Genomic DNA, 107,911 nt, shown 5'->3' on the forward strand with positions numbered 1-107,911 from the left:
TCTAAATAAAGTGTCATGAGGGGAAAAAATCATATCATTTTAAGCTCATATTGCCTGAAAAGTTTGACTTTTATCACTACAGACTAGATCAGTGGCCCCTGCGTTAAACCAATCTCAAATATAATCACTCAATAAGTCATTCTACACACTATTTCAGAACACTGTGATATTTATATTAGAACTCCTTACAAACGAATATATGGAAAACTTCTCTACATACAAACACGCTGACATTAATGCACACTCGGGCATCAAATTATGTAACGTCGGCATGACGACGGGCAGCTGAATTAGCAGCAGCCACCTCCTGAGCACATGTGTTTTTGGAGAAGGCAGAAATAGATGCTTCATATTTTATTTAGGATACAACAGACTGACAAAGCTGAGCTGACACGCAAATGCAGCACACATTTCAGCTAATTAGAGAGCAAGAGGTGGAGTTCTCTTTGGAGTGAAAGCAATTTCATAAGTCAGAGATGAAAAGAAAAAAAGAACATGATGTGTTCACTCAATTGTGATTACATTTAAACCTCATTTGGCTTTCATGGCAAATCTGGCAGCGAGTGCTGTTGTGTCACAGTGGGAAATTTATTTTAGTATTTTGTTTGTAGACACAAATCCTCTTTTCTGTGCAGAGGCAGCACATTTAGTTTTTTTTGCAGTGGAAGTGCATTCACAAGTGTCAACCACTGTTAATTTTCATAAACTATTAAAAAGTCCAGTGTGTAACATTTGGGAGGCTTTCTGGGCCTATGAATGTCAGGATTTACTTTAAAATAAAACCAGTTTGGATTTTGCAGACTTAGAACAAGTCTTTTATACGGACATTGTTTTACAGAGGTCATCATCCTGAGGCAGCGTGTTTCTGCTGCAGCTCGACAGGTGTGCATTTTAAAACAGCCGCTTTCTACATGAGCAATGATGGTGTTTACATCCTATGTGGTATGTGAATTCCACTATAGTTTGCCGACACACTTGGAAAAAGTTCCTACACACTGGACCATTAAGTCATGGGTATATGAGATCTTTTGTAATAAGCAGTAATTGTGAGGATTAGGCTATTATTGGACACAATATATGGTCTAATTTGTGAATTAAACATTATACAAGCATGGACTTAAAACCCTTCTGAGGATAATCAGAGGATAAGAAACATTCCAATAAAAAAGGTGCTCATCGAGATAAGTCTAAGCAGTACATAAATTATGAAGTGGAAGTTGAAGAATCTAAGGCACTTCGATATAGAAAAATACTAAACCATTATTCTAAATTTGCCTGCTGAGTGTAAAATGTTTAAATATATAAAGTATTTCAGCAGGGGGCGCCAAACAACTGCATTTAAAAAAATGAGTGAGTGTTGAGTGAGTAATATCATGTGTACATGCATCCACTCTTTAAATTGATATTTTGAAACTGTGTATAATTATGTGCTCAACAAATAAAGTTGTTAAAGTCCAGGGGATGAGGGGAGTAACAGTGTATAACAAATCTTGGGATCATTTAAAAAGAGTTTATTTACAATGAATTAATAAAATGTAAAACTGCTCCAAAAGTAGCTGATCGGCCTACGACACAAGGAAAGACACCATTAACTTAAACCAAGGTTAATCCATTTAAAAGTAAAATACATCCTTTCTCCACTGGAGAAAGTATCACACGTACCGTTGAGAACAAAGGGTGAGGAAAAAAGGTTGAATGGAGAAAACCCATCACTCCCAGTGGCTCCAGAGAGGCCCGTCCCAGCTTTTTTTTCCCCCATCCTTTCATCCCCACAGCACGATTGCTGAATTGGATGCACCTGTGGAACAAGCAGAGTGGGCGGGGCCCACAGAGCACACAGCAAGTACAGGACAGGAATGTCCCAAACAAGTGATGAGCATATGGCTGAGGAATCTGTGGCATCTCTGGGCTGTTTTGGCCCGTGAATGAAGCCCGTCTGTCTGCTCACTGTCTCTCTCAGAGATAAAGGAGAAGGAAATTGACAAGACGAGCACATCGGTCTTTGGAAGACAAAATTAGAGGATTTTGACCGAGGCATTGCTGCTGCTTCAAATACAAAGAGTGGGCGAGGGGAAAATATCTACTTCTGTTATACAAAAGGTCCGTCTGAAGGTTTTTACAACATACTTATAGTAGCTCAGTAACCGAGAAAGATTTTAAAACCTTTATTAGGCAAATAAACATCCTCTAAAACCAACAAGGCTCGTCTCATTGGATGTGGAGTTTATTATTTCAGCCTCTTCCTGCCATTCAGTTTGAAGTTTGCTGGCTTAATCCCATACCGCCCAGTCAATATTTTTACAAGAACTCACCATAAGGCTGCTGCAGCAGTTCAAATCATACCTTTTTTTGTAGATTGTGACAAACAGCAAAACAACAAAGTCTGCTCCCTTTAAAGTCAGAGACTTGCAGCCAACCTGGCAGGTTAGCTCTCGCTCCGTTGCCTCGGAGCCCAATTGGCTGAGTATCTGTCCGGATGCTCCTGATGGCACGAGGGGAAGGATGAAAATGTACAGCTTCAAACTTTAATCTTATCTTTTACTGCAGTTGACAATAAAGCATGACAGACAGGTCAAAATATGTTTAAAGGGGTAAATATTGATGAAAATGTCTTGAATATGTAAAAAAAAATTCAAATGTTGTACAATTTATGTTTGGCACAGAGTTTTTGTCAACAAGTCTCATTGTGGGTTAGAGTGAAATTAACTTATCAGGTTAAATTTCATTTCTGTAATTATACGGATGAGCTGTGGACGGACAGACAATATATTTACGTTGTGGTTCATTTTAATATGATCCCTTTTTTTTTTTTTTTTTATGTTATAGTTTTCACGGTGTCCAACATGCGCAAAGCGCGTTGAACCACCAACCAACAACGGCTACCTTCAAATCTCCCACTTTCTATCATCTGGAATAATCTGGTTATTCTCTGCTGACCTCTGACATTACATGTCATTTAGCAGACGCTTTTATCCAAAGCGACTTACAATAAGTGCATGTCAACTTTTGCGTACAAAGAGCTAGACGTAAGCAAGTGCTTTAAGTAAGGCAAACTATAACATGCTAGTCATAATTGTGATGTACAAGTCAGTGCTTTTTTTTTGGTCATCGTCAACGACAGCCACTCTCTGGATATTATCTTTTTTTTTTGGACCGTTCTCTCATAAAGCCTATAGCAACGGCTGTGCATGAAAATCCCTGTGTATCAGCAGTACAACTGCGCCACATTCAAAGTCACTTTTATCCTTCATCTCCAGTCTGACGCTCAGTTTTAACTTCAGCGCGTCATCTTATGTTAGTTTAGTTCATCATCATCATATAAAGAAAGCTTCAGAAGGATACAGAGGCCCTTCTTATTCCGAGTGAACACATTTGCACATGCAGTCGTATCCACCATGCATGCCTGGCACCAGGCACACGCTGTTCTCACATGTACCCACACCTTCCCCAGTGACTCATCTAAAACAACACAAGAGCCATATCAAAATATACATTCATACCCTCGTGAAAATAAATGGTGGGTCCCAGTGGAAATAAACACTGGTCAGTGGGGTGTGAGAGTGCAGCGGCTGCAGCCTCTCCTCCAGCTCCTGCTAGTAGAACAACACAACTACTGAAACAAAGCAACTCACCTGGAAACTAGACTTAAAATGTAGTTTAATGAATCATTTACGCTGCCATTTAGCAGAACTATACGTCAGCCATTACATGCCTGGGCATGATGACTTGAGGGTGGTATAGAGCTCATTGGACTCGTATGGGAGCAAAATAGAGTGCCGTATAAATATTGACTTTAGTGTTTTTGAGAGCATTAAAAACACATTTCCTCACCAGACTGTAAAAACTAACCATGGTGGAAAGTGTTGACCTTTCACTGTCCTGCTCTGTCAAACTCTCACTCATGAACAACACATAATTAAACGCTTTCATTTGCAGGCAGAAATCCAGTCTCAGCACAAAGAAGCACTCCACCAACTATTCACACATACGGTCAGTATGGTGTTTTTGCAGAATATTAGAACCAGATTATTTGAAATTTGCAGGAAAATATACCACATTGGAGTTGGAAGATGCAAGAGCTTCTCAGTACCTCCACCAAGGAGATTCTGTTTACATCTGCGTGGATTATCTGTTAGTAACTTCCTGTCTACAGTTTCGACAAATCAACCAGAAGAAATGAAAAGCAAAAATTACAGAGGCTGGGATCAAAAGCTGCGACGGCAAGCATGAAGGCTGCGTGTTAGCGGGAGGAAGACAAAACAATATGGTGAATAGAGGTGCGCTGGTCCAGGCTTTTAAACAGGAAGGAGTGAGTGGTGGCAATCAGAGTAATCTGCAGCAGGTGAGTTGGTAGGTAAAGGGGTTTCTCCGGCCAACCTGCAGGGAAAAGGACAAGGAGACACACCCACTCATGCAGAACGGGGGAAAACAGACAGACAGCCATATAACGGAAACACAATGGATCACAATGTAAAAATGCCAGGTGTCAACATGTAAGACGCAGGTGACAAAGAGGCAGTTTTAATTGAACCCAGTGGGTTCAATTAAGTGTCTTGACCACATGCTGAGAATCATTACAGTCATTTTTTTCCCCCTTCCCTTTATAAAAAAAAAAAAAGGGAACATGCTGTGATGTTCTGTTCAGCGTGCCATGATGTCACTGGTCTCATGATTCTAATCAATTATGATGATCATCTCAATCATTAGATTTACTTTTACATCAGGCATGGCCAAACAAGTCTGTGGACTTTTAAACGGCCTGCAGCTTGCGGTTCGGTTTTATATTGTGTCACTTTTAGGATTGGGACAGAATATCGGCCCTTTCTTTAAACACAGGAGAGACATGTCCTGAACCCAGAGTCCAGAGTTGGGGGACAGATACGTGCATACACCATTTGCAAAATTGTCATATAACAGTACATTTATTAAACTTTTCAATAAGGTTGTAAATAAGTAGATGTAAATATTACTTTATTCTACTATGTTATTTGACTTGTTCACTCCTGTATGGCATAGCTATGGTTGGCGTTGCCATTTAAAAATGATAATTGGGACAATGAAAATAACATGTTTATAAAACAAGTGCATTTATATGTAACTTTTACAGTAAACACAAATGTCTGAAGCGACCATTGGCCCCTAGGAATCAAATCTGGCCCTCTCAGTTTCTCTATGGGCTTTGGTGCAAAGGATATAGCAGTTTATAAATTTAGTTTTCAGCCAGAAATTGCAAATGAATGAATGAAATGAATAAATTGCAGATGTAAGCAGGTGAAGATTTAATTAAGTGAGTCTTTTATTAAGTGTGGCTAAAATTCTTTTTTCTGGCAGCCATGTCCTCAGTGTCCGAGTTTCTTAAGGGATATAGTCTGTGTTGATAATGTGTCAATATCTCTATTAACTAAAAACGGAATAACCTTTAAATCTCCTTTAAGTTTCATTGTAAATAACACTGACGTCAATCAGAAGCTTAATTCCAGACAAAGCAGTGACGCAGCGATGTCTTTCTGTACATCTTCACAGCTGCAGGACACAAGGTCCGTCCAGATCACAGCTAAAAATACCATGTTCCCTTTCAATGTGAATGTACATTATGAAATTGTACCGTGATGCAGATTCTGACTCACGTCCAGTGTTTAATTTTATTTTTTATTTTCCTCTACTGAACAGCTAAAATGTGACGTAATATCACAAGCTGTTGTTTGTGATTCATATCCCTGTTTTCATGGATTTTCTTTCTGGCATGAACACAAACCCAAAAAAATGTATGTAACACCTTAATGATGGAGGGGGAAAAAAGCAGCATACAGTCATTCAACACAGTATGTGAACACTCACTGACGACCTGACTGGTTTTAGTCAGATATTTAAAGTTACCAGATGTTTCCTTTGCAAATGGTTCACTCAAACAGACGGTGATGCATTTTTCACGACTGTAACGTGAGCTATGATGAATGAAAATATTCTACTCAAGTAAAAGTACCACTATTTTTGATCAAATTGTACTTAAGTACAAATAAAAGGGCTGGTCTAAAAATGTACTTTTTGTAAAGTAAAAGTTGTGTTTTTTTCTTAACATGGTTGGGGTTCTTTCTTGTGTAGTGCAAAAAAACTACAAGGGGATACAAATCTTTTCAAATTAAAGTGCTGATAAAATAAAATATTTAAACATAAAATTTCTCAGTCAAAATGGGTCAAAGGTCACAAATGTCACTCACTCAGGGACATTAACGCCAATTCACCAGTCGACATTCACCGTGGAGGATAAAGCGGTTGATGGATGGGTGGATGGACTTTAAAAAGTACAAGTACACAAAAAAAAAAAACACTCAATTACAGTAAGGCGAGTCAATGCAATTCATTACTTTCCACCTCTGGATTGTAGTCCACCTTTACATTTACACTGTGCTGACAGTGTTTGGATAAATCACCTCTGACGTCCTCTGTCTGCCGTGTTTCAGCTCAGTTATGCTGTCAACAGCCAGGATGTGTGAAAACACACCAGTCACAGGTGCTCACTGTGTCGGCTCCATACGACAGCACACAAACATGGGTGTGTCTGTGCCCACATACAGTATGTGCATGTCAAGCATCTGTGACAGCAGATGGCATTTACTTTCCAGTGTTAGTGATAGTGACATGTAGGAAATACAAAGTGACAGAGCAGAGAGTGCAGCTGTCGTTCTGCAAGTGTCCTGAGGCAGGAAGTAGTTTTTGTTTTTGTTTTTCTTCCGACATGTACATAACATCCAAACAGGACCTTCCTTACACCGTCTGACAGACTTCTCTTCTTCAGTGTTTTATTCTTTCTTTTTCATCCATCCATCCTCTAGCACTTTCTGCTGCCAATCCCAACTGACATAGGGTGAAAGGCGGGGGAACACCTTAGACAGGTCGCCAGTCCATCACAGGGCCGACATACAGAGACAGACAACCATTCAACTGTGACACTCACACCTACGGTCAATTTACAGTGTCCAATTTGCTAATTTGGAGTGTCTGGTTTCCTCCCACAGTCCAAAAACATGCAGATACCGACTGTGGGAGGAAACTGGAGAACTACTTACAACGCTGTGCCGTTCATTTGTGTCACTGCTGAAGTGCAATCGACACAGTATTAACATCTCATAGTCGTTACTTAGGAAAGTATTGGTAAATAACTGTATAAGTAAAAGCACCACTGCAGTATTTATGGGGCTATATTGTACATTTTACAGTTGTACAACACTCGGTTCCTCAAGTTACGGAGCAACATCATCATTTGTTGTGGTGCCGTTTTTTTTTCTGTAGCTGATTAATGGAAGTTTGACATTTACTCTCATCTTTGCTGTATTTCGGTCACCACCTCTCTTCTCTCCACACTGCTCCTGTGGAAAAAGTCATACTTTTTAGCAGCTGAATGCTCCACGACGATCTGTACAAGAGCACGTGAGAAAGTAACAGCAGAAACAAAAACACTGAGGTAAAGATTCCCATTTCTTGTGGCCTCAGCGGGAGTGTGTGACAGATGCTGAAGAGCAGCCGTGAGTCTGGAAGGAAACTTCACTGCATTTCCTGCTGCACCTCTATTTACCACCTACGGACGGATCAATACTGAGGGCAACATAAAAGCACTTCACAGCACTTCACAGCGGGTGCTGACCTTTCTAACAACGTTAAAGAAGCAGCTAAACACAATTCATTCAACACTGGCGAAGGTTTTCCGACCAAATCTAACACTATTAAAGGTTGCTTTCCTTTCATTCAGGTTTTGTGGAGTATCTACATCCAGTATTATGTGGATGTTGGGTACAGTTTTGAATAAGTGGATAAAGATAGATAAACACACTCAAGAAATCAAAGTAAATACATTTGAAATCAATCACATTACGTCCCGTATTTAAAGTCATCCGATTAGAATACTCATTTTACACTTTTTTATCAAGATCCATCACTGCATGCAACTGAAACAACTCTACAGCCAGTTCAATGATGAAAGTGTGCACTTGCTTTTTCCTTTTCCTTTCCTATTGCAGGCGTTTACAGAAAGAATTATTCACCTCGTAAAAATGTAGGCAGATAAATTTGGCAGCCGTCAGCGGGTGCTGCAGCAAATTATTCACACTGTTTCACATTATTTGTCAGACTGATGATTAAAAAACCTTTCCTGCCTGGTACTGATTTGAGCAATTTTCAGTTATTAAAGCAGACAAGTTTGATTGAGACATTATTGCCCGTTTCTTTAAAATACATATTGGCCATTATTTATTTAAAGCTCACAAATTAACGGTGCCAGTTTATACACCCGACTGTTGTTCCTCCTCGTTTTGACGGAAACCTAGCGAAGATTAGGGAGTGCACAATCACAAAGACTCTGACTGAAATAAAACATTAATCAAACCAATTTCCCCTCATTATTCTATCCGTATAAATCCCATGCACATAAGAATCATTGGCGTATCTATAAAATAAAAGTAAATATTATGTTAAAAGCCATAAGTAAGAAGTACTGTTTAAATCACTAGGAACTGACATTTTGAAGGTCAAGCTGCCACAGTGTTATGACAGATGATATTTTTACAGCTAAATTAAAAAAATAATAATAAATCAAACTGCTTTGGCAACCTAGCAAGGTCACTGCATGTCCTCTAAGCGAGCATTAGGATATTATTCTGAGGGGAAAAAGTTAGCAGTATGCATCAGAAGTCTCAAAATCACTTCATAAAACATCACATTTAGACCAGGCAACACAAGTCTAAGAATAGATATCAAGGGCAATGAGAGATGTTGACAATGTTCAAGCAAAGGAGGGTGCTGCTTTTACCAAGACTCTGTCAAGACCACTGTCAGTTTCTGCTGTTTTCTCAGATTTAAATGTCAGATTAGAACGACTTTTGGCCACATCCTGGAGAGGAAGTACCATGAGTGATAGATATTACTTTAAAGGGCCAGTATGTGAGAATAATACAGCATGGTACGTGGTTTGGAACAGTAAAGCCCTCGGTCAGGCTTGCGTCTGAAATGAAAACAGTTCCTTTTTACTTAGTGGGCGGACTGCCTACTTACATCAAATGTGACACAACAGATAGCACGGGGGGGACTAAGAGCTTTTGTCCTTACACACTTGTGGGTAGTATATACCGTATATGTGGCAAACTAGAGTTTTAAGGTGAATTTCCTGTATTACATGACCTGACGTTGCTGCCACATCCCTTCAAATAAACCCAATAAAGCACTCACACTGCGTTCAAGTCACACACACCCGTTTTTATCTCTTTTTATTCAGTGATAAATAATTTCCTATGATCATAGGCTTTATGTGTAGACATCCGATCAAGGTAAGAGACAAACTGGAGGGCACACACTGCCACCATTAGAAAATAATAGCAGAAACAAAAAAAAACAATGAGGTAAGAAGTTCTCCTTTTTTTTATACATTTGTGGTGCTTCTACTTCTGTTACCTATACTGCTTAATGCACAGTGCTTTCTAATACAGAAACTCTGCCTTTTGTGTCTGTACATTATTAAACAAAAAAACATGTCATGGCACAATACTGAACCACCCAGAGACAGAGCGCTGCAGAGTGTACAGCTCGTCAGAATACATCGTCAGACCGAGAGGAAGAAAAGCCGAGCAGGAAACAGAAATACCAAAAAAAGACTTTGCAACTGAACTCAGAGACTGATTCAAAACACACACACACACACACACACCAGTAGTGTGTAAATGTGTACTGTCTCAATACTTAATGAGATTTATATAATATTAATGTGTGGCGACTATTTTGATAATCCGTTGATTTAATGCTTTTCTGTCTCTGTTGTACTGAATACTACTGGATTTCACTCCTTTGTTCAAACATCCGGAGATATTAAATCAATCATTTTATGGACACATTACAGCACAACTATGCAGTATTTTTACCTCATTGTGATGGTTTAACGTCTCCACTCACTCCTCCGAACGCCTGTTAGCAGAAAGCCAGCCTTGCAACCCCAGAACTGCTGACCCGGCATCCTCAGAATCAGGGAGGCCTCACGACGTCTGGTGAGTTTCTTCGTAACTGTAAACAACTTTGTCAAATGTGACTACGAGTACAGCAGATATTTGGATAAGACAACTTATATCTGGTCAAATCAATTTGAGTTGTAGGAACTTTATACTTTTGTATTATTAGACTATTAATAAAGACTAAAGCAAATAAATGTGTGGTACTTGTGTGTGTGTGTGTGTGTGTGTGGGTGTTACATTCACAGGCCTCATGATCAGCACACAGAGGCCCAGCCCCTCACATGGACCTGACCTGCAGTCCCAGTGACTTCACCGTCTTTTAAAAAAAAAAAAAAAAAGACAAACACAAAGATACCCCTGGCTCGGTTCTTTCCCGTCATACATTAAAGGAGAATTCCACCAACTCTGAGCATTTACATGTTTTTTTTTTTTTTACACTGATCAGAACATAATCTTCTATGTGACAAAAGTAATACTGTGTGTAGTAATGTATGAGTTCAGCTTAATGCAACACCACAGAGATGTATGTACATCTTTGAAAAATACTTTGCAGGTCACCGAGCTGTTCTTACTACGAATCCAAGAGTTGTGTTTATGATTATTCTCTAAATTCACAGTCATCTAGTTACTGGCAAAAAACATGTGCATCAGTATTGTGGGTTTAGCTGTCTTTGATACATTATTGCTGTCTATATAAATAACATTATGCAAGGTCTTAGATTGAGTGGCATTCTCCTTAATGGTACTTGATCTGCTCTGTTGCCCATGTGGTCATCCCTCACCACCACCTGCATCAAAGCTGGAGGTGGGTGAAGACAAAGAGGCGGCACACCTGCACTGACCTCTTGTCCACGGCCGCTTGTGTGTCGGCCCCAGACAGCTGGGATTACAGCTGGGATTACAGCTGCTCTCTCCAACCACACAGCTGAGCAAGAATATACCCTGCCCCCCCCAAATATCCCTCAATAGGGTTTAGTTCAGTGAACCTCAATTACACTCACACTACTTCAGTGGAAAGGTGGCAAGGGGTGGAAAGGAAAAGAAAAAAAGAAAAAGAAAAAAAAGAACCCGAAATGTACAACAACAGAAAAACACACAACTGAAATAGCCAAGAGGAGCCAAAAATAGCAACGAGAGCGGCCGTGACGGTGCAAATGTGTGCTGAGGGCAGCGGAGCGGGCAGCAGGGAATCAGAAAGAGTGGCTGTAGTGGTCCTCAAGAAATGTGTGCCAGCACTGTGGCCACGGTCGCCATGACAACGGCACAGTAAGCACCCTTTCGAAAAGAACAGAGAGAGAGAGACAGCCATATTTTAAATCAAAAGTGACAGGGTGCTTTGACAGCCTCAGCTGCCCTCTCTTAAACTTCACTCTCCACCTCATTGCGCCCATGCCCATGCCCCCCCCACCCTCCCCTAGTGTTTTGTTCATTTATTTATTTTTCATCTTTTGGTAGTTAGATACTCCATGGCGCTGTTTCAGGCTCCCAAAAGTTCATTGTCTTTCATTTTCAGTCTTTGTGTGTTTCTGTAAATCCCATGAAATTTTCAGAGCCTCTCGTGTCAGTCCGGAGGCAAGCACAGTCAAGTCCTCAGCCTGGGAGGCACACTTTGCCTGCAAACAGCAGTCCCACTATGGTGAAGAAGATTGAGAGCACAAAAAGAACATACGAAGAGCCAACCACCGTGTTGTTGGGCAGCTTGTACGGTTGGCCTCCCACCTCGTTGATATAAAAGCCTATAGGGAAGATGAGCGCTGCCATACAGAAGAGGATCACTGGAAGGAAGGAGCAAGAGAAAAACTATTAATTTTCTTGATTAAAAACATGATAAAAACATCTCCACAAACAGATTTTGTATTAGTCACCAACATAAACGCTGTAATGATGTGGCATATGCATAATGGGAAATAGATGACAAAAAGTAGTGCATACATCAAAGACAGCCACTGTCGTTATCAAAAAAGAGTTAGGAGTTACTACATTGAGATTCAGTATATGACTCGGCTTTTTCCTGCACACAATGCAGGAAAATTAAGCATGAACACAGGAAGCTCGAATTGAATTAAATTGTAATAACTTAGAATACAATAGAGCCTTTCAAACTGCTTTGAAGCAGCAGTTTCCAAAAGGCAGATGCATAGAATGGAGGAAGAACAGTGTGACTCCGTCTCATCTTTTCTTTGGAAGACGAGACACAGAGCGAGAGAGAGAGACTCTCACAGTCAGTGACACAAGCTGTCCTGTAACTTTAAATTATTTGTCAGACTATACAATCTTACAAATATACAAAAAGAGTTGTCCAAGCAGAAAAAAAAAACAAAAAAATTAGTGTTTCAATCAAAGCTAAATCTTGCTTTGAGCAGCTGCTGAAATGACAGACCATGGGCATTTAACCTCATTATAGGAGCCGATTAGTTTTGTAAGACTTCTCGATATTGACGTACTCATCACAGCTGAAACTAGGGAAACCCAAACATCTGGCACCGTCTGCTAACAGAGCTGCACTTTCTACAATCAATAGCAGATTCAATCTCCTACAAATCATGATGTGTGGGCCACACATTTCCCCAAAGGCGATAGTTGTGTTAAATGAAAACTTGAGTCACCGTGTTCTTTCATGTCAGTCACAGAACATGAGATAACACTAAGCACAGAGTTAACTAAGGACACACTGAAACAATGACCGTGATTATTAAAGCCAAAATGTATCAAAACATAATTTTAGATGAATTAATGTCTTCATCTATACACATCTTATTCTAGGGACTGAAGAGAACATCTTTGTTTCTCACAAATATCACACAGTAATCGTTTTTAAAATACGTTTTTCAAATAAAAATGAGAATAACATCGCAATCGCATTTCCTGTCAAAATAATCTCAATTAGATATTTATTCAAAATCGTTACAACCCCATTACAAAGTTCACTAATTGAAGAAAGCTAAGATGCAACCTGCATGGTACTGATTAACATCCTTTGTTAGATACAAATGAAGCAACCCTCATCTCCCCGGCTACCTTGCAAATGGTATGATCCACACACTCTACCAGTGCTGTGGCAGCCGGCACACTCTACTACTGTAGTTTGGTGTGTGGCGGCCATTTCTTCACTTTAACCACACAATATTTATATATTATTGATTGATTTATTATATTATCCTATGGGGATGAAAAAATTATTAATATAATAATTATATAATAATTAAATATTTTGATAGCAAGATAAGATAATAAAGAGGTATTTTTTTAGTTTTTTTGCAACCCTAAACCTCTGCTCTGATAACCACCCCTGGTTTACACTAAGACAACACGATACAATATTATCATGAAATTGTGATTTGCAGAATCATACATTGCAATATACTCACACAACAGCCCTAGTGAGAGACAGCATCTAGTGGACTGAAACGTCAATTGATTTTTTTATGCTCATCCACAAAAGGGTTTATTGTATGTTTATTCGTAACATGAGTAAAAACAAATTATATGCTAAACACTTGGTGTCTCAAAAGCGATATAATATCACCACACGTTTATGTTCACTACTGGAATGCTGGATGGGACTGTTGAACTCATGCTGTCAGCTGATGCGTCTGCACACATATCAAGTGTTTGCTCCTGTGGAGCTACCTTTGTGTGTGGCATTGTTGAGCATCATCTCTTCCACGAGCTGCTGTTTCTGGCTGAAATATACTGTATATATCGTGTTACCCGCAAAATCTATCAAAGATGGTGTGTGGTTAAAAACAAAAGCGGGTCTTACAATCGTGCAAGGATATGAAGATATATGTGTCACGTACACTTCGAACAGGTTTCCAGCAAGCAGCTTCACTAAAGCTAAACAAGGGGGGAAGAAAATACTTCTTGGAATTGGACTTGTATTAGTTTAAAGATTTATAACAAGTAAATGTGCATGAAGGGATCCTCAATGGGGAAGAATTGCTGAGAAAGTCAACTATAATGGAATCTGACAAACTGGGACCTCTCACTTGTACGTGATAACCAGGTTATTACAGCACACGTAAACTCTGTATTTCCTTTCCTGTTGTGCTGACAAAAACCCACATGCTGAGAATCATTACAGTCATTTATCCCCCATGTTCTGCCTCAGTGTGCCTCAGTTTATGTGTTTACGTCACTGGTCTCAGGATTCTAATCAAATATGATCATCATCACAGTCTTTAGATTCATTTTTATCCTGAATGATCGAGATAAACATAAATCAATATAAGCAGTCAAACATGTACTAAAATTTTAATTTGAACTTTTCTTTTCAAGTGAAATTGAAAAAAGCATTGTGCTGCATCTTAAAAAATATTATTTTTAACACACTTCGTGTGCATCAGGTTTGTTTTTCACACACAGGGCGACAAAGATTAGGGCGGTTGGTAAACAAAGATGTCTTAAAATTTAAATGTGGCTGCATCTATTTTTTGCTGACCTCATCTCTGGGGGTAATCTATTGAGTAACAACTCATGACGCCATTTTTAGCTTCACATTACTATCCATCTCGCAAAACTGTTCAGTACCTGATATAGCACAGCCATTTGGACACTGGGCAGAAAATGCTTTCCCCCCCTGTATCCCGCTGCTGCTAATCAGCTATAATTCAGTATATTTCATCAGAACTCATAGATGAAAATGTAAACATGTAGTTTTTGCCAAGTCCAGCAATTTAAATTCCTGTAAAACCGAAATGCTTTAACAGTTAAAACAACAAGATGGGTGTGAGAATATATTACTGATACACTAAAATACTGCAAAATGTCATGACGTTATACTGTATCCATTCTTTGAAGTGCTGCATCGATATATTGCACATAATCTGGTCAGTGGTTTTGATTTGGATTTAAGCCTCTGGCTGCTCGTCGGCCATTTCTCCCCCTCCTTTCACTCCTCTCATTAGACAAAGAAAACTGTGTATTTTGTGTAAGCATGCTACATTGTTATTTTTATCACGAGAGCGTCTCTCTCAATATACATATATATCGTATCATAACCCACGTATCAGAATATGTATCGCATCGCCAGGCCCTTGCAAAGTGTGACTTTGTCTAGTGATGATGTGAGATGAGGACAGTTCCTAAAACAGGTCTAAACTCCAGAGTAGTAGATTTATTTTGGGCAGTTACTGTAAATTTTACTTATTACCTCAATAACACTCCACTCCCACATTTAACAGTTGGGGAAACACTGCTGCTGGTGTGTGTGTATATAGACACACACACACACACAGTGACAGGCTGTGCTGTCATACAAAGATGCCCATTCAGATGCCAGAAGCCTGGAGCCAAACACACTACAGACGGTTCACCCTCTTCACCTGTTTTCCCCTGAATGAACCACCTTCTTCTTCCTCTCTGCTCTTTTATTCGAGTCTACACTTGTATCCAGCTCTCTCGTACGAACCCCCTGAGCAGTTCTTGACCTTAACCCACATGATTGTTCATTCAGCTTGTCTTCCTTACTCAACTGTTCAAGAGCCCCCGCACACTACCTCACTTAACTTCTTGCCCTCTCCGCATATATCCCACAGAGCAGAGAGTTGTTTGCCATCGTAGCTCAGGTTCATCAACACCAGCGTTGTTCCATTTTCATAAAAACAAGACGATCTCTAGCAGACCACCAGTCACTGAAGTGTTAAGCAGTGCTAGCACAATCCACAGAGCCATAAAATCCACACATAATATGAGCACCTTATCCATCACAATAGCAGCTCGTAGCACTTTGACATCCGTTTACCAAATGAGAGGAGGAAGAAGAAAAAAAATGTCTGTAGTGCTTAGCGGTATGATGAAAGATTTGAGAGTGTGTGTTTGCCTTTACGTAACTGTATACATTCTTGGTTCTCTCAGACTTGTCTTCTTCTAAAAAGGTGGTGGAGTAAATTGAGCATTCCCACAGTAACTACCACAGTTACTTCTTCACTTAAGCCTTTAGCATGTGTGGTGCAGCAGTGGAAATGTATGAAAAATGTACCACTCTTCCATATGAACCGGTATACCACCCAGCACTAAAGGTCTGTATTAGAGATGCATTAAAACTGTAGGCCGCTAAAAGCAGAGAGGAATTTGAAGACAGGTGCCGGTGTGGATAATTTTCTCCAGGAGAGGTTAACAACTCAGCTTCAGCCAAGGTCTCTTTATCACACGGTGTTGGTATTTAACGTATGGTGTGTTTTTACGATTAGTCATTGTTGCTCGTCTCAATGTCTTTCAAACTCGAGAGATTTACCAATTCGTTAGTAGAGGGGTTTGGGATTCACTGGGCATTTGCAAGTGATTAAAACAAGCTACAAAAACCTCATGAATCTGCATTTGGTCCAACATGAAAACAACTTGGGTGCTTGTTCAAATCCTTGGGCTATGTTTCCTCCACAGAACAAAGAAGTCCCAGTGTCATGAAGAATGCACCAAGCTTTGAAACAATAAAACCACACAGAGAATTGTGGCTTCACATGCCACTGCTCCATCTGTACAAGTGTGCTTGAGGCCATCTTTTCCCTTAACTAACCAATCAAACTCAGCCACAAAGCATGAGACGGTTTCTGAGAGTTATTAAAGGTGCTGGAAGCGCGTCAATTGAGAAAATCTTGTTTGGGGAAAAAAAAAGTGAGCAAAAATGCTCACGGTAAAGAGGGAGAGGAGAGAAAAGCTGTAGCACACAAGCCGCCCACTCAGGTAACAGACAAGCTGCATTACTTAATAAATTAGCTTCAGGGATCATGAGGAGTCAGCAGCATGGGAGAAAAAAAACACTCATTAACATGCACACACCACACACACATGTCCTTAAGTCAGAAACACAAAAACATTGATGTCAAATACAGATTTATGCTTGTAAATTATCAGTGCATAACTGCACTACAGTGCACATAACCCAATATGTCACACTGATTCGACCAAATCTCTTCTACCATTTTCTGCCCCTAAGAGAAAATGTTTATGGGTAAACTAATGTAGCAAAGGAGACTTATGTAAAGACAGATGCAGTGGGACATGGAAACCGTGAGAAAGCTCCAGGGGAAATGTACCGACAGCACTTCCAGTAAAACACAACTCTTTCCACGCGGGGCGATTCACTTACTGCCAGTAAAGGCAATCCAGCGGGCGTATTTGGTCGCCTCTCTGCGCCAGTGTGATGCCACCAGCAGTCCACAGGTGACTGTGAGGGAGATGATGCCCATGATGATGAAGAAAAGTGTAGTGACCCACTCTGGGGGCAGCCGTGGTGGAATACAGGTCCTGTCTCGTCCGTGGATGGTCTGACATTGCCGAACTAGACCGACTGTAAGGGCACCTGCAGAGAGAGACCAAACATTAATGAGGTGTGTTTTATAAGGTCAAATATTTGGATTTATAAACAGAAATTAGGCTTTCTATCTAGCTTTAATAGAAAATGCGTAAGTGGAATAATCAAGACAACAAAGCAGCAATGATTTTGTGCATTAATCAATGACACCGTCCAGAGAGGGAAGAACACAGCATAGCAACTCATCTCCTGCATAAGAGGGAAAGGAGGTGAAGGAAAAAGTGTCCTTTAATTTGCCATCCATTCAAATCTTGCTAAAATGGGCCAAAATGTGCAAGTGGCCAACATTTTATTCCCTGTACTGCAACACTCACTAAGAGACAGCACGCACTATATCACTCCTGCCAATTAGTGAATCCATCCCACGTAGTCATGGCACTCAGACACACTGCCTATATCAAGCAAATGTGCAACTTTAAAGGTATAATAATAATCTCCATATTTGTACTGTATGATTACGCCTCCTCCCAGTAATAACCACCAGCTCTTTTAAAATCTTCTCACTTGGTCTCCAAACCTCCGAGTATTCTGTAAATGCATAGGTTTGCACATCTGCTTTCACAAAAAAAATGGCATGACTTAATGTGCTTATCCCTCAATGATCAGACAAATGGACCCATGCCTCACACCAAGGCATGGAAGAGTGCCAGAGCCAGTGAGGCCAGTACTGAGACCAGGAGTATGCTCTGGTGGTGCAACCTCTCTGGAGGGAAGTGATTCAATTAGAGCACATATACTCGAGGGAAATTTCACCCTGAGTAAGCAGAACAGTGCCACATGACTCAGGACTCTGCTGATCACAGAATGTAAGAAAGATGGACCCTGAGCAATAGATGTAAAAGGACGGGACATCTTAATGTGAAAAATGAGCAGGACTGTTGATGTAAAGGGTGTCATTAGTTAACATGTTGACGCGCAGTTTCTTGATAGTACATCACTGTCACACACACCCTACGCTTTGATGCCTTCTAGTTGTCCACAAATAAGAGACTGTTAGAATTATGTTGACAAAGACACAACACTACTACGTATAAACATAAAAACATAACCATCTAATTAATTTCAGAGTGCTGATCATACTCAAAATAAAGCAGGTTTGGTGTTTGATAAGTCTTTAATGTTTAAATCAAACTGAGCACTGACAATTTGTTGTGTATTATAACCGGTTTTAGTCTGAATGTTCAATTAGAGCATTGAAGCTATCAGAGCTGGTGAAATGGCACCAATTACAAGCATCAGTCATAATACAGGTAAATAGGACTGGTGCATGTGAGATACTTGTATGTCAATAAATTAAATGTTTGCTCAAAGGGTCGCAATGGGATCTGCTTTAATCTCCATTTAGAAACAAATATACCAGCTTGGCACACAGGTCCACACAAAACATTGTCTCCTCATCTGAAAACTTATGGAACCTATGGTTTCCATAAAGGCATACTTTTGTGGATCTGTGAATAATGAGTGGCAGGATGGAGAGGCTAAGCTAATTCTAAAACTGATGTTTAAGTCAGACAACGTCATCTGTGGAAAATACAAAGAGATAACTCGTCTCTGCTTGAGTTATAAAATGTAAAAAGAGAGCAACTGATACGTTTTCATTCTACTGGCCAAAAATGACAAATTGCTTAAATTACAAGCCTCCTTGCTGTGGTCAACATTATAAAAGTTAAACAGTGGCCTAAGCGAGACAACGGTAAAAGCAAGCTGGAATTTCAGATGGTAAAGTATGTTATTAGGTATTCATAGCACCTGAATACCCGTCTTTATTAACCTTTGTATATTCAAACAACGATTATGCAATGCAGCTTATAACCCCACTGCGTATCAACCATTTGAAACAAAAAAAAAAAAATGTGTGAGAAATGTGCTCTAGGGGTGTGGTGGGTTGTGCAGGTTGTCAAGAGGAAATCCTGTCCCATTGAAACAGGCAGTGAACCAAACACACACTCAACCCTTCCAAATCTACAATGCCAGTGGTTCAAAGAAAACTCTCAAGAGCATATGTTAAAGGTAAGCTTCATAAGCCCCGTAAACTGCAGACCCCATGGCTTAAGAGTTCCTACATAAAAACAACCTTAATAAGAGCCACTTACACACCACACATGAAGATACTGACATTTGAGGAAACTGTCTTCAGTTTTCATGTTAAGGTCTTTAATATTATCGGGAATTCTCAGTTAGCTCATGACAAAAATGCAAACACTCTGTACCTGCCAATATTACAACGCAACCTTAAGCAAAGGTAATAACAGGAGATTAGCGAGGTTAAAGAAGCAGGGATTGGTCCTGGGAACAGGAAAATAATAGGATAAAGTTTAATAGCGATGGTTAATGGCACAGGTTTAAGATCATTTCCCCTGGATCATCTTGTCTCCTGTGGATAAGTCATAGCTCATAAATACAGGTTAAAACTGAACGGGCAGGGAAACGAAAGAGAGCTAGTGAAAGTCTAAGTCAATATTCAAACATGGGAGGTGCTTATTCACATGTCAGCATTAACTTTCATACAACCATACAACCATATGAAGGCTATGGAAGAACAATACATACACAATATATGAAATAGTCTGGTAAAGAACAGATTAATACCACTCATGTATCTGTTAAATGACACTTACTTGGACAGGAAACTGCTCGCAGACAATTAACAACTCATCATAAAAAGTTGTTGTTATTCATGGCATCTTTGTGTGAATTAAACATAGACAGCCACACTAGGTGTATCTAACTTTTGGATTATAGTGATATAGGATTATAGTGATATAGTCAACCATTCAACTGAGCTTGCCTGTACAGAGTAAGTTAGGCAATTTTTCTAAAATTGTCTTTTTAGTGAGAGCAAAATTATGACCAACAAAGACTGAATCTTAATGTATCCAAATAAGCTGTAGATCCTATATAAAGAAAAAGGTCAGTTTAGCCTTCTATGTATTGCTAGACAATGCAACAAGTTGAAATGTCACAATTCAGTTGTGCGTAAGAAATACAATTGGTTAAGTGATATAGCATTTAACAGTGTGTTGACACATTTCTATTTAATGATCCTTATTTGTAAACCCAGTGCATCCGTTTATTACATGTACTGCATGTCTGCACACATTCATATAGTGAAACCTGAACAAAGACGACAAAAAAAGGCCAGTTCCCCTTTTTTACGCCTCCATCATGCTGTTACCCTGCAGTCAGCTCTTTGCTTTCTATGATCAAAACACTCCTCTCACCATGCATTGGCTCAATGAGAGGAAATGAGGGCAGTGTCTGTCTGCTCATCTTCAGCATAGTGATGCTGTCATTAGTGGAGCATAGTGGTGCTGCTATTTGAAAGCTCTGGAGGGATGACTCATACAGGACTCTGGACTTTTGGTGAACGCAAGTAAGCAAGCTACAGCAGCCAACAACCGCTGGTGTTGATGCTGCAGGAGGATTTTACAGCCTCCACATACATTGTAGGGGCAATGGAGCACACCATTCCATGGTCTAAAAATGCATGCAAAAAGTGACTTGTAAACAAAAATGTGTGGGGAAAAAGTCCAACCACTCACCTCCAACTAAAGGTGAAAATAAACACTTATAAAGCTTGAATAAAATACATAACTAATGTCGTGTGTTAAATGGCAGAAAACCGAACACATTCTCATCCTTGCCATGCACCAGACACTAAAATATGTTGAACATGTGGTGGATACAATTTTTCCTCAAAACAGATTAAAATGTGTCAGTCCAGCAACATGCTCCGATATTTTTTGGGCCATTGGACTGAGCCATTCAGTAAATGTAAGATCAATTGAGAGCGTGATGACCTGCAGCAAAAAGTGGAATTCATTGCAAAAGAAAGGTTGAAATGCCTCAAACTAAAAGGCAAAAAATACAATATCTACAATCTATGCTACAATGCTAACACTGCTCACACCCGTTAGTTCTTTTTATGTCTACTCTTTTCGATATCAAAACTACATCTTCTAGCTGGTAAATGGCATCTACATACAGTTATGAACTGGTGCTGTGGTTTTTGTCATTGCCTGTTGATGGAAGAGGCTAGATCTTGGTTAAAACTGCTGGCTCTGCAGCTGTGTCACTGGATAATACTGTATAGTGTGGGCCTGGTTTCACTTGCTTTGTATCAATGACACTGTGTCCTTGTGCTTTGAAAGGGGATACCAAAAATAGCCACACCTAATATTCTCCTATTTTGTCTATTTTGAATGTTGTCAAAGTAAAAAAAACTGTAGTTTTTTTTTTATTAACACACACACACACACACACACACACACACACACACACACCAAAGCTATTATCAATGACTAATACATTAAATGTGTCCACTCCAATGTCTGAGATTGTGATTGCATTTGGCATTAAATGTCTCTCGTATACTGTCTTGACACAATTGTGACCTGAATACAATGACACATTTTATTAGTAATAACATAGGATCCCACACCTGAGCTTGGGTCACATCCTCTTCTTGTTCAAATAGGTGCCAAAAATATAGAACTATGTAAACTGCAATGAAAAAATAATCTCAAAAAGTAATATTACATCAAGAGCTATCAGAGCTTGTACTTTTATGTTTATGTTTTATGTTTGTTTTATGTTTGTCTGACTTAAACACGATTCTATCTTGGGTTGGGCAATGCGAAGCAGCTTTCCAGGGATGTAGAACTCAGTAAGTACGACCAGGCACATTGACTTGGTTGGGAGCGATGTGTGCAGGATGTGCATGTCCAATAGAGTAGCGGTTTGTAAACTGGGCTTCATAGAAAACATACATAACAATTTTCTGTTTGAAACCCCCATTGCCATAGCTAGCTTTACATAAATGAGAATTACATAAGTATACAGCATTTTAGAGGGGTTATTCAGGCTGTAGAAAACAACACCAAAGGTAGGAACAAGTACCTGTGAAGAGGGGCCATCATGGGCCAGAGCTGCTAAGAATCCCAGTCTTTGTCTGACACTGTTGCAACAATGGCTTTTGTCTTGAACATTGGCACAGGAAATTGGCTTTTGCATTTACTGCCTGAGGATGTCACACTGATGTCAGGAGAAAGTCATAGATTCCGTCATTAGCACAGTGACAGAGTGACATCTGCGTGACGTTTCCTTCTTCAAGTAGTAGTATCTACAGCAGTTTCATTGTGTGTAAAATAATTACTGTTAGTTTCACTTCTTTAGCGATACAGACACAATTAAAGAAATCAGTGCTAGTACTAGTTTGTTGATAAAAACTGAGCGGATATAAAACCGTGTGGCATTAGGTTTACACCCTAAGTCAGTACGTTTCCATGTTCCACTTAAGTCATTGGACTGCTGCCCTTGTCCCAGTTTACAAGCATTAGAGGGGAAACAATTTATTGAATGAAGTGTGACCGCCTCAACTAAGCAAGGGGCACTACACTCCCTTTAAGCTTTTTGGTGTTAGGCAGTTATCCATTTCGGTATTTTGCAACTAGACGTCAGCATGTTGGATGCCATTCCAAGTCTCCCAACCATCCATGACCATTAAAATATCCAATTCTTTAAAGTGATGGAGCATAAATCTCTCTCTCTCTCCTCTAAATAACATTATATCCTGAATTTCAACCTGTTTTTGTTGTTGTTTAATTTTTCCACATACTGGCTTCGATAATTTTTTGAGGGTGGCAACTGTGGCGCATGCACATAGAGTCCAGGCCAACTTGAGAGTGAATGAAAAAATAAGTACAGTAATGATTCAACTCCTAATCACATTATCTGGGTGTGGTAGTCCAACTTGAAGAAATTTTAATTTGATTTAATGCATTATCACGTTTACATGTATTTTTTTTAAATCCAGTTGTTATAATTGTTTTTTTTAATAATGAAATGCATTGTTTTCTTCGATTTAATCAGACTTTCCTTAAGCACATCCTCACTGTTTTTACAATTTAACCAAGTTCTGCCACCAAAATATTTCATTTGAAACACTATCTGCAAAGTAGTGCAAGCCCATGTTGTTGTTGTTTCTATTTTTGTTGGATTCATTGAACATTTCCATCATGGATTGGGAAAAGCTGTTACCACTTTGTTTCCAAGAAATTAATTCATGGACCAACTACTTCAGCCATATGGCAATTATGCAATTCACTCTTGCTTTTCAGCGTCAGAGTATTTGTTGTTTTTCTATCTCCGTTTGTCATGGGGGGATCACTTTGGGATCTAAAATATTGTATCCGTCCTTGGTCACTATTTTCTTAATTTATTTTTAACTATTTATATGTTGAAACGCTCCAATAGATAGCGTTCCTGGGACCAACGGAGAGCCACAGAGAGAGAGAACTTTGAGAAGCAAAACCGACATGCAATGGACACATCTGCTACGGAGGACAAAAGCTGCAGGTGAGAGCATCCACAGACAAAATAGGTCATAGCTTTGTTGTGGAGATTATCTGCTGTGCTTCTTTGACAGATGTATCAGACAAAAACCGGGCTAAACATACAAAACAAAACAACAGATGTTAAGTTGGCAGTTGTGGCCTGCTTTATTTACCTGCTGATTCACCCGTGTTGATCCAGTCTGGGTTTGCAATGCTGGCTATTGCAAAGATATCTGCTGCCAGAAACAGGCACCCTGAAATTATTGTTAGTTTATCCATATCGCCTGCTGATAAAGCGGTGAAAGATGTGGAGGGGTCGATGTGGCGGTCGTTGTCCAAACGTGACCCCGAGAGTTGGGAGACACAGGGTGGGCTGTTATCTGTCTAACCTCGCCCCCGTCAACAGAAGCCTGCTGTTTTGGTTCCGCTGTGCATTTTGCAGCAACGTTAGCTCCTTCGTATCGAGCAAGTGAGAGCCTCCACCTACGAAAGGCTCAAATGCAAGGCACAAAAGCATCACATCTCAAACACCCACTGTAGTCCAGGAAGGTAAAACAAACGCTCACTTAGTTCCTGAACCGCGCGTGTTGTCTGTGGGATCCGTATAGCAGCAGCAGCAGCAACAGCCGCAGCGACAGGCAGCAGCATCGGGTACAGCTGCGGCTAGCGGGTAGCTAGCTAGCTACTTCCCAGATTCGGACTCGGCGAGCCGAGCTGCGGCCCAGAAGCTGCTCGACGGCCGAGACCGCGGCAGCGCTACCATTTCAGACAAAACGCAACTTAAGGGGAGGTGCAGAAAAGGTTAACGAGTCCCCCCGACAAAGCGTTATCCGTGTTTTCAGTCACCAGTCAGGAAAAAGAGCACCCATCCCCGTCCCGTGCTTTATCCGTCTCCCTTCTCCGCTGGAATAGCATCTGGTACTTTGAATCCGTTAGCTTCACCTCATCCTCCTCCACCTCCTCCTCCCCTTCCTCTTCAACGGAGCACGGTGAGAAGATAGTCACCCTGCGTACTTTAACCCGAGAGCGACCATACAAATCCCGCTGAGTACGGTAAAACTGAAACGTTATTGTTATGCTTTTGTGCCGTGCGCCCACCGTTAGCTCAGCCTCCTTGTCTACCACCAAATGACATCAGGCGAACACCCCCACGCAGCGCCGTGCGCGCGCACGCACCCATGCATATACACAACTCACGTTCTGGGGTGAGGGTTGTCTCCTCGCGATATTATGTTAAAAACTCGGTCGGCTTGTCCTGGGTGCCGAGTTTTATGATGTACTTAGATTAATTTTCTCTGCAGATTTTCCTTATCTTGATTTGTTTGTTTCTTTTGTGTTTGATTAATTTACACATAATTAATGTCTAATTTTATGTGTCTGCTGTGTAAAAACCTAAGTGTTAGGTGGGCAAATTATAACACAATTCGTAGAAGTTTGTTACATTGTTTTTGTGTTGTTTCCTTGATGGTTTTCTTAATTTTTTTTGATTTTAACTGTGATGATTTTCTCAACATAGTAATGTAGACATTAACTGACAAAACTTCACTTATGAATAAATCTTTGGTATAAAATGTTCTCCATTATTTAGCTTTATGCAAATTATGTTATGCTTACAACGCCAATCAGCAGATTAGTATTTGATTTTGTATCAATTAATAAAATATGATGCAGTGTTCTAGTGCAAGTGCTGTAAAAATGGTTATCAACTCCAATTTCACTATAGCTGCAGTGCAGCCATTTGAAACGTAAGCATTTATATTTAAAATGCATATATTTACTTTAAAGACTGTGGTATTTTAAACTGACTTCAAAATAATATATTGTACTGCTGTTTTACTGATGTACACCAGATGAATCTCATTGAATCCAGCCTGTCATGTTTGTGTTTTTGTGTCCCCCTACCGACTAGGAGAGGAACAATTCAGTGTCTTCTGTAAGGTGCTGAAAAAGCTTGCTGGTGAGAAAGACCATCGAGAGACAAATAAACCTACAGGAGCCCAATTCTAAAATCATCCCAGCATATACTACATTCACCACCAACCATCTGTTAATACTGTCAACTTTAATTTACACAGATATACAGTTAAACAGACAAAACAAAAGAAAATTGCATTTAGATTCTCTAGCTCCTTGTTTGAGCTCATTCATTCTGCAGAAAAGCCATGATTGATGACATCAAATAACTTGTTGCAGGAGACTGTGGTTTCTCTTTCATTTTCAGGCAGCTGGGCACAGCATGCCCAAATATAAAATCAAGTTTTTGAATTTTATTTTCATATTTCATCCACAAATGGTGTATTAATAAGGTGTCCACTTGCTGCCATTGTCTTCTTGCCATCCATAAATTTCTTTGCAGCCTGGAAAGAGAGGAGATATAAAATAATATATATAAAAAATCACTTTCAGTGACCCCATAAACACTGATTAAAAACCTCAAAGTAATCTTTTTGGGGCAACAGAACTGTACTAGTGCTGTAATGTTTCACATTAAGAGCGTAGTATGAAATAAAACATGCACCATCATTTTGATCGATTTAAAGAAAGTCCCATCATCCCAAACATCAACAGTGAAATCACTCACTTTGACCACATCATCGTGGGTGATGGCATCTATAGTCTGGAGAACACCATCAGGTGGCTGGTAAGCTGCAGTGGTCAGAGCCTGAGCACCGATCTCTTCCATCAGGGTCTCAGAGCTCTCTATTGACATCACATACTCTGCTTTCACCTGGTTTCTGCACCACACAAAAATACACAAATCTGTCAAATATGCAACAGTCTAAACCAAAATAACATGCATGTAAAAAAAAAAAAAAAGTGCACTCACTTTGCTCTGGTGATGTCAGCCTCTGACACATTTCCCTCAGCTACACCACTGACTTGGGCAATAGCAGCTTTGATCACCTGTGCAGAGGATAAAAACAAAGCAGTGAAATGCATGTTATGGCATCTAAACACATTTGAGATGCGGTTATATTTGTCTTAGACGCAGTGTATCTGACTATCACCTCTCCTGTAGAATCAGCTTGTGCAACTGTATATAGACCAAACAGGCCAGAGTCAGAGTAAGAGACATTGAAGGCTGTGGCCTGAAAGACATTAGATCCCATCTGACATTAGGGTACAAAACTCTCTGTAAAGTAAAAAAAAAAAAAAAAAGGTTCTTACATCAAAGGGCTGTGTGGTAGCTTTGGCAATGCCCTGACTCAGTTGGCTAGTGATGTTGGAGCCTCGTTTTACATGTGGACCAGCTCCCAGGATCCTTTGCAGCACAGTGAAGGCATTAGCCTCCACACTACCTGTCACACCACCCTCGCTGGCAATCAGTGCATGGACCAGAGCATCATTGTTCTGCATTCTCAGCTCACCTACACACATGCACATAGCAACACAATGACAACAATGCATTTGCGAGGCTTAAAATATGTGTATTGTGATATTCAAATGCACGTTTTTACCTCCACGGTACACAGATTTGGCCACAGGTGCTCCTGCCCCGCTACGGACACTCAAGAGCCCCTCACCCACCTGCCTCAGGACAGAGTGCTTCACACCTCAATACAAAAATCAAAGAGTACAGACATTAACATACAAGTGAAGCGGAACAAAAAGCAAAAGGGAAAAAAAAGCCACATAGTCTGAGCATTTAAACTGCCATTGGCATGATGTGTCATCGCACAGGCATGATAAGCTTGATGTGTAATGAAAGCTGCTGCAATGAAGGGACACAACCAAGCCAGATGCCTCAAGCAGACACTCACCTAATCCTACAAGAGCCATTCTGCCAGTGGTGAAGTTTTCTTCAACAAATGACTGCAGCTACATGGAAGAAATGAGGAGAAGGGAGTAAGAGCCACATACAATCTAACAAATAATGATACAGAACATCACATCCAATTTTTGCTATATAGAAAAAGGGAACACTACTAAGACACTACCTGTTTAGAGGAGACATGGCCAACCATATAGTCAGGGCAGTACAGAGAGTTGAAAAGAGTGTTTTTGTATGCTGCTTCATGTAACTTCTCTATTACACCTGTGGTACAAAACAGAGAAGAGACCTGAATGTCACAAACTGGGCATCCAAAACATAAACACAGACTCAAAGATGGCTGCTGTTACTGACTTATTTGAGGACACTGCTGAGCCAGAGCATTGTCAATCTTCACCCTGGACGTCAGGTTGTCTACTTCCCACGGACGAAACTCCTGAGCTGTGGTCACATTGACCAAAAACTCCAATAAAGTATCTCTGAACACACAGACACAAGACTGATTAGGACTGGCTGTTATTTATGTAAGATCTTAGATGTTTTTTTATTAAACGCACATAAAACACATGATAGAACACATACAGGTGATCTCTGGGACAGTCTGCAGTGTAGACCATGGTCTCTCGTGACGATGTCACACTGTAAGTAAACAAAAAGCAGTTGGTTCATCTATGGTTACACTGGTATTCACCTACTCAGTGGATTTATAGCAGGACTGTTAACACAAACATGGACAGAAGAACCCTCACTGACCTCAGGCTGCCCCCAAGTGCTTCCACACCACGACAGATCTTAAAGGCAGATACATTCTTGGTAGTCTATAACAGGGGAACATTCTTGATTAAACATCTTCATGTAAGAAATACAAACTTAAATAAATGTGATTAAAAATGCTTGAAACAATATGATTTTAAAATTACCAGGTTGGCTGCCAGTCGTAGCACATGAGAAACACCCTGGTTTTGCGCAGTCTCATAACGACTCCCAGCTTTCACAAACAGACCCACGCTGCATAAGGGCGAGTAGTTCTCAAGTGATGCTATCACCAGTCCATTTGGGAGTTTGGAGACCTGAGGCAGTAAATTTAAAAAAAAGGTACTTGTTACATTTCAAATGAAACTATCGATCTTTTTCTGAATTAAAATTTGCCGGCTCTGTATTACAAAATGCAGTATTGTCACATGTAAATAAAAGCAGCTTCTACCTGGACACTTTGAGGATGGTGTGTTGCAGCTGTGGAGGATTTCAGGCCTGCAAGGGGTTCAGTAAGAGCTTCACTCCTCCTTGCAGCTGCATAGCAACGTTTCTGTGGGAAAAGAGTTTGAAGAGCATAAGCAACTATTCCTCTGATAGTGTCTTGTTTGATGGTAAAGGACATTAAGAACAAGACAGTGATGGAACATACAACATCATGCCCAAGAATGTGGTTCATCTCCAAAACAATTCTGTGGATTCTCTGTTTACCTATAGCTAAAAATATACTGATTAATTAATGATATGATAGTAACAGTCAGTTTTGAGTCAAAAACAAGTGTCCTGTTGTGTAACCTAAAAGTATAATAGACATGTTAATTTAAAAATAATCTCTGTAATTAAGACTCTACATAAAACCAATGACTTGAAATAACAGACATATTCCAGTGAATAAATGATGATGATTTAATTGCAACTAAGTAAGTCAGATTTAATTGCAGTTGATTATTCTTCTGCAGTCTTCCAAACATCATAGCATATAAGCTGTCAGACACATGCACACATCCCGTATAAGAAAGTTCAGAAGCTACATTAAAACAAAACAACTTCATGCCAGGTGAATGCTTTATCAACTATCAATATAACTCTTAATCTCATACACGGGTTAGATTATTTTTAATCACTATAACCTTTGCAATTTTTTAGCTAACTCCGAGTAGCACAATATGACTGTGTGAACAGTCATATGAACATGTGTTGCTCTTTTGACATGAATCAATAAAATACATGTGACCTAATCAGCACTGCTATTTCAGTGTGAAATTCTCTTCACTATATTGTAACTGGTCACAATTGGGAAATATTGAAAATAATAATGGGGATATTTACCTATTGGGTTTGCTCATAAATTAAACAAAGTAAAATAATTTCAATGCATGTTTTGGTTTTTCCTTCATTGAGCCCTGATATGTTTGATCCTGCAACTGAGCAGCACCTGAACATTTGTTGTCACTAAATAACTTAAATTAGAAAATGTGTTATATAAATAAAGCACAACAGCTGTGAGCAACATACAGTATCATACAGTCGAAATCAGTAGGTTGAGAGTACTGCTATACATACAGCTACAGTGTACGACCTGAGATGACCCCTGCCATTTACTACACTTAAAACCATGACCGCATTTTATGTGTCCTGTGAACTAAGACAGTGTATGTATTTACTGTGACAAGACAACATCTCAGGCCACCCCCACACTATTTATGGTACTTTTTGAGGCGTTATTGGTTTAAAGGAGCACACACCGGTGCGTATGTGACCTTCAGTGGATACAAACACAAAGATACGACAAACGGCTAAGCTGCAACGTAACATCACGGGACTTCACTGCACATGCGATATTCACACCGTGAGACTTTCAGTGAATGTGTGCGTAGAAAGTGTTACTTAATTAGACTGTAAAGCAGTATACGCTTCCGTCAACTAGCCACCTAGCTAACTAGCAACAGTAGTAACTGCGGCTAAATGCGGGTTTATTTATCCAAGTTGTCCGACAATAAGAAACGGGATGTTTCGGTCCTATTAGTGTCGAAGCACACACCAATATATAAAAACAGGACTCACGGGAAGACTGTTGAGAGAGCGGATTCCTCTCATGACTCCAGACTCTCTCCTTCAGCCGGTGACAGATATGGTGGCGCTGTGACTTCTTACCCACAATCCCCTGCTGTGAACAGGGGATTGTGAGCTGTTGTTGTACATTAAAGTTTAAGGGGCATCAGTTATAATTATTTTGAAGACCATTGTTTAGGGGAGTCAACAGTAAAAGATACATATGCACTGTTTTGTAACAATTTTATTTTAACTGTCACATTTGTCATTTTTAAATGGCAATGCAGCCATATCTAAGCCATACATTAGTGAACAAATGGAGTGAAACGAAACAATATTTTTTTCCCACATCTGGAATTAGATAACATAGTAACCCTTATTCAAAAGTTTAATACAACAAATGCACTGTTTCGTAACAGTTTTGCAGATGGTGAATTCATGTATCTGTATGACTGTTTAAAATGTGTGTGCATGATCGTATGTAGAAAAATGCCATAAATATAATTTCCTTAACAGAGGGAACAATAAAATTCCTACTTAATCTTCAAAAAATTCTCATCTGTTCACAAGAACAAAACACACACACACACACGCAATTAAATAAGTGAACATCTTTATTAGGACCTAGCTCCATTTATATTCGCTGAAATGCATGACGCACACTACATTACAAAAATATACAACAGGTTACAGCTAGTAAAGACTCATTCAAAACGTATGAAGTTAAATTACAAAAAACACTGCTCACATAAAAGCTCACACAAACACATCATTTACGCAAATCGATTCTTTGGCCCTCAGAGCGTCTTTTAATAGAGCAAAATGTTTACTTTTCTTTTTTTTTGCTTTTAAAAAAAAAGGTCTTTTTCACAGCTTGTCGCACCTCAATAAATACATCAATAATGCTGATACAAAAATACACTATATTGGCTGAGATAATCTTCACAGATTTGAGGTGATTGGACATAAAGACAACATTCTATTCATGTTCATGTCATACAGAAAATGAGCTCAGGTTGCTGACTGAGCTGTCCATCACAGTAACTTGGAGATCATGTGTGTAAACAACAGTATCTTTTATCCATGCCAAAGGAGAGACCCAGGTCAGTGAGATTCACTCCACCAGCTCTCCCAGATTTAACACATAAATCAACTACTTTGCCATCAGTAACAGCTCAAAGGGCGCTGTGGCAAATCCAGGCATCACTTCTCAGTTTGCTGGTCTCTGCAGCTCTGAGCTTTTTAGTGCTATGATCCCTGAAGAGGGTGCCAATAGAAACCACAAGAGAGTCCTCCATGTCCTGCTTCAGTTTTCATTTGGTGTCCCAGGACAGCTGTTTATGTGAATGTCCTTCCTCAGCTGGAGAGAGACACAGCTGAGCCAGCTGCGACTGGTGGGCATCTCCCCAACAATCTCCCACGCGTCTGTCTCATCACAGAACCTCTCAATTGTGTCGTGATATCTGCATGTACAATTGTCAGTAACATTAGCATTGTAATTCATGTAATTCTGGGAAAACTATTAGAAAGTTATGTTTTTTCTGTATAGCCCCTCACCTGTCCCAGCCTTCTTCTCCTCCCAGGACATAAATCTTTCCATCCACCACAGAGGCACCGGGCCGGTACCTTCGTTCTTTCATAGGGGCACACATGGTCCACTGGTTGGTCTTGGGATTGTAACACTCCACCTTATCCGTGTTCTCTGTTGAGGCATGCCATCCACCTGAAAGAAGGAATGAGAGATTAAACAACAGAACCGCACCATTTCTTGATCAGTATAAATCAGCTGTAAATCTAGAAAAGGTAGAGGTGAGTGCTGAAACATGATACCTATAACATAGATCTTTCCTTTGAGTGTACACGCTGCTGAACCAGAGCGTGCAATCTGCATCGGGGTGATCTCTGTCCATACTGCTGTTTTTGGATTGTACACCTGGGCAAGGTCTGTACCATCACCATCCTCTAGAACTGCACCACCTACCAAGATATAATAAGAAGCAGTGACACATTTAAAGCACTCATCTAAAGCACATCTAATCTCCTACAGTGGACATTAACCTACATCCTCTAAAAAAAAAAAAAACCTCATCCAAATCCTTCATTAAGAAGGAATAATCTTTATATTCTTTATTTTATACCAGTAACATAAAGCAGTCCATCTAGGGCTACCACAGCAGGACTTGTGACGGCCATTTTGACAGACTCTGTGAACTGCCAGGAGTTGGTGTGAGGGTGGTAGCACTCCACAGAGTCCAGACGAGACCGACCCTCCCACCCTCCTACTGCATAAACAAAGCCATCCAGCATCACCAGGCCTGAGAAGAGAGAGGGAGAGGAGGGAAATAAATAGTCACTAATGGTAAAGACATTTTACGTAAACACATAAGACATCAAAATCTACATTTTAATTAGATTTAATTTGCTTCGGGTTTTTTCCCTGTAATTAAATGCCACCACCTTTCAGGTAATAAATGAAAGTTCATCAGCTGTGCTGATATTTGTTAACAATATGACAAAACATAAAACCATCCAATAAGACCCGATTGTGGGAAAAATAATAATAATAATAATAATAATAATAAGAGCAGGCAGCCTAACCTAACTCAGATCGAGCTACATTCATCGGGGCCATCTCCATCCAGGAGTCGAAGCAAGGGTCATAGCGCCACATCTCCCTGCTGGCTGAGCCATCAGGAAACTCCCCTCCAGCCAAATACAGAGTTGAGTCTACAGAGGCAGGAGGAGAAGAGGAAGGAGTGAATGGAAAGAAACATCTCACCCATTTGAAGGGAGTTGGTAATGTTTTAGTTGAAAGTGTTTCCTCACCTGACACGACCAGCCCATGTTTGCTCACAGCAAAAGGCAGGCTCGCCAGATTCTTCCAATGATTTGTCACAGGATCGAAGCTCTCGGCACTACGCAGCACCACCTTGTCGTCCTCCCCTCCAACTGTCACTATCACTTCAGCTGTCCCTGTTGCCATGGCAACAGGAGGAGAGGAACAGAGAGGAGTGAGGTGAGGCATGCCCCTGTAGGATACAATGCAACGTAATGACGTGTACAACCTGAAACTAGCAATATTCTGGCAACTAGTTTCTCCAATAATCAATCTACTACTTTGGTTCTTAAAAATTCTAATTTTTTTTTTCGATCGTGCTGGTGTTAGGTGTGTTTACCTGTGGACCTGCGGGGTCTCGATCTGGGGCAGTAGAGTTCCCCTCGGCGATCCTTCAGCAGCAAGTAATCCTTGGCCTCGGAGATAAGCCTCTGGCAGCCCTGGTTTTCTTTCACCACATCCAGAGACTCAATCACATCATGGAGGTAGTAGGGGCTGATGAGCGGCAGGCGGATATGCTCGAGGACCTTTGAGGAACAAATGAAAGTAGAGAAATCTGATAAATTTAACTTCAACTTAGTCAATAATACCGTTTCTCTAATATTTAACCCATAATCATGGTTCCTAAACCCCTTTCTTCAGGTAAAAAACATTGTATATGGGTATCTAGTAAAATGATTTGCCGATCCAGGTGCAAATCTTCACAGTGTAAAGTGTTGAAATGATGCATTAAAAAAAATATCGATGTATATGCCACCTCTCTGGTCAAACACCACATTTTTGAAGTCCTCTGTGTCAGATTTCAGTCACCTGGGCAGAGTGGGGTTTATTTACCTTTAAATAGCTGTTGAATTGAGGACTAGTACATGGTTACAGCTTAAAAATGTAATCTTAATCTGTTTACTTTTTGACATCCACTGGCAAATACACAACTTAGTAATAACCAGTTCCAAAATAGATCATGACCCTCAGGAGGTCAAGTACCAGAGATTCTTGACCAGTCAGTTAAAACTGAAGAGGCTTCATGGAAAAGAGGGGACAATGCTTCAAGAAACTTTAAAAGTCCAGTCGCCTACAGCTCCATAAAACTTTTATTTTTAGTTACTAGTCACTTCACAGTTCAGGAGGATGAATGAAATGAACTACAAAACGTTCTGAATAGTTACACATGTATGGACATAGTTAACATCATCACTAGCATGCAAACAAAAAAGTATTTCAAAAAAGTTGAGAAATGAGTCTGACCTTTTCAAAGCTCTGTTTTCGAGAGGGGCACTTATTCAACCACAACATGGCGGCCTCAAACACCAGCTCTTCTTTGGGCACATTGAGGTGGTCACTGCCAATGATATCTGTCAGTTTGTCCACACACAGAGACAGGAACTCCTCCTGGGGGACAAAATAGAAAAAAAAGAATAGGGTTATTTAATTAAATCTCAGTGATGACTTCATGAACACATACACACAAACAGACCAGTAATTGAAGTTAACCAGTTATAGGTCTTTGTATGCTGACAAACTCCTTTCTCTCATAAATCCCAGAGCAGTGCATGACACTAGTCAATTACTGGTGACTAGTTTCTCCATGGCGTTGGTGAAATTCAGCCAGACAAAAAAAAAAACAGAGTAATATGTATGTGGTTAATGCTAAAAAATGAAAAGCCTAAGCTGATGAAGACATCTGATTGTTTTTGGTTTTTCCACAGATTCACCTGGTTGCAGTCTGCAGAATAATTTGTGTTCTGCAGTACGATTAGAACCACTCTCCTCCCAGTTGCCCGTACACATAGCAGTGGTCTGCTACAGTCTGTAGCATGCCATAACTGACCAAACAGAATGGAGTATGTAACCAACTTGTGTAAAAAAATAAAAATAAACAGACATTCCAGTGTGGCTACTTAAATATATAAACTAGTTATTATTCGACTCAACAGAAGTCTCTTTATTTTAAACTTTATCACACTATAAAACATAATGAAACACACGACACTGCCACAAACATGTCAACCTGCAGGAGTCAGCTCTGACAGACTAAAATGACAATATACGGCTCTGTCGGCCTCTTACCTGCTGATAAACACTGCTGAAGTGCTCAAGGATGTAGTCCATGCTGTGTTTCTCCAGCACCTTACAAGAGTGGGCCTCGGCGAAGCAGTGAATTCCCACACAGTTTATCTCATCCATCTGACGCTCCATGAAACAACAGCAGGCCTCTCTGACAGCCATCACGTCCAGCAGGTTGGCTGCTGCCAACAAAGCCTAGGACAAATCGATTGTGTTCAGCACAAACGTCATTCAGGGAAAAAGAGGAAGACGTGGGACTGGCTGGGGATGAGAGTTTTCTTTACCTGCACATTGGCTTTTGAGATGTAGACTTCTGACGTGTAGGCATAGCTCACCAGCATGCCAATCATCTGAGGTTCAACTCCATTGATGGCAACTCGCTCCTGTTTGGACTCTATCAGGTCAGTGGAAAACATTGCCTGTGGAGACACATTTTTCCATTCACAGCTGTTAAATAAGAGGATCTCACTAGTCAAAATTATATTTTGCTTTTTATTTTTAAAATACAATACTACAACACATCTACAACTTCCTTCCGACTATCTAAAACTTAATTCACGATATCTGAAAAGGACATTATAGATATCTTCAATTCAGGATAATTAAAGATATCTTGAACTTGAATTGTGACTAGACATAATGACAGTGTAGATATCTGCAACTGAAATTAGAGATATCTACAATCCAGATATGGATAACTGAATTGTAAATATCCAAAATAACAAACCCCATACACGGGAATGACAAAAGGGACGTCATTCTAGTCATTCTACATGTGTAACTGTAGTTTGACTAGTAAGAATGACGTTGAGTGAATATCCTGCCTACCGATTAAACGTTAAAACCGCCATATTGGTCCGCATAGGGCAGAGTTCTCAAACTTGCAGCCTCCCATATGATTTCAAGTGGCCTGCCAAGTAAAAATGGACTATTTCTGTATGTGTATTTAACTTTACTGATTCACTTTAAATTGAAATTCTGGGAAATATTGCAGCATATATCATTATTGCAATATCACGATGGAATGTTGTGATTATATCGTCCATCTCTACTAAATGTTAGACTGTTTATTACTTGATCCTGACCAGACTGGATATTTAGTGGCCTCAGGGTCATTTGAGTTTGACCATAGGGTCAGCGTTGACCAATGCAGAAACGGGCAAATGACACAGATTAGGTCCTTCTGGGTTTTTTGGATGGTAGCTGAGTTTTACCAGTATAGGACCGATATCGATACTGAATATCGCATCGGCTCCTGCCAAGTATCGTCCCCTCCCTAGCCAGTCGGTGGCGCTAATAGTGAGGAACGTAAAACTGCGTTTACCTGAAAGTAAGAGCTGAAAGAGGCCAACACGATGCGGTGACACGGGAACTCGTGTCCTCCGCAGCACAGCGTCACGTCACAGAAGGCGTTGTTGAGCCGCAGGCTGTTGAGGCCCTGCAGGACAGTGTTGGGGTGTCTGGCCTCCACAAACAGGTAGTCCTCGCTGCTCAGGGAGGCTGGAGGGGCGGTGGCAGCGGCGCCAGCGTCCTCTTGAACCCGAAATGTGACGTTAATGTCGGAGAGAGACGGTAAACCGGCGTTAACGGCAATAATTTCAGCCATGTCTCCCTCGTCATATGAACCTGTGAGTCAAAACAGAGGCAGTTGATACACTTTGGCGCTCCTTTTTCAAATCAAAGTACTTTAGTAACCTGACATTTCACTTTCGGCAAACTATCTCTTCCAAACTCAAACTTAGTAGTTAGAAATGACAATAACAAAAGTCTTAAAACAGACAAAGAGGCAAACGCACAGAGAGAGACAGTCAGAGATTGTCTCTGAGCACACTAATGAGGCTTAGTACAGATTAAGTGGCTCAAACGAACCGTTCTACACCGAGTCAGACACGTGAGTTGTTTCAGAAGAACAAACACAGTGGCCTGAAACACTCAGTAGCTTCAACGCGGACACAAACACTACCTGTTTACCTGTTTGACATGATCGTGACTTCCACACAGCGAACACACTCTCCCACGATTAAAAGCAGCAACAGCAGCCACAGGAAGCCCCGCCTACCGTCGCAGCACAACAGGGTTGCCAGGTTTGCCACCTAACGGCAACAAAAGCAGCTCAATACAAGCGCCTTAGTGTCACATTTAGCATAGTTTATTAACAGAAATAAAATATACTGCACACAACAATATTTTATTAAACGTATGATCACGCTGAAGTAAAAATCATCTGGTTTATGTAGCCTTAGAATTTCTCCTTTGATGTGTATTCTTTTTAGCTATACAAAAGCCACATTCTTGCTCGATCGTGTTTCTACAGAAGCCCAAATGGACAAACCAGCCTGAACACACATTTTAAGATTTTGAAGTGGAAGCTTCCAAATGTAGGTAAACAAAGAAGAAATACAACGTTCACCATACTTCCCTGACGGACTTTGGAAAGAGGGATGAGTTGTCCCTCTGCTACAGTCTGAAATTTCACAAATTAGTACTCAGTGGGCCTTTATTAATGTCCAAGACTTTATTGAAAGCAGTTTAACATGAACTGGTCTTTAATCTGGTGTTTAATCATAAATAAAATACAGCTTGGTGAATGTGGTGACTGACTCACTGATGCACAATCTAAGCATATGCATTTCTTCTTCTTCTTCTGGCTTCTTCCTTTAGGGCAGGGGTCTCAAATTCAATGAAAGGACAAAAGTAATTTTGTTTAGGGGAAGGAGATTAAAATCTTAGAAGATTAAAATTACATCAAGGTATTCCATTGTGATATTGCAGTAATGATATTGGCATGGCGATATTTCACATAATTTCAAAATAAGTGTGAAAAAAGGGTTTGTTTGATATGGAAGAATACATAGTTCATCATAAAAATATATATTTGTGAGGCAATATTATTCTATAAATAACAAAAACACACAAATAATGCAAGTTTGAGACCTCTGCTTTAGGAGTTGCGATAGTGGATCGTCTGCCTCCATTTTGCCTTTTCTGGACAAAAGTGTTTCAGTAAAGTGTAAATAATCTATAATGGACAGCATACAGTATAGATCAGTGTGCCCTGCTCCATCACACCTGAATCAGATACCATGCTTCTGCCGAGCTTGTTGACATCATCTTAATCAGGTGTGTTGGAGCAGCAGGGCAACATCTAAAACATGCAGGGCAGTGTTCCCTGAGGACCAGGGTTGGGAAACACTGTTATAGAGGGCTGGATTCAATGCTTTTTTTATATTATTGTTAACATCACTGTCTTGGTTATTGTCATGTATGAAAAACACGTTTACTCAAATTGCAAACAAAAAAAAATCAACATGCAATTATGTCAAAAGTAGAACCGACGCAAAACTGCGGACCTGGCAACCTGAAGTTTGGCATGAGATAATTCACCCCTCACACCTCCTGCTTTGCCTTGGGTCGGAAAATGCAGCCACAACACAACAAGCAGACATGGTAAAACAACTTTCTCCTTGACTGGTAAATTCTCCACTTAATTCACCCGTTAGTTCATGTAAACATGGTAAATTTCATGTTTTGAGTTCTTCTGATCATTATATCTTAATCTCAACTACTTTGTGGCAAACAACTTTGTGTCCCCGCATGGAAAGTGAGTCCCTAGGTGAACACTAAGTATTAACAGTTAGATTAAAGTGGATTTATAATAAATAATAAAACTCTGTTATCTCGATAATGGACACTTTAGTGATATTGCTGATTCAAAATCAAGCAGCCTGCCAAACGTAAGATTCTTTTATTTTAGATACTTTTTATTCCATACTTTTTCATCCAGGCATACAGACAGTGGCCTATCACTGACTCTCCTGTCATGTTGCGTAGGCCATGGACATTACAAACAAAGCAGTGCACAATCCTCTATTAACAACTTTATATGCTTTTGGTGCAATGATTTGCTGAATGATTTTATACAGAAATCAAAAATCTCTCTTTACAAAACATACAGATGAAAATGTTAAGTTAAATGTAGGAATATAAATCTCTGTTCATGCTTTTTTGGATCACAAGCAGCTGTCCTTCATGAGTCCAGGAGCTTCCAGCGTGTTCTTTCTGCGAGCAGCAGCTTCCAGGATCTTCTTCCTGGGGCCAAGCTGGATGCGAATGCTTTTCAGGTCTTCATCAGAGCAAAGCATGAGCGCCTCCAGGTCCAGGTGCTCTCTGTGAAATGCGAGGGCAAACTCTGGGCAGGAAACAGCAGACAGGAAAACATCCAGAGGAGAAGTTTCATCGTTTTCATCATCATCCAGACCCAGATCTTCCTGATCCCAAGGCAGATTAGTGTCCCCATTCTCCTCGTAGCCATCAGCAATCTCCTCTGCATCAAACATGTTCTGAACGAGGTAGCCAAGGTTCTCATCGTTCCCCCTGGGCACATCATCTGACTCCAACTCCATCTTCTTCATGAAAATCAGACCTCCAAGACCAGGACGGTTGAAGATAGACTGTTTGACTTCACCTGATTCTTCACCATCGTCACATTCCCCCATTCCTTCCTCATCAAACATGTTTTCATCATGCTCACTGAAGACATCCAGAAACTCTGGCTTCTCCAATGTTCTGTTCTCCGGCTTGAGAAAAATAACATTCCCATTCCCTTCTGGTCTCTGCAGTGTGCCTTTGTCTTTCCTTCCAAGCTTCTTTTGGAGAGTGCCTATCACCCCGCTTTTAACTGAGCCAGATTTAACCTTAAGCTCGGAGAACTGTTCACTGATGCCAGACATGGTACCACCATTTGAGAAGGATGACGCCATGCTGGCCTCTGACACAGTCCCAGTGTTGCCTGCTCCATGGTGCATTTTCTCCATCTTGCTCTGGTGTTTCTTCTTCACCTTCTCACAGAGTTTAACTTGTTTCTCTGCTTCCTTGACAGCCTCCTTCTTCAGAGTGGCGACCTTCTTGGGATTCTGGTTGGTCTGCTGTGACGCGGCAGTGTCTAAGAAGCGCACGCAGTCCATGCGGTCGCGAGAGGCAGCCACGTCCATTGCTGTGTGGAATTCATTGTCCAGGGCAAAGACGTTGGCACCAAAGTTGACCAGAAAACTCAGGATGTGCATGTGGCCGTTCGCTGCAGCATGGTGCAACGGCGTGTTTCCCCAGATGTCGCTCTTGTTGGGGTCTCCTCTGTTAAGCAAAAGCAAAAAGATTCATTGAAAGTAACAGAATGCAACTTTATCATTGTTTAACTACTTTCTGTCACATATAGTCAGTTAAACAGGTTTGTGAGAGATGTCATTTGTCATTAATCACCAGCTTGAGATATGTACTTGTACTCTTTACGGACATTTACTCCCCAAACCTGGCTGTTCATGACAACAACAGTGTTTTTATTTGTATTTTTCAAACCAAACATTTGGTCTAAGTTAACTGTCAATTCGAGCAACAGAATCTATTTTAATCATCAGTATAAAAGACAAATACAAAACATTTACCAATTACACATATTCAAGGTCCGGGGGTGATAAGTATATCCAAATGGACAGCCAGGTTTGGGGAGTAACTGTAAAATACCTATTATGATATGTTAGGCTTAAATAAGAAGCAGTAATTCTTAAAATTGAAATCATGCACAATAAATATTAACAGTATGAGTACATATCTCACACACATTTGTTTTTGTAACAAGCTGGTAAATAATGACAACATTTTAAGGTCGTTTTCAGGCACTTTGCCTGATGAAGATACAATGTTTTGGCCCAATATTCAATTGCTTCAAATTCAAAAAAATTGGCCCTCAGCCACATTTACTTGATCCCTGCATTAAGTGATATGTATGTGCTTATTTTGCTGTTTCTTTTTCCTATGATATAAATCCTCTCCACGGCTCTTGGAAAATCAATGAAAAGTGTCCAACCATTATTTAATTTTGGCCAAAATACAAAATAATACAAAAACTGTTTGACGATAATTAGTAAACTATTAAGATTTAAAGTCCTCCTCTGCTGTGTCTCATTGTCACAGCTATAAAAACCTTGCCATAAATCCCAAAGGTAATGTAAGCGGAAATGCCTCACCTCATAATGTTAGGCCTCACTCGTACTGTATTTTCCCCAGACAATCTCATGCAGTGTTTTAGTCTTTTGTTGACTGAGGTTGGGGGTGGGGGTAGAGATAAAGGGCTTTTTTGTTTCATGAGAGACGGTTGATTAAACATTTGGCTCATGGAAGACACTAGTTTAGAAGGGCAAATAAAGTTCCATCTCATTAGGGTGTACATAAATATGTGCTTTCTTTCAAAACGTATGAGGAAAAAAAAAACATACAAAACATTGTTTCCCGGCCATTACATAAAATTCACTGTGGCCTCAATAGAAATATGATTTAGAGAATTTACCTGAAATATCAGATTAAAAATTGGATCACAATGTCAACATGTGTATGCCTGAGTGTCACATTATCTAACATACTTACATGAGAAGCAGTTCAATGAAATACAGCACCTTAACAATAAACTTGTTATAAACGCCTGGGGAGGGGATAGAGAGGAATGTATCTCTTACCCTCTGCTGCAAATGAGCTGGAGAGCATCAACATGTCCATGGAAAGCAGCCAGTAAAGTGGGAGTCATGCCATCTTCATCCGCAATGTTCAGGTCCCTCCTTGTGGCCTCCTTCAGCAGGTCCAAGTAGCCATCGACTGCCGCTTTGTGGTACCGAGACATCTCGAACAAGAGCCTTCTCCGGGCAGACGCACAGACTGACACAACAGCAGACCCGAGCAAACAAAGTGCTCACTGGGCGTCAACATATATCAGCAGCTCAGAGCCATAAAACAAAAGCAAAGTCCAGCGCAGAGCTGTCAGCCACAGCATTTTCCTTTAAAACACCATCACTGCGTCATCACTTACTTTCAGAGCCTCTAATAATGCAAAGAGACATTCACAAAACCACATTTACTCATGAGCAAATTATGAGGGAACATATGCATCCTTTACTATTTTACAGCTATAAACACGACTTGTAACAAACACATGTACATAAGAAACAGCCTAAAAATGACTATTATGATGATTTAAATTGCCCAAAAAGTAAAATCGAAATCATGTAATACAATTAAAATGTGCTTATATGGTATGTTAACATTATATATGAGTATTTAGAATAATTCACTGATATCTCTTGTACATTTTTGTACAATTATAAGTACAATTTTTAATCAGGGACTCATTATGGAGTATTTTTTGCATTGTGGTAACTCTGAACTCGTAATTAGATCTTTAAATTAAGCAATACAAAACATAAAAAGATCATAGATAAGGCACTTACAAAGTGTTTTAAAATGATATGGCCTTCAAACACACATTTAAAAGACGTTTTAAACACAGACCAATGACTTTGGGAACCAGTAGCTTGATTTTGATGAAAGAAGGAAAAAAAATAAAAGATTAATTTATATTTTTAATGTGTTTACCTTTATTTAACTACGAAGTTCCAATTGAGATTAGAAATGTATTTTAAAAGTGGTCTGGCCAAGGTAGCAGCCATACAAAATCAAAACTATATAAAACAAATTTACTAGACCACCACCCAATGTAAGGTTTATGCCACAGCTGCCCTAAATTGACATCATTGGTAATTATCTTTCTTTCTTTCTTTCTTTAACCAAAAAAAACATAGTAAAACACATTATTATTTATTTATTAAGAGGTCAAATTATAGTAATTTAATTTGTGACTTTTCAGAGAAGAAGCCCAGTGAGCCAGCTCAAATTTGGGTATAAAAAGGTGAATTCAGTTTGTTATTTGCCAAATAAATAATACAATTTTTAGTTGTAAAGTTTAGTTGTTTTCTCGTTTTTATGACAGGTGGACTAATAAAAGTGTTTCATTTATGTACATGATACACAAATGAACAATAAAACATAAAGACAGCTTCACTGCATTCATTCATTTCTTTCCAGGTTGTGTTAAGACCTTGTGAAAGAAATTGTGCTGTATGTGGAAAAGTAACTACTTTGGCCTCCGGTCCAGTAGGTGGCAGCAATCCGGTTTGGTTTCCAAAACTGAAGAAGTTAACGTGAACCTCTGACCGACTAACGAATGGGATCAAGTTCCTCTTCAGTTTCTCTGTCATTAGTTGCATGTTGTCTCTCTGCCTCAAAACTTGTATAAACATGGATATGTCGCTGTTGACTTTGACTCAGCCGTTGGTTTGACTGTTTCCACAACCTGCTTCTCTTCTTCCACTACCTTCCTCGGGTGAAAGCGCTCTCACTTCCCGGGACATTGGTGTGAGGCTGTGCCCGGCAGACAGAGCAGAGATGTCGGGGAGCGGCGGTTCGATTGACGGTCTCCTCTCTTATGAAACGCTGGTTCATGCCATGGCAGGTGCAGCGGTGAGCGCAGATAAAGGCTGTATCATAACAGCATCACGATAGAACCCTTTTATTTTGTAGATCCGTCGATTCTGATAATTATCGTGAAGAATGTCGTTGTATACGTAAATAATGACAGTTGCTCCTGAGTACAATTAATCGATTACCAAATGAATCGTCAACTGTTATGATAATAATCGTTTTGAGGGTTTTTTCATTATTAAAACATTTTTTTCAGATTTTCAGCTTCTTAGGGTGAATATTTTCTGTTTTCTTTGCTCCATATAACACATAAATCACTAAAACGGAATCATTTTGGATTTTGGTCAGAACAAGTCAATCATTTCCAGGTTCGAAAAACAACAATCAATATTTTCTGACTTCTTTATGGACCAAGCGATTTCTCGATTAATCGAGAAAAATAATCGACAGGTTAAGCAATTATGAAAATAATCGTTAATTGCAGCCCTAGTGAAACCAGATCTTTGTAGTTTTTTCCTTTCTTATGAGTGTAAAACAGGCCATTAGCGATAATATTTCACGTGAATGACATGCAAATTTTTGGTTTTCACTTTAAAATATTCACCAAAAATAAGTATTGCACATCATGACTAACATGTTTTTGTAACAGCAATACGTTTTGGAACATGGCAAATGTTAGTCATGTTTGTGAGATTTTGCAAACCTTTTCCGTGCACAGAAAATATACACATATATATTTTCTGAAAGCTTAGAGATACTGACCAAATGAAGTACACATAGCGAATGCAGCATGTTTATTTTATAAAATCTAAAAACTAATTTAAAGTGTATTGTAACAATTATCATTTTGGTCACGATAGTCATGACAGGAATAATGTTTTTGAAGTCAGTAGTTTGGATTATTTTTGTCCATGTAAACACAGACATTTTTGCTTTGTCCTTAAGGGGAGTGTGACCGCCATGACCGTCTTTTTTCCTTTGGACACGGCCAAAAGCCGACTGCAGGGTGAGTCTTATCATCTCGGACAGAGGTTACCTGATAGCAGCTACTCTAAACACATGGCGTAGAGGGTTATACGTTCAAGATAACATGAAATCACTACAACGGCAGTTCATTATAAATCATTCTAACAGTTTAAGGTGTTGTCCACATATTAAGTATAGTGCCATGATAAAGATAAGATAAGACCTGAGCTCATTAGAAGAAGATCAAGATATCATTAATTGTACCTGAGTCCATACACATAAGCTAAACACTGAAATTACCAGCCATGTTGTTCAAATCAGATCTTACATTAATTACAGATTGGATTTGATAGATCACATTCTTAATTAAAAGTGTTCTGCAACTGAATTTGTCCTCTAAATCGTGAAGATAAGGTGAGATAAGATGTATCTTTATTGATCCCCTAAAGAGAAAATAAAGATGTCAACACAGATGAGTGAGATTTAGCTCAAAGAAGCAGTTTAACACGGATCGGTCTGTGTATTTCTTTCTGAACTGAATGGATTTCAGTTGGTTAGTTTAAATGTGAAACACTTGTTGATATTCTGCTCCTGAAATGTGGTATATCTTGTTCTGTAGAGATCTCTAGAGTAGCCTTAGGTCTATAAATGATGAAAGTCTCAAAGCTCAGGCTGAAACAACCTTGACGGCCTCACCGGTGTTATTTATTAAGATCCTATAGACGTTACCCTAAGGCAAAGTAAACGTCATTTGAATCTTTTTACATCACAATGACAATTGAAGTTGACATTTGACCATTTACCTCGTTTTCTTTTCTTTTTTTTCCCTCCTTAGTGGATGAGAAGCGAAAGGCAAAGACCACACCCGTCATCCTGGCTGAAATAGTGAAAGAAGAAGGCCTGTAAGTAGAGTTATTTGCCACACTTTAACAGCAGCAGATATTTATGACGAGTAAGATCTGTCAGCGTCAGTTTACCCTCTGCAAATGAATAGGCAACAATGATAAAGCCTTATTTTCTGACATTATCGTAACTGCTGACTACTTACTGAGTTGTAGCATAATGATGTTCCCGCACTGAACTCTCCTAATTCAAATGGCACTTCACCACTTCTCTCAGTCAGTCTCTGTACAGAGGCTGGTTCCCGGTCATCTCCAGCCTTTGCTGCTCCAACTTTGTCTACTTCTACACCTTCAACACGCTGAAGAAGCTGATGGCTGCTGGTCCAGGAAAGTCCGGACCTGGCAAAGACCTGCTCATGGGGATCGTAGCAGGTAAACATGCATACAGTTGAACTCATTTACACTGTAAGTTCACTGTTCACACTTCCTTTACTCGTACATCAGTGCTTCTTTTGCTTATATTTCACTTCTTTACATCATGTGTTTCATTCATCATATGTTAGGACTGCATTGCCACCAAGTAGTACAGTGCAACAACTTTATTACAGTGCACCTTTTGGGTTAACAATAATTAGTAATATTAGTTTTTCCTTTTCAAACAGTGCATCATTACTCAGAGTGTGTGTGAATGGCCTTTTCTTGTCAAAGAAATGGTCCAAAACTGCTTATAATAACACTGAAGCAAGAGAAGAGGTGTCATTGAATCAGGAAATGGTTGCAACCTTTGTATTTAAAAATCATTTCAGCTCTATTTTACTACTTTACATCCCTTTTTATGGGCTTCCTTTAGTGCCACCTGTCATGTGCGTAGGGCTGGGGGTGTCAATGCTTTAATTTGTTTATTTATTGTTTATTTATTGTTTATTTTTGCAGAGTTAGTTGCTGCTAATTTGCATCTGTGCTCTCTGGACAGGTAGGCAAGACGACAAAAACAAAAACAGTACTACAGATGTCCGTAACGATAAATACAGTCTAGTTCGCAACAGTAAACATTACTTAGCATGAATATATATATATATATATATATATATATATATATATATATATATATATATATATATATAATAGACAAGTTAAGAAAAGAGGTTTAAAGTTAAATTCGCCCCGGGGTGATCAGAAAGTCGTTCCAGGATGACAGGGCAGCATATTATTTAAAAAGCAATAGCAGACAATAGCAGAAAAGCAGTAAGAACTATAAATCAAAACATTTTGATACTAGCTAAAACGGAAGAATTTTACCGTAATTGTGTAATGTAATGCTTTGTTAAAAGGGATTTGATAAAATGGGTATTGAAAAAAGTATAATTCAAGAAGAGTTAGTGTAATCTGATAATCTGTTGTTTACGCAGGAGTGGTGAACGTGGTCCTGACCACTCCCATGTGGGTGGTCAACACTCGACTGAAGCTGCAAGGGGTGAAGTTCCGAAATGAAGATCTCCACCAGACGCACTACAGGGGCATATTTGGTGCGTGTGATGTAAATACTCACTTTAGACTTTTTGTTTTTGTGCAGCTGTGAAAGCCTGATGTGTTTGGCGTTTCCCTCTCAGATGCTTTCTCACAGATCATTTCCAACGAGGGAGTACGAACTCTGTGGAACGGCACTCTGCCCTCGCTCATCCTCGTCCTCAACCCGGCTGTACAGTTCATGTTCTACGAAGCCATGAAGAGGAAAGCGGGCAAAGGAGGGAGGAAGGTGAAGGGGCACGATAAAAATACGAATATGACATTACTACAGTTGTGTCGCATTTACACGTAGCACTGTAAAATTTTCGGGACAAAAAAAAACTTTATCCTGTAGTGTGAGGGATTAACAGATGCGTTGTTATCGTAATTGGACGCATCAGAGTCTTCTCCATTTCAAATCAATTGGGGCATGTTGACCGGGAAACGGATGTTGCGTAGTTTTGTTTAGAACCGTAACCGCAGTTACTGTCGATAGCAATTTAAAAAACAACACAAATAGTGGCCAAAGAAGCATTAATATAACATACATCAATTGACATTTTAAGAGCTAAATCCATGTATTTGCACAGACTATTACCAAATGTTGCTTTTTATAAACTGCCAAGAGAACAACCACTTTCATTTTAAATATAAAAACACAGTCATTGTCAAATAAAACAGCCATTTAAAAGGGTCGGCCACGAGTGAATAAAATCTCTGGTCTCTTACCACAGATCTCCTCAGCACAGATCTTTCTCATCGGAGCTATCGCCAAGGCCGTTGCCACGACAGCGACGTATCCTCTTCAGACCATTCAAGCCATCCTGAGGGTAAATATTATCTTGTGTCAAAGTTCACCTTTTTGTTTGTTATGACGTACTTTTTTGTGTAACATTAGCACGAGCTACATAAGAACCTCCTTTAAAACCTACTATAGTATATTTCAGAGCAGGCAGACGTGACAGATGCTGTGAAATAAGAGTGTGTCCCGTGTTTTGTCATCAGTTCGGTCAGTACAAAGGCGACGGAGAGGGCGGCGTGACTGGAAGCCTCTCAAACATTTTCTCCATGTTCATGGAGAGGGTTAAGTGAGTTGCAGCTGCACAGATACATTCACTGACGACGACGACGAGATATGATGATTAGTCTATGAGCTTGTTCTCTTCTCTACATCCAGGAGGAATGGTGTCCTCGGTTTGTACAAAGGCCTGGAGGCCAAGCTGCTGCAGACGGTGCTGACGGCCGCCCTCATGTTTGTCGTGTACGAGAAGATCACTGCGGCTACGTTCAAAGTCATGGGTCTAAGTAAGAAATTGAAGCAGTGAACACGCACCTATTCCAGCACCAGTGCAGGATTAATGCATTTGTTCATCGAGCTTTCTTAACGCAGGCATGTAAAATGTAAAAAAAAAAAAAAAGGGATGGAATCAATGCCTTTAATGCTACATACCTCTCTTTCTCTCCCTCTGTCTCATTTTTTAACATTTAACTTGGCTCCACTTGTGCAGACTCACCTTGATTATATCTCCCAGCATCGTGTTCTCACAGGAGCTGAAATTGTCAATTGTAGCTTTTCAACTTTTGATGCCTGAACCACATACTTGCTGAGAATGTCTGTAATTCCTGACATGGACCAGTCTGTGTGTCTGCTAAACCTTTACAGGAGAAGCAGTGCTGCTAATAACTTTAACTTTAATTTGCACAATTTTACAGAGATTAATTCACCTATGATTGTAATAAGTAGATAAACATTCTGCCTCATGTGCCATTACATGTTTTGTAAAGAAAACTTTTGGAAAGAGTTGCCTGTTAAGCTGAACGCCACTCTTGACTCGGTCCACACCTTGTTATTAACGTCTGTCCTGAGTGATCCTATCAATCAAACATGTCATTCAAATGAGAATGACAATTAGATATTTATATAAAATTGTTCAGCCCTAATTTAAATAAAGGGCGGGGAAGCCCAAATCCGATCACAGGTGGTCACAAGAGACGCATTTTAATGTCAGGCACGTACGCTGTCTGCATATAATAGGATTAGTGAGAACAGATGTTATGGGGGGCCTTAAAATCCCAAGGTTTTCCTCCACATCATTTGGTGCTTCAAAATGTGACACATCCACTTCCAATAACCACTCATTTTAGTTTTTGCATTCAGTACATCAAGCATAAGAAAACCTCAGGAAAGAAGCAACAATTACTTTCATCATCAATGCATCTGACAGTGGATTGCTTCAATGACTGGTCAGTTTACATTATGTAATAGGATAAAGTGGGAAAAGCTGCATAATTATATATATATATACATATATCTATATATATTATGTATCTATATATATTTTGGATCATTTTCTGCTAGATAAAGGTTCAGTTCCAGATTCACCTGAGCATTACCATATGACACCTATCAAAATATGAATGACTCTGTATCCTATCACGAGCGTCAGCAAGTCAATGCATAGATTTTTCTCTTCACATGTTATATATGTTAGAAAAATAGTGGTTCAGTGGCCACATCATTGTACCTTCAAGGCCAAGTAAATGAAGTCAAACTACTTTGTTATACTTGTTGTTTCACAGAAAACAAGGGAAACAATCACATTTGTTTTTTTATAAAGTGTCAAAACCAAATCGGTTAATTTTCTGACATATTTGATTACTTTTCGTTACAGTTGTAGAGAACTGTTTGGTTTCTGTGGGGGCGTTACTAAAACTGCATATCAGCGACATACACTGCAACTCTCTTGTTTAGTTCAAGTACAACAAATGTCAACATAAAAAATACTGGAGACACTCCAGGGATTTTTGGGGTGTGAACCAAGAAAATAGTCTGGTTTATAACCCTATTTAAATTCGCAATAACTCATTATCTGCAAATGTACCTGTGGATTCTGTGATTTCTTTTTTTTTGTGCCTCATTCTCTCGGCAAGGAAGCGATCTTAAAGGATGTGACCAACAAGGCACACACTCATGTGTAGCCTTTATTTTTTTCACTGGATCATTCCTCATACACTCCGTCTTCCAGTTAACTGTGCTATTAATTTGATTTGATGTTTTTTGCAAGATAACAAATGAAATGTGAAATTACCGTTAGGTGATGTAATGTAAACAATGGGATCATTTGAATTGAATGTGTGTGTAAAATCTGTATTTTTTTTCCAGGATAAAAATGTTTGTTTTAACGATTATATTAAGGTTAATATAAATGTAACTAGGAATGATACTGCAGTAAGTGTCTTAATGGCATCACAAAAACAGTACAGTACAGTCTGTTGTTTTCATCATTGTACTGGTCAGTATTTTTCCTCACTGGTGTCTACCATTGTTTATCTCATTGTCCCATTAATAGTGAAAAGTAGTCAGGACTTGTTTTATTTAACAGTACTTGTTGATCACTGTCCTCTTTCTGAGTCAGTGAGTGGATGTTTACTCAGCCACAGTTGATCCACTAGTGCTGCTGCTGTGGTCTCATCATTTTTTTGTTAATGTGGTTGGTGTACGTGTTTGATTCATTACGAGAGGTGCTTTAAACATCACGTGTAGGCGATACACAGTCTTTTTGACTCTTTATTGTATTAATCAGTGACATTGCTGCAAAAATTTACCAAAAACTTACATGATTTGTTTTCTAGATTTAAAATCCTCTGCCATTAAATGAGCCTGGGTTTGACTCAAGTATCTCCTGACAACTGTACAGCCACTAAAAGATAAAATGTAAAGTGTAATGTTCCTTTTTCTAATTCAGTTCATCAACTAAAACCTTCCCTAACCTCTGTTTCTATTACAAGATATGAACGGTCTGTATTTTTATGCGTGGAGAGCAGACTGTGAACAGATCTGTGACGCGTCTTGAGGCGTTGTGAAGTTGTGAATGAGAAGTCACTGTCATCGCTTTCATGTTTTGTCTTCACATTTTACATGGAAATACTTTGTAACTGCTGATGCAGCACTTACTTGAAGTCATCTTCCATTTATGTACATTACATTTTTAATCTATTTCTAACGTTGTTAAAATCGACATATTACGGAGCCCCGGTCATGAACAAAAAAACCTCTAATTTGTGGAAATAATAGTACTATTATTAGTCCCATGAATCTCCTTGAGAGCTGCGTAAGCAAAAAGGGTGGACTGAAGCTGCATGATGGACGGAGATAGTGTTGATTGAGTTTTACTTTAGTTTGGGAATGAGTTACAAAAATATTCACAAAAGCCTAACATTGGAAGGAATCATTATTACCAAATTATTACACAAATGAGTATTTTGTGCGCACGTTATTCCTATTTCGTAGTCATGTCTGGGGCTCCATAACCTATCACTGTTTGGGGGGTGGATTTAAATTCATTTAATAACCAGGGAATAAAAAAGTTTGAGAAACTACTGATACCACTGCTGTGATTTCTTTTGATCGGTGAATCGTGCGAGTCACACATGTAAAATTGTGCACATGTCAAATGCTTGGTAATATTTTGGTAAAGGACCCTCCATTGGAGGCAACATACAGTATATCAACAGTCCTAGTTGACCAGTAAATCAGGTCTGATGGCGTGAGTCTCCACTACCGGTCATCCCCTCAATGTACCACTGTGGCAGGAATGAATAGTGGGAGTCTCTGTGGACAGAGAAGGTCACATCTCTGCGTGGCTCCCAGGAGAACAGGTACACCACACTGGAAGAGGAAACGGTGACTCACTAATTAACAACATCTGGGTACTAAAAAAAAAATACACTGAAAGTAACCACTTATTAACAACTGTACCATCGTAACTCACCCTGGATTGTCTTCAGTAGCCACGTGCTTCACAAAAGACAAGAAATCACAGCAAAAGTTCATACAGACGGTCGGCTTCCAGCAGTTGTATTCATTCTGTTCAGAGAGAAAACAGAGGCATTTTCTTAGGTTAGTTTCTTTACTCAATAAACTACTAGACTATTAAGTCTAAAGTCGTGCTTATTTTATTTTTGAGGTTGTATGCTCTGTATGGTGCTGTGAGTGAAATGCGAATACATCTTATTTAATTGTGCTACCACTGTAGGCACTGACAGAAAAGGTACAGAGTTAAATAAAGATATTAAATGATTATCTTCACTTTGTGGCGATTAAAAATTACACTATCGTCTCTAGAGCCACACCACAGACGTGACTAACATAGATCAAATATAAATGAGTTTGAGTAGTTCTTGCACCTTGATGAGATGAGAAATCTTGGAGACGTGAAACGTCTCCAGAGACACAACGACTCCTTCGTGATCCCGAAAACCTGCAACAACGCGAGGGACTCCGGGAAGGAACGACTGTGCCCACCACTTCAGCAGCTTGAACCTACGGACCACACAAATGAGAAACATTCGCTTTCAGAAAGCTTGAGTTTGGGGTTCTATCACATGCAGCGTCTAATGACACAGGAAAGCAAATGCTGGTAATCCAGTGCCTTGGTTTTTGATTATTCTTCCCCATTTGAAGGCATTAGGTCAGCGAAGTATGGGCCGTGTGATGGTTAAAAGGTTATTAAATATAAATTAAATGCATATGTTTTTAATTTAAGTTTTAAGTTGCTGTAAAATATGAACAACAGATTACAAGAAAAACCTATAAGGAATAAAACAAATCAAATGGTGTTTAGTGTACAATCATAACTTAAAATAACATAAAATAAACAACTGAAATAATTTTATTTTCAATTTCTGCCAAATGAAAATCAATTCACCAAAGTTTTACACACTGGACCTTTAATTCAGTGACTGCAGTAACTTTGCAGTCATCTCAGCAGCTCCCAGGTTTTTTAGTTGCTTAATAACGAGAGCGCAACTCCACAAGCTTCCATGGTTTTTCTTTTTTACTGCGTCATCCTTCACCTGTGGAAGTTGCTGCGCTGTTTGGGCGTGCAGATCTCCGCGGAGGTCTTCAGCTCGACGTAGCAGGCAGGAGGCGCCGGAGCGTCGGGGTCTTTGTCCCGACAGTCCACCTCACCAGAGAACAGCAGTCTGTGATCTGCGAGCCGAGTCTGCACCACCGTGCAGAAGGCCTCGTTGGTGTTGACCACTCCACTTGGGTCAGGTAAACTGTGGGGGTCATCTGCACGGGTGAATACAGATTATGTGTTATCATCAGATTATCACCTTCATTATCATATCATCATTGCTGCAAAAGAAGTGTACATATGGAACAATGAAACTATGTATAAACAGGTATACCTGCACACGTGTACTGTTCAAACTTGTAACCCCAGTACATCATCTCTTCATGCCTCTCAGTCCGGTTCTCTTGTTCCCTGCGAGCAGCTTCTGTTTCCAGCTCACTGATGTAAAGCGTGCCTCTAAACTTGGTGACGGCCAACAACCAGCCCTCTCGTGTCTCGTAGGGAGTGGTCAGCAGCTTTGTCAGGTGACCCCGCCATGTCACAAAGTCAGCATCTAAAGCACTGGGAGGAAGAGTGGTCACAGAACACAAAAGAGTGAATGTTGGAAATTCATAATTAATCCCAATTATGAATTTCCACCATTCATAATTGGGATTATCAACAAGTGATGATTTGAAAATGCTGTTAAACTCACAAACGTTCAGTCCAATAGTGTTTTTGTAACATCACACCACGTTTGAAACACGTTTTATAACATAAGAAATATTCTTGTAATACCACATTTTGTAAAACGTATTTATATTAACTTAAAATATTGTTGTAACATTTATACTCCACCCAACGGAGTGAGAGTGAAGTATTGTTTTTGGTGGCTCTGTCTGTGTGTGCTTAGAATTTGTGATAGACACACGGTGCTCAAGAATTTTGACCCTGATGTGGATTTTAACACACAACCTTCCGATCTGGAGTGAAGTCTGCCTTGTTTGGGAATTCACTGTAATTAATGTTTCTGTGACATCATATAATTTTGTAACATGTTTTTTAGGGATGCACGACATTATGATACGATTATTACGATATCGGCAGATATTGGCTTTAAAATGTATTATCGGATATCGGCAAACACACCACGATCTGCCAATATGACTAATGACTACAACAACAGTGGGCTAAATAGGCCACTACCTCTTTGACTTTGATATTGGTGCCCTCTACAACTATTTTAATTACGCCTATTTATTTTGCTCAATGAAGAAAATGTATAGCTACATCTGCTGCAATATGAATATGAAAAATATTGTGTTAAACCTGACAGAAGACTAAATGACCTCTGCAGTTGGGTGCAGGGAAAAACGTAAATATATAAATCAGTATTGGTATCAGTTACCAGCCCAAGCACTCCTGATATATCGGCATTTCGGATATCATCAAAACGTCCAAATATCATGTGTCCCTCCACATTTTTTATGCGTTGTTACATTAGTCGATCTGCTTCCTCTATATCCATAAGATTTCATAAAAATTAACATTTTATGAATGCTAATGATACAAACCAAATGGAGGTAGAGAGAATATGGACAACCAACACAATATTAATAATATTGTGAATTGCGCTTACTTATTTTGTTGAAGACAATAAATCATAACAGAAAACTGTACTGTTGGTCCCTACCAGTCTGTGCACTTACCGTGACGAGGCTGTGGTCGCACTTGAGTTATGCTTTGATCTGTTGGCTACAATCCAGGACAGGATGTGATCCAACTTCTCTTTAACACCGTCGTCTCTCTTCACGTAACGGTGCTTGTATCCATCCCTCAGGTCAAAGTTAGGACTTCTATCAGGTTCCACATAGTACCTCATCTGTCTTCTATCGTTGAAGAATCTCCGCTCAGAGTCGAGGGAAAAACATCCTACTTCGACAGGCTGTTTGTACACAGGAAAGTCTCTTTCATAAAGCTCCCGTCTGGTGCTCAAACTCCGGGAGCTGACAGGGTTTTGAGTTGACCCAGACTGATGGTGGTGGTGATGGTGGTGGTGGGGGTTTAATTTTAAGTGTTTGTTCTCGTCGGTACTTCTCCAGCTGTCATCTCTTTCTCTCTTGTATGCAGACTGGTGGTGGCGGTAGCTGGAGGTGGGATTGTGGAGTCGGTGGTGGTCCATTGTTGCCTTATGTGTAGAAGAGCAATGAAAATAGTGATGATTCAGTTGTTTTTGATTGTCACAAAGTAATCATCACTGATGGTCACTGAAGAGGCAGAGCTATTGTGTAGTTTGCAGAATTGCACTCTATATGTAAGACCGTGGTCCATTTGAAGTGATTGTTCAGGTTTATGTTCAGGTAAGTGTGGTTGTATGAGGTATTGATAGTCTATCAACAGTGACAAGACAAGAAAAGGTCCCCTAACAAAAGCTAAGCCCACTCAGCCTAGTGTCAAAGGGTGAGCCCCAGGGTTCCATTTTGGGACCACTGCTGTTTTCAATATATGTAAAAAGTCTCTACAAGAGGGGTCTCAAACTCAAATAACCTGTGGGCCACTGACGGTCTCGTCTGGTCAGTAGGGGGCCAGTCAAGTAAAAAAAAAGCCCAACAGTTGCGATGGATGTTATGAGCTCATATCATCAATATGGCGTATTAATTCCTTTTTTTATATGTACTCTATTGCCTCATGTGAGCTTTTCTGTCTTTTATCCATATTCTGTACAGCACTTTGGTCCACTGTGTTTGTTTTAAAGTTCTTTACAAATAAAGTTGGATTGGATCATTTCAAAATATAAGTGGTTGTTTTAATATGCAACCATAAAAAAAACATATCTATAATGCAAAATGTATCTATTCATTTAAAAATAAAAACATATAGAAATGACTCATTACAACTTGATATTGTTTGGATGGCAACATGAAATCGATGTGGGCGCTGGACCGCCAATTTGAGACCCCTGCTCTACAACAATTTATCAGATGCTATTTCTATGAAGATGACAGTCATCTACTCTTCCTCTTTTTCAGCATACAAGACTGAGGAATACCTGCAATCTGCCTTTGAAGTTATTTAGACCGACCTAACTGAACTTAAATTGGTATTAAATGGAGTAAACTAAACTAAATGAATTCAGTAAATTACATTATATTCTTCTGGCAAAGAACTACCATCTAACATTCCCAAGATCTCCACTACTCAAGGGGTTGAAATTTAAATGGTTCTGTTTGAGTTATTTTAACCTCTTCTTGTATGAAATAGATAATAGTGATATTTTATTGCAGTAGTAAACACCTAATTTAATCTGTTGTGAAAATTAAATTGTACTGCTTTTTGGGCTGCTGTGGCACTGGCATTTCTCTGCATATGCTGAACTACAGGTGGCTTTATTCAGCTTTGTATTAATTAAACCATTACATGATGGCCTCTGTAAATACACGTCAACATGTAAGTGTTGTTTGTCGTGTATCAATGTGCATGTTTAGTAAGTAAACAGATATGCATGCAACTTTACACTTAAATGAATATTTCCAAATCAAAAGCTGGAGTTTTAAAACGTAAATTACTAGTAAATATATGAAACCCTACCTTCTTCGACCAACAGACGCAGCTAAGCTAACCTCAAGTTTACATCGCCAAGTTAGCAACAACCGCAAACCGGACTTCGTGAATTGGCCAATACGAAATGTTTCTGCGTAGTTTTTGATAGGAATAGAACCGCAAAAGTGTTAACAGCCTGATAATGTCTGTTGTTTTCATAAAGTGAAAGCCTGTAATAACATGGTATGCTATCTCAAAACACTAACGCTGTTTCCGCAAGCAGTTTCTCATCCGGTCCGCAAGGTGGCAGCCGTGGCAACTTCTACTACCGATAACCAACAACAAGTAGCGAGTCTACTACAAAAACTCGACCCCAAAGCCATTTATATCACGTCACATAGAGATCCAAGGGCATCGTCACATAAAACGATAAAGGGTTTATTCGATTGTATTATTTTACTGAGGAGTTTGATGTTCCCACTCCAATATGGCGGGTGGCGATGACGATTTTTCTACCAGCTGTGAAACAGGAAGTCGGAATAAGAGTAGAAGAAGAATCGACAGACAAGAAGGGGAAGAAGAAGAAGAACGGTCGAACGATCGAACGATCAGCTGAGTTGTCTGTAAGAGTTCGACCAAAAACATGACTGAAAGGTGTTATTGTTGCCGCAAGTAGCAATCAGGTAAGAATATGAACTATTCTGACTGGTTAAATATCTGCTTATGTGTTCAGTGTTGTGTTATTTAGCAGTTAGCCGCGCAATAAGCAAACAAAAAAAGACTGAACTAGTGACACCTTTCAAATTTTGTATCACGGACGGAGCTTCCAAAACATCACAGGTGTGAGCCCCTTATAAGTTAAGATAAGGGTCTTTGTCTATTTACTTTATTTAATTTTTTTTAAGTCACGCGCAGACAGATATTTCTTATTTAATTTATATGAATGTGTGTTTAGTATGTGTCAACACAAATGTATCTGCATTTATCCGTGAATACCGAAATAAACTAACTAAAAAAGTTCAGTACAACTCCCGAAGACTAGATTTATACATTAGCGAGCATGTAGCACGACATTGACGTGGTAAAATGTAAATATATTTGTTATCACCAATGAATTATCTCCATGAAAATTGATAATGATTGAGGAGCCCAATGTTCTTGGTACAAGCAAATCAATAAAATATGAATTACACGTTGAGACATCAAATTTAATCATACTTGTTTTCATATATTTTATTTTAGGTTGTCCTCCGGGGACTAATAAATGAATTTGATGAATGTAAGAATTTGTATAGCCCCTTGTGAGACCCGTCTGCAAAACCTCCACAGACCACCAAACTTGAAACAACCCTTTAATTTTTGATATGTTTCTCTGTAGGTCTCCCCTGTGGTCAGTGTTGCCATACAAATATTTAGTCTGATCATCTGTCATTATTTTGTCTTCTAGTTATGAACAGGAAACGGGCTTTGATTTCAGACACTTTCAAAGTGAAGAAAAGAAGAAATGGCCCAGAGAAGTTTGGAGTTGTCTGTAATGGCAATGGTATGTGTGTGTGTGGCAGTATTTATCTTTCTCATTTGAGGATTATGTTCCTCTTTCAATTCACTTAAGTTACCTTCTTTATCGTCATCTCCAAAGGGCCAGTTGACGTCAAATCTAGCCTGCAGTACCTCATGACACTGTTTCCAAGGAAGCTCTTCAATGACGCCTTGCCTACAATTGTACTGAAGCATCAACTCTACAGCCTACACAATGACAAGACCTTAGTGGACAAGGAAGTGGTAAGATGGCTCTTAAGTCTCTTCAGAAAAAAAGCATATTCTTGTCATTGTTATGTTATGTTACATTGTTATGTGTCATGTTTGTGCTTCACAGAACAAACTGCGAGAACAAGCGGAACTGCTGATGTTCCAGCTCGGGTTCGATACAGAAGCTTTTGGGCTGACTTTCACTTCAGACTACAAGGCCAAAGTGCTGGCAGGACAAGAGGGCAAGGTGACGCGAGCAACGGTGGAAAGGTTCTTGGAGAAATTGTTGACTTCGTCGTGCACTGACCTGAGTTTCAGCAAAGAAAAAATGCTCCGGGAGTTCCTCTTCACCGACTCAGAGATAACGTATGAAAGATCCTCATCTTTATAAAAATGTTTATTTCATCACCCCACCCTTTAAGCAAGATCATTTGTTTCACAGTTGACCAGTTATCTACCAAAATCACAACATAAACAGTTCACTATTGATGTTAGGGTGTGTAAGTTATAAAAAAGCTTGAGCACATGCTTTATTTTCGCACCACCTAGGCAACTGGTGAAATCAGGGGTCCTGACAGTGAGGGACGCAGGCAGCTGGTGGCTCTCCATTCCAAACTCTGGCAAATTCACAAAGTACTTTATACAAGGTGAGCGTTGGAAAGTGTCAACGGTGCTTTACCTTGATGTCACATGTGATATGCTCAATTTGGAAAGATTTTTTTTTTTGACAATTCGGTATTAAATGGTGAGACTACCTCTCTGCCTTCTCCCGTTAGGCCGTAAAGCTGTCCTCGGTATGGTGAAGAAGTCCAAATATAGTGAAGTCCTGCAGGCAGAGTTGGAGGAGCGGCGGACCATTGCACAAGTGAAATTTAATATGAAATATCATATACATGATATTGTTGGTGCAGATCTGGTGGAAAGGTAACATCTGTTTGTTTATAGGCTGGATGCTAATGCAAAGGTGTTGGATTTATTTGTTTCCTAATTTGAGGTTTTCAGTAAATCAGAGTAAACCCCTATGGTAAATGAAAAGAACAGGTTGTTAGTGTAGCTGCTCTCTGATTTATGGTCCTCTCACCTTATTGAGGGGTTTTGTTACATGCTTGGACACAAAAGCAAACCAGCTCAATCCCTTAATACATCTAAACTGTGATAAAACATTTTTTTAATTTTAATCTCATTGCTGTGAATGGAAAATGGACCAATGTTATATTTTACCTGTGGAACCCTAGCCTATTTTTGCATCTTATTGTACTAAATAAACTCTGTTTTCTTTGCAGCATACCTACAACCTCAGGGGCATTGTTGCGATTTGTTGAATCGTGAGGAAGTGTGACCAGTCTGTCGTCAGCGGACCAGAGATTTGAAGGTGCACTAGCTGAACAAGGCTTGTGTTTGAGGACAGAGTAAATGAATGTAAGATTTTACATTTTGATTCTTTGCCAAATGGTGTATAAAAACCTTGTAGGTTTATGAATTGACATTATTTTTGACCTGACATTGTCAGGTTTTGATTTATGTTGTAATAAAGATTATTATTTCTTTCATTTGTGACTTATGATTTTTTGGAAGCATAAAAATATCAACACATCTGCCCTCTGTGTCAGGTTTGAATGAAGGCTTTACCTATTGCTGAGCTACACAGATATATACAAATAAAAGAAGGGGGCACTGTAGAGAGATAATTTAACTGTGTGTATTTTGCAGAGTTGCACTTACATATAGATGAGCAAAAAATAGAAACATCAAAATATAGTGACAGCATCAATGATTAACAGTTCCATGAATGAGAACACTTATCAGGTGAACTGTACTCTATGCTTACAATTAAAAATAGAATCCACCACCTCTTTAAGATAAAGTAGAAGGGGATAATTCATGATTATGAGACCAAAAGAACTGCATCATTGCATAATACTTTCATTGCGAAAGTATTGTGGCCACAATACTTTCTTAAAGCCCATAGTGATGTTTTCAAAGGTCATTCTGAAGATATTCTGTTAATCATCATGTCTGACACATGAAATTGAAAAATACTCATTACCAGTTGACTGAAATGCCATATTTTGTGTTGATGTTAATCTCATCAAGAAAAACGCATGGATAGTTCTCCTGAAAGTCTGTTTCTTCTTGAATTTATTGGCTTTTTTTAAAAAGTGACTATAGTTTTTATCCATAAAACTTAAAGTCCCACAACATTGGCTTGAATTAAAGCACAGCTTGATGTCTGAATGCAATGCTGACAAACATCATGTACCCCTGATCTTGTAGTTCAAATACATTTTGTGAATAGGCAAATATATATATGTATATATATACACAGTATATATATGTAACTGCAGCAATTCTAACCATAGTTTTCAGTTTACGTTGCGCATACAGGCTGTCAGCATTAAATACAAAAAGCTAGGCTTGCAAAGAGATTAGGTAGCACTGAGTGTAGAGGTAATAAACAAAAGATATTTATAGTGTTAGTTAAACAATACAGTGAGTGAAATGTAACTTCTGTGAAGGAAGATACAAAATAGTCAGTGACATGATTATAACATAAATGAGTACACCGTATACTACACTGTAACCAACAGTAGCTTTGTTATTGTTAAACGGCATGAATGTAGTGTTGCTGTTGGGAATCAAATGTGCCACACAAAATGTTATTGAAAAATTCCCACAGAGCATAAAGGTGCTCTTGATCCCCACCACCGATTTAATCCAATATCTAATAAAGTTCTCAGCTGTGCACACCTGGCAGTTACATACATTTGAGACATTGAGGGGTATTTCAGCAGAAAGAAAATAAACTTGACAGGTCCAAAACATCAAATACTGGATTATTTTTGGTTTTTCAGACATTATTAGCTGTGTTAGAGTCAGCAGACCTTTCCACAGAGTGAATTTTCAGTGTGTGCTATGCAACATTTGACCATGAAATTGGAATTAATAGAATTCATGAGCAAAGACTGAAAACAAACTCTCTACACTTACAATAACATGAGGTGTGAGAGCTTCACAGACGCTACCATAAAATGAATGGAATGCCATCTGCCATTAAGCTGAATAAACAGCAGCAAGTCATTGGCTGTGTTTTGTTTGTTTTGTAGGTTTAAAACACTAAAGCAATGGTTTTGTTTTTGTGCTAAAATACAGAATGTGTGCAGAACATATTTGGCAATGTTACTTTCACTGAAAACAAGCAAACAAGAGTGTAAACAAAAAAGTGGAACAACAAATTGAAAACATTCCACGGTACATTTCTCCAATTATGGACCCTTTATCAAGGTCTTCTAGGTAACGGTTGGTATAACTGCTGTACTGTGGGTATATTCATGGAAGGAAAGAAACGAAGTACATTGCTTTGTGTGTATACTGGTGCGATTAGCTACCCACAGCGGTCATGTTCCACTGCAACCGGCTCAAATGGTGGAAGTCTTAGAGAAGAAGGCATTTCTTTGACTTCTTAGGGGCAGGTAAAGGGCAGAGAACAGCCCGAATCGCCTCGTCAAACACAGTTTTAAGGCCACGCTGAGTCAAAGCTGAGCACTCCAGATACTTGACAGCAACTGAGGGAAGAGCACAGACAAGACCGGTGGTTTAACACATTTAATACACATCAATATTTCAACACAAAACATCAGAGACAGTTTAAGGTCATAAGACGGGCTGTTACCAATGTCTTTGGCCATTGCCAGTCCTTGAGGATAGGTAATCGGGGCAAGTTTCTTCTCCCTCAGCTTCTCTATGGTGTCCTTTTCATCTCTAAGATCCAGCTTGGTGCCCACCAAGAGGATGGGAGTGGTGGGACAATGGTGGTTCACCTCAGGGTGCCACTGCACAGAGAACACGAGACAGAGATGAGAGATTTAAGCAAGCTATAGATACACTAATAAGCAGGTAAATGCATAACAAACGATGTTTGAACAGAGAAAATAGTCAATTTAAAATACAATCCGATTTAGACTTATCTCTTTCAACTCAGTTGTTGGTCTCTTAAAACTCAAGAAGGCACAATATCTGACACTTTAGTGGAGCTGCAATTGACGATTATTTTCATAATCGATGAATCTGTCAATTATTTTCTCGATTAATTGAGTAATCATTTGGTGCATTAAATATCAGAAAATGTTAAATAACGTTGATCAGTGTTTGTCAAACCGGAAATTAGGATTTTCTCAAATGTCTTGTTTTGTCCACAAACCAAAATTATTTCTTTGTTATATGGAGCAAATAAACCAGGAAATGTTCACATTTAAGAAGCTAAAACCATCAGAAATCTTGTTTTTATCATGAAAAAAGCTTCAAACCGATTAATTGATTATCAATTATGCACCCACCATCTAATTATTTACCGTTTGTGTCTGCTTTTAGTATGAGCAAGCTGAAAAGACAATACTATGAATGGTGAAAATGAACTGAAGCTGTAAAACAAAAGGCACACATGGATTTTAAATATATGTGGGCATTTGTGTCATTGACTTGCCACTGCCTTTATAAATGAAATGATTGGACCTGCTTTCAAGTCTGTTAAGTTGTTCAGCCAGTTACTATGAAAATGTCATCAAGTAGCAAGGGTCCAGTGACAGAGAAACTTACAGGGAAAACCACAGGGAAACCATTCCACTTTCCATTAGGAATAGTACCATAATACCTAGCCCTAACTGTTCCATTTAAGTACATTTCCCTTGGGGTACCAGAGTAATGGTACGGCTTGGGTAGGCACTCGGCTGATTGGGCAACAGAAAACATCCCTCCCTCAGTCTTTTCTCATACAAAGCTTGAAGTCTTGTTGAGAAAAAAAGCCACAAACTGAGCAGAAAAAACGAGCTGCTGGATGTCCTCTGCTGTGGTCTGTTGTGCCTTGTTCGATGTTGCTAGATATTTTGCTGAGTTTTGTCCAATGAAGCAGAAGCTCACAACATGAACAAAGAAGGATTTTTAGGATTGTTAAGTAATTTTAACTGATCTACAATTCGGCACTGTTCGGTTTGATTTCTGTCCACCCGTCTCCGGAGTACAGCCTCCTACTCCACAGACTACAGCGGCAGCGGTCTGTGATGCCGCACACGATCGCCGGCTCTGTTCCTAAATACACCACTCCACTTTAAAAGACTCCTGTTAAATATAGAGGTTTCCCTGGTAGTTGTTGGAGATTATCCCACGTTTTTAGGATTCTTATAAAAACACTACAAAGTGGTTTCTAACTTTCCCTGACAACTCAGAAAATAATATTATTATTAGTTTGGTACACATCAGCGCCACCTACCAACAAGTTCAGCGCATCTTAACAGCAGACCAAAGTAAATAAATAGTTTTTGGTATTGAGTGATAAATACAATAACATTCTAATTGTATAATTTATGCTTAAACGTGAGGAAAAAAACACTTTAGTCACAGGGGTGAAAATAGGTCATAATGCAGAAAACAATTAGAATTTTTAGCAGAAACTTAATTTTCTCTGGTGGAAAAACCAGATAAAACACAAAAATGTATCTTTATCATCATGCACTAAACAGACCGTCACTGTAAATGCATTTACAGCCTTCCACTATGTCACACACACAGGTACCGCATCAACTCACCTTGGCACGGACGTTTTCAAAAGAAGCTGGACTCACAAGTGAAAAGCAGATGAGGAACACATCCTGAAAAGAACGCAAACAAACAATGCAATCAGTGTCCATTACAATTAATTACTGTTAGGAACAGAAGAAAGAATCTCTTCCTACTATTCATGTCACATGAAGGCGTGGTGTTTTTCTTTCTCTCAAATTTGCTCATTCATTTTAAGCACCTTGTTTTTTCAAGTGGATTATGTAAGGGCAGTGCCAGCATCAAAACATACTCCCAGGGCAAATGGCATATGTTAAATAGAAGGGTAGGTTACATTATAATACAGCATTGTCAAACAGTTATTCATTGTACCGTCTGAGGGTAGGAAAGTGGGCGGAGTCTGTCGTAATCTTCCTGTCCTGCTGTATCCCAAAGGCCCAGGTTTACAGGCTTCCCATCAACCATAACATTGGCAGAATAGTTGTCGAACCTGACAGAAGGGATGATGTGAGAATAAGACGTGTTCAATATAAACAGTTTAAAAAATACAGACATGCCACAGTAAATAAAAAAAGATTTATGGAGCTTCCATGCCTCTTTGGTTCCCAACTCATTGACTCTTAAATCCCGTTCTGGCCAACCCAGAAACTTGTTTATTAACTGACAGGCTAAGCCAGTCCATGTAGACTAATTAGACAGATACAGAACAACACTTTCCACGGCTGATTATAACCCGTTTTACAAGCAAAAGAGCCATTTAAAAAACACCTGAAAAGCAAGATGTCAACTTAAAAATGCAACAAGAAACTGGGTGGAGACAAGCAATGGGTTGATAGTCTTGACCGAGTTCTTGTCTGACATAGATAGATGAATAATTCAGATACTCACACTGTGGGGATGTACTCTCCAGGAAAGGCATTGGTGGTATAGCTGATGAGCAGGCAGGTCTTACCCACAGCTCTGAATGGAGAGTGAAAATGTTAGCGTTAGTATTTTCACCCCAGAGATGGATTAAGCCGTTCTGAATACACACAGACATAGTTCCGTTTTTATACAACTGGACTTTTGGGGTTGAATGTCCAGTATTAGTTTCCCCAACATCCATCATGTTCAGATTCATTATTTTGGCTAATCTGTGATCCAGAACCCAAAGATCCCAAGTAACACAAAAAAACAGCAAATGTTTATATTTGATTTTTTTTTTTTTTTTTTTATGTAAAGTGCCTTTTACCACTAATACATTCTGTTAATTTTTGCCAACCTGAAAACAAAATTGCTTCAGCTATCTTCACACCATTAAAAAACCCTTGATCTTCCCTTACTTACTTCCCTTACACTATCCTGTTTTTGAAAGATATGCTTGCACACAAGATCAATAGAGTGGCAATATACAACTTAAATGCTGTACTATTTAGTGCAAATCTCATCCATGCTGTAGTTCCCTTTGCTCAAATTAAATATAAACTTAAAAGAGTCATAGTTCCATCGGTGACTCTGCTGCTGTGGTATTCACCACACCCTAACCAATATAACTGAGTCAATCTCCCATATACATCAGAAAGTGAGTTTATGCTCATATTTCAATCTTTTACCAATCTTAAACTGTTGCAGGCAAAGCAAACATGTAGCATGTGGAATTTATGCATAACATATGTACCTCACACCAACAATATGAAACAAGAACTTAACTCTACACCATCCCAAACGGAAAAATACCATTTTAAATTCTGAAAATTGTTTGCAGATGACCACAACCATTCATCAAAACTTGATGCTATTGTTTCCCCACCTCAAAGCCAGCAATCTATCATGGCTGACCAGAACGTAATAAAAGTCTCGTCAGCTATGGCCCACCGCCACCTACAGTACAAGAGATACGCTCAAGTGTTAATATGATGAATATAAAATATTATGTTTAACACACAGTAAGTAATTTCTGTCAATGTGGGTCTCAAAATTAAAATAATAGCAAAATACCTACTTTAATGATGTTTAAAAACAGTGTAGAATTGTGGGAATCAATGCAGTAATGTGCAGCAAATACTGTAGCAATGACCTGTCGTGATCCATTAGTGAAAAACACACTCAATAAAATGAAAAAGACAACACACTAGTAGTACAGCATATATCCCTCCTCACTCAAGTGTTTCATAGGGAGTTACCCCAGACGTTATAGCAAAAACAGGTTACATTATTACATTGTTAATATAAAAGGCGATCAAAATGAAACAGTTTGTTACCTTGAATAGAATCATGCATTTCTAGGGCAGTCGTTTCAATTTTTGATATATCCAAGCAGAAATGTTACATTCTAATCTTTAAACTAACGTTTTTAAAAACAATTTATTTATACATGTCCGAAATCTGGGTATGCTTAGCAGAAAATGAAAGAGGGGACAGAAAGATTGTTTTTAATAAAACCATGTTGTTGGAATGGAAAAAAAAAATGTTTTCCCCCCAGTGGATCTGGATATGCTTCTCACTTCTGGTTCTATGTTAGCAGTGAATCCAAATCAGAAAGTCATTAACACCATTATTTCAAATATTTGTTAATTTATCAAAGGTTACAACATTGCTGCAGTATTCAACCTTATTGCATATTGCAATTTTACCAAATATAAAAGGAATAAAATATATTTAAATACACACACAAACTCAGGTTCAGAACAAGGGTAGGTGTGAGTGTGAGAGTGGATGGTTGTTTGCCTCTATGTGGCTCTTTGATGGAGTGGCTACCTGTTCAATGTGTGCCTCGCTTTTTGCCCTATGTCAGCTGAGATTGGGGCCAGCTTGTGTGGTCCTCATGTGGATAAAGTGGTAGAAGATGAGTGAGTGAGTATGGAGTTGTATAGGGTATTGCAGTGGAGACAATTAAATGAGATAACGTCATTCAAAGTGACCACATTTTACGGTGATTTTAAATTGATAACACAGCCAAAGAAAACTAAAAACTGTTATGTGTTGATGTTTAATGACCTCTCACTGCCCATATTTTGGGAATCACTTCCTCAATAGACCAATGAGTAACTAGTGACACATTTAAACAAAGGTCTAAAGGGACAGATAACCTAACCTGTGGTGCCAGAATGACTAATCCAAGTGTGAGGAAAACCAATGTAAATGTTTAACCAACCACTTGCATACTCATTGTTTTATAAGGCTATATACACACACATATAAATATATATATATATATGTGTATATATATATATATATATATACACACACACACATAAACATATATACGTATATGTGTGTGTGTATATATATAGATAGATAGATATATACATACACACATATATATGTATACACATCAGTACAGTTAGGTGTACCAATAACGAAGGGCGTGTGTGTGTGTGTATGAAAGATACAACACGTAACATACGCAGGTAACGTTAAATAAATCTGCAGCAAAACCCCTTAACTTTGGCCAGTCTCGTGACATCTCTTTCAGCTTCTGTTCCATTTCATCATTTTTGTTTTAAAAACGAACACAAACTAACAGTGTACTCACCCGTCTCCGACAACGACACACTTTATGGCTTGCATTGCGGCGCAGGAATGAGGAATGCTAAGTTAGCCCAGAGCTCCAGCAGCTAACCTTAGCTCGTACGTCTGGTTTTCTTTGTCCGGGTTTGCTCGCTGCTGCTCAAACGTCCCAAACAACGTCTTTTTTTTACCGGCCAATAGTTTCACAGTGGAGCTTCTGGGACGTGGAAGAGCTTTTTAACAAACTTATATTAACTTATCCGGAAGTTTTAACCTAAGTTTGCTCAGAAATCCCCTCTCAACACGCCCATGCTTTCAGAGGCTCACCGGGAAGTCCTGGAGCAAAACAGCGGCCACCACCCCGAAGTGAAAAAATGAAGCTCGACACCACAACCCTGTGTTCACCGAAGATGACACGCCCACTGAGGCGTCCTCAGAGCAAACACTGGGGTTTTTAATTAAGTGAACGTAATCATGTATACATGAGTTAGGTTTTCTTTTTGTGTTATGATTTTAAATGAATATCCCAACTCAGCCGGTCAAAATAAATAATTGGAAATAGAGAGCAGGACGGACTAGTTAAAGTGTGACACGGAAAGTGGAACTGAAGTCAGCTCAATAAAACTCCTAGATGCTTTCGTTCCCCGAATTAGACTTACAGGCAATATACCGTCAACAACAACAACGATACTACTACTACTAAATTTACATTAAATGTTGTATTAGAAATGAGATGGTACACTAAGAGTTAGCCAAACCATACCTTGACAATAAGATACATTTGTCGAATAAACCAGTGGGTGTGGCTTCATATGCCTCCTATTACCTAATGAAACCATACGTGATACATGGTCCATGATACCAATAATATCATGATACAATGATCCTGTGATAATCGATTTATTTCAAGACAATCATATGGTGATACATCACAATATCTGTCTAACTGAACAAAACAAAATGAAAAAGAACTGAACTGAAAAAGCATTTGATGTTAATTGGTCTGAATGAAAATGTAGTCATTAAATCATCAATTTATACTTTCATTCAATGTGAATATGAAGATAAATAAGTTAAAAAGTATAATGTAAATACAATGTACAGCAAAAATATACAATGTATAATATAAACAGTGTAAAATGACAGTTTTTTTCATGTGTGCTTCTGGGATGGCTCCTGTATAGAGTCAAGTGATTTATATCCAATTACTTTTTATTGTGAACCTTGTTGTGCTTTGGAGTCCTTTTATTTGTGTTGTAATAAAGTGTAAATTTAATTCATTCATTAATTCTGTGTGTATGTGTAATATTCACATTTACTCGATGAGTTGTGTGAGGTTTATGTTTTCATCTATTGTTCCATGTTTATTCAAAAGGAACAGATCATATTAAGGAAAAGCTGTGTGTGTATACATACACACATAAATAGACACATGGTAAATATGACCATAGAATACAAACATTATTTTTAAATATTACACACACAAAAACACAAAACGATACAAAATGCAAATGATAACCTGAGAGTCTAAACTCAGGGCGAAAATGACTCTGAAGTTTGACTTCCATGTGTCACACCGTCATTCATCCGGGTGAGTATCGGCAGAGAGGAGCTGTCGGGGTGGAGCACAACATCACACAAACCAACACAGCAGTCGTAGACAGTGTTGAAGGAGAAAATGGAGCCCGGAGGTGGACAGCAATAGAAACATGACATTTCACACGTCAATCTCCGCTTCTGTGTCTTGTGCTCCTCATCACTCCCTGACCTAGCAGCCACCGTAGAGAGCGCCGGGGCAGACCTCGCCTTTATGGCGGGTCTGACTCACTTGGTGCTCCGGTTTTCGGGCTCCGCCGGTCGCTCTTACGGAGTGTTTTCCAAAGGCTTGACGAGGACTTTGTTGATATTTTTCGATCTGGCATGGCGACTGCGAATCAGATTCCCTTATATCTACCTCGTAGCCTCGATGATGTTTAATGTCAGATTACAGGTAATTATGAACACTTCTCCTTCCTCAACTGAAAGGCAGTGAGGAAATATTAGTTATGAATGTAAATAGATGTGAATTATACATAACAGACCAAACTGCCTACTCTCTTCTGCTTATCGACTTTTTTTTCCTTTGTATAATGACGTTGCATATTTTGCTTGTTTCGCTGTATTTACTGTACTCTTCTGTTGCTACGTCTGTGTTTATGTTTGTACATTTGTTGTACATACCAAACTAGTGAGTCAAAAATGTGTCTTCTCCTTAGTATTAATACAACTAAGGTTCAGTATTTATCAATGTAATGTTTATGCACATTTTGAGACACACTACAACATTGTTTTGCCTCAGATGTGTGAAAGGTTCTTTGTTTAACACATGTTTGTTTTGTTCTGTCCATAAAGGAGTTTACAAACTACAGTTGCCTTTCAGTTTCATCCAGGAGCAAAACCTTGTCTGAAAAGAAAAGTTATCTGACCTGTATGTCAAAAGTAGTGATATTGTTTGAACAATCAAAGAGTTAATACAAGGAAATGGCAACTGGAGATTTTTAACTGACACTTCTTTTAGTGCGTCTGCGTCTGTTTACATAACTAACTGACTACTCTCTTTTATTGTTTACATCTGAACAGTCAAATCTACAGTATTTCAAAAAATGCTAATGTATATTGATCAGCGCTTCCCAAACCTGGAGGTAAAACAATGTTCTCAGATGTCTTCTTTTGTCGACAAAAGTTTTAATGACTTATTTGTTAAATGGAGCAATGAAACCAAAAAATATTCACATTTATGAAGCTGAAAAATCAGAGAAACCCCCCCCCCCCCACGATTCATCGATTATCAAAATAGCTGACGAATAATTTAGTAATCAATTAATTGTTACAGCTCTATAATTGGCTGATACAATTGTAGCTGGTGATTTTTATGTGGAGCAACTAATTCAGTAAGTGGGTTTCATATAGTTACGCCTCCAAATTGTACATGCATGTAAAAAAAACTGTGCTTTGGTTGCTGCTCATTAATTGTTTGCCAGGAGTAGATAACCGAGCCTCATCTCTTCACAGGTCCACATCGAAATCCACTGACCTGTCGCGACGTTTGGAGTCAAAACAAAAAGTTGTGTGCCATGTTTGAGTCCTGGCTGACGCTGGATAGGGATGTTAATGCCACACATTGGTGTGGCAGTGCAATAATGTGACAGCTTGCTGTGTGGTCAGCTGTCTTCACATGAGCTCAAGCACAGAGGGAGAAGAACAGTGAGCTTGAGGTCAAGTCAGCGGTGGCGTGTGAGGGCGGAGGGAAAAGATGATTCACGACCTTTGTAACTCGCCACCTAAGATCCGGGAGCGTCTCATCCTCTCTGTGAATGTGTCGGGTCAAGGTCAGATTAAGACACTGCCTTATCGCTGGATGGCGACGACTGCTGGTGTGGATTGTAACTGTGTCGCTTCTGCTCATTGTGTCTGACGTGTGTGCTCGGCATGAAGAGCTCTCAGACACAAAACTGGAACAATTTCATTTTATTTAAAAACACTTTATATAACACTTTGTCTGAAGCTAAAGTTTGCTGGATCAGCGGTACAGTTTGTTTTTTTTGGTGAAAAAACAATCATTACAACTGTTGCACTGGGAATTTATAGTCTGTCAATACGTGCAGTCTCAAAGGGAACGACTGCATGTCTTCTTTGTGGTTGTACACACACTTATGTTTCATCACCGGCACTGGAAAAATTAAAAAAATGGTCCCGTCAGAATTGTTATTTATGTAGCTGCATTTGTTGCATATGTTTATTTCTGAGTTAAATGTCTATGTTGGCCTTTGAAATGACCGAACTGAAGGATAAGGATGATTGAATTAAAAAAAGAAGAAGTAATAAATAAATGAAATCACTATTCTCAGATTTTTGTTTCTTCAGAGCTTGACATTTATCCCTTAATGCAATTTTATCTCTGAACATAAAAGCATCACATTATGGAAAACCCCTTCCCTCTTACTTTTATTTGTCTGTCGTACTTTAATCACTGGTGATGTGTTTAGTGTTTTTAAAAAGAAAAAAACAGATCAGAGGCAACAATAATATCAATCAATATTACTGTACTGTTTCTCTATTTCTTTATTACATTTCTCTATTTTTTTATGTGATGAAAAAGACTTACTGGAGAAGTGCTTGAATTTGACCTTGGCAAAGGTGTATGAACCTTGTCTTTATTTGCTTATCAAAGTATAGATTTTTTTTAATCATAAAGGGTAGAAGTGAGAGAAGCACCTCATATCTATCAGATTTATTAAACCTTGTATTTACAGGGGTTACATACAGTATATCCAGAGGTGGAAATTAGAGTTGTATCTTGCTTACTTGTAATCTTTTATGTCATTTTTTCTTATAGCTACTTTTTAAATAAAAAAAATGTTTAAATATCACATTTAAAAAAAAACGAAAAAAAACTCAAGAAAAGAAAATGTCAGCCTCACATTGACTGCTCGTTGCCCTGGAAACCACTGCAGTAAATAATGAACAAGAAAACAATTTGAAACATTTGAATTTGTTATTTTTTGCATTTAGAGATATCCACTGCCCTCCTATTGTTAAAAAGTAACGAATATACTTAAATTAACAACTTTTACTTAAATAAATTTACTTCAAACTTAAAGGAAAAAGGATTCCCACCCCCCCATATAACCACACATTTTTCTTCTATCACATTGAGTCCACAAGCTTCGAACATTTCTCCAAAGTTTAATTGTTTAAGCAAAATAATGGCCATGTAATGTGTAATCTGTCAAAGTCATTGAACATTGGATAACGATTGAATTTCAGTTACATTAAAATCTAAAATTGGTGAAGCATTTCCCTGGAAGAGCCTTCGGTTATTAGTTAGTAACTAAATGAATTGTCAACTATTTTAATGATCGATTCATGAAGCTTATTATTTCATTATTGCTTGTTGAAATCATTAAAACTGAATCACTTTGATTTGTGGAAACAAAACAAGAAGATTCAAGAACATCATCATTTCCAGGTTTGTAAACACTGATCGACATTTTTCAACATTTTCTGACACTTTACGCACCTCAGCAATCAAGAAAACAATCAAAAGGTTAATCGATTATGTAAAATAATTGTAAATTGCAGCCCTACATTAGCTGACTGTGAATTGAATATAATCCAATCAGCATTTCTCCAATAAGAGAAAAGGCTAAATTATACATTTAATCCAGGTATTAAAAATCGTCAGTTAGTTGCAGTACCACATGTGCCCACGTGGAGGAAGCAGCCTGTCACTTATCCCATCTCACATTTGACTATTGCTGTGTGACTATTTCTAATGTTTCATTTGTCAATATAATAATAATTGTACACAGTTATGGTCTGTATTTTATATAGCACAGTTTAGCCATTCACCCCAGTTTAGCCATTCAACCCCACGTTGGTCCCAACGTGGGGTTAAGTGCCTTGCCCAAGGACACATCGGCATGTAGACTAGTGGGGCCACAACCTTCAAGTTGCAAGACAACTCTCTCCACCACTGAGTTACCGTGTATGAGAATGTTCTTTTAAGATATAAGCCAATTTACGCTTCTCCAAAAGTCCTCAAATCAAGAATTCTACCCGTACAGTTGATCCAATCACTTTGGGAATTTTCATGACACACACATTTTGCATGCACTGTGATGTGTATTTGCTTTTTTTCCTCTGATCCACAATCAGTAAAGAAAAGAAATCTGAGCGAGCACTTGTGCTGAATGAGCCTCAGCCAACAGAATGGCTTGGCACTTCCCTTGCATGTGCACTTCCTTTAAGTAGATTTCCAAATTGCTGACATCCTCGCAAAAAAAATGTCCCCAGCAAACTTATTCTAACCAGCTGCTCTGATGCCAGGCTGCAGTGTAAAAAAACCACCGGGCGTTGCCAAGGCAACTGACTTCTCCATGTGACAGACAAATGCTCCTGCCTTTTCTGGGGTGTGTGGGGGGGGGGGGGGATTTATTTATTTCTCAGGGTCAGAGGATAAAGTTTTAATAAGGTTATGACAGAGGAGTGGCAGAGTGCATGAGAGAGATTTGTAGATGACAGACACCCAGTTTTTTTTTTTTTTACCAAACTCCTTTTGTACCCACAGGTCGTGTGGTAAAAGATTACAGAGTTTTAGCCTTTGGCATCTGCAGCGGCTCACGTGTGTTTAAGAGAGATAATGCTGCAAATGGAAATGGCCGGGATTCAATTAAAGCTGCAATGCGGTATATTTGAAGTCGTCCATATAATATTCACACTTCAGCCATATTCTTGTCTGTATTCTAATATTATAAGCCACTTTGTCCCCTTTTTTTCTTTTGTTTCATCTAATGTTGACCTTTATTTTTTCGCTCTGATGCTCCAGTTTCTCAAAGCCTTCAACAATTAAAAATCACATGTAGAAGGTTTGATTAAAGACTGTGTAGCTATCATAGATGGCAGTCTTGTATAAAGTACCTTGAAGGGATACTTGAGTAAAAGTACGTTACCAGTTACTTTGGTAGAAGTTGAAGTCACGTTTTTATAATGTTACTTAAGTAAAAGTCTTAAAGTATATGACATTTACTGTACTTAGGTATCAACATTTTGATATAAAATGTACTTAAAGGAATACTTGGTCACTTGGTCCTGTTAGCGTAAGTGTTAGCAAAGATGGCGGACACTGTTTACATTCTGGGAATGAGGTCCCGCCCCCTTATTCACCGCCCCCTACGAGTGGGTCTAAAAAGTGTGGAATTAGCGTTGCAGTTTCAAGCCTCGCACCAAGTGTCACTGGTTTTTTCACGTAACAAAAAAAAGGAAGAAGATATTTCTCAACTATAGCGAAACTGAGGTCAGGAGGCACAATTTTTCAAAAATACTACCCCTATTCTAGTAATACAAAGCTTAATGCAAATCAGTGAAGTATTTCTTTAAGTTTTAGAAGTTTAAGTACTAAAAGTGAGGATTGAGCCATGGTGGCTCAGTGGTAGGGCAAGTTCTTTCAACTGGAAGGTTGTGGGTTCAATTCCTGGCTCTGCTAATTTGTGTCCTTGAGCAAGGCACTTGACCCCATGTTGAAGCGTGTGAATGGCCAAAATATAGTGTAAAGCAGCTCATCAAGACTAGAAAAGCTCTATATAAATACAGACCTTTACCAACTCCTCTGATTTTATTTGGGAGTAACAAAGATAGTTAGAGGAAATGTAGCGGAGTAAAAGTAAAAGTTGCTAGAAATACAAATAACAAAGTAAAAGTACAGATACGTGAATTTTGTACTTAAGTACAGGCACAAAGTATTTGTACTTTGTTACATTACAACACTGACAGATGGAAAAACATGGAACTGATTGACACGTCACTATATTCTGAGGTTGGGGTTTGAGGTTTTTTTCCTACATCGCTGCATGTATGCAAAACATGAGTATAAGTGAAGTGTATTTCCCAAAAAGAAACACGGTAGAGTTTCATCCTTAAGACGCTCGTCAAGCTGAGAAGGTTTAAAAACAACCTTCTGCCCAAAGACAATACAATGTCAGACACACCAAAGTAAACATCTGTTCACACTTTACAGAAAATCTTGTAGGAAAGTCTTGAACTCATATTTATTTTGACTGTTATAACTTTGGTTTCATCAGTTTTCTTTCAACATCCCCCAGAAAATCGGGACCAATCATAATGCAATTTTCCACACCACATATTTTAAACTTTAGATCTGGGCTCTGTCACACTTGATTTTAAGAATACAAACTCTTTTTTTTGTTTTTTTATTACTGTCTATACCTTTGACGTTTGTGCACGTCAAGCCAACAGGAAATGAGGTCTGATTTAACTTGTTTGGAATCAGAACAAACTGCCCGAGAGGGAGATCACAACAGTTACAAGCAGCGTGAGCAGATATTAATGACACACATGAATAATACACCACATCCATGCATAGAGAATGGATTACGAATGCCAAATGTAATCAAACATTAATCCACGTGATTGTAGCTCTGATGTATTAGTTTTTAAACCCCCAGTTTGAGGTTTTGCTTGAAGTGGAGGAGGAGGAGGAGGATTTGCAGTTGCCGCTGTCATGTCATCAAACTGAAATAGGTCAGGAAAGCTCTGCTTTAAAGGCCCAGTGTGTAAAATTTAGGTGAAATTATATTTTAAATGAAATATTATACATTTTTAATTGTAATTTTGTATGAATTATTGCTTTTCAGTGCCCTTTTATATTCATATCAAGATCCGGGTCAGGTATCTGGAGACCACCATGTTTTTTTTACAATACAGTAGCCCACAATGGACAAATGACTTTTGATGCTAACTGAAGGCTACAGCTAGCTTCTCTAAGACACTTGGAAGGGAAGGGTGAAGGATTTTCACCTGCAACATGCAGCTTCACCAATAACAGTTGCTAAGTTTCTTTAAAGCTGCAGTGATTTTTGTTGTTGGGTCTATCAGACCTGACTGAGGGAGCTTGCGTGTGTATACAGCGGCAGGACATGTTCATACTACTAAACCGCTGTTTAATTGAATTCACACGCTTCATTCTTGCCTTGCTGTTGCCGCCGCCAGTTGTACAAAAGATTTTACAGAGGATATAAAGGTCAAAGTAACTATAGGCCCAGACGGGGCAGTAAAAGATCATTTTCTTTTATTTTACAATCACATAGAAAACTATTGTGTTCATAGTTGTTGACATCATAATCAATCATATCACTTTACTAGATTCAAACTTCATTTTCACTGTAAACTTCAATCATCATCATCATAAATACAACCGTCTTTCTCACTCATAAAATCATGGCTTTTTAACAGCATCATCACATTAGACAAATATTTTCTAATCATTATGAGTGTTTATATACATATATGTATATATATATATACACACATATATATGTATATATATATATATACGTATATATATATATACACATATATATATATATATTATTTATGATTACTTATGATTATGTTTAAGGCTTTTTGTAAAGAAGACCCCAAACTTCAGCTGATGCAAATGTGTTACTCAAGAGTGTGCATACTACAACAAAGAGACCAAAAAACCCTATACATTATATACACATACATAACTTAAACATAGGTTGTTTAACATTTACAGGTACTGAACCATTTCACAAATAAATACAAAATGATAATTGGTTATTCTGGGTTTTTTCTTCTTCTTCTTAAGAACACAAAAGCAAGCAAGTAAGTATCTTTAGGATTACAAACGGGATCACAATAATATATGGAACCTTCACTGACACCGGCCATAGATAATAGAGGAGAACAATAATAAAAAAAAAAAGAAGCTTAATCAGACTGGTAACCTTCAGGGCCATTGCACAGCCATGAACACAACTTACCTGCACTAACAATGAGAGTGATATGTAACAATCCTTTGAATTTATTTAATTTAATTAAATTGGGATTTATTTTTAGGACCCAATTAGAAATATCATAAGGAAACGTATGATATTTCTAATCAGGTATCAAGTATGGTCACATTGCTCCGATGTCCTAAGAATTTTCACCTGGTTTCACTTTTATGGAAAAAAAAAAAGAGGTGGAAAGTAATGAATTACATTTACTCGCGTTACTGTAATTGAGTAGTTTTTTTTTTGTGTACTTGTACTTTTTTAAAATGAAGTCAATTTTAAAATGAAGGTCCCTGAGTGACCTTTGGCCCATTTTGACTCATACATATTTTATTTTGCAGGAACATTTACATTTACTTAAGTAAAATATTATCATAACAGTGGTACTTTTACTTTACTAGAATATTTCAGTACACTTTCCACCTCTGAGTTCAATGAAGCTGAATCTGCTCAATCAGCGAATGTGATCATTCTAGTGTGTTTCTACAACATCACATGCATCAGGCTACAAAAATGTAATGTTGCCGTCTTTCAACGTTATTGTTTGTGATTTGCTCATAATTTAATAGAGAGGAAATCCAATCTGGCCGAACCGTAACTGTTTTTTTTTTAATTTTACCTGTAAAATAACTGCCAATATAAATCCAACATTTCCGTGTAATCGCATCCGAGTGTTTAACAGGCAAAAGCTGCACAATGTGATGAAGACATAGGATATGTCTTGCATGGGCTGACAGAGATCAGTTAATAAAAGCTTATAATTTTTAGCATATCTATGGGCATAATGGAACAAGAAGGACCAGCTACAGTGAACAGTTAAATAAAGATCCTAAACCAAAAAAGAGAAGTTCAACGTCCATAAAGTAAATTTCATCTCATGCCTTGGCAACTGCACCTTTACTATTTAACTAAAAATAAAAAATAAAAAGTATGCACATCTCACAAATCTCAGATTCACATAAAATAAAAGACATCAGCCCAGCTGACTGCAGACTGCAAGGAACGAATGAAAAGTCAGCACTGTTGTTTTCTGAGGTTTCTCTGAGCAGGGCTTCAGCCACGCCGCACCTGGAGAGAATAATTCAGCACCACAGTGAGATGACGACAGGTGAGGCTCTATGGCACAGAATCAACCACCACACTCTAAAACCCTTCTTCTTTCTGTCCGTCTGCCCCTTTTCCTCTCTCCCCCTCCCCCTCCCCCCCACATTCACCTTGTTTCGTGCCCCATGTGACTGAATCTGAACTCGATTCTGAATTAGTACAACTTCTTCCTGAAAAAGCAACATGGAGGGACAACACTCAACTTAGACACCCACTTAGGTGTGCACTGATATACACACACACACACACACACACACACACACACAAAGGACTAAAATGGCAGTTGTGCTTTATCAAAACCTAGAAAGACAAAGAGAGGGAGGTAGGGGAGAAAACGGATGAGTTGTGTGTTCATTTGCTGCTCCATGCAAGTTTTTTGCAAGAGTTTCCTGAAGCGCTACTGTCTCCTCAGTAGTGTGTGATGTCTCCCCTACAAATGCACAGACCTGTGGACCGTCCAGCAGGAAAACCCGAGGTTTGTCTTCAGGGTCAAAGGCTTCTCTTGACAGTCATTTCTGTGGCGAGCCAGCTTTTGAGTTATGTGTTCATGGACTGAAGGGAGAGAACGATGGGGGGGAAGGAGGGGGGGGCGGAGTTTGAAGGATGAAGATTGTCCGTCTTCACTTCTTGTTTGCGACGCGTCTCTTCCTGGTGGCCAGCATGTCGTAGAAGGGGTCTCTGCTAATGCTGGCCCTGGAGAAGAAGCCAATGAAAGGACACAGATGAAATAAACATCATCACATGAGAGGAGAGAGTCTCCAGCATCTTTGATATGGAAATGTGGACACATTGATACAAACCCCTGCCTTAACTAGATCAGAAAAAAGAAAAAAAAAAAAGTTTGAGCAATGACCTACTTTGGTTTCCATGGTTTCTGAGGAGAAACCCTCCCTATACCCACGTTTTTTCTTGGTACTCATTTGCTGGAACCTCTCATTGATTTCCCTCTTCCACGAGAAATTAGGTAAAATACGCAATCACACTCTGCAGTTTGATAGTTCTGAGGGAGCCAATGGTGCTCAACATAGAGTATGACTGAGTGACTCAGGAAGCCATTATGGGCTACAACTGAGGAGCCCAGTTTCACGGCTGCTAAATCCTGTTAGCACTGGCACAAAGAACGAAGAGGCTCAACCCCCCCCACTGCGGATATCTCTGATTCCCTTTATAGCGCCGCGCACTGAAGAATGTACACGATGACTCTTTCATACTGCTCATTGTCCCAGTCAACAACACCGATGTCATGAAACAAAAACAACTCCCGCAGTCACCGAATCCAGGCAAGATATGACATTTCATCCTTAAAAATAACTCATTCATATGTGGAAGTGAAAAGAGAAAACACCCACATGCTTCTCAGAGAAACGTGCATGAATTAATTCATTCATTCATTCAGAAAACAACACACTTTGTCCACCGGCCCACATGTGCTTCTGAAGAAAAGCAGAAGGAGCAGTTCTTCTCTGATCATCTTTACTATAGAAAATAAGGGGAAAAAAAAAATCATAATTTCCATAAAAAGCCTTTTATCTTTCTAGACCACCAGTCCTCTTGGACCCCCTCTGGTAAAATGCATGTATGAACGCATCAACCTGGTATGGAGGACCTGTATCTCCTGTGTTTGTTGGGTTTACTGGTTCACCCCTGGGGATGTTTTAAGCAATGACTAATCCCACATCATTTCCCCTGTGAATACTCATTTAGAGTATGGAGGGAGGAAAGGAGGGAGGGCAGGAACTGTACTATATATACAAGTGCACTGTTCTGCTGAGCCAATTCTCTTTGACATTGCACCATCTTTTATGCGGCCCCAACGCAACGCATCCAGCATTTAGGTCACCAACGGCAACGTTGTTGCATTACTGTGAGGGGGGTAACCTTGTCTCCTGGAAACGACATTTCCACACAACTCAACTGCATTCCCAGTTATGTTTTGTGAGGGACATTTTTTTGTGAACGGGAACGACGTGAATTATTTATATGCAGTCGTGTGATAGTGTATTAACTGCTTGCAGCATCTGGTTATGAATGCGGTTATTTTGTGCCACTGGTTCGGTTTTCCTGACAGAGACGTCTTCTCCTTAAATGTTGTCAGGGTTAAAGCACAGCGTCAGACGTCCTCATAAACCCTGGATGTCCACTGATCTGGTCTGTGGTCTGATACTTGGTAGGTGAACGGCTGGAAATTGATTAAAACGTTTTAATACGGTATTGGTATTGATATCTGGACTTCACTATGATTCCTGAAAACCTTTTTCATACCATTGTATGAAATCTGTTACATACTTTACAGTATTACAGTATAGTCGTTTTTTAGTTTTAGCTGGTCTGGTCATTTTCTTGCCGTCAAACTGTAGTCACCTTTTTAACTTGCATATTTATTCTCGACATACCATCGTTCATTAAACAAGCACCAACCACTGAAAACACGACACAGACACATGTGTTCAGTCCCGTTATTCTCTTCTTCTTTGGGGAACGAGCTCCATCTGTGGTCGTAAACTTCCTGCACTACTCGACACAGTCTTGTGCTTACTGCCTCACTCAGGCTGATGATGATTTGAACTACTGTCATTTGATATTTCAATATAAGGTGATACAGAGGAAGTTCGATACCCAGTCGATTGCACACAAGTATCGAGCTTCAACACCCAGCCCGAGGTTCAGTCGATACCACAAGAGGAATGATTTTCAATAACCCAGCCCTTATTGACCACCGCTGTTCACTCCACCTTTGGGTACAAATGCAGCTTTAAATTGAGAGAAAACGCAAGTAAACACAGTCCGTAACGATACATAATGCAGTTTGCAGTTTAGTTGTGTGGGACCGTAATCGTTGTGGTGAGAGGTCTGTATGTTAGGGATGGTTTTTTTTAGTCCTGTTTTCTTCACGGACAACAATAACCATCACAGAAGCGTGTACACGTGAAGTTAAAACAACGCCGTTTTTGTTTTTACACACTGAGGGGGTTGTGTGTCTTACTTGATTGATTTAATCCACTCTTCCTTCTCCTCTGGCGTGGGGGCTGATATCCTGTACACAACATGGTTTCCCTCAACAACACGTCCATCCGCCTCCGTCTTGCAGGCTTTAATCACCTGGCCCTTGTGATTGGGGTTGTAGAGCTCAAAACAGTTCTACAGAAGGGACAAAACACAGAGCATCAATAATGTGACACTGTCGGATCATTCACCCTACATGGGGAACTTGTGATAAACACAGTAACCCGGGGGGGGGGGGGGGGTTACTCACAGGTTTCCTGGGCTCCTCCACCTCCCTGATGCTGAGATTCTCCAGTGGGATGATCCCACGGGGCTCCTTATCCTAAAGGAGAGAGGGATGAAAAACACCCAAGCTTAACACAAGACAACATGACAGAGAGGAAAGTGTAAAAGCAAACAATCAGACACAATAGAGCAGAGAAATAGGCAAGGATAGGGGTGATGAAAGGAAAAGAAAAGGGAGATGGGATATGGAAAGAGAAGCCGTACATTTTAGCATCACAGGAGAAAGAAACACACAGAAAGAGAGAGAGATAGAGAGAGGTTCAATTCCACTGTGACACTTTGCGAGCAAATGCTGGAAATCAACTTTGCTCCCCCTGTCCTCTCATCCCTGCAGAGCAGTCAGAACAGAGGACAGGACATAATGATAGTGTCCTCAAGGATAATGCCAGGGTGGAGCGGACAGTGCTGATGCTGCAGGGACAGAGAAGCGCTGAAAAAAAATCTAAGAGTATGAACAAATAAAAGTAATCACATGAAAGCACAATCACACACGGGCACCCAAAATCATTTAGCAACAAATTAAACTCTCACCACCACACCAGCAAAAAAAGGCATTTTTATTACTTGAGTGTGAGACTCACTGTTGTGTATTCAAAGTAGTAGAGGCAGTTGTCCGTCAGAATGAACCACCTTCTCTTCCAGGTTTTGACTCGGCCGCCTGGCAGAGAAACAAGAGGAAGGAAGGAAGTGACACAAAGAACACAGCGACACACTGACGGGTGTCTCCCATCAGGAGAAAGAGCAGGGATGTGATGCCCACTACTGACTCTGACCAGCAACCAGTGTTTTCTTGCACTTCTGTATTGTTAACGGTCATTATTGTGTATAGAACAAACAGTAGTTGTACTGCAACACCTTTGAAGGCTTTTTTAATACTATTATTGTTATTATTCTTATTATTACTGTTATTAATAATAATAACACGAACATCACATGAAGAGAAATTCACTTAGATGTCCTGGAGCAAACTTAAGCAAACCCAGCAGGTGATTACAGTCACTAACTCATACAGCTGATAAATTATTACTGACTGTGCCCATTCATTTTTAAGCAACAGGATAAAACGTCATTGGCTCTCAGCAAATCAACCAAATATCAACCAAGGATGGCACATATCAAAACTATCAGACACACAACAGATTCCAGAGCAAGTTCACTATCTCACGTGTTAACTTGAGCAAACGAATTCCAAAAAAAAAAAACAACCAAAGACATAATGAATGTGTGTTGGTTTGAAGCCTCTGGCAGTGATCTCGGAGCCACCACTAGCTTCAGAGATGTAAAGCAGACACTGAGGAAGCTCTCCTGGTGGGAGACACGTGCACTGTGCTCGCGTCTCCCGGTGGGTGACGAGGCGAGTTTGTAAATTTGTAAATTTGTAAATGCACGTACAAAAACCCGAAGATGTGCACATGAGCATGCACGAGCAGTCGCTAATGGTTTTCCCACACATGTGTGTGCTTGGACCCGACCCCCCTGCTGAGTTCCTCTCTGTTATGAGAATTCCTTGAGGTCACAACACCCATCGCAGCAGCATTTCCTTCCCTGTTTTTGTGGCGCCTCACATGAGCAATATATGGGTCACACATAATTAATAAAAGCCCTGGGGTTTGGCCAAATATCCACACGACACACACAGAGAGAGAGAGAGAGATTTGCTAAAAATAGAGGGCATTTCTTCCTGCACATCATTGAGGATTTATTTTTAGAGCGTCAACAAATATTATGCTATTCTGATGACTGGTGAGGGACATGGGCTCCAGGGAGGAACTGTACTAAAATGTAATCATGTTAGTTCTGTGAGCCACAATGGAGCCATTTACAGTCACACACACAGGTTTAGTGAGACTAGAGAGACATTACACAGAGTTAGAGGAATGTGCAGGTCAAAGCATGGTTGGTGTGTGTGTGTGTGTGTGTGTGTGTGTGTAAACATGGTAATAAACTTAATCATCGCCAGTTACTTTGCCCTTTAACATTTGACAAACACCATTTGGTACAGTTTCATAATTACTCATGATATCATGATATCTGATATTTGAAATGCAAAGCGGTCGACTGAGATCCAAAGCAAAAACACGTGTCAACGAACACAAAAGGTGCCGCAAAACACAGGTTAACGCAGAACCGAACCCATACTGAACAAATAATTAAGATTCTTTAGGTTTTTAATTCAGGAAATAGGTTTCACATGTCTAGTTTTCACAGGTCAGGTGAAAACATTTTAAGGCAAATAAGTGGTGTTGGTGTGTATATTCTAAATGATTTCAAACATGTGTTTGGCATTTCCTTTCCTCAGTTTGTTCGACTTATCAGCAAATACAAACGTGTGTGTTTGTATGAGGCACTTTGTAAGGCCTGATATTTAAACTTTGTCTAATTGTCTTTAGTCAGGTACTCAATGAATGAATCGTCACCAATTTAAGCCTAGCTGTACTCTGGCCGTGGAAACCACTTTCACAGTGATATGCAGCTTATTTAAAAAAGAACAGTGTGAGAACACTGCCCTAAGTCTGCATCCTGCTATTTAAATTCTTGCGAGAATAAGTTGTAGGGAGGAAAAATGCAGGACTAATCAAATAAAGCTAAATGAAGCCCGGATGTTTTGCTTTAACTTAGCAGGAGAATGTGCAGACACGCACACACTAACCTAATTTGAGCAGCCAGCCCTCTCTGTCTGGATTGAAGAACGTGTGCGTCAGGTCATTCCCATCATCCTCTGGGATCTTAAAGGGTTCACTCTTGATGCTGTCGTATAGATTCTGCAGAGAGAGACCGAGAAGGAGAAAAAAAATCTTGCTGAACACGTTTATATTGGTTCACTAGAATGTATCATCTTTCTTCACAAAGGAATTGTTATTTTAGTACAACAAATACAGATATATGTGCGACATCTGTTTCGCTTTTATCTTCATCATTTACCTTAAAATAAGTCCACATAACTCACATGATCACTGCAGCGTGGCACACAAACATGCCTCACTGACATTCTGGTGCATGTCTCATTTTACAGTCTGTGCTTTTTTTATTCGCTTTCTAATTCAGTGATTTTGTAGTACCAGACACAAAAAGTGAATATTATACTGATGCATCCTGAATCCTTACTGGTGTCTTGCAACAGCTGCAGTTACTAAACAGGAAATACACAAAAATAGACTAAAAAAAAACACAAAAATCCGTCTGTTGCCAAGAATACTTTTGTACAGACACAAGTCTTCTAAAAGAAAATATGGGTGCACCAAGGGTTGCATCTCTTTTATGTCCTACATCCCATAAAACGCTGTACTTTACACTTTAAATTGTCCAGATCTCATTTACAGATGTTTACCCAACACAGTGTCACACATTCGTCAAACCTAAATGGACTAATAAAGACAAAGCTCTCACCCTGAGTAGCTCCTCTGGGAGGTCTCCCCCCTCATTGATCCCTCTGTTCATGGAGATGAAGCGCTCCACAGGGGGCTTGTCCCTGACATTGGGATTGTGCAGGCTGGTGTTCAGCATAATTATGGCAAATGACAGGACATAGCAGGTGTCTGTGGAGGAAATGATACAGAGTGTGACTCAACAGCCTGAAATACAGCACAGTCAAATCTGTGTGTGTGTGAGTACATTTCTTTTCTTGCTAGAAGTTTTATTATTAAAAATATTGATCTCTTGCAGCACTCTGGATCTAGTTCCGTCCTGATGGCATCATCGATGGCATGCGCTGGCCAATGCACAGCATGAAGGAAGTAAACGCGACAGTGGCACGACAGTCACACTGAGCTTCTGTGAGCTTTCCTTCTTAATTCAGGAATGTGTGTATCCGTCAATCCAGATTACACTAACCACTGAGGATTCCTTTACTTCCCTCACCGTTTTCACCGGTATGTGCTCCTAGTTCCTTCTTCCTTGTTTACACTGACACGCACCACTGTTGACAAATAGGCTCGCAAGGAAAACATGTTTTAATTCCTGCTGGGAAACAACTTTTTCAGTTCAAAATTTGGTTTGGGAAAAGTTTTTTTTTTTTTTATTTATTATTAACTAATAAAAGAAATCTTCAAAAACTTTCACATAAATTAAAATCTGAATGATATCCACAATGTGAAGGCAAATTATTTCAAAACATGTGGACGGTATTCCACTCATTTACACATGACACCATCAACTATTTTGATTCATTAGAGTGCAATATATCAATATATCAATAGATTCTCACCACTCAATTTTAAGGCACTACACAATTCTAATAAAACGGAGAATTTAATCAAGACAAAAAGCCTCATATACTGACACACACACACACACACACACTGCACTCCAAGGCCATCACACATTGAAGTCAGAGTGTCCCTGCAGTCATGAAAACACACACAAACACACACACACACACACGCGCGTCATAACTCCTGGAAACCATCCTCCACTTCCATCCATCCAGCAGACTAACTGCTCCTGTCAACATCCTCTGTACTGTAATTTATGATCGCGAGTGCACCACTTCGGGGAGATGACCAATAACTAAGTCTGTGGTGTGTCTCCACTGCACGACATCAATATTCATGACCTGAGCTGTCACCTGTGTCCTCAACACTCACTCGCAGCAGCAGCAGCAGCAGCAGCAGCAAAGAAATGGGCCGGGACTGCACTAACAAACTCTATTGACTAGTGATCAATTTCATTACCCTGCTGGAGACACGGATACTGATCACAGTGCAATTAGTGACCAAGCTTTAAACTACAGAGGGGAAAAAAAGAAGTAAACGGACTGTTTGGTGAACTAAGAGAATAAAAACAAATCCTCTAAAAATGCAGCAGTGTTCATTTATTTACATTTATGGCCAAACGCTTTACATACAGGTCTACCTGTCCTATGAAGTAAGACAGAGAGCATTGATCTGAGTCTGAGGTGGTCTAGCTGGCCCGTGTGTACTGTCCTGGACTGTCTGTCTCATGTATCAGCTTCTTGTGTGTGTGTGTGTGTGTCGTACCTGTGGACTGAAAGACGCCAGGATTGCATTGGCAGTACCTGGAGGCAAATGCCTCCATCATACGATCAATCTTCTGGGCTTCGCCAGGAAGTCTGAAGCTCCACAGAAACTGCCTGCAACAGCAACAAGAGAGAGAGACAATGATTTAATGACATTACACACTACAGTATAGCACACACACATGCACTGTCATTTAAATCCTACAATGGAATAAATGAGGGAAACTGTAGAATACATGAAAAAAAGACATTCAGTTTGGTGTTAGTACAACACGAATCTGCCGTTTCATTAAATGTTAGAAAAAACAACACCACCACCATATCCCTCAGTGACGATGTTTCTTTAAATCAGTCGTTTAGATCATGGGATTGATGAAATAATTGACTATTTGTCCCAATTTTTTTTAAAGGTAAGGATCCCTACAAACATTAATGCTAAGCATGAATGCATGTCGTAGCGTTTCAATGGAAAAAGACACATCTCTGGAAAAAATGTAGCAGATGAAGGAGAAAAGTTCACCCAGGTCTTAAGTTTCAACTGATAATGATCGGAGTTGAAGCCGATAATGCCGATTTAACACATTCCCACTGTGGAAAAAAAACAGTTTATTATTCACCTTAAAGCTTGAACAAGGTTGAGGTCTGCAAACTCATGGAGCTCCACAAACGCCTGGAGAACCTTGATGTTGAAGTCATCCCTGGAGGAGAGGACAGACACGTGTGACACATTTAACGACTCTTCCCAAACAGAAACAGACACTGGCCTCAAATTCTCCGGAAATATGCTGCTGTGGGGTCAAGGTGGAAACTAAAATGGTGCAGCCGTTTCACACAGACAGTACCGGCGCGGGCTCGACGACCGTCCTTGTTTTCACAGACCAATCTTTGATAGAAACCACATGTCCACTCAGTTATTTTATTGTCACTGTCTCCCATCGCTGCGCTGCTCCATAAATCCAGACTACCAATTTCCTAGGGCTTCATGCCCACATTTGAACACATGCAGAGCAGATCTGAGAGAAAAATTAGAAGGGAAGGGGGGAAGAAAGGTGGAAAGAAAACAGAGCGAAAACTGGAGAGCTCACCGTTCTCCCAAGTAGTCCCCAATGACTGTTTTGTTAAGCCCCTCGCCTTTGTAAAGGAACTGTGCAATGTCTTCTGGGGTGTTTTGTAGAAGATCATTCTCCAAAAGAAACTGGATCCCCTGTTAAAATACACACTCACTCTTTAGTTGCCTCTTGTTGGTTCGGGTTTTAATAACCGTGAAAGTAAATTAGCTGAAGTCATGGTCTGACCTTTTTAGGGTCCATGTTGAACTTCTTCCTCCCCATGGCGATCTGTTTGTTTCTTTGTGTGGTTTTGCTGCAGGGAAAAAAAACACACACAAACAAAACTAAATAAAACACAAGAACATCCATCACATGACAGTTACGGGTGCGGTGTGGTGTGGTGTGGTGTCCCCAGGCTGTCATGTTTCTTCAGTAGGTCAGATTGTGACTGGTTTGCTCGAGTCATGACGGGACTTTGTTTATTTTCTGCGTACAGTGGGATTACCTGAATGAAATACCTTAAACAACACCAGGTGATTTTTGTATCACTATTATTAACTTACTGTAACTGGCCCTGTAGGATATTTCCTACGTATTTGTGCACAATCTTAAAAATCAAATGATCACGCCAATTATGCAATTTCTCAATTAAGAGGAGATTAAATTAGATGGATAACCACATACATGACACACTAACTGTTCAAATCTGTTAAATGCACATTAAGACAATAAATGTCAACAGAGATTAAAGGGAAAAATGTCAGAATTTTCATTTATGGCCTGCAAACTTAAACATGAGCCAAATGAGCATGATGTTTATAAAAAAATAAATATGCATGTGCAGGTTTATGTGTAGTAACACAAGTGCTGCTCCTCTTTTTTATGTGTTATTTTGGAATCGGGTTTACAGTATCCATCTTAAAGTCTATAGCACAGTTGCACTGATTTTTCATTTAGCTCCTTTGAGTTTTGGGATTGCAGTGAAGAAAAAAACCCTTCAATAAACACTTTTCAATATGGAGAGCAGAAATAAAAGAAATAAAAGAAATGAGACACTTAAATGCAGTGAAAACTCACCTCTCCCCCACACAGGTTAGCTGCTCAATCTCAGTCATTACCTCTGCAATCTCAAACTTCAGCCGCTGCGGAGAAGAAAACATAGAAAATGAGTCAGGTTGTGTTATTTTTCTACATCTAATAAAAAGACAAGGAAAAAACGAGTTACTACTAGGATTATCCTAATTTGATAAGATTTATTAGCGAAGTATTGTGCCGCATTGCTGGAACGATGTGGTTTAGATCATACAAGAAACACATTAATCAAATCAACGTCACATTTGTTCAGTAATTTATCAACCGAGTTCTCAGATTATATTTCATTCACTTGTTATCACTTGACTGATATGCAATTTTAGCAGAATGATACGGTCTTTTAACATTATCTGTCTATGTTGGAACAAACAAACTATAACTCACTTCAATATCATCCAGAAGCTCTTTTTTCCTTCGTCGTATGTTCGACAGCTCATCTCTTTCCTCCAGCGACAGGTCCTCAGGTACTGGAAAATACAGAGAGAATAGAAAATGAAATATGAGTATGTGTGAGAGACGGAGAGGAAGAGGGGCACGGTTGTGAGGATGGATTAAATGAATTCACCTTCCAACCAGCCAGTCACAGGGATTAAGCTTCAGAGTGCATTCCTATTCAATAAATCCAATGACATAACCCATGACCTAAATTAATAGAGTAACAGACAGAAGTGGCGTTTCATTTTAACACCTTGGATTAAATACAATAAGTCACAAAGAGTAGTAAAGAATATAGAAGAGGCCTTTAGTAGCACCGCCTGGTTTAAGCTGTCAAATGAGGCAGCTCACTCACTGAGGAGAAAATCAAGAAGCAAAAGGCAGAAACGGATGTAATTTATTTAAAAAATAGTTGTGGTTTGCAGTCTCTTCTAACTCCTCAGGAAGATAATAAATCAAAATCAGACTCTGATAACTCCCTGATAATACGATTGGGAGTCGAGTTACTACTGCCTTCAGTCGGACCAGAGTCTGAGTCCAGCTGGCGTCGGCATTCAGCATCAAAATCTCCAGAAATAATCGAAGAAGCTGTTACACGAAAGAATAAGACAACAGCGACCAAAACATGGCAACATTAAGGCCACTACATTTGTTGGACAAGGAGACCACGTTTAAAAAAAGTGATATTGATGTGTGTCAAAATATAATTTTAGATGAACTGCTGTCTTGATCTGTACACACATCTTATCCTACAGACTGAAGAGAACATCTTTGTTTCTCACAGATCTGCACTAACTATGGAATGGAATGACCCAGAGAAAACCCACGCACACACAGAGGGAGAACATGCAAACTCCATGCAGGGTCTTCTTCTTCTTCGAAGGCAAGAGTGCCACTACGCCAACGGTGTGGCCTATCACACAGTAATCAGTAAAGTGGCCATGCAGTACTGTGCATATGGTGAAACACAGCAGATGGCAAAGAAGCCACATATGAAGTAGAAGCTTGGCACGAGAATTTTCTTTCAAACCAAATTAAAACCACAGAAACTTCCCAGTTAAAAAGCAAGACGACTTCCATGGATACATCCAGTGTGGTCTGACACACACACACACACACACACACACACACACACACACACAAGCAGCATCCACTGAGCATCTGGCATGACCCACCCCCTCAAATATTGGCTTTCAGATAGTCAACTCTCGCCGAGTCCTCATTTCAGGTAATTACCTCCGCAGAGACGGTGCATCACATCGCACAAAATGCACGTTTTACTGCATGAGCTCACATGTACTGTATACACAGGTGGGTGCACACAATACACTAAACACATGTGCAGAATTTACACAACTGAAAATGTATTTAATTCTACGCCAAGGACCTCCCCAGAGCCACCTACTTATCCTTTATTTAGCCAGGCCATGTCAAAAATCTCTCCCCCTACCCATCGGAGGACCTCCCCCACTTTTCCTCCACACATCAGAAAACAGCAATCCATTTGAGAGCAGGCTGACAGGAAGTAGGTCATTTTCACATGGAGCTCCTACGCTGTCTCTCTCTCTCGCACACATACACACGAGCATACTCCCCCTCTATCTCGCTCTGTCTCGCTGTCCGCCTCCACCCCGGTGCTGGAAGTGAGGGTGAAAGCAGATTCAAAAACCCCTCAGCTGAATTGTATCACTAAGCAGCTTTGCAATTCAGTCATTTTTTTTTCCTCCCCCCCTGACTATGTGGAAACACAAAAGTATTAATTTTTTTTTGTTACATAAAGTTATTTCTCCTCTCTCTCTAAATGAATCCTTCTCCCCACCGTGCTCTGTGACAGAAAGTGACAGACACAGCAAGGATCATTAGGTTATAATGTTCTGGGGGCAGAGGCCTCATGGCATCACAGACGAGCAGCCAGTCAAAAGAGCGGGGAACCTGATGGTGGAAGATGTTTTTTTTAAATGTGTGAGTTTCAGTGAGATGATCTGACTAAACAGAAGAGGACATAAAGGAGAGAGATCGTGGATCATTGCGATCACATCGTCTATATTATACATTTTTAATAACGAATATTTATCATAAATGCTAATGAGGACACACAGTTGGTATTAATTATATGATGTAAATGATCTTTACTGTAAACTATAGGATTGTAAGTGACTTTGATGTCTGGAAAGGGTATTGATTTCCCCATATTCGTCTTTTGAGGTTTTGCCTACATTTAATTCATTTGTTAGTTCTCTAAACATTGCAAAAGACACACATAGACAAAAAAATTGCACACAATGTCACTTTAAAAACGTAATTTGAAAGCTGGTTTGGTGGTTTTGATCTTTTGATCATTCACAGTTGGATGCTTATGCAGTCATACTTTCTCCCCCGTGTCCACAGTGGTCCCCGGTGACCCCACAGGTCAAGACAAAGAGCACACCTCCAGTTTGAGTAGCGATGAAAATATACGATCATTATCGCTTATGGGGATTAAAAGCACTTACAGTGAGTTAATAGTGGTGAATTTCTAAGAAAAACGTCAATATTTCAAATATTGACTTCCTGTCCAAATCGCCAGCACACAGTGCTTGTGATCTATTTCTTAATGTGCCTATGGGGAGCTGCATCTTTCCTCATGACTTATTATTCATTCATTCATCACCTATGATATTATTAAAAAAAACTAACGCTTATATTACACGATGAGGATGTTCTCAAATGTCTCGTTTTGTCCACAAACCAAAAATGATTCAAGGAGCAAAGAAACCAGAAAATATTCACATTTAAGGAGCTGAAAAATCAGGTCTGGTTTTAATGGATTAATGGATTAATTGATTATCAAAATAGTTTCTTTCCGCCCTACGTCACAATAATCGCGACGTAAACTTTTAGAAATCATCCCAGGCCAAAGTTTGAGTTTGGAGAGAGTGTACGCTTTCCAGTCCAGTTGGTGGCGCTGTCTTCCTTCAGTCAAAACAGACACAAGAGAAATTGCCGCTTCTGGAATGAAATGTGAGAACGACCCTCATTTTATCATAAGCGGGAACCGCAGGCATGTATGCACATGTGAGAATGCAACGTTGCTCTCCGTGGACACAATGTGGGAAATTACGATCCAGCCCAAAGATGAAAGGACGGATAGCACAAGAGCAGCATTATACCCTTTCAGAACAAGGTTCGAAGCATGCCGTCTCACCACACTGCACATCAAAAGTGCTTGTTGTTCCAAACACATGACGGCAGGGGCACAAATCTGGTCATCATAGCGTGAAAAGAACAGATATCATCTGAAAACTGGGATAAAGGCATTTTTTTTATGTATTTTAAAGAATATGAGAAGAGCAGCAGGTTGTGGAGGAAGCTTGCCTCATTTCCTCTGAGTCACTGGCCAATCAAAGTGGAACATGCACATGAATGTCAGCTTCTAAGACTTGGAAAATCATTTATCTTTCTTTGTTACTTGTCTCCTTTTATAATTCATTATGACTGGATACAAAATAATGACGGACTCCTGGCAGAGGGTATGTGAGGCTGAGGGAAAGAAGAGAAAGAAGAGAAAGATTGAGAAAAGTGAGGGACACAAGGTTTGCGTGTTCAGAGGAACAAGGACACCAAAGGACGCATGCAAATGCAGAACTCAACAGTGATGTCGGAACAGATACCAGTGCACCACACGTCTCCACTCTCCCCGACTCCTTCGCTCTCTGTCTTGGCTTCAGATTAGCAACCTCATAAAGCAGTAATTGTAAAGCAATGAGACCCTGCAGGCAACCTACGTTTGTAATGCGCAAAACAACTCCTCCCTCCCTCCCTCCCTCCCTCCCACTCCGACTGGAAGAGCTTAGCTGGACCAGAGAATGGGACAAATTGTCTGTGAGGACAAAATCTGTTTTGGGCAACAGTTCCCCCACTGTGTATGTTCTGTAGCAATGTGGGAAAAGCAGAGTAATCAGATATCATAGTGAGGGCTACTACTACTGACTGGACATCTGATGCATTATGCATGAACGTGTGTGAATGTACGTGTATTTCCATAGACAGCAGCCCTCCTTTAGGTAAAATCCATATAAAGCCATATACATGCTTAACCCCACGCACAGCCACATAGATTACCAATGCAATAACACTCTTTTCATAGGACTTAGGATGCTGCTGTTCCATTTCTAATCAATACATCATCATAACAGCCTTTCCACCCTTGGCCTGCGAGCATGCATGGATGGATGAGTAACTGAGAATGTGCCAAGACATGATGTTCAGACCTCTCTCGGAAAAAGCAATCACAGACACATTTTACGAACACGACTTGTAGGGGTAAGTGTAATCTTGGTCAATGCAATCTTTTGGGGGTCAGGGGAAAAAGTCAAGAACTAAATCCAGCCACAAGGAGAGCAAGAACACTGCAGCGTTAACCTGACAGTATTCTGAGACAGTCTGTGATCCAAGTGAGACAGATGGGACGCAGACAGTAAATGTAACAACACACAGTCTCAGTGATAATCCTCGGGATTTTTCACTACAACACTACAACCTAATTTATGATAATGTTGACGAGTGTACCATCTGCAAGTCATTCAGCGTATCGACAGACATTCTCACCCCAACACAAACAACAGGAAACAGTTGTAGTGGCAGTGAAAGTGCTCGACAATTAATGTTGGATCAAAGCTGCCATATTCACAGGGTTTGTTTGGACAGTCTCTCTCTCTCTCTCTCTCTCAATATAACTGAGATTTGTCTCCGATTGTAAAGCAGCAACAGGAAATCAAGTCGCTCACTGTTGCCAGGAGTATTGCACATGTGTCTGGGAAAACAAACCTTTTACAAAAATGAAGCATAGGGGCATGATGATTTGACTTTTTCAAGGAGGAAATAGTCACGTAGAACCATTAGATGTGAAGCTGCAGGTGATCTAGATAAACAGCGTACATACATTGTCATTTACAGATTAAAGGAGTGCGTGTTTGTTTCTGATATCTAAAACAAAACTAATATTAAATCAGTTTATAGTGTTCAGGTCATTTTCAGATATGGTCGCAGCTGGTTAACAGTATAATCAGTTACAATTGGTGGCGACGTCTCATGACTCCATTCTAAATGTAACACATGACTTGCCCTGCTCTTAACAGCCATAGGGACCATTAAAATATAATTAAATCACAAGCAAACGATTATCCTTTTTTGGTCTTTTTTTATTGGAGCCATTTAACATTATCTTGGTTTAAATGAGCACAGACAAAGCGACACATTGAAATGGTTCGATGTGCATGTTGCGCTGACCCACAGCCACAGGTTGGAGCTGCTCTTAAGAGTCCATTCCAATCAACTGATTCACTAACTAATTCATTTACCGTCGTGCTCCGATTTCCAGTTTGTTCACTATCTGACACAAGTGAAGACTCAGGACAGATTGGAATCTGATTCATGTGACTGTCTGGTCTTGATTAGCAGATCACAAGGTTAGATGATGAAACACCAGATAGTCACATCTTTCCAGCATCTGTGGCACTAAGGGAAGCCAAGCAGGCGGACTTTCGTATTGATTCCCACGTTTTATGGAATGATTTTTGCTGAACATTCAGCTTAGAGAGTCGAGGAGCTGCCATGAGATACTGCATGTAGTATAAGGCTATATCCATAGTAATACGTTAAGCTACACAAGGGCGTTCAAACAGTACATCTAGTCCTGTTGTCATTAAATAAAAAAAACAGTTGGTGAAAACAGCAACATGAATGATTACTGGTATTTAAATAGTAATTTTTCACATAATCAACATAATTTAATTCAATTCAATAAATGGAAATGAATGTATCAAAAACATGTATAGGCAACTAATTCCTGCTCAGCTCCAAGTTTAAAACTACACTCAAGTCAACAAAAAAAGTCAGTGACAAACTTCCTCACTTTCACTAGGCGGAGTGAGACAAGGGGGGGAGGGGGTGTCTGATGTAATTAGGACCACCCTTCCCGTAACAATAGCAACCATGTAAACAGGTCTTGGCCATTTCCACCATAGGCTAATTTGGGAGTGCACAACACAGGCAAGGCTGCTGCAAATAAGTGCAACCCAGCTGAGATAAGAATGATGCAAGAAAGCTGGTAAGAGTGTCAATCAGGGACACACAGCGTAATAGACACCTCCCTTCTCTCCCGACTTTTCTTTTTTTACAAAATAAACCTCATTTCCTGATTGAAACGCATACATACCACCTCTCCCCTCTCTCTCTCCAGTTCCCATGATGACTGACATGCCATCAGCAGAGATGTCTCTGTCCGTCTCCTCTCCTCTGTCCTTGTCAGTGCTGTAGTTTAGCTTTACCGACTTGGCAGTGGGAGTTTCCTGCTCATGTTAGCTGCAATTGTGGCGAGTAGTAATTGTTTTTTTCCCCCGTGGTGTTACTCCTACTCACCACTCTCAGCTTGCACAGACACACAGGAACACGCAGACAAAGCACAAACATACACACTCACAGCCTCTGACAGTTTCTGCCTCTTGACAGATGACAACAGAAACAAGAAAACTGCCCACATTCCTCCTGCTCCAACCACCCAGTCTGGTCAAACCAGCTCTCCACACACCACCTCTGGTCTAATCACTTCTTCTTTCTTTTTTTTTACCAATCTATCTATAATACTACTCCATTTGTCGTGTGTTATTGGATTTAATTACTCATATTAATTTATTTCAAACACGTATACAAACATGTTATTTACATCTTTAAAGAGGACCGGAATTGGGCTTGTAAGGCTGGGGTGCCCCTGAGCAAGGCACCCAATCCCCCACAGTGCTGCCCACAGCTCTTGCATCTGGTTTGTGTGTTTACTACTGGTGTTGAATAGAGATAGGTTAAATGCAGAGGTCAAATTCACTATATCTAATTGGTGTGTGTGCTAATAGGCAAAATCCAATTCTAATTTACAAACCAGACAAACTCTTGGATGCTATATTCTCTTGATATTCCACTTTTACAAAAGGTCAGCTGGGGTCTTTTGGCACGTTAGCAGAGAAAATTTGTAAATAATGTGGAAGACAGAGGAAAAACAAGTTAAATCAACCAATTTAATGGTCTAAAATTATAAAATAAAGCACAGAGAACAAGTGTATTCAAGGAGTGTCAAATCCAATTTAGCTATTTTAATGGCGGAAAAGAGAGCACCACACCAGGTGCATTAATTACTTGTGTGTGTGTGTTGCCATCTAACGGCACTAATAAAGAATGCTTCTCTGCAAAGTAAGAATGACTGCTTAAATATCAAAGCGTTAAATAAATAAAGTCAAACAATATATACCATATATGACTAAAATGACAGTGAAATATTGTGCCATTCACTTCACACCAGGCTTTTGTTGGTCTTCCAAACAATCGCTATCCTCGAGATTATGCGACTCCAAAAGCTCATTTTAAAAGTTTCCCATTTAGACGCAGGAAATTGAAAGGGAAATGTCAACTCCAGTAATCTGAAAACAAACATTTGCATCGCACTCGACGCTGTTTGCACCAGGTGCAAAATAGATCCAACAGTCATACCCTGTGTGCCAACAAAGAGAGTACAAAACACTGCTTTGTGCTAAAGGCTAATATTAGCATGATCATCACAATGACAGTTAAATGGGATTTTCAGTCGGTGGCGTTTTTCCGAAACAGCGAAACTTGATATTGATCTCATATCTTCAGCATATTTGAAGAAGAGGTGACAAAAACGACACAGTCTTTCAGTTTTGTGAATATATCTGATGTGAAAGCCATGCTCTTGCTATTGGACGCGACACTGTCTGATAAAGAATGTACATGAAACAGAAATAAATAATAAATAACAATAACAATAATAATAGTAAATGTATTTAAGTATATGAATAAACCATTATTGGCCAGTCAAACACAAATAATTCACCCTCTTTCAAAGGTTTCTTGGCCTCAAAGAAATTACTGCAAACTTTCAGCTACTGTGACAGCCGTTTGTTGTTAACGCTCATCTCAGAAGAGACAAAGAAAACATTGCCTTCATAAAAATCACAACAAAAATCAGAGGCTACATCAAACACAGGTGTTTGAATACTCAAACTACTGAAGACTCCCGACACTCACAGGGAAACATTCCGTCTTCCCTTTGGATTTGAATAAGTGCCTCTGAAGTGGTTTTGACAGGAGGATTTCCATGTTTGTTTTATCTTTGGTCAATTACAAGCACAACTGTGTGTATAGATGGTCTTTCATGATGCTTGTTGATCTCACCTTGTGTTGTCACCACTAATATAAAACGCTGGATTATTCTTTCTGAATATGTTTCACTAAAACTGCCACTGACAAACAATGGGGCCAACTGTCTGTCAGCCCTTTGTTTTTCCACAGAAACCAAGACTTTTTCTTATCTCAACTGTTTCCATCCTGCTCAGCCTTGGTGCTCACGACGGCCTGCTGTTTAACCTAAATGATCTATAAACTCGCAGTGACGGTAAAGCTTTGCTTTGTCTCTAAATCCTGCTGCACACACCTTGTTCCTTGTAATCTCACTCCTTTGTCTAGACAAGATCTTTCCTAATTGACCAAGGATTCAACTGTTGCACAACAACCCCTACACCGAAGCCATGAACATTGCATGTGTGGGACCAAGCTAAGCCCTCAGGAATTTTATGCTTACTAGGTTTACAGTCGGATCTGGTGAAATGGCTGCAATCGCTCTACACACACTATTTCCTACCAGCATGAACAAGTAATCATAGGACATCACGGTTATCACACCTCATAGACCTGATCTTTGGCAGAAAGAAGTAAGATGCTTTTGATGAAGAAAATCTCAGCCTGGTGTGTCCAAAATTCACATTACATACCTATATTAACCCAATTATAAGTGTGTTCATGGCAAACACAAGACAAAATGAACTTAACTCAAGCTAGATACAATTCACACAGAGGGAGAAACATGTTGCTCTGACATATGTTTACCAATATACTTACTTGGGATGTAACAGTATGAGAATTACATATTATATTACATACAATATTTTTATATATATGTTCAAAATGTTGAAAAAAAACCCTGATACACTGATAAATTGAGATCATTTCCCCAATATTTATATTTAAATAGATTTATTATATATTAAAATAGAATCAAAATCCCCAGAAACTTAACGAAACACTGCAAAATCAACGTTAAAATACAGTAACCGTTACATCCCTACTTATTATACATTAATTATAGTAAGTAGGGATAAGTAATGTCATAAAGAAGGTATATCTGTCATTTTGCTGGTGTCTGGATAAAGAGGTTGAACTGAACCCCTATTATCAAAATACATGTGGGGGATAATAAACAAGATATTCAACAGTGAAGTTGTACAGTTTGATAAATACATAAAAGAGGAGGCAACAGCGCGGACTGTTTACACCAGGCTCACAGCTTCAATTTTGGGGAGAAGAACAGAGATGGATGACAGACAGAGGAAGAGAGACAGAGGAGACAGGGCATTGAAGAGATGCTCCAGATGGGACTTCACTTCTCCTTTTGTTGTTCCAAGACAGCAAGAAGTAAAAAAAAAAAAGGCGGATGTGGAGGAGGAGAGAGGAAAAAAGAGAGTTCATAACAGAGTTAAAACCTGAGCCAGGATTTCTTTATTACACTGAGTGTGGGTGGTTCAGGTCTAATCATCAATCTTTACCAGGTTTCAAGCAAAGGGGTTTTCCACATCATGAGCATCTGCACATAGGAGGCTTTTCTTTGGCTTATTGATAATATCATGATAGGGAAATATATTATTATTTTTTATTTTTTTTACTTAAACAACAATGAACATAACCAAAGTTTGACTTAAGTCCAAAAGACCATAGTTGAGGTTTTTAAGTGGGTGGAGTTCACTTAGTGTTACATGAAATCCATCCATACAGGAACAGGAGTCATACAGGAATGAGGAACATATGACATGAAATAGATGTGAAAATGACGCCTAGTCACAAATGAAGCGACTGTTCAGAACACTTATCAGTGCCCTGCACTTCTTCTTCACATATAATAACATAGTGTTTTCCAATGTCACACTTTTGAATATCTGGAGCCGGGATCAAACTGAAACCGATTGGTTTTCTCTTCCTCTTCCCCCTGCAGGCATGTACTGTAAGACATCTCCATATAGCATCAGCACATGAGAGCTGATCATGTCTTCAGTGTCACTGACTATTGCTTCACTTTAATGACAGACTGACTGAGTCCATTTAGGAGGATGGTAATGATTTGACTCTTTTCCCTCTAGCCACCATACATTATCAAGAGACAACTCTTCTCTTCTTCTTTTTTTCCAAGGTCAGATGTAGTGCATGTATACGCTGACACGGGTCTGGGGAGATTAAATGCATCAGTGCAGGAAGTTGTACCCCAGAGCCACTGCAAATCAATCACCTTCTGACCATTGAACTGGTTAAGGTTAATGCTTTGTTTAGGCTGTCCAAATGAACGGAAGTCAGTGCCGTGTCCTAAGACAAATAGCTGCACAAACCTGTGTTTTTGGGCGCGTGCATTCACAACAGTATGGGTGAAAGCACCTCAAGCACAGCCATGTTTCAAGCGAACCATTTTCCATGCCCCTCGAGTTCTCTGGATCCTGTCACGGTGACCTGCTGTCAAGGCTGTTCATTTTATATTTCACAGTCCTCACTAAGGCAACAATAGGCCTTCTATGTCTGGAAACAATTATCCCATTAAAGGGTCAGGGTGAAGGAAAGAGTCTAAAACATGAGGAGCAGAAAATCCTGGTGACACATCAGGATGTAAATCACAAGAGAGAGCGTCTCTCTTTTTATTTTTACGCTCTTCTTCTGCATTCCTGTAGGAAAGTGACAGTGAGCGTCCCTGACCCATAATCCCCTCACTGTCATCCATATCCCTCCCCACTTGATCTCCATTTGTCTACATAGCTCACACTAATACTCTGTGTGAGCGTGCATGCGCTCCATGTAAAGAGATGCACTCACTGACAGTGCACATAATCAACACACATTCACACACTCACGCACAAGTGCCTCCACAAGTGACACAGTGGAAGTAGACAAGCATGAGGTGTGTATATATACACAGCTGAGCCTTGCACTACTAACCTACTTTAAGCATCTGACACTACACACTGTGCAACTGCAGTATCCTGCTCCCTATCAGTCGCTCTTTGAATATGTGCCACGGCTGCGTGTCTTCGTCTCTCACTCCTGTACATATATACAAAGACCCACTTACAGTACCCACACAAATATATACAGTATACACTCAAGATCTTGTATGACCTTACTGAATGATCTTTCTGAACTGATTAGGAATCTGAAAAATGAAAAAAAAAGACGACGTGACTGCAACAACCTCTGCCTTTTTCAGGGCACCAGAGGAGCAGTAAGCGCTCAGATCCCTCTCCCTCTCTCTCTCTATGGGAGAATGAATTTTGCATGATACAGCAGCATCTCACAGAAAAAAAAAGGGGTAGAAATAATGACATAAAAAAAGACAGCAAAAACTGAAGGATGTGCTGTAGTGGTTTTATGACATATTGACCCCTGCAGTGACTCACTGAGTGTTACAAATTCCTTCTCAAAAGCAGGGCTGGCACTGAAGTGGCAGTGCCATGAGCCGGTGGGGGATTAAGAAGGATGTAAGAGACTGGAGGCTGGCCAGATGCTCAATGTACACACACACACACACACAGTAATGCACTAAACAGTTTGTCGTCAATAATCAAACCTGAATCTGAATGTTCAGTTACCATGAACTGGATATTCATCGTATTTTCATGTCCTTGCAGTTCCTGCTGTTGGTTTCCAACTGATATTGTCTGTTCTAGTGTTTTACTCATAACACATAATCAATCAAACCCAAGGGAGAGACTGATGTTTGACCAGCCAAGAAGAAATGTATAATATTAATTATTAAAACTAAAGCTTTAGAACATCAACATGCAATTATAGGCTGTTGTCCCAGAGTGTAAAACTCAAACATATAAGAAATAAGAAACAACATTTAATAAAAGGTAGTAAACCAGCTAATTGGTTTAATTGTTGCAGTTCTAGTGCTGCTGTCATGTGCTGAGATAAAAGCTAAGAATCGATCAATCTGTCAGTTATTAAGTAATCGAGTATTTGTTTGGTCCATAAAATGTCAGAAAATGTTGAAAAATGTTGACTGGTTTTTCCCAAAGCAGGAAATGATGATGTTCTCAGATGTTCTTCTTTTGTCCACAAACCAAATGTTGTCAGCTTTAATGATTTCCTTGTCAAACAGAGCAATGAAACCAGGCAATATTCACATTTAAGAAGCTGATAAATCTGAAAACTTTGAATCGATGAATCGAGTAATTGCTTCAGTCCAAGCTAAGATTAAAAAACAACAACAACAGTATTAAATGTTTCAAGTAAAACTCTGAGTTCAGCATTTAAAGACGGAGCTGGTGGGGGGAAAGGAAGGTGGAAACCTTTTAAAAAGTAACTTTTAACTAAAAGAAGATTTACAGGGTGATAATTAGGTGTCCAAACTTATAAACTTGTGTATCACATCATACTTCAGAAGAGGCAACTACAAGCCACTGTAGTGTGTGCTGTGTTTTCATATAGTGGGAAGTACTGGACGTACTGGCAGCCGGAGGGGGATACACCTTTTTCCTGCATCTGCATCAGGTCAAACAATCTTTGTGCACTTATATAATTGTTCCAACCCTCCCTTTCCCCTTCCCTTTCCATCCTTTTCCGATGGACCTGACACCCCCACCACTCACAACGAACACACACACACACACACACACACACACTGTGCAGAGGGAAACCATGAACCCAGACTCCCACAAAGGCCCAAGTGGAGCAGGACGTTCCTTTGAGTGAAATTCACTTCAGCACATGGCTTCAGACTCCTGGGACATTTGGCACGCTCTGATTTTTCTTTCCAAAGAGGAGAAAAATAGCTTGATTTGCCTCATGTCTCCCCTCCATGAGCCCCTTGACACTCTTAACGCTACAAAGACAGATCCCAATCTGTGACTCCGTTGAACTGCACATAGCGCTGTCTCTTAGATGAAGAGGAAACTGGATACTTTCTTGAAAAGCCCCGTGTGTTTGTGCTTTTCCCTGCTCTGCTCCTGGCAAAAATTAAGTCTTGCCATCAGCTATGCAGGCACTTATAAAACTACTTTAACCTCACATGTTTGTAAGGCTGAGAAAACAGAGTGGCGGTCCAAGAGAATTTGCACACATGACTCATGCTCACTTGAAACTTACTGATGCAAGCAGCAATCCGAACCCAGAACGTTGACTTCCACTGTGTGATGTGCAGAGTCCAACTTAAACCATGGAAAGGATGTCATTGGTAAATATGAACTATCTGATATTCTGGGAAGGCAATCTCAACAAGGGGGCTCTGTGTTCAATGGTCTAATTGTCAAATCTATCTGCATTGACTTTAGGAAAGAACATGACATGAATACACAGGACATTTTAACTCGATCAACAAACAGAACAGCAGACTGTACACTGAGTTATCCCATCTGAAGAGTTCTTGGCCTTTATTGCACCATCCCTCCGCTGGCCCCTAACTTCCTGCAAGACCCTCAGGTGCTTCACTGTCACAAAGGCTGCATACAGACCCTTAGAGCCCGCTCAAGCCCCCTCAGGCTGGAAGTTAACATCCACAACCAAGTGGATTTCTGAGAGCTCCACTTTAGTGAGATATGACCGGTACAGAGCGAGCCAGGTGACCCCACTCAAAAAGTCAAATCAGAAAGGAAGGTATTCAGTCTGGGTATCCCTAAGAGGTATGTCTTAATAAAGCAGGATTTGTTCCTACGCTCCATGTCACTCCTCTCTTAGTCACTAGACAACGTGTGGGCTGTGGGGAAAAGACAGCAGCTGCAAATCTACTCCAAAGACAAAAACACAGACCCTGAACATAGCAGGAAGCTGCTGGTGCTGTCGGACATTTGGCTGATGAATGGCTCCGCAATCTCTGCGAGCAAACACATCGCGTGAGTCTCTCCGCGGCTAATTTGTGCTGTGGCGTGCCATAATCTCACATACACACACACACAGAGAACGGCCAAGTTTAAATGGCTGTAACCACAATCACCAGCCATCACTTGGCATAATTCATGATTATATCATATGGACATCACTGAACACAGTGTACATAGTTCACCAGCAAACTACAATCGCATTCTACAATGAAGCAGAGATACTGTAGGTGTTCATCTGATGGACTGTATGTTTAAATGTCGTTAGAAAACACACCCAGATAAAGTGTTTGGGAGACAAGATTAAGACAAAAGCTGACCTGGCTCCCCCCATTTACCTGTAAATAATGAAAGAAGATGACACACAGAAGAAGAACTGTGACAAAAAAAATTGGCAAAACTCTGCACAGTAAATTTGTCGAGCTGATGACGAGACAGATTTTACTCCGTCACCTTCAAGATTTTAATATTTTAAGGTTCATGGATGGTGGGAAGGAGGACTCGGAACTACCTGCCAGCCAAACTGAAAACTGCCAAGTACAATCAAGCTGAAAGGGGACCTCGTCACCTGGTGTAGTGGAGGCAGACTGGGGACAAGGACAGTAGTCCAATTCAAAGGCGCAGCCATGCTACAGCCATGGCTGCAACTGTAGCTCGACTTAACTGTGCATGGAAATGTAGAATATGTCAGTCTGCTCAGTCAGACGAGCTGAACTGAAGCAAAAATGCAGTGGATGCTCTTTGGTCCATTGTCCACTGAATGAATGCTGGGGCAGAAGGCATTGTATTGTTAGGCCAGCTGTGCAAAGCCATGTCCAAGTATTCTTTCAATATAAGCTGGAGGAAAGTGACTGATATGGGGGAAAATGTATGCAAATGTAGACACCATAAACATGAGGTCAAGCTCGAACTGTTGGGAACATAATTACTGGTCATACGTTACATAAAAGTCAAATATGAACAAAAAGGTTGAGATTTTGTCTTGATGATAAAGTTATTAGTATTCCTATTGATGGTTTAAGCTTCTTCTCCTTCTTCTAAAGACAGACAATGAATGTGGATTTGCAGAGTAAAACCCAGGCAATACAATGAAGAATTGATTTAGTTTATTTAGAATATCTAGTTCACTACTGTCTGTCTGTCTGTTTGTCCCTGGTATTGCTCCATACAGCTTTGGACAGTGACCAACTTTGGTCCAGCACTTTGTTGCACCCCCTTCGTTCCTCCAAACACACATTCCATCTCTCATTCCCTGTCAGACATCACACCATTGCTGCTACTATGACTGTGACACTTTCTTCTATTCCTCACGCCTTTATCACTGTCTCACTGGTTCATTCTGTCCGTCCTCTCCCTCTTATTTGTGTGCGTGTGTGTGTGTGTGGTCTAACGCTCTCAAATTGTACACATTTTAAAGATCCTCACGACATAAAACAAAAACAATTGTAACAAATCAGCATTGTTTCTGCAGCGTCCAGGACTCTACTCTTTCCAGACCAACTGTGGCATAAATCACAAGTACACTCACACCTGCTCACATGCGCAAACACATGGGCGCACACACACACACACACACACACAAGTCTAGGTCATCATCCATTCATCCATCCATCAACAAACAATCTAGCTGGCAAACAGTGCCATAAGGGAACATTTAATTTGTGTGAGTGTGTCTGTATCACTCTGCAGCCACGGATGTTTGTGAGTTGAAGTGTGTGTGTGTGTGTGTGTGTGTGTTTAAATGCTGCTGGCTGTTGTCAGCTATCACTGGACCATATGTCCGTCTGTGTGCTTGTGCTGACGTGTGCCACCGCTGGAGGCCAGTCTGGCTGTACACACAGCACAATGACAGCTTTATGCCCGAACACACACCGCGCATGCACTTTTCAGGCCAAGAGTCACATCCTGCAGCTCCACGCGCGGTGAACATGTGGAGCTGAAAAAACGCTGACACTCAGACGTAAGAAATTGATGGTCAATCTATAAACTGTATGTAAGTTCGATATAAGTCTCTCAGCGAAGCCAATCAGGACACAGGAGTATATTGAAGGAAGTCTACGAGACAGTGAGCCTGAGGATTTAATAGTCACATTGTTAGTTTTGGGTCTTCTTCAACAACGGGAGTTCAGATTCTTATGGGTGATGTCACAGCCCGGTTGCCCCTTGGTTAAATCCTGACAAACATTAAGAGAGTGAGTTTGTGCAGTTTATCAACAGGCTTTTCCAAATCCAATGTGGGACCAGTGGGTTCCCAGGTGAGTGACCAATCAGAATCAGCAGGCAACAAGGTACAGGCCCACAGGCCCAAGACCAGAGCTTCTGAAATGATTGTTGTTATTTTCTTGTTGGGAAGTCAAACAACCCCAGAGAGAGTTGCACAAAATGACCAGAAGGAGAGTCAAAAAAAGAAAAGAAATTATGTAAACTAACCGCAAAGAAACTCAAAGGGACGACACTATCCTATCTCTTTCAGTAGCCTGGATAAACAGTAACACTGAATAAATTGGTTAAGAGTAAGTTAATCCCAAGAACCACAATCCATACATTCCCTATCCCTATTACTTGAGGATTAGGATTCCTTATTATCTATTTCAGTCCAAAAATCGAGCTTGTCTTATAGTCGGACTAACACACCTGGATAATGTGATTCATAGTCCGATTACGCCTGCATGTGTATGCTTAGTCGGTCTGTAGTTGGATTTGCCATTCTGCACATGCACCAAAATGTACTCCCCAGAAGTAGAAGGAGACTATGTATAAACTGGAATACTGTTGCCGGAAATCATACGGTGGTGGCGTATTTCGCTGGAAAACACAGCAACCACAGGAGCCATGCTCGATCTAATTTGTATCACGATTAACATATACAGCAGGTACGAAACATACAGAGCCACAGCATCATCCATCTCACCGTTCGCTGTTTGTTTTTCTGCGATGTAAAAGGTCAACAGGATTCAATATGCACTAGCTTCCAGAGAGATACAGCGCCACCTACAGAGGCGGAGTCAGACATACACGGCCAATAAATTGAGTTTCTCCTCGTCATAAACTCAGACTCGGCAAGTAGTCCTTAGTCGGACTATGGTCTTAGCTTGATTAAACTGTGCATGTAAATGTACTGAGTGTTTTGAACTGGGAATGCAGCAACCATTTTAAACGACACCATATATATTTTACCTATATCCCCTTTAAATTGGCAAGCTAGACAGTAATTTCTAGTCGCTTATGTGAAACTATGCACCCGTACATTGTAAATTCACCAACCGATTGTATCGTGCTAAATAGTCCTATCCCTAAATCCTCTGGCTGCAGCACTGATGACACTAATGTCAGTCCTGCACACACTGATCCATTCTAAATTCCCTGCATCTTCGTCATCGTCATCAACCTCAGTGTAGGTCAGTCTTTTGAACACCTCAGCACGTGCAGCATAAGTCCTTTAAACTGCTTCTTTTGAAACCATTGCAACAGCAACATTTAGTGACAAAGGTAACTTTTATGTCAGCACCAGCAGAGGCTGATATTGGAGAGATGACCGTGAACTGGCCATGTCAAGACAAGAAAACGACTGAAACTACAGAGCAGAGTCTCTGGTCATGACATTAATGAGCAGTGGATACAGTGGAACAGCAACATATCGCTGTTACAAATGGCACAGTCTGTTCCATACCTTGGTTGTCCTCGTCCATGCCGGCAACCGATAAATCGAAATCCCCCCCAAAAAAAATATCGGTCAGGGAAACTTCCGTTGAGCGAAAAACGTCTAATTCACGGCCAATGCACGTAAACCTGATTTCCAGGACGCACAGGTTGTCTCACATGCAGAATCTCCTTTGTAGGGAACATTGACGTCCCACTATCGCGAGCCAGTTACTGTGCGGTGTGTCTTTCCGTGACGGCGGCGTGTCTTCGCCCGCTGTGGCCCGGCGTGTTGTCGTTATCGCTCCACATTTGCCCACAGCAGCAGCAGCAGTCTGTCGGCGGCGGAGTAGTTGACATGGCTGCGTCAATGTGACGAACACACGAGCCACAGTGGGGTACATGTGCCTCCAAAATAAAAGAGCAACGCTCGGGTTCGCGGCTCTGTCAAGCCCACAAGGAAGCCGCGTCTTTTATTTTGAAAGTGCAAACGGAGAAATGGCGTCACGTTCTTGTCAAACTTGACACTTGTGGTTAATCCCATCCCAGCTCCGCTAAACGGCCTGAGCAGCGCGTCAGCGTTCATCTTTTACTCAACTCTCACGTGACTCCACCTGGGTTTATACCAATCACATGTATCGATTATGTTGCTATTGATTATTCTGCATTTCGCCTTGTCGCTACAGTTGTTAAAGATGTCTGTGTTTGTGTGTTTTTATGTTATCCCTATGGCCAATATCTAGTACTTTTATACATGTTTAATTGTGTGCATAGTACTTTTATGTGTTTTTAATCAACTTTAATAACTTAAGTTACTTATAAAACTAGCACTTTCTATATATTATTCTAACTTGTACATGATGTTTAATGTTTAATGTCTAGTACTTTTAAACTTTGGGTACTTTATATATGGTACATATTTACTACTCTTTTTTTAAATACTAAAACTACTTTTTTAAGTGTGTGCAATCTTCATATATCGTTATCTTCAACCTTTCAGTCTAAGTTTTGGATAATAACAATAATAATAATACTTACTGTATATGTCTAGTACTTTCATACATTTTTAAGTGTGTGCATAGTACTGTTATGTGGTTTTAATCATCTGGATCACTTAAGGTACTTTTATAACTAGTACTTTTATAAATGTGTCTATTTTTATACGTTTTTTGTTAAGTGGACGACTTTGGGTACTTTTTTATTATGTGCAATATCTAGAATTTTCAGTAAACTAGGAAACTTTGTGTACGGTATATATGGTACCTTTTTACGTTTTAAATAACTGGAGCACTTAAACTACTTTTTAAGTGTGCGCAATATCTACTACTAAAATAAAAAACAAAGTAAAGTATGTTTGAAATGTTTGTACCAATACTTTAATTCAATAAATTAATTACGATGCATTATTATACTTTATATTTCTTGGCATTTTACAACAATGTTTCTTTGAAGTAACTAGTAAAAAGTGCAGTATTTTTTAAGTGTACAAAGAGGTAGAAAATGAAAAGTAAAACTGTTTATTATGTGCCTGAAGTACAGCTTTTCCACAGTTAGTCACAGATACTGAATGTTTCCTGCAGGGTTTCAGCTGTGCAATCCAGTCCCATCTCTTTAGTTGAGTGATGAGTTCTTCGTCATGCAGGGAAGCAAAAACTCAAAAGAAGTGGGGGACCATTAAACATGCGACACATTCTAAACAGAAAGGTGCTGTGCAAGAACGATGATTTATGGAATCAAATAGTGGAGTGAGTGACTGACACAGCTGCAAATAGTATGTTGCGTGTGAAATGACACAAGAATGCAAAATATGAAAGTCCAATGTCCGACTCAACTCTTATGTAAGCTGCTACAAACACCAGGTTTGGAAATAGTGGAACAGAGAATATTACACACACACACACACACACACACACACAGAAAGAGAGCTTGTCTCACACGTGGTTTCAATTATAACATTCCTGCCTCCAAAGAGAAAGAAGGGGTCTCACTTCCTGTGTGGATTATTCTAATGGTCAAGCACGAACAGATGTTTTAATGTATTCATTCATTTGTTTATTCATACGTGGACAGATGTTTCACTCTCAGTACTTTTATCTAAACAAAGAGATGTCCGCTA

At 39.7% G+C, this 107,911-nt stretch overlaps 10 protein-coding genes across 12 annotated transcripts; 3 read left to right on the plus strand and 7 right to left on the minus strand.

Annotated features, from left to right (window-relative positions):
* Positions 1-9,225: 9,225 nt before the first annotated feature.
* mosmoa (modulator of smoothened a) lies at positions 9,226-24,779 on the minus strand. Its single transcript, XM_058652958.1, has 3 exons — positions 23,813-24,779; positions 17,080-17,292; positions 9,226-11,767 (listed from the first exon to the last, which is right to left on the minus strand). Exons 1-3 carry the CDS (start codon positions 23,916-23,918, stop codon positions 11,583-11,585), a joined length of 504 nt encoding a protein of 167 aa, XP_058508941.1. The 5' UTR covers positions 23,919-24,779; the 3' UTR covers positions 9,226-11,582.
* A 907-nt stretch (positions 24,780-25,686) lies between these two features.
* On the minus strand, positions 25,687-30,355 carry LOC131475093 (cytochrome b-c1 complex subunit 2, mitochondrial). Its single transcript, XM_058652957.1, has 14 exons — positions 30,229-30,355; positions 28,616-28,717; positions 28,332-28,481; positions 28,165-28,229; positions 27,994-28,050; positions 27,766-27,890; positions 27,578-27,675; positions 27,401-27,458; positions 27,098-27,193; positions 26,808-27,007; positions 26,648-26,728; positions 26,467-26,543; positions 26,221-26,374; positions 25,687-25,996 (listed from the first exon to the last, which is right to left on the minus strand). The coding sequence occupies exons 1-14, from the start codon at positions 30,259-30,261 to the stop codon at positions 25,913-25,915; spliced, it is 1,380 nt and encodes a 459-aa protein (XP_058508940.1). The 5' UTR covers positions 30,262-30,355; the 3' UTR covers positions 25,687-25,912.
* Positions 30,356-30,812: 457 nt separating this feature from the next.
* si:ch211-256e16.3 (kelch-like protein 20) lies at positions 30,813-37,241 on the minus strand. The gene is made up of 12 exons (XM_058652956.1): positions 37,088-37,241; positions 36,441-36,742; positions 35,401-35,535; positions 35,120-35,311; positions 34,298-34,441; positions 33,393-33,579; positions 33,043-33,189; positions 32,815-32,943; positions 32,355-32,531; positions 32,047-32,193; positions 31,774-31,939; positions 30,813-31,679 (listed from the first exon to the last, which is right to left on the minus strand). Exons 2-12 carry the CDS (start codon positions 36,720-36,722, stop codon positions 31,523-31,525), a joined length of 1,863 nt encoding a protein of 620 aa, XP_058508939.1. The 5' UTR covers positions 36,723-36,742; positions 37,088-37,241; the 3' UTR covers positions 30,813-31,522.
* A 1,604-nt stretch (positions 37,242-38,845) lies between these two features.
* Positions 38,846-42,160, minus strand: anks4b (ankyrin repeat and sterile alpha motif domain containing 4B). The gene is made up of 2 exons (XM_058652961.1): positions 41,623-42,160; positions 38,846-40,246 (listed from the first exon to the last, which is right to left on the minus strand). The coding sequence occupies exons 1-2, from the start codon at positions 41,781-41,783 to the stop codon at positions 39,127-39,129; spliced, it is 1,281 nt and encodes a 426-aa protein (XP_058508944.1). The 5' UTR covers positions 41,784-42,160; the 3' UTR covers positions 38,846-39,126.
* Positions 42,161-43,142: 982 nt separating this feature from the next.
* slc25a17l (solute carrier family 25 member 17-like) lies at positions 43,143-51,111 on the plus strand. The gene is made up of 9 exons (XM_058652962.1): positions 43,143-43,456; positions 44,363-44,423; positions 45,219-45,285; positions 45,503-45,657; positions 46,635-46,751; positions 46,836-46,981; positions 47,466-47,561; positions 47,737-47,819; positions 47,909-51,111. Exons 1-9 carry the CDS (start codon positions 43,382-43,384, stop codon positions 48,054-48,056), a joined length of 948 nt encoding a protein of 315 aa, XP_058508945.1. The 5' UTR covers positions 43,143-43,381; the 3' UTR covers positions 48,057-51,111.
* Positions 50,286-56,383, minus strand: dxo (decapping exoribonuclease). Its single transcript, XM_058652960.1, has 7 exons — positions 56,160-56,383; positions 54,281-54,759; positions 52,927-53,153; positions 52,588-52,807; positions 51,919-52,054; positions 51,504-51,598; positions 50,286-51,400 (listed from the first exon to the last, which is right to left on the minus strand). Exons 2-7 carry the CDS (start codon positions 54,751-54,753, stop codon positions 51,265-51,267), a joined length of 1,287 nt encoding a protein of 428 aa, XP_058508943.1. The 5' UTR covers positions 54,754-54,759; positions 56,160-56,383; the 3' UTR covers positions 50,286-51,264.
* Positions 56,384-56,618: 235 nt separating this feature from the next.
* On the plus strand, positions 56,619-59,410 carry LOC131475098 (serine/threonine-protein kinase 19-like). Its single transcript, XM_058652963.1, has 7 exons — positions 56,619-56,794; positions 57,559-57,654; positions 57,751-57,893; positions 57,988-58,226; positions 58,410-58,507; positions 58,637-58,784; positions 59,144-59,410. Exons 2-7 carry the CDS (start codon positions 57,561-57,563, stop codon positions 59,187-59,189), a joined length of 768 nt encoding a protein of 255 aa, XP_058508946.1. The 5' UTR covers positions 56,619-56,794; positions 57,559-57,560; the 3' UTR covers positions 59,190-59,410.
* A 572-nt stretch (positions 59,411-59,982) lies between these two features.
* LOC131475099 (ras-related C3 botulinum toxin substrate 1-like) lies at positions 59,983-67,427 on the minus strand. The gene is made up of 6 exons (XM_058652964.1): positions 66,925-67,427; positions 64,299-64,370; positions 63,783-63,900; positions 63,440-63,502; positions 61,531-61,690; positions 59,983-61,423 (listed from the first exon to the last, which is right to left on the minus strand). Exons 1-6 carry the CDS (start codon positions 66,957-66,959, stop codon positions 61,293-61,295), a joined length of 579 nt encoding a protein of 192 aa, XP_058508947.1. The 5' UTR covers positions 66,960-67,427; the 3' UTR covers positions 59,983-61,292.
* Positions 67,428-68,497: 1,070 nt separating this feature from the next.
* Positions 68,498-70,779, plus strand: LOC131475487 (small integral membrane protein 10-like protein 2A). Its single transcript, XM_058653653.1, has 2 exons — positions 68,498-68,889; positions 69,951-70,779. Exons 1-2 carry the CDS (start codon positions 68,710-68,712, stop codon positions 69,969-69,971), a joined length of 201 nt encoding a protein of 66 aa, XP_058509636.1. The 5' UTR covers positions 68,498-68,709; the 3' UTR covers positions 69,972-70,779.
* A 4,729-nt stretch (positions 70,780-75,508) lies between these two features.
* LOC131475879 (cytohesin-3) lies at positions 75,509-106,162 on the minus strand. Of its 3 annotated transcripts, none has more exons than XM_058654239.1 (13): positions 105,827-106,162; positions 88,148-88,230; positions 87,749-87,813; positions 86,918-86,984; positions 86,708-86,826; positions 86,240-86,320; positions 85,624-85,736; positions 84,035-84,183; positions 83,298-83,409; positions 81,229-81,305; positions 80,613-80,684; positions 80,343-80,497; positions 75,509-78,052 (listed from the first exon to the last, which is right to left on the minus strand). In XM_058654239.1, exons 1-13 carry the CDS (start codon positions 105,843-105,845, stop codon positions 77,980-77,982), a joined length of 1,185 nt encoding a protein of 394 aa, XP_058510222.1. In that variant the 5' UTR covers positions 105,846-106,162; the 3' UTR covers positions 75,509-77,979. The 3 variants fall into 3 exon arrangements, with proteins under 3 accessions (XP_058510222.1, XP_058510221.1, XP_058510223.1); XM_058654238.1 differs by lacking the exon at positions 105,827-106,162 and adding an exon at positions 94,395-94,662; XM_058654240.1 differs by lacking the exons at positions 75,509-78,052; positions 105,827-106,162 and adding an exon at positions 94,395-94,662 and having other exon boundaries at positions 80,339-80,497.
* Between the last annotated feature and the right edge of the window lie 1,749 nt (positions 106,163-107,911).

This window comes from Solea solea, chromosome 16 (assembly GCF_958295425.1).
Source record: "Solea solea chromosome 16, fSolSol10.1, whole genome shotgun sequence".
Taxonomy (NCBI): domain Eukaryota; kingdom Metazoa; phylum Chordata; class Actinopteri; order Pleuronectiformes; family Soleidae; genus Solea; species Solea solea.

Bases quoted from the DNA above. Each gene is read 5' to 3' on its own strand.
- mosmoa (XM_058652958.1), bottom strand. From the start codon at position 23,918: ATGGATAAACTAACAATAATTTCAGGGTGCCTGTTTCTGGCAGCAGAT. The intron at 17,293-23,812 runs GTAAATAAAGCA...CTCTCTCTGCAG, and splicing joins CAACACGGGTGAATCAGCAG to GTGCCCTTACAGTCGGTCTA. The intron at 11,768-17,079 runs GTAAGTGAATCG...CCTTCCTTCCAG, and splicing joins CTGGATTGCCTTTACTGGCA to TGATCCTCTTCTGTATGGCA.
- LOC131475093 (XM_058652957.1), bottom strand. From the start codon at position 30,261: ATGAGAGGAATCCGCTCTCTCAACAGTCTTCCC. The intron at 28,718-30,228 runs GTGAGTCCTGTT...CTTTTCCCACAG, and splicing joins GCTCTCTCAACAGTCTTCCC to AAACGTTGCTATGCAGCTGC. The intron at 27,194-27,400 runs GTGAGTGTCTGC...TTTTGTATTGAG, and splicing joins AATGGCTCTTGTAGGATTAG to GTGTGAAGCACTCTGTCCTG.
- si:ch211-256e16.3 (XM_058652956.1), bottom strand. From the start codon at position 36,722: ATGGCTGAAATTATTGCCGTTAACGCCGGTTTACCGTCTCTCTCCGAC. The intron at 32,944-33,042 runs GTGAGGAAACAC...CTGCCTCTGTAG, and splicing joins ACATGGGCTGGTCGTGTCAG to ACTCAACTCTGTATTTGGCT. The intron at 32,532-32,814 runs GTTAGGCTGCCT...CTCTCTTCTCAG, and splicing joins TGTAGCTCGATCTGAGTTAG to GCCTGGTGATGCTGGATGGC.
- anks4b (XM_058652961.1), bottom strand. From the start codon at position 41,783: ATGTCTCGGTACCACAAAGCGGCAGTCGATGGCTACTTGGACCTGCTG. The intron at 40,247-41,622 runs GTAAGAGATACA...TTTGCTTAACAG, and splicing joins CAGCTCATTTGCAGCAGAGG to AGGAGACCCCAACAAGAGCG.
- slc25a17l (XM_058652962.1), top strand. From the start codon at position 43,382: ATGTCGGGGAGCGGCGGTTCGATTGACGGTCTCCTCTCTTATGAAACG. The intron at 44,424-45,218 runs GTGAGTCTTATC...TTCCCTCCTTAG, and splicing joins GGCCAAAAGCCGACTGCAGG to TGGATGAGAAGCGAAAGGCA. The intron at 47,562-47,736 runs GTAAATATTATC...TTTTGTCATCAG, and splicing joins CCATTCAAGCCATCCTGAGG to TTCGGTCAGTACAAAGGCGA.
- dxo (XM_058652960.1), bottom strand. From the start codon at position 54,753: ATGGACCACCACCGACTCCACAATCCCACCTCCAGCTACCGCCACCAC. The intron at 51,599-51,918 runs GTGCAAGAACTA...CTCTCTGAACAG, and splicing joins AGATTTCTCATCTCATCAAG to AATGAATACAACTGCTGGAA. The intron at 51,401-51,503 runs GTGAGTTACGAT...TTCCTCTTCCAG, and splicing joins GCTACTGAAGACAATCCAGG to TGTGGTGTACCTGTTCTCCT.
- LOC131475098 (XM_058652963.1), top strand. From the start codon at position 57,561: ATGAACAGGAAACGGGCTTTGATTTCAGACACTTTCAAAGTGAAGAAA. The intron at 57,655-57,750 runs GTATGTGTGTGT...TCATCTCCAAAG, and splicing joins AGTTGTCTGTAATGGCAATG to GGCCAGTTGACGTCAAATCT. The intron at 58,227-58,409 runs GTATGAAAGATC...CGCACCACCTAG, and splicing joins TTCACCGACTCAGAGATAAC to GCAACTGGTGAAATCAGGGG.
- LOC131475099 (XM_058652964.1), bottom strand. From the start codon at position 66,959: ATGCAAGCCATAAAGTGTGTCGTTGTCGGAGACGG. The intron at 64,371-66,924 runs GTGAGTACACTG...CTCTCCATTCAG, and splicing joins TGTGTCGTTGTCGGAGACGG to AGCTGTGGGTAAGACCTGCC. The intron at 63,503-63,782 runs GTACAATGAATA...CGTTCTTTTCAG, and splicing joins CACTTTCCTACCCTCAGACG to GATGTGTTCCTCATCTGCTT.
- LOC131475487 (XM_058653653.1), top strand. From the start codon at position 68,710: ATGGCGGGTCTGACTCACTTGGTGCTCCGGTTTTCGGGCTCCGCCGGT. The intron at 68,890-69,950 runs GTAATTATGAAC...ATCTCTTCACAG, and splicing joins TGTTTAATGTCAGATTACAG to GTCCACATCGAAATCCACTG.
- LOC131475879 (XM_058654238.1), bottom strand. From the start codon at position 94,437: ATGTCAGTCATCATGGGAACTGGAGAGAGAGAGGGGAGAGGTG. The intron at 84,184-85,623 runs GTACGACACACA...TTTCCTCCACAG, and splicing joins TGGCGTCTTTCAGTCCACAG to ACACCTGCTATGTCCTGTCA. The intron at 83,410-84,034 runs GTGAGAGCTTTG...CTCTCTCTGCAG, and splicing joins TCCCAGAGGAGCTACTCAGG to AATCTATACGACAGCATCAA.